This window comes from Haemorhous mexicanus, chromosome 5 (genome assembly GCF_027477595.1).
Source record: "Haemorhous mexicanus isolate bHaeMex1 chromosome 5, bHaeMex1.pri, whole genome shotgun sequence".
NCBI classification, from domain to species: Eukaryota; Metazoa; Chordata; class Aves; order Passeriformes; family Fringillidae; genus Haemorhous; species Haemorhous mexicanus.
This window is the reverse complement of record NC_082345.1, coordinates 41,260,146-41,384,502: the sequence shown is the minus strand read 5'-3', so window position 1 is coordinate 41,384,502 and position 124,357 is coordinate 41,260,146. Positions and strand designations below refer to the sequence as shown.

General features: G+C 40.0%; 5 protein-coding genes across 6 annotated transcripts; 3 read left to right on the top strand and 2 right to left on the bottom strand.

Annotated features, from left to right (window-relative positions):
* Positions 1-10,940: 10,940 nt before the first annotated feature.
* FRS2 (fibroblast growth factor receptor substrate 2) lies at positions 10,941-63,089 on the top strand. Its single transcript, XM_059846934.1, has 7 exons — positions 10,941-11,077; positions 44,280-44,385; positions 46,793-46,884; positions 48,706-48,892; positions 51,961-52,119; positions 52,924-53,087; positions 55,406-63,089. Exons 3-7 carry the CDS (start codon positions 46,819-46,821, stop codon positions 56,354-56,356), a joined length of 1,527 nt encoding a protein of 508 aa, XP_059702917.1. The 5' UTR covers positions 10,941-11,077; positions 44,280-44,385; positions 46,793-46,818; the 3' UTR covers positions 56,357-63,089.
* Positions 63,090-64,770: 1,681 nt separating this feature from the next.
* Positions 64,771-75,371, top strand: CCT2 (chaperonin containing TCP1 subunit 2). The gene is made up of 16 exons (XM_059846933.1): positions 64,771-64,889; positions 65,637-65,711; positions 66,178-66,243; positions 66,342-66,453; positions 67,272-67,348; positions 68,056-68,168; positions 68,708-68,910; positions 69,106-69,206; positions 69,287-69,414; positions 69,831-69,934; positions 71,465-71,584; positions 72,145-72,273; positions 72,359-72,462; positions 73,460-73,559; positions 74,271-74,412; positions 75,050-75,371. The coding sequence occupies exons 1-16, from the start codon at positions 64,887-64,889 to the stop codon at positions 75,078-75,080; spliced, it is 1,608 nt and encodes a 535-aa protein (XP_059702916.1). The 5' UTR covers positions 64,771-64,886; the 3' UTR covers positions 75,081-75,371.
* Positions 75,372-77,832: 2,461 nt separating this feature from the next.
* On the bottom strand, positions 77,833-78,669 carry LRRC10 (leucine rich repeat containing 10). The gene has a single exon (XM_059847883.1). It carries the CDS (start codon positions 78,667-78,669, stop codon positions 77,833-77,835), a length of 837 nt encoding a protein of 278 aa, XP_059703866.1.
* A 4,631-nt stretch (positions 78,670-83,300) lies between these two features.
* On the top strand, positions 83,301-92,774 carry LOC132328108 (cathepsin E-like). The gene is made up of 9 exons (XM_059847882.1): positions 83,301-83,356; positions 83,536-83,713; positions 85,726-85,843; positions 86,335-86,453; positions 86,924-87,123; positions 87,769-87,891; positions 88,855-88,999; positions 91,406-91,504; positions 91,590-92,774. The coding sequence occupies exons 1-9, from the start codon at positions 83,301-83,303 to the stop codon at positions 91,767-91,769; spliced, it is 1,218 nt and encodes a 405-aa protein (XP_059703865.1). The 3' UTR covers positions 91,770-92,774.
* Positions 92,775-94,062: 1,288 nt separating this feature from the next.
* On the bottom strand, positions 94,063-118,771 carry BEST3 (bestrophin 3). Of its 2 annotated transcripts, XM_059846931.1 has the most exons (10): positions 118,539-118,771; positions 114,648-114,817; positions 112,864-112,958; positions 112,096-112,329; positions 106,762-106,916; positions 105,996-106,073; positions 105,427-105,579; positions 102,067-102,147; positions 100,615-100,766; positions 94,063-98,246 (listed from the first exon to the last, which is right to left on the bottom strand). In XM_059846931.1, exons 2-10 carry the CDS (start codon positions 114,797-114,799, stop codon positions 97,343-97,345), a joined length of 2,004 nt encoding a protein of 667 aa, XP_059702914.1. In that variant the 5' UTR covers positions 114,800-114,817; positions 118,539-118,771; the 3' UTR covers positions 94,063-97,342. The 2 variants fall into 2 exon arrangements, with proteins under 2 accessions (XP_059702914.1, XP_059702915.1); XM_059846932.1 differs by lacking the exon at positions 114,648-114,817 and having other exon boundaries at positions 118,539-118,770.
* Between the last annotated feature and the right edge of the window lie 5,586 nt (positions 118,772-124,357).

Here is a 124,357-nt window from a genome sequence, read left to right as displayed (position 1 = left end):
TTGAAAAGTTATTTTTTGAAGGGCTCAGGGTGGTTCATCACTTGGGATGGCCCATTACCTTCACTTGATGGTTTCTGCCCACATGGTAGTAAGGTTCTTTTTTTCCTGAAGATACCCACTCCTAATATGATGGGGAGAAATGAAAAAAACCAAAACCAAACCTTGTCATTTATGCTTTTCTTCTCTTAAAACATCGGGGTATGATCAGTACTTCAGCACCAGCTTCAAAAACCGAGCCTTGCCCTAAGCAGGGGTGAGACCCTTCCAGGGGAGGGCAGGTGATACCTTTCAGAGTGCTCCAGTTTTCACCTGTCTGTAAAAATCACAGTGCTTAGTTATCTACTCATCTGCTCGTGTCCAGATGTGATTTTGGAGTCTGTGGGATAACGGCACCCGAATGAGGGAGGGTGAAGCCTGCTCTACCAGTGCTCAGAACAGCTGACCCTGCACTTCCTTTGACCACTGCTTTCACTAACAAATTATGATTAAGAGGCAGAAGCGTAATCCTGCCAGTGTGAGCTTGGGTTCCCTCAGCAGTAGATTTACTGCTGAGTAGGCAGAATTGTTTTGGAAGAGAGAGTGTGTTTTACTGTTTCTCAACATGATAATTTGACTTCTTCAGAGGAGCTTTTATGCTTTTCCTGAAGTACTATATCCATCCCAGAGAAACTGCATATTGCCGTGAGTCCAATTTATGTCACTATTTATATAAAAGTTAATTGGAAGTGATGAATTTTATTTTTTCTACTCCAGATAGGAAAAACGGGATTAAAACAATCACCTTTGTATCTGATTTTGCTAAATCAGTTCTATCACTTCTAGGAGAAAAAAATTCAGGTTGCAACTTTAGATGTTCCTTTAAACTTCTTCCTGAGCATAGCAAAGGCCAATTTTCTAGGAAAAGCCATGGTATCACTCTCATTGCATTGCAGCTAATTTGTGTGTAAAGAAAGGAGTTTCAGGAAGGCAGATACACAACTCTGGTATGTAATGTAGATTAGAAGTTAACATTGAAGACAATTTTAATGTCCCTTAGCTATGCAAATGACCAAGCAGCAATTATCTGCCTGTGACAATGCTGGTCTTTCCACTACTGCTAAGGATAGCTTTTTGAGAAGGTACCCGCTGCCCCTAAAGGCACCAGGTTGCCTGAGGGTCATTTTAACAATCTTTGAACATGAAAAAAGTTCATTTAAATGTAGTCCTGGAACCTGAAATGCTTCATTTACCCATTCATGAAAAGCTGTCTGTAAGCTGATGCAAAATACATCCAGTAAGAGCTATTCTAGTAAAAGTTGACATCCATTTGCCAGTTTTCTTCCCTCACTGTCTCAGATCCTACATGTTGCCGTGTTATCACCAGACTTTCTGCTACTTCCCTGCATTTACTGATTGGAAACCAGAGCAGGATATATTCTTGTAACAATGCAGAGCCAAGGAGAAAGTTGTGTTTTCTCTCAAATAGACACCATTCATAACTTATAATATATACTGTGAAAAGACTAAAAAACCCCATTGATTGATTTAAATCTGCCTTAATTTTTGACCAAAGGCAAAAACTCCACACACTGGTGCTTAATCATACTTTACATCAAGTACAAGCATGCAGTTTTCCATACAAATTCCATAAGGTGTTTAATCTGCTATTGCAAAAATACTTATTTGCATACAATCACACCCTGCTGTGGTTTTAAATGTTTTCTGAGAATACATTTTTGAGACTATTATCTTACCCTCACTGCCTTTCTACCCACATACAGACTAACAAACATGCAAACCCTTTAATTTTTATTCAGGCCTGGCTGTAATTAAGTTGAAGTACATTTGTTCTTTAAAACTATAGGACTCAGCTTATTCCATAAGTATTGCTGATGAACACATGGTTGTTGAGTTGCTGAGCTGTGGCAGGATCTTCAGCTTACAAATAAAAGTTTCTATTACAGGAGAAAGCAGTGATGGGCAGTTTTGGGTGTTGCTGTAGTCTGAATTGTTTGTTCATGCCATGTGCTCCAGGTGCTGAACAGAAGCAGTCAGCCACAAACAGGCATTATCTCACCTTGCAAAGATCTTAGCCCAAGTACTAAGAAGCACTGACCCTAGTTAGACATATCAGGGTGAAGAACATCTTTTTACTGACTTTCTTGCTGGAGACAGGTTTGATCCAGAGAATATGTACCTACACAAACACATCATGTCACAGGGCAGCACATGCTATGCCAGGTTAACTCTTCCCCATCATTCAGTGCCTGACTAATGAATTATGTCATTTGTTTAAAGAAGACATTCAAAGTAAAAACCTTAAGGATGGACAAACAACAGCACCACTTATTGACTCCTGCTATAGCTGCACCCTGACAATCAATTCCTCTTGTTGACATTTTACAAAGTATTTTAATACTGTGTCAAGCCACTAGACAGAAAGCACCATAGCTGGCTCTTGCTTTATTCATGTCAAATCCAAAGGGTCGTAGCTCCACGGTGTTCTTGAATTGAGTTTTAATATATAGTTGTTAACCTGGAGCAAATACATTCCACTTCTGTCATGAATATGCCATCTGAAATAATGCATAGTTAGGGCACAAGCACGTGCTAAGAAGCCAGAAGCCACAGGTTGCAATGGGCCTCTGGAGGCCACTTAGGACAAGGTGCTGCCCAAAGTGGGGCCAGTCAGCCCAGACTGCTCAGGACCATGTCTAGTCAGACTCTGGGTATCTCCCTGGAAGGAGGTCACACACCTCTCCTGGCAACACCTTACGATATTTGACCACCTTCATTATAGAAAGAAAGACAGAGAGAGACAGAAAGAGAGATAGAGAGACTGAAAGAAAGAAAGAGAGTAAGTTCTTTCTGTAGCTGCCTCCTTGAAGCAATACACCATTTTTCCAGTTCTCTGACCCTCTCTGACAGTGTCTTTGTCCTATATTAGCTGCCAAATGGCCATTCTGCATCAGGCTACACAAGTATCCCTAACTCGCTTCTGGACTTAATGACCAGGACTAAACAGTCAAGGGTAGAAAGAACAGGTCAGGTACAGCACAATCATTTTTGATATATATTCAGGTTTTTGTAAATCATTGGCTAGGAAAAACCAGAAGCAAAGGCCAATGTATTCCATTCAATTTACTGCTGCTAATGCACTGCTTTGCTTTTATTTCCTTTATCTGTTTTGCCTGCATTACTTTACATTTAGAGACCAAATTTCCACTTCTAGTCCAACACCCATGCTGCTCAGCAGAAGCAGATCCTTTTGAAGCTCCTTGCTATCAGCTTCGGGGTGAACTACTGCACAGGATTTTGCACCAGCAGCAAACTGTGCTGCTGCTTTTACTCAAGCCTCTTTCCAAGACCATTTCTGAGTATGCTAACTAGTGCAGGTCCCAGCATGAATCCCTGTGGGAGTACAATCTACTCTCCCACATTGTAAAAAATGACTATTTATTGCTACCTTGTTAACCCTTCTCTTTCAGCTAGTTACTAATTCACGGGATTATCTTCCTAGCCTGTGACAGCTGGTACTCTTTAGCAGCACTGCTGAGAGACAGTGCCAGAGGCTCTTTTGAAATCACTACAACTAATGTATCACCCTGGTTTATCAATTTGTTGATTTTGTCAAAGAACTTCATAATTATGACAAAGCTCCTCTATCTACGAAAACCCAAGTTGATTTTTCCACAGTCTGACGTATTTGTCTGTATGCTAAAACCTCACCCCACCTCTCTGTCACTGGTTAGCTTCTATGACCTGAGACAAGTCTTGCTGACTATTCCAACAAGAAGGCTCAGATGCTGAAAATGAACACTTCTGTTCCTTAAATCTGAAATGACTGTCTCAAAAATTCTCACTCAGTTGTTTTCCAGCTTTGAAGGTGCTTACATCCATAAATTCTTTCTTCGGTAATGTTCCCAAAACATCTCTGACTGCTTTCACATGTACCTCCCAGCAAGCTAATTCCATTCCTAAAAGTCCAGCCCACGTGATCAATTAAAAAATTTCAGTGGATTGATTTCAGAGCTGAAGGAAGCTGTGCTAACTCTGTGATGGCTGTAGCACACACTGAGTATCTGGAAAATACTAATTTATAAGTTTACAGATTGAGGATGAAATGAAACCCACATCTCTCACAGGTCATTTTCAGGCTTTCTAATCACTGAACTACAGGAAAATGACAGGATGGCTTCTCCCAGCCATGAATATGCACATTCTGCATAAAAGGTGTCTAGCAACAAAAGTTCACTGACATGAACTCCAAGTGGAGCAAGCAGCTCCTTCCAACTCTGTTATTTTGAGGATTTTGAGGGACACACTTTTAATTTTGCATCTGTACTTGCCTGCCTGCTCTGCCTCTGCACTGAAACAATGAAACACTTGCTGTGTTGGCAAAATGGAGTGTCAGCATCCTGGTTATGAACTCGCAGTGTGGACTTAACTGAATATTCCTGAATTAGCACTGTCATGGTTGAGGCAAAGGTGCACAGTCCACCCACAAGTTTTCCAATAGCAGTTGTAACACTGGCTCATGGAGCACAGCTGACACAAGCACAGCATTTGCCAGGATTATTTAGCACTACTCCCCAGTGACTGTGACTTCAGTCACATAGACATCATTTCACAGTGAAAAGCATCTTTTTCAGAGTGGATCCCAAGTGATCTTCTTTGTCCAATTGCTTCCCTCACATACCACGTAGGAAACCTGGACAGAGAACCAGATGCAATTGAATTCACCCAGCACCAAGGTTACTCAACATTAATGGCCACAAATCTGAGCTGTGCAGTACCAAGATGCTGCAGACTTAACCCACATTTCCTTGTAAGCAAAATGAAAGTCTATTGCTTCTCTTGCCAAAGAAGCACAGACATAATTCCACTAATGATAATGAAGTATCAACTAACACAATGACAAATGCCCCAAGAATATCTAAGTATTTACTCACTAAATGAATAAGGCAAAGGACACTTGTGCATGCAGAGATTTAAAATAACCAGCTTTTCCTCCAGTGAGAGGCCTCTATTCTGTCCCCCAAAAGGCACAAAATAGAAAAATGCTGTATAATAGGCAACCTAATTCTATCATACTTGGTGCCCACAAGGAAGCCAAAACCACAGCTGCACAAGTTGCCTAATTTGTAAAAGTCTGCCATTGTGATGGTGTTCTTTGGACATTGTTTTTTGTACATAGCACATAGTCAGGTGTATGCAGTTCTGAGGCCCTTAATGTGATTTATATCCCACTTGTTTATTACAGACATAATAACCTGGACACAGACGTGTGTACATTCAACAAACTGATGGTTCTCTGGGGAAACAGTCACCAAGAAGTTACAGGAACTGCATATGACAGCCTTTTTCAGGAAAATGAAACCAGTTCAACTTGGTTACACAGAACATTAACTTGTGAGAAGAACTGAATTAGAATATATACTTGTGAGGTCCAAAAAGCAGCTTCACTTGCAAGGATGTTTTTCAGGCTCTCAATATTCAAATGATAAAGGACTAAACATCTCTAAGAATAAACTACATAATACCTCAGACAGCAAGCTCAGATTAAAAGGAGGTCAGAGGAGATACCTAGTTTTAAAATTACATTTTTGCAACTCATTGTATTATCTTTAAAAGTTTACTGACCAGCTGTCACAACTACCCTGTCCTTCACAGAATATTACTTAGAACACATGGATCCTTTAACCTTGTCAGCGGTTTATTTGTACAAAGACAAGACAATTTATAAAACTGAGGAAAACCAAATTCCAATACAAACAGCCATCTGAAGAATTCCTGAATGACCAGGTCTGCTCCACCTTTCCCTGTGAGAGCAGAAATTTTGTCATATTCCAGCAGTCATTTCAGGAAAAAAATCACTACGTGAATTAAAATGTCCAGCTGCATGACACCTTTATTTACCATTGGATTTATACTTTCTTTTTCACTTTTAAGTGAAATCACAACTAATGACAATACTCAATGAAGCTGTAAACTACTAGTTTAAACTAGCTCAGCCTTGAAATTCCTTCTGAAAAAAAACCCCAAATATTAACTGTAATGGGGAGGTGTGCTTTCATAAGAAGAGTAGGATCTGGCTATAAGTAGCTGGTGTATGGCCCTTACTGTATGCAGGGGGTTTGTTTGGTTGTGAAAACAAAAACTTCTTGATGTGATATACAAAGGGTTATTCTACTTAACATGCCACACATGAGGGGACGCAGAATGACGTGACTCGAGTTACTCTGTTCAGCTAGCATACTACGTCCAACTTTCTCCCTTTGTAAATTTATTTTCCAGCTTCTGAAATGTTTTCATAGTTTGAATGTGTGGTTTGAATTTTTAAAAAGAAGGGTTTGTTAGTGTCAAGTGGATTTTGGAAAGCGTGGGTCAGAATACAATTACTCTAGGTAGCAGAGAAAGTGCACAAGCTTCTGCACTGCATTTCAACCAGAAACATGCTTTCACAGCAGTCATAAACCAGGAAAGAGTGTTTATAGTACAGCCCTCACCTATAGCTGTGTTGAGGTGGTGCCTACAGGCAGGAATTCCAAAGTCCTTCTGTATTAAAAAACAAAGTGACTGCAAACTTCTGTGATTTGTCATGAGGCTGTTGCTATGATTTTATTTTTAAGAGAAACTGTATACTCTCCTATGTTTATTGCAAGAGTAGAAGTTGAAACATTAAGGATCTGAGTCCATGTTCATCTCCAGAAACACATCCAGGCCTTGTGCTGGCGTAGACGTATCTCACACCGGTCAGAAAAGACTTCCCAGAGGGTAAGACAAACCACACATGAAATGCAAAAGGTTCCAAAGTTCTTGAAAAAAAGAGATATCAGTCTCCACTTCATGGCTTTGAGAAGTTCACTGCCATGAATCTCTGAACAGCATGTGAAAGGAAACTGCAGAAACAGAATGCAGAATCTGGCATTCTATTCCCCAACAGTCCTCTCTTTGTCAGGTCCAGATATTAAGAAAGAATAAAAAATAAATAAGAAAGCACTGTTTTAATCAGATAAATCAGAGACTCAATTAGGTTGGAAAATACCTCTAAGATCACTGAGTCCAAGCTGTAACCAATCACCACCTTGTCAACTAGACCATGGCATGAAGTTCAGTCACTTCTTAAACACCTCCAGCATTGGTGACCCAACCACCTTCCCTGGCCAGTCCATTCCTATGGTTAGCAACCCTTTCCATGAAGAAATTCTTCCTGATGTCCAACCTGAACCTCTCCTGGTGGAACCTGAGGCCATTTCCTCTTGTCCTGCTGCCAGTTGCAGGGGAAAAGAGGATGACCCCCATCCTACTACAGCCTCTTTTCAGGTAGTTGTGGAGAACAATAAAGTCTCCCCCCGAGTCTCCTTTTTTCCAGGCTAAACGACCTCAGCTCCCTCAGCTGTCCCTGAGGGAGTTACTCTCTAGACCATTCCCCACCTCCCTTTCCCTTCTCTGGACACACTCCAGCATCTCAATGCCTTTCTGGCAGTGAGAGGCTCAGAACTGGCACAGGATTCAAGGTGAGGGCTTACCAGCGCAGGGCAAAAAATCTGTTGTTAGAATGTATGGGACTGGACTGCACTCCTGCCTACAGAATTGAACACTGCCTAAATCAACACAGGTCAAGGGCAAAAGCACTTGATCTACAGAGTCCAATTTCATTATAAAAGGCACCAGAACATGTCAGGTATCATCTTGTAAGGATTCAGGACCTGGAACAAGAGTGGTCTATGAATCAACATTGAAATACATTAAGACAGTGCAATAAGAACTTCTGCAAATACAATCTATCATATATCTGATGCAGTTCAAATTTATTTCTTCTTAAAAGACTAAGAATCTTTCAAAAATACTTATATGACCTAGTTTTTAAATTCTGTTGCCTCAGAAAAGCCATGCATTTAGCACACCCTGTAGTGGCTGTATAATGCCACATAAAGAAATGCTGAAGCAAACAATTTGAAAAGTTTAGTTACCAAATAATAATTTTACAAGTTTTATCTATGGATGAAATATTTATGGAAAGGCTTTAAAGATGGTAGAAGCACGTAATTTTTAAAAAGAGAGAAAGTGAGCTATAGTGAAACAACACAGAAGGCTTTTGACTTCAAAGCTGACATAAAGAAAGTTTAGCAAGGTCTAACAGAAATGAGGATGCCATCAAAAGTCTGTAAGCAGCTATGTAATCTTTGAAAGACTTGTAATTGATGCAGCATCTGGACAGAGCTGCAATAATCTCATTTTGGAATAATAGAAATGATTCTAGATAGCAGCAGCAACAAACATGTCATGGATCCAAAACATCTATCTAGTGAGAATGAGAAGAAGCAAGAACAGAACACAAATTCCCACCAGGAATGCGACACAGCAAGGACTCAAGAAACAAGAAAATGCCCTGGAGAAAGATCTACAACAGCCACTAAGTGCAGCTCCAGTATCTAAATATTGAATTGGTCTGTCAGTAAATCTGAGTGAGCTGGGTAAGGTAACGCTTAGGTAGACAGTAAGGATGAACAGTTTCACACATGAACAAACACAGCACTTCACCTTTGATGAAGATGTTGAACTTGACTGTCAAAGAGACACTGTGCTATCCTAATTTAATACAAATGCTGACATAATTAAAGTGCAGCCATTTAAATGAACAGGTGAAGACGTGGTGAAGGCTAGAGGGAGGAGAAAATAAATAAATGACCCAGAAGAAGAGACATGTCAAAACTTTTTTCCTTGTTCATCCAGACACTGCTGAAAAGACTAGGGGAAAACATTGCAAGGCACAATATTAGTTGAATGTGCACTCGCAGATGGGGATCAACAACTCCATTAGAACAGACTTTAGGCAAGTCTTGTGACCTGAAAGTGTTTGAAAGATTGCAAGGCAAGATGTATTCTATTACCATCTGAATGGCAGTTGTCTTGTGTCAAGTGGGCAATTCTCCTTGAATTGAGACATCACTCTCTCTCTGAGTGATCACAATCACCCCTCCCTCGGGGAGGGGACATCTGCTGATAACAGGCTATTGAATGTCATTGCATGGCTGATATGAACTGTAACATTCCATTGTGAGATGCTCCGCCCAGAGGGAGGAGCCAAGCATTGCTACCCAGATATAATCTGGAGATTTTGGAATACCAGCATGGCTTCCCACTGGATTTCCCAGAAGAACAGCAGCTGCTTCTTCTTCCATGGATCTGCGGAGGAAGAATACATCCTTTTCTACAGGACCCCCTGCTCCAATAGGACCACAGCTGACACTTCAGGAGGACTGCAGCCACTTTTCTGACTGGACTGCTACCAACAGCCTGACCAACAGGGTGTCAGGTTGGGTTCTGACTCTGGCAGTGTTGTTCTAGTGTATTGCATTGTTTTATTTTATCCTTTTATTTTTTTCCCTTCCCTATTAAAGAACTGTTATTTCCTGCTCCCATATTTTTTGCCTGAGAGCCCCTTAATTTAAAATTCATAGCAATTCAGAGGGATGGGAAGGGTTTGCATTCTCCATTTCAGGGGAGGCTCCTGCCTTCTTTAGCAGGCACCTGTCTTTCCATACCAGGACAGAAGGTCACACGGAATCCTGCAGATGTTTAAGAATGGTCTATTGCTTTGTAGCCCATTGTATATTATGTTTATGGCACGCGAGCAGATACTGTATGTTAGATGACAGTGTTTGCTACATGACTTCACCTATTACATGACTCAGGTATAGGAAAATCCCATTTGCTCTGCTTTATCCATCTAGTCCTCTGGGTCCTGACTCACATGCACAGGAGCCAACAGCTGCGGTGGTACAAATGCTAAACCACAGTTGTACTCTCTCCACCCTTTTCCTTCTAGGTATTATATATACTGTATCACCTTTCTAGCGTGTCCATCTGAAGAACATTTCTGCATGGACTTTTTCAGCTCTCACGCAACCTACAGATTAAATGAATCTTAGGATAGTGGAGTAGTGATCCATTTACTTTCAAAATTTCTGCTACAAAGCAGTAACTGTCTAGGAAAGGGAAGAAAGTGAGCAACTGTGAGAACAACATTTTCTATTCTCTTTATCATGAGCTGACTGAAACAAGAGTCAAAAGAGGAGGTGCACAACTCCTGAGAAAGTTATAGACATAGACAGAACTGTTCTGTGAAGCAACTTGGTGCAAGGCATTGTTTGGTGAAGAGTTCAGAAGTTCGATTACGGCCAAAGGAGGTGGATAGCAAGAAGAGACAAAGCTGAATTTTATGCAGGTTGCTGGCTGCTCTGACTGTGAGCAGTGTGTTTCTGTGTATGTTGGGACAAAACCTACACATTCAAGATTCATTGTAGATCACAGTGCGTTCTGGTCCAAGACCTGTCACAAGTATCGGCCTGTAAAGAGGGAACGGACACGGTGACACAGAGGTAGTGAGAGCAAGAACAAACATCTGGGGTTTTTTTGCATTGGCTAACAGGAGTGTCAAGCGTTTCCACAGACCTGCACAGGTGTGGCACCGCCTCTGGTTCTTGTTTCCCGCATCAATTGTGCCGTATCTTTGTTTTTAATGTGCACAGCGCCAGCCTTTGCGTTCAGTCGCATGTAGTGCAACCTGACTAACACGGCCCAACTCGGACGGCTGTAGGTGAGGAGTCACGGCGGTAGCGCCCAACGTAACAGCGTGACACCGAGGGCTACAGCACCAACACTCAGAGCAAACCGAGCCAATTCTTCCCAGAGCTCTGCGTGCAATTACAGCTTTAATTTTTTTTTTTTTTTTTTTTTTTTTTTCAAACCTGAGGAACCAGTAAGACACGCTTCGCGGCCGCCTCCCTCCCCGCCGGCCCCCGCGCCGCTCCCGGCGCAGCCCCGCGGCCGCCCCGCCGCCCGGGCGGTGCCGCTGCCGGGACCCCCGCCCCGCTCCGCCCGCCCCGCCCGCCCCGCGGCTCCCCCGGCGCTGCCCCGGAAGGCGATCGTGCCGCGCTCCGGAAGCGGAGCCGGGCAGGGTCCGGCCCAGAGCGCGGCCCTGTCGCTGCCGCGGTCGGAGGCGCAGCTGTGCCCCGGCCCGACGCGGGGCCGCCGTCTCGCCCGTCACAGGCGGCCCGGCGCGGCGGCCAGCGCGGGGCTCATGGCCCAGGTGGGTGTTGGTCCTCGCCCCTTCACCCCGCTCCTTCCCGCGGGGTGCCCGGCCGGCTCCGCTGCCGCCCCCTCCCAGTGGAGCCCCCCAGGCCCCGCAGCAGCCCCTAGTCCTGGCTCCTCCCGCGGGAGCCGGGCTGGGACGTGCCCCGCGGTAGGACCCGCTTCTCCTTCCCCGGGGGTCCGGGCGCGGGAGCTCGGTGGCTGCTGGGCCCCCGCGGGCACGGGGGGCTCCGGCCCCGGGCTGTGTCTGGGCGGGGAAGGCCGGGCACGGAGGGGAATCGCTGCCTTGCCGTGGGGCTGGGGCGGGAGCGGGGGTGGACGAGCGGAGTGCGACTTTAGAAACAAAAGACGAGGCGATAAATTTGTCCCTGCTGTGGCTGTGTTGGAGGCAGGTCTGGCGCGGGAGCGGTCCCGGCTGCCTGACCGCCTCCTCGTTGCTCGGCGTGTCTGATGCTTGTGTCTCATCTCGTGTCACCTGTCAAGCCCTCGCACCTTCCTCTAGGTCAGCTGTGTCCGTCACTCGGCTGACAAGATAAGTACGTTTGCTATTCCACGTCTGTGAGCAAGCCCGGGGGGCGTTCGGGGTGCGAGCCCCGAGACTAACGGAGAGCTCTGTCGGGTCGGTGCGTTGGGAGCCGCAGACAGAGCCTGCCAGGGGAAGGGGATCCTCCCGGCTCTTGGAAGGGGTGCTGTGCATATGAATGAAAGCCATACCGAGCTCAGTTCCTCCTCATTTTCAACTGCCCTTCCTCTGACATATCGCTACAAATAAATGTAGCAAGGATAGATCTGAAGACACACTGACATCAAAAGGTGTCTCAGCGCTGATTTGGCTTGTGTGCTCATCTAAACTTGAAAATTTGGAAGAAAAATGCATGTTCTTTGATCTTCCTGGTCACTGCATCTTGCTCAAAGTCATTGCTTAAGATGCGATAATCATAATTAGAAATCACTAGGGATGTTGTTGGATTGTGAGTGGAAAGTAATGCTATTATTGCAATGAAGAAATAGTGTAGAAATCAAGATTGATTTTAGTAAGTATTTTGAAAATAATGCCAACTGTGGTTTGATACTAATATTTTTAACAAGCATTTTATTTGTGACTTTTAAATATTCCTGGATTTTTTTTTTAACTTGGAGGCCTAGTGACAAAGTGATGTTTAGTGTAATGAGCAAAAAGAGTTCTCTGAGTAAATCTTTAATGGTGTCAACATTAGCAGTAATTCCATATCATGAACCTGTCAATCTGTTCTGCTTATTCTACAGTGTATTTGTATTTAGCAAAATGAAAAACTAATTTTTAAAGATTTATTTCTCTGTTAAAAGTGGCTTGATATTAAGATATACAGGTTCAGATCCAACAAGCATTCTGTATTTTTGTTGAAATCAGCAGAACTGCTAGGGAAAGTCATTGTCTGTTTTCCTTGGTTAGCAAGTGCATTTGAACAGCACACCTGTCTATGCCTGCTTGAAAGGAAACCTGTATAAGTCATCGGTTCAGGTCCAACTGCTAGCTCCACATTAAAGGGAACAAAATTAAGAACTTTGTTCCTTGACAGAGAGCCCTGAGTTTATTTACTTCCATGTCGAGAATCCTTTGAAAATGCTTGTTGAAACAGTGTGCCAGCAGTTGTATGAATATATGGTTAAATAGCTTTTCAGGGTTTTGCTCACTTTCCAGCTCAGTGTATTCTCTCAAGTGTTGGTGGTGAATTGTAGTAAAAATAAACTGTTCTTACTTCTCTAAAATTTTTATAGGTAGAGTACTTTGGAACACTTTTTCATCATACAAGAAATTTCTCTTAAGGAGAGGATCAGTTATCTTATAAAATGCTGCTGTAGGCAGGTGGTAGTCTGTGGAAGAATCTAGCTTTGTAAGAGAGTTTCATTCACTGGGAAAATACAATGTATGGCACTTGGGGAGAGTGGTTTTCAGGAGAAAGCATCTGATTCTGCCCTTCACTTCTTGAACTGTAATGTTGCTAGGTCTTATCTTTTGAATTGATATGATTATATTTCTTTTCTTTGTTAACTGGATGAACATAAACGTACAGTTACGTTGCATGGAAACAGTTCTCTGCTAAATTTAACAATTCAGTTACAAACCCCATTGTTTATAAATTAAAAAGATGGTTGCTAACAGTCTGTATTCCTTCTTACAATACTTCGATCAAAAGTTAGCTTGAAAGTAACTACATCCATATTTATTAGGTGTCTGATTATGACCTCATTGAAATTGATTTTGTTCATTTCTGTGATGGCTGGGACTTGTAGTTTAAGCAAAACAACTTTTTGAATAATGGATGAAATTCACTCCTGAGTAGAGAGGTTTGTTAGACAACTTAAATCACCAGAACCATTTAAATTCCTTGTAAGTACTAAACTGTGGTCAAGATAATACTTAACATGACTGCAGTTATTTTATTCCATGTGTGTTCTTCTTATGCAAATATCTGAGGTCGCTTAATCAGTGATGTTTAAAACAATTATCTGGTAAAACTATCATTAAGTTAGAGAAACTAATGCTCCCTCCTTGATGTATTGAATATGAGGGGTAAAAGTGGTTAATGTAGTGAGCTGGCCTCACTTCTTGCTTCTTGTGCCCAAGTAGACTATGGCTACTTAGGCTCCTGCAAAGATTGGAATAAGGTTTAATCTTTGGAAAACATTGATTAAAATAGTCACATTCAGCTGTGAGGCAAGTTGAAATTTAAAATGTGGTGGTGTCTGAGTGTTTCCACAGCTGATAAAAATTGGACCTCCCACTTTCCCAGCATCCTTCCTTCTCTTCCTTCCTTGTGCTGGTAAGGATTGCACTGGTTCACAAACCTGTACTGGCTGAAAATTAGCAATTTTTTTTTTGCTTGGTAGAATTATTTTTCAGTTGACTTGGCACCCTGAACCAACTCACCCAGCAGTTGCACAGCTGTCAGTGACTGTGTGAGCAGAGGAGGGGGATCCCAGAGAGGAAAGGCATGAGTGGCAGACCACAGCCCTCCTCGAGCTGTGAGGTTGGTGCAGGATCTGGGAGGCTGGTGCAGACAGATCTGTTGGTGTTGCAGGACTCCAGCCTTCCAGCTCATGCTGCTGCTTTGCACTGGCACACAGCTGGCACAGACCAGCTCCACCATTGAAAAACATGGTCCTGTTTGCTTCCACCCTGCTCTGCTGCTTCCTCCTTTGTGCAGGAAATACTTGTATGGTTATGTGGTGAGCTGGGCTGAGGACTGAACTAACCTGGGGGAGGGGCAGGCAGGGAAGGGTTCGCTTTGAGCTGGATCAGTTTGCTGCACAAACATTTGTGCTGGCGCAGAGATGGGGATGGAAGCAAGCAGTAAGGGGAGCAGGGTGTGTCTGTTTCTTTTGGTGACAGTGACACGTGATGCCAGTTTAAAGTATATTTGATACTGGCCTAATTCTGTGAAGTTAAGATGGTACAGCATTAAAGGTTTCAAGACATCACTTGGTTATGGTTCATGGGAATTTTTACATCTAAGACCCCTTAAATCAGGGTAGTGTGTGTCTGATTTCATTCTGTGCTTTGAAGGAATCTGGCCTTTTGTATAGTAACTAATTAAAAATAAATATTTGGTACCTACTGTTTCATATAACTGGTGTTCATCAAATTACTGCACAAATTAATTTCTTTGGCATGTATATTGAATTTTTAAATGTAAAAGATTTAAATAAGGAAAGTTAGTGATCAGTGTCTACTAAGAAAATGGCAACGTATTTTGCAGTAACAAATAGAACAAATCTATGAAAATTATGAGGCTGATGTAAGATACACATTATAACTTCACACAGTTTCTGGGGAGACAGTCTGTGACTTCTCTTCCTAAGTAACTATAATGGTTAGTCATTTTCAAAATCTGTCTTATTCAGCCTGTCATAGAGGTTGTAGTTAATGTTTCAGGATATGGATAGGCATTGATTTTTAACTTTTTTTTTTCTCCCCGAATATCTGTGAAAATTGTAGATAGAGTGTCCCCCATCCATTTGTCTCCCCTTCTCTGCTGTAGTTTACCGCATGTACTAATCCTTTCCACCAGGGAAGCCATATGCAGTGTTACATGCTTTAGGCATAATCAGCCATTAAATAGACAGTGTTAGCTCAGCCTACCTTCCCTGGTCAGTTACCTTGATTAATTTTTCCCAAAGTGGATAGGTGTGCTCTTACATGATTCACTCTGTTGCAAGTCTGTATGGGTGGTAGTCTCTCTTTGCTCAGTGGTGATGAGTAACTGAGCAGTAGCTACTGCTGGAAGAGATGACCTATCTGCAGCTCCTAAGTAACGTTTTCTGTAAAAATGTAGTGGCTTTTATTTTTGTCTGCTACTGATTTTTTATCAAAAGGATTTGAGGAACTGTTGGCTGAAAACTGCTGTTCAGAGATGTGTAATTTCATGTAGGGCATGCAGATGGTATTTTGGTTGTGTATGAGTTGTAGAGCACCAGTTGTAATAGACTTTCAGTTTTCTGTTCTTAAACATTATCTTTTGTTGTTGGCCCTTCTGTGCTAGATGTGACAATTCTTTTTAAACTTGAACTGGTGATAAACAGGTGTGTGGTGCTTTCTCATATGTGCTTCTCATATATACGTGCTTACAAATGTCTGACTATGTATGTCATGTCTTCTCCAACTCTAGTGTACTTTTCAAAGCTTCATCTTCACTGAGTCTGGCAGGGTGGCAACAATAATGATGGTGAATTTAGTTCACTCTTTATTGAATTCCCTATTCCTGCAACCATGGGATTCTCCACAATTTCAGTTTTCCCCTCAAGCTTCAAATGACAACAGAAATAATTACCTCTTGGCTTAAATAAAAAGAACTAATAACTTATTTCTGATGTTTATACAATAAAAATTCATGATTATTGCATGCTTGGGACTGACTATATGCATTCTTTTCTAATTAGTGGAAATGGCATTGAGATTACTGACTGTTTCCTTCTCATGTCTTAGAGTACTTTAATTTCATGTTTTATTTTGTTCTTTTCCTAAAATGCTTTTACGTCCATATGTCAGGTAGTGAGATGAGAAGTTCCTTGTCACAGGAGTGATATTCAATCTGTCACTGACTTCTCAGGCAGTCCAGGGTATTCCCTGAACTTTTTGGTTGAGTCTCAGTCAACAAAGTAATACTAGTACCTGTGTTAGGCAGCGTGTTCCTTTCAGATAGTGCAAATGTAAAATCATTGTGTTGCATGGCATTGCAGTCATACCTGACCATGCTGGATGGCCTTTATTTACTTCAGCTTCTAGAATCAGCCAGTTACTACACCTGCTGTTTCTTCTCACAGAATTGGGATTTTTTGGTTTATTTTTATTTTGTTATTGTTTGGTTTTGTGTTGTTTTTTTTTTAAATAGATGTTTAGGTTCTGTTTCAGCTGTAGATAGAAACACCTCTGTATTGGTACATTTTTGGACCAAGATTTAAAAAAATACCCCAGATGTAGGTTTTAAGCTTATCCTTTTCCTTTCCTTTTGATAAATGTGCATCTTATGGAAAAGATGCTCAAGTATGTCTTGCTACTCATCTTTTTCTTGTTTGTGTGTTTGTTACTTTTCTGTTGAGAAAAATCTAGTTCACAAATACCATATTAATTGTCTGTGCTTGTAGCAAATGTAAAGTACTGTGGGCAGCTGGCATATCTGAGATAGTGACAGTTTTCCTGTAAGTATGCCCAAGTCAGGATAGACTAGAGCCCCAAGCTGTCAGTCTGAAGAACTGACTCTTTTCCTTGGCTTTTCTTCCTAGTGATTTTGGTCCTGGCAGGGTTGAGGTGCTGCTGCTGTCACTCACACAGTGGTGATGGTTACTGCAAACCCCAGATCTGAACTGGGTGCTGCTGACTCAATGGTGAAAAGTTGCTTTCATTTCCTGCCTTTTGAAGGGTAAAATAAACTCTCTATCCCATGTACCCAGATTCCTGGGTTTTTAATGCAAGATATCTCATGAGATATGATCTCTCATGAGAACTGCAGTTTAAAATAGTGTGTTGATATTTGTTTATTTATGTTCTCCTGTCACTACTGCCAGAGAAGTTAAATTGCATACTGGTTTGTATCTGCTGGGGTTTCACACCTTGACACAGATGAAGCATTTGTCTTTCACAGAGATTTTCTTCAATGCTTTACACAGGGATATTACCTTCTTGTGTGATAGTATGACACCTGGCACAATATGCAGGTGGGGACATGTCATTCTTACCATTATTTATTTGGCAAATGTGATTGTAGTAATACTGCTTGCTGAGAATCGTAAAATATCATGATCTGGAAGAGACTCAGTTGTGTGGACATTGGAAGGATATTCATCAGCACAATACTAGATGAATTTCTGAGATGAAATGTCTTTATTTCATTACTTGCAAGATGTTTGACAGGGTGGAGAGTTGACTGATTTTGCCATGCTTTAGGATAGTGAGACATTTTTTCCCTAATGGAGATGTTGAAGCATTTGCTTTAAAGAGGGAACTTTCACTCTTTCCTTTTTTTCTCCTGCAGAAATGCAAAATTTAGTTTATATTTAAACTTGAAGTGAGAAATGAATGACCTAGTGCTGTGTTCAGTCTTGGTAGCAATGTATCAATCTTATGCTGAGCTTGCCTGAACTGACAGCAGCAGCTTTTTGCTTAGCAGAATAGCAGAGCAAACCTGAGTTGAATATGCAGCAGTTATCCTTCAGACATGGCTAAATTTTTCAGTCTATTTATGAGTATCAACAAACACTTTGTGCATACTTTTGCCATGCATTGAATGCTTCTATTTTCCTTTAATTTAGCTGAAAACTAGTAATGGAATTCCTGAGGTTTTGAATGGAATAGCTGTTGGCAAGCTTAGGGTTTTGAAACCCAAGGCAAATTAAGATACCAAGCAAACACAGGGAGGGCTACTTCTTCAGGGAAGTATGTTAAGATTCTTCTGACATCTTAGCATTTGTTGTAGGGCTTGTTATTATTATTTTTTTAAATCTCTTTGAATTACTCCTTTAAAGCACAGTTGTTGTTTTTCTTTTAAGAAATTCTTACAGAAACATAGGGGGACCTTTTTTTCTCCTTGATGTCACTCCACAAGTTTAGCCTTTTCATTACAAGTAGAGGCAACCATTACAAGTAGAGGGTGTTAGACTACTTAGTATCTGTCTGTATTTTTCAGTAACTCCACACTGATTGAGGCATGTAGTTAGAACACAAATTTTAGTTTAAATAAAATACATTCTTCCTTTAAATCACCACAGAAATTGTAATTGAAGGTAGTTGCTGTTGTGTATCTGTCAGGTGGTACAATAATGCAATTAAATTTTTTAAAAATTTTCAAAGTGAGTTGGGCTTTTTATAAAACACATAACTAAGCTGTTTTAGGTTTGTGGGAATGATAGGATGTATGATGTAGGGGAAACTTGCCTGGCTGTCACAGCCTTGACCCTCTCCTGCCTTTGTGGTGCTGCTTGCTGCAAGCATCTTCCCACTTCTGTACCCTCTTCCCACTGACCCCAAAGTGTGCAACGTTCATAGAAATCTCTGCATCTTCTATATTTAGGTTGCTGTAAACTTTATGAAGTCTCGTGTCTCTTTATGTGTCTTCATTCAGTCCTGCATTTCATTTCAGTGTTTTTAATCATCATAAATATTTTGAATGTTTCAGAGCTCTTTATCTTCTCTCTCAAACTTAACTCATTTGTCTGCCATCTGCAATGCTGCTGACAGTGTACTAATCCTCCCTCACCCAGGGAGGGCACTTGTTTGGGAATACCCCTTTCTTCTTCTTCTTCTCTTTGAGTCCACAGTCATGTTTTATTAATATACTCCTTCCTCATCCAAATAATATTTTCAAGACCACATTTTCTTTTTCTGTCTTTGCAAATGAAGTTTCTGTATCTGCCATCTGGAGTACTTCAAGTACCTTCTCCCTTTGCTGATATTCCTATCTCTGCAATCTGTTCAAAATACAGCTGCTACAATTTTTCAGTAGTCTGTTACTTTCTTCATCTAGCTAAAGCTCCTTTATTGTCTTTGAATTCAAAGACCCATGTCTCATATTTCTGCAGCATAGTCTTTTTCCTTGCTTTTGGCACTTGAATCCGTCTTTTTTTCTTCTCCCCGCCCCCCACGTCTTTACGTATGTTTCATGTCATATACTTTGATTTACAAAACTTCTGAGATGTTATATATGTTAATACTATTACAAGAGAAAATGACTGCACCTCTGACCTTTCTTCTTGGGTATTAGAGTTTCCTGTTGTCTCTTTGCTTATACAGATAAATAACATTTTAAACTGTGTAAGTGGACAGGAATACATGTTACCTGTAGATCTTTTCTTATAGGTACTTGGGAAATGTATATCACTGTATGTCTTTTAAATCTGATCCCTTTGTCCAGTGATATTATTTGGAGTAAAGTGCACCAGTGGCATGCTTTAAAATCTGTTGTGTGAATAAATACAGTGTCATATTTTGTGGACATTTAGTATCATATGTGATTTCAATTAGTAAATATTGTTTTCTGCACTTTGCAGCTTTCTCTGGTGAGGCAGATGTAATCTGCAGCTTTTATTGGAATAATATAAGAATTGAATTAAACTGGCAATCAAAGTAGTATTAAGTGCTATGTCATATACTTGACTTATTGTAGAACTAATGCTAATATTAACAGAGGTAATACTTTTATTTTTGTTATTAATTAAAGCCAAGTCACTCTTAAGTATTTTTTTCATGTTTCATGAAGCTTTGGTCCCAAGGTTTCTGTGGCTTGTGTTTTGCATTTTGTTTGTGATTTTTTGGGGGGTTTATTTTGGAGAAAGGTAAACTGCTGTGGCTACTTGTAATTTGGGACTTTTTGGCTGGTAATATCATGAAAAAGTAAACTAGTTATAATAGATAAAATAATGAATTTAGTGTATAGCTTGCTGTATGCATCTTAGAAATGTTTTGGGATAGTATGGTTAAATTGTTGTGAATCTCTTCTGTGTCATGGCATCCGCCTTATGTTTTCTTCTCTTAAAATCTGCTGAGTAGACTTTCATACGAAATTGAGAATGTAGTGTATGTGTTGCTCATCAGTTTGTATTGCCATAAATGTAAAAGGACTAGGGCAGTGATAGTTAGTGTTAACTCTCTCAGGTTAATGCTAAAGTAAGCTGGATGTTTCCTGTCAGACTCTACAGTATTTGTGTAGCCAGACTGAACGAGGTCTTAAATTCTTAAATAATTGTCCACTACTTTAGGCTACAAAAAGCATTTAATTGGCAAATATTCAGATCTCAGTATGAATGTGAATACTTGGCCTTCTTATCTCTCTGATAGCTATCTCTTTCTTCATTTGCTGTACGGGTTTTAGGTGATGGTATTCAGTTCCTGAAAGAGCTTCCTCTGTGCTTGCAGTTTTGCTAGGAATGATGCCATTATCTTAATTTTTGTTGTTAAAAGGTATATAGTTAAGACTTTTTAGATCTTAAAAAGAACAAACAAGCTAATATTAAATCCAGTCCAATAAACTGTTCCCTCCGTTTGAACTTTGTGGTATTTATTTAGTATTATGTTAACAATATTGTTGTCCCTATAGAGAAATTCTGAGTAATACATGCCAGTTGGTCCTGCTACTCCATTCCTAAAAATTGCTGAACTAGAAAATAATGTATAGAGGAAATAAAAAAGGGAAGGTGCTACAAAGACCTCAGACAAGCTATTTAATTTTTTTGTATTTTCTTCCTTCCTCCTTTTTTTTTTTTTTTTTTTTTTTTCAGTAGAGAGGTGAACCTTTCTTGTGCAGCACTTATATTCTCCCTCCCTAAGTTCCAGAACTTTTTCTGATAACAGAGCTTTGGAGAGCATTTCCAGCTTGTCATGTGGCTCTTTACTTCTAGAGCAATGTGTGTGTTGTCTCAGAGGTACAACATATACCAGAAACTTAGATAAGCTTCTAGTTTCTGTAGGACTCTTTGAGTTTAAGTGTACATTATGACTCTTATTTTTAGATACTTATGGCCACTTAGGGTCTTGAAATATTTCTACTAGTAAAGTGCAACAAAGTGCTCTTCAAAATCTAAAGTTCAAGTTATTTGTCTTGGATTTTCTCTGCCTACAGTGTTATGTTTATTGTCTGACCTTCACAAATGTGTTTTCTTTTATAATGATTTTGGTCCCTAAGTGTCAGTTCATTTACTTAATAAATATTTATTTCTTTCTGCTTTAGAGTTCGTTATTCTCTTAAGTCCCTATTCACTAGTCCCAAAGAGCACAACTTCATGTATGTCTGCTACATTTAAATTTACTTCTCTTGAGGAGTTTGTGTTTCTTATTTCAGCTGTAGTATAGAATTCTGTTTGTTAAATGGATGTAACTTACTAATTGTAAATTGTATGGTTTTAAAAAAGTTTCATATCAAAGTGAAAGCAGTTTAACATTGTCAGTAGTATCAAATTAAAACTACCTCTCTGAAGGTTTGTGCCATTACCCCATCAGTTTAGCTTTACTGGTTACAAGCTCTCCATAGGAAGGATTCATTTTTGAAGGTGTAGGATGGTGTCTGAAGAGAAGAAACATGTTCAGCTGAGGCCTTGAGGACAGGCTAAAGTACTTAATTATAAGTGGTGTACTCTGGGGGGAGCTCTAAATAAATGATTAAATGTTAACTACCAGGAGATACTTTATGCTGATAAATTGAGATGGAATCAGTTGTTATGTGGCATGTCAGACAGCTCTTGCACTGATGACTGGATGCAGTGGTTCTATTTCCTTGGTGCTGACTTCTGAAGTGAGCAGTGCATTAAGGAGGGTGCACTGGATTCTTATCAGCAGTGTCCTATCGTACTGTATTAGTGAGCTTTTAAAGTAGTTACACTTTAGGTTTATTCTGTATGAAATGTTATTTATTGAGTGTGCTGTACCAGGGAAATGTACCTTCCATAATCATGACTTCAAACAAGGAAGTATCACAGAATACTTCTGATGATGGAGTAATAAAGTCTAGCAGTGGTGAACACTAGAAATGGTTTTTTTAATTAGTTCTTCTAACAGTAGTTATTGTGGTCTGACAGCGATTTTTGAGAGATCTTGGTTGACATTCATTGCAAAGGCTTTCTATGAATTAATTCCAATATCAGACTATTTCAGTGGAGTCACATCAGTGATTACCTTCCAGTGTGAATGAACTCTTTCGAAGTGGGTAGTTGTAGGAATATAGGGACAGGTAAAAAGAACATAAAACTAGAAAGAACAAGGGAATGATGTCTTTGAAATACAAGTCTAGAGTTGTGAATAAAATGCAACTAAAATTGTTACCAAAAATGTTTGGTGTTAAATTTTGTATGTTAAAAGCTATTTGCTGAGCTGCTGATAGGCTAATCCTAATAACAGAGTTCATTTAAAATTTTTTTGGGCTTCAAAACTGTATTTGTGAATATATTACTCTCATGTTAGTGGTGAAAGTAAAACCATTGTTAAATGGAAATTTGGCAAAAATCACAGAAATCTAGAAGCTGGATTTCCTTTGGTCATTCCTAAATATTGTATAATTTGGGATCAAGGACTTTCCTTTTTTTTTTTTTTTTTTTTTGGAATATTTTAATAGAAACACTTTATTTCCAGGCCATGAAAGTTTTATACTGGTGCTGATGCGCAGTGAGTAGATCATTCCCCCTTTCTCTAACTATATTTTTAATTTGTTTGAATAGCACAGTTCTGTCCAGCAGCTGTACACTTGGGTGAAGTAGCAACAGTTAAACTGTGTATCAGTAGGTTTGGGTTTTTAAGTCAGAAATGGCAGTGCCATATCTGGGGACACTTTTTTCTATAGGTTGTTTTGCAATCCTCTTGCACACACATGATTAAACTATTTGTAAATGAGTTTACAGTTTACAGTATTTTTTGTTTGTTTGCTTTAAGAGGCCATGTTGTAAGCTGCAGCAGTTTAGCAGCTGATTTGTGAGTGGCTCAGTGTTTGTCTCCTGAATAAGGTGGGGATTTTGGTGGGGGGCTGGCGCCTAGTGAGTACGGTGAATTTGTCTGCTGGCTTTTTGGTGATGGTGGTTGCTACTTCCCAGAACTTAATTTTATTTCTAAGAAAACTGTAAATGCTTCTCTGTGAAGTGTGTGCATTCACAGGCACACATTAGACCTGTGCCTAATGTAATGAATTGTTCTAGTGGGTTTTGTGGTGCATTGCAGCTTTTCATATGGATTTTAAGCATTATTTTTAAATCCATTTTAGTACTTTTTTTAACTAACAAAGCTACTAGATGTGCTTCAACTGAGGTTATATTTCACAATTGATGGCATAGGTGTATAGTAGTAACTTGGCAGAGATTTTAAACACTTAAAAATGTAATGAAACTTCTGATAAGTGTCCACTTTAGAAGATTCCCTAGGGAAACTCTCAAATGAGTCATGTACAGTACCACACAAGTAGCAGAATGAGTTCTTAGAATCCTGTGATTGCTTCTGGTTCCCTGGGCTATCTGATGACCATCAAGGTTTGCTAGAGGTTGAAGAACTCAGCTCTTGCTTCAATACATAGTAAGTTACAAAAATGGCAATAACATACCCATCCAAATTTGTCCTATCCAGTTTGGTCGTAGTTCAGTGAACGTAATAGACAAAATGTATTGCCTCAGCAGTCAAGAATTAATGCAGTTTAGGTTGAATAACAGAAAAATTACACCACTGGGGTTAATTGATTCATGCTGCTGCTGTGTGGGGTTGTTAGAAAGGGCAAAGTTAACATGCTCGTAGTCCTGTTTGAAGGTGTAGTAGGGCTGCCTGCAAAAGTCACTGCTGCAGTAGGAGAATTTATATCAGCCTGCAGCACTAGGCAGGTTTCAGAATTTGACAGCAGCTCTCCTTGCATCATACTACAGGCTTTTACTTGTTGGCACAGCAGAAGCAAGGTATGAATATAATCTTGTTGTGGTTTTCTAACTGCTTCTTTTCCCTTCTGCACTACATTTTGCATCCCTCTCATTTGAGACGTTACAGGTGTATATAGGATGAGTGAAATAACGTAAATTAAAACTCCCTTGTTAAACAGCATTGACTTCCAACTAAACTGAACAGTTTTCTTCTGCTGTAGTTTGGGGGGTAATGTACAGAAATTGAGCTGTATATTTGGATAGTCAGCATAAATGGGTTGGAATTTATGAAGGAGTGTAGGGATATTATTTTACTAATACTGAAAATGTTCAGAGTCAAGTAATTTACTTGGAGTTGTACAGAGGTATCAAAGCACATATGTTTACAAACACAGTAATAATTAACTTCTTTTAATGATCAGCTATTAGGAGGAATACATCCAATTCAGATGTAGAACTGGACTTGTGAAAACTTGCAGTGTTTTGCACAGGTGAGCAACCTGAAGGTTGGTGGGCTAAAACAGAAATTGTAGGAGCTGGGCAAGATAAAGTAAGGCAGTGAATCAGCACAGGAATTGTATGGGAGCTGATCAAGAAAGGGGACTTGAAATCAGTTAGGAAGAAGCTTGTTTTTCAGGAATTTTGTGTGCTGGCTTTAATTTATCCTAATCTTGCCTGTTACATATAGAATTTGAATCATGGTGGTTTACTGTCTTAACATTAGCTAATTATCCTGTTTCTTAGTTCTAAAGTACTTTCAAAATCCCTGCAATATTTTTAGACAGGGATAAGTGGCTTCTGTGCTTTTGGGTGTCTTCCAGTATATACAAAGGGGTTGCAGTAAGGGGATGGTGTATCTGGGATTAAAGTACACTGTAAGTAGCATAATGATTATTTCACACTGCTTCTGTAACTGCATCTAAACTCCCATCAGTTTCTTTCTATTTCTATTCTAGAAAATAATATAACTTCTGCAGATTTTATTGTTGGGTTGCAGTTTCTCTAACATACTCTTGTTGACTGATTTAATTATTTATTGATGGTAATATGTTGCTCTGACAGAAATTTGTGTTTTGTTTGCTTGTACAGTGTTAGATGCACCATTTTCATTTGCTTTTGAATTTTTATATTAACTGAAAAGTACAGGGGGAAAGAATAGGAATCGTGGTTTATCTTGGATATCCAAACTTGCTTTGGGACTTTACTGCCAAAGGCAATTACTCTTAGTGATTATTATGTTTATGAAGTTGTTGTATTTTCTCAAACCACAGTTCTTGTAAAAGGATAATTAAGTTAAAGTTTGGTCTATTCTTTGCAGATTCTGTGCCAGTGCCAAAATATTTTCAGACAATATGTAGTCATAATTTCAAAGATATCCTTTTAACTTGAAAGTTAAAAGCCAAGTAGAATAAGTTTTTAAACTGGTATTGAGTAAACTAGGACAGTAGTAAGTGTAAGGTGAAAACAAACAATTTAGCTTGCACTGTCATTAGAAATCAAATGTGAAATGTGAAGGCTTAAAGTTTCTTCTTGCTCTGAATTAATTTTTCTCCTATTTATCTTTTGCAGGTGGGAGGACAAAAATCTTTCAGTTTGTAGCTATGCTTGCTGAATACTTTAGTGATCAGGTTTAGAAAATGTCAAACTTCCAAAGGTTTCATGCTGAGTAGTTATGTAAAGTATAATTTAAAACTTGATATCCCTATTTGACTTCTTGAGAAATGATGGGAATGACTTCCATCAGTCAGCTGAAACAGCTTAACTGTCAGGAGCTTAATCTTAACTTGTACACTTAAATGAGGTTTTGTGCTCTTATGTTAAACAAAATGCAAAATTAAGTGCACTTCTGTAAGAAAACAAAATCTGTACTGGCTAAATTGTTACTAAAACTTTTTTTAAATATTTAGGAATTTTTGAAGCTGTATTTGTGCAGAATTTTTGACACTTCCAATGTAAATCGAAGTTAGAATTAGCACGTTAGAAGTTGTAGAATACCAAGAAGCTACATGTATAATTCTAGATTTAATAAGCCTTATCAGTAGAATTTATGATGTTGTAACTGAAATACTGTACTTTGTATGTATAAAACTCTTCCCAACTTTTAAACAGGTTCACACTTTGCACATAACTTTGCCTTTATATGAACTTAGCTTTGCATAACCTATGTTAAAAGAAAGCAGTTTCAGAGGCTACAGATTGGTTCATTTCCCTTCGATTTTCTGTAAGGTTCTGTAGAAGTGATACACAGGTTAATTTATTTTAGCAAATTCTGATCCTATCATCTTATATTATAATGAAGCTTTATTTTCATGAGGACTTTAAGATGGTTGAAGTGTGACCTGCTGTGAAAAAAGAAGGATCTGATTTCTCCTTAGGCATCATGGTCCAGCCTTCCTTTTGTTGGCACTGGTCACAGTGTGGTCATTTGATCTGCAAGACCAGGGCAGTAGTTGGGATTGAAGCTTGTCTGGCTGATTAGAATATGGCCAGAGCAGGAAAGATCATGTCTTTCAGCTGCTGTCACCTTTAGATTATCTGAGGGGAACACAGAATAGCATTCTGAGAAAGAAAAGCAGTTAATTTAATACATCCCACCTCACAATGACTTTTTAATTTACCAAAGGAAAGCTTCACACTACTTGATAAAATACAGCTATTTTCTCTACATGTGAGGCAATGATACACCCTTGATAGAAACTGACTTTGTATTACCTCAGAAACACAGGCTTGGTTTTGAAAGAGATGTGTTTTGTTATTGCCTCTTATAATGTCAGTTCTAGTAGACATAACTGCAGTAGAGAAAATTACAAATTTTAGAAATTATTATTTTTGGCATTTTTGGGCTTCGGTGTCAACATATAAAGAAGAACAAGTGGAGTTGGACATGGGTATGTAAATATTAGTATTGAGTCATTTGGACTTCCCTGTGATTTCTCAACAGTAGGAAGAAATTAGGGGGTTTTTTTTCAGGCAAGCAAGCAGAACTTGGCAGTGTAAAAATTTATGGAGCAGCCCAACCTAATCTTTAGTGAGCGTTACACAACTGTTTGATTACCAATATTCACTATTTAGGCCTTTTTTTTTTTTTCTTTTAAAGTTGTACAGTAATCTTAAGTTACTCCCTTTATGTATCTAAAATCAAACACTGTGGTTAAGGTGCTTCTTATAATGAAAATTATATTCAGTAGAATACAACTGAATTTTTTCTGTTTATGGATTTTTTTTTAACATCCTTCTTCCTACCTCCCATTAATTCCTGTATCGCATGTACTTAAATATGGCTCCTGGGACACATGTAATGTCATGTGTGGGATTTTCTTTTTTTAATTATGAAAGAGAATATTCAAAAGAAACTCAAAACTTCTAGAAATTTAGCTTTAATCTTGAGTATAAGGTCAAAAGAGCTTTCACTGTTTCAACTGTCTGGCTGTGATGTTCAAATCTTTGGCATAAAAGATGGCCCTTATTAACACGAGCTTATAGGAGTAGAAAAGGCACACTTTTGTTTTAACCTTTGTATTTCCTTTTCATATTAAGTATTTGTTGCTACCTGCAAAATAATTGGACTTTTGGGTACATTCTGCCTAGATTAGTATTGTAACTGGATGTGCAGAATATATTAAAATGCAAAATTATTTGGGATTTCTGCTGACTTTTAAATTCAGAATGATTGAAATATTACTACAAGAAACTTAAATTTTTATGTTAACTTGTAGCTTTACTGACTGTGAGTGGTGTTATTAGACACAGCTGTTCACTTATTTTCTCTGTTCTTCTCAGAAACATCCTATCTATCCTGGTTGCATGAAAACACCAGAAACCCCAGGTGTCTGGGGTTGCAGTGAATCAGTAGGAACCTTGTGGTGTTAATTAGATGTTATTAACAACATCTGGCTTTGCTATTTGTACTCATGTCTTTTTCTGGATAGACTAAATAAGCAAGACCACTTCAGTATTTTGAAGTTGGAAGCATCAGTTTCTGGTAATTGAAGATGTGGATTTAAGGAATGACTTGGAAAATACTTTAGGGAATAAGTTTAAGGGATGACTTGGAAAATACATTTAAACCCTTTTAATTAAAGGATGCCATTTAATGGCATCCTTTAATGGTTCATATTGTGTATATATGTAATTTTTTATGGGGAAATGCAGAGTGTGATATACATGTCTGGGCTGTTGTTAATTTGTCTGGTTGTTTTTAAGTGGTGGTTTGAGGGGACCATCTCTTAACTCAGTGGAAAATTATAATCTTTCTCTTAGTTCTCACAGATCTGGTACAGCTTTCTGGGGATCCATGTTGATATTTACAGGTGGGAGGATTTATCTAGCTAGCACAGGCAGCAGTAGCAGTGGTGAGATGGAGGCACAGGCAGGCAGTTTCTGCCTTGAAGTTTATAGAAAGCTCAAAGAGGCTGTTCCTTTTTATGAAGTGAAGACCAACAAGCTATTTCAGTTAGGAGAGCAAATACTGGCTTTATGTATGCTGAGACCACATGTAAAATCTGCCATGCTTAAAATCAGTGACACTGGGTAACTGGGGGTTCTGGTGTGTAGTAAAGCTTTGGAAAAGAGAAACTACATGCTCAGGGACTCTGCATCCATATCACCATGCTGATGAGTACAAATGATCATGTCCTTCTGCTAGTTTATTGTGTAGTTTGGGTAGAGATTGAACTTCTTGCTTTAGAGGCTGTTAACTGGAGTCATTCTTTGTATTTTGGGAGTAGGTAATTAATGGATATTTCAATACAAGTAATGATCAAATTTTTTTTAACCAGTCAGGTACGCTTGCCAGTGTATTTCCAAAACATGCCTATATCCAAAAGTGCAAGTTTGTTGGATCACTTGGGCAGATTGATGAGAAAATTTTTGTGCGTTTGGTAGAAATCAGTCCTCCTAAAGGACTTTAATTTATTCATTAAAGTTTTCACTGGTTATTTATAGTCTAATCCATACTGATTAGGGCTCAACTTTGTTTGCCAGGCAGTAAGTTCTTTGAAATGTTTGATGGTATGTGTTCTCTTCACTCACCTTTTCTCTTTGCCACAAAGACTTTCTTTTTTACAGCTTTCAGAGTATAAGGGAAAGATGAGACTTCATGACAGGGTGCCTCTTGTTACCTTAGTATGTATGAGCAAAACTCTAAAAGCAGTTACAGAACATGTTTTAAATACTTTATTAATATGTAACATTAAAAATATTTAATATTTAGGACATGTTTGAGTTTCCTAAATATGGACCTTTGGACTTGCTAGTTGTATTATCTCCAAGAACACAGTTTCTGTAAGAAAAGTAAACTAATTGGTACAGCATGTCTTGAAAGTTTCTTTATTTCAAGGCCTTCCACCATTATGTTTTCTTCCCTTGCCTCTTGAACTATTGCAGAGAAATTTTTTAAAGATAAAAATAAAAAAGCGTATTTGTCATCACTATGCTGGCTGTAAATAAGGTGTAGCTGTAGTTTTTTAGGAAGCTTTGTTTAAGCTAAGTTTATTGACAAACTGTACACTTTCCCTTTTAAAGCCTTTAGCCATTCAAAAGTGTGTTTAGTGTCTTCATGGTTTGGGGTTAGAAGGGTTATAAGCAGTACAATATCAGGTACTACCTCTGTAAGTGTAGAGTTGCACATGAAACCCCCTCATAACTTGTACACAAATGAAGGATGAAGTACAAGGCACTTAAACTGTATTATAAGCATAACAGTGTTTTAACAGAATTGAAATGAATCTGCTCATGGCTAGTTCTTAGATGCAGAATATTTTCATTGCATGGGAACAGATAAAAGCAAGATAGCTGTGCCATAAAATGGGGATACCAGTTTAGACTGGTAGAGATGTTCCTGCCAAGGAACTGGTGCTGGATTTGAGAGTGTTTGTGTCTGTGGCACTGTGTGTAATGATCAGCTGCAGTCACATCTCCTCTGATGGCTGCAGTATGAATATTAGGGCAGGTATTACCAACTGCTTTTTAGAGTATAGTCTAAATGGGTAAGACAGGCATGCAAAACAAGAACACTACATTATATAAGTGATTATTGTAGATTGACAGCAATGGTGGTAGCAAATTCCCAAATGTGAGCTAGGATGAGTTGATGAGGAAGAGGAAGATAGCTGAGATGAAGTTTCCTCAGAGGAGAGGGTGCAAGGAGTTGAGATGAGGACTGTAACAGAAAGAACACCTCTCAACAACATAGGAAAGACCATCAGTGAGCTGTACAGAGATTCTTTTTGGTGTCCTGGAAACAAAAGGTCCTGGCCTTAGTTGCCTCTGGTCCTGCCACCTGGCTTCATCTGATGCTGTCTCCACTGGACAGAATAACTGGCAGTGTGGTGATTATTACTGATCACCCTTCTGATTTACTGAACCGCCCAAAGTTGGTACAAAAGGGTCAGTTGTTATTTTCAGGGTGTTTGCCAGCAGAGGTGTATGTGGAGATGAAATGCTATAGAAAAGACAGGAAAAAGTAACTGAGGTAGACAGAAAAGGAACAAACACTCTGTTCAGTAATCATGTTTTATGAATCAGTTGTCATATCAAAATCTTACCTGAACTGTTTGCTGTTGCAAAACCTTCTCTTAGAGAGTCCAGTGACATTTTCTCCTTTAATGAATATGTGAAAGTCATTATAAAATATACCAAAGTAAGTAATTATAAAAGATTAACAGTACCAGTTACATTAATGAAACCTTAAAGTTTACATTTCAGACTTTGTAGCTTTGCTATGTAGCAAACATAGTAATTTTTCTATTCAAACATCCACATACTTTCATAGTATTGTGTTTATTGGTTTTATTTCCATGGTTCCATTTTTTTAAGATCCTCAGTAATCGCTTCTGTAATCTATGTCAGTCTAGTATGTCACATGGTGTTATGGCACAATTTAGTTCTTGCCAGGAATATATTTCAGCACACGGTTCAAATGTAGCTTTTATTCTGAAACTGCTTTTGAAAATTGATAAGTATTGGAGAAAGGGATTTTTTCTTGTTTGGTTGGATTTTTTAATGCCAGTGTTTATTCTTTATTATAAGTTGCTTAAGATTAGCATGCATGAACCTGTCTTGACTCCTTTGTGTTCTGATAAGACACTGCATCGCACCCATTTATTGCAACCTGTTAACTTTCTACCTAATTATGTATTCCAGAAAGTTTATTAACCTTCATCTTGGAGCTCTTCATGACATCAAAGCTCCAGCAGTTTTCTTGTCATTTTACTGGAGACATTAATTATCATGTATTTATTCTGTGTTTAATTATTTGGTAGTTTTTATAATTAATGGGTTTAAAAGGTTTTTTCATTTTCAAATATTCTATCAAGTTATCTCATCTTGAAGGGTAAACTTTTTTTTTACGTAGCCAATAATTTTTGTGTGTAAATATTTATTAACTGTAACTTCTAATCCTAGAACTTGTTTAAGATAAAACAGCTCAGGAATCTGGTAATATCCCATGTCTCTTATACACATGAGAGCACCTCAAAAATGACTACATTTCTTCACACAATAAAGCTGTATTTTGTTATGGTAACTAGTAAAAGCCATTCTCTTCTGCAGACAGTGGTAGTTCAGTTTAGCTGGTTTAGGCTTTTTGTGTATCATTCCTTGGACTTCCCTGAGTAGTTGAAATGGGCTATAGGGGGTGAGAAGATGCTGTAACTACTTTACAGGATTTTGAATATTAACAGTGGTAAGAAGCAATTTCCCTTATTTAAAAAAAGCTGGTAAAATATATAGTGCACTGCAGAAATGCTAATAAGCTGGAGTAGAGAAATATAACAAAGAAAATCAGTACTTTATATATATATATTACTGCTTTGAGTTTTCACCTAGAGAGTAAATCTAGAAGGGGCTTAGTAAGTCAATTATCTGTTGGATTTGGTTTTTAACTTGCATTCTTCTGTACTTGAAGTCTAGTTTAAGATGTTGAGTCATGTATAAATACTACATTTAAAATACAAATCTAGTTCTTAGAATTGAGTGAATTAGAATAGATTTTGTTTTCTTTCCACTCCTTTCTAAGTAAGTGCCAGCAAGCTTTATGGGTTTGTTATTTAAATGGGATTTGTGCCAAGTCATATTACATTTCATGTTTTTAAACAAGTGGTGCTGGTTTGCTAGAGACTGCAGAGTTTTTACCCACAAAGGGCTGTACTTTCAGCATCTGCAAATGACTGGGTTTTGTGTCCTTTTTGGGCAGACTTCTAATACTCTGAAACAGCAAATTGGCTGATTGAACTATCTAACTAAACTTACCTGTCTTCTTCTGGAAAATTGTTGTATTGGAGCAGTATCCATTTTGCTTGTTGTAACTGCTTTAGAATTAAGCTCCCTGTCCCGTGGATTGGTCAGAACCATAACTTTTAATCATTCTGTTTAACAGAACCTATCTAAATCTGAATTCTTCTTTATTCTGTCCTTTCTTTCGGATTTTCTGTGACTTTTCTTTTACAGTAAGATGTGACTGATTACTTAACTGGAACATGGAATAAGTAACTGCAAAGATGTATCTGTAGGCAGGGTTTCAAAGAACATTTCTCTTTGTGGTGCTGTCGGTGTAAACAGTGCCAGCCCCTGACTTGTGTTTGACTGTTCATGAGGTGAACCTGATCAGGAAGCTGGTCCAGGTTAAAAAAAAAATAGCTGAGCAAGGAAAACTGTGAGCAGTTATGAGTGACCTGCTGATGTTTGGAAGTGATGGGTAACTGAAAAAATATTTCTAGAAAGGAAAATCTGAGACAGCTGGAATTCAGGTGGTCATGGGATTTTATTATTATTTTGTATTTTATATCTCAGTAGAAATAAATGGTATTTTACATACATATAGGTAGAGATGTATTAGCTGGAGGAGGAACATAAGTCAGTTTATCCCATTGCAATTCTCCATTGCCTCTTGCAAAGAGCTGCTTGAACTGCAGGAGAGAAAAAGAGGGATGGGAAGATGAACTGAACCTTGAGATTTCGAGCTTCATTTTGAGGGTTGCTGGTTTAGGAGATGGTGGCTAACGTATGAATAGGGACTCTTCATAAAGGAGAGAGCTCGTCTGCTGTAGCCAATACTGCCTCAGAATTGACAGCTCTCATGGAGGTCTGCAGGGGTTTTAGAGCTTCATAATTCCATTTGTTTTGGTTTCTTGCTTGCAAAGCCTTTTTGAGGTTTAATAAAAAAAAAAAATTAACAGCAGAGCTACTGTTTTGACTTTATAAGCTAATGATCTCTGCCAAGTGGTACTACTTCACTATCCATTAAATAGCACAGCTGGCATACAGTATCACAGAATGTGATCAGTTTGAGGAGTGATTTGTGAAAAAGAGAATCATATAAATATGAAGAATTAATGTAGAGTGCTCTACACGTGCTGCCCCCCCCCAAGCTTCAAATGTATGTTTTCCACCACTGTGGAAGTTCATCAGAAAAACACACAAACTGTGTAGCTGTGGAGGGTAAATTTTGGAGAGTTCAGTCTCAAGTAAAGACAAGACCCTGCTGTGTAATTGATAGCCTTTTCAAAGAGTGCTGTGGGTGCTGCTTTGATGTAGTCATGGTTAGTAAAGGTAGGGAAGTTTTGGCATCTTCAGCAGTTTCTGGAATTAATTCTTTATGAGAGAAAATGGGCATTCAATATAGCCATCAGATGCTAACAAAATGGATGGGCAAGGGCAAGCTTGTTCATGCTAGCTATAAATCAAATCTGTTTATTTTCCATATGCAAAAGGGCTTGGAGTTTTAGTGTGGTATTTAAACTACATCAGCCTCTTTCTTCTTATCTAGAAGTTACAGAAATTTGAAGCACAAAAAATTGAGTCACAAAATAATACAGAAACATATAGCCAGCATGAACTCATAGAGCATGTAGAGATCACTACTGAATGCAGTTGTAGAGAAACAAAACATCTGTATGCAGGCTTTGAGGGCTACAGTGTTTCAGGTGATATTTGACACTCTGCAGTGCTTGGAATTCCCCATGGCCCAGGAGAAGAGAAGGTGTGTGAAGTTAGTCTGAAGCTGAAACTTAAGGCTACTGTGCCTGTGCTGGGAAAGTTCAGGGCACTTCTTTAGGGCTTTCACTTAGGAGGCTGGGTTTTTTTTTTTTGTTTGTTTTTGTTTTTTTTTTTTTTTTTAACCTAGTTGTGTCACTCTTGCCTATTCAGTCTTCATGGGTACTTATGAATCCAAATCTTGGATATGATTGCTTTGTGAGAGCATGTAGTGCACACCTTCTGGCATCATAGTTGTTGATTAGAAAACATGCACGTGTTATGAAAATAAAAATCCAAAAAGGTTGTTTTTTATCCTTAAATATCTGCCAGTTATGACTATAGGAGATAATTTCAGTTCAAGAAATAGAATGTGATTTTTCTGTGTAGTCAAATGTCCCAATGCTTCTAAATGTCATGTGACACAAGAAGTTGACTAAAAAGTCCTTTCTTCAAAATGGGCACCTTCACTGTACAAACAGTCTTTCAGTCTAAATATATGGGACAGTAAAGTGCCTGAAGATTAAGCTACAGTAATGTCTTGGGAGGAGTTAAATTTTTCATAAAGAAGAAGAAAGTCAGATTGGTTTTTTTCCCCCACCATCTCAAATCCTGTCATCCCAGGCCATACTCTTCCAGGAAATAAAGATAGAGTTGGTAATAGAAATTCAAGAAGGTGACCCATGGAAAAAAATTAATTATATTAATAGTAGCAAATAATGATGTCCACAGCTGGTGTTACTGAGGAATTCTAAATAGTGGCTGTGTTTGCAAGCCATATGTTCGTTCTTATATTACAATTCATTATGTGGAAAAGTAAAAGAGAGCAAGTGGTTACTCAAGCTAACTTTGTAATGAAACCAATGGTTCTATGACAGTTATTTTACCATAGCAATCAGAGATTTAGTTTTATCTTTATCAGAAGAATGGCATAACAAAATTCAGTGCAAGATCCTATGGCAGGGCAAGGTGATATTTGTTTCTCTGCACTTCAAGTTACCTGAGATGCATTCTCTGACAGATTTAGTTTGCTTGCACTCTTGTTTCCACTTGCTCGCCATGCAGCCGGACTTGTGCCAAGGTGGTTTAGCCAGCATCCCTTATGAGTGACACAGGACAAGAAAAAGCTGTAAAATCTTAATGGCATCTCTGGCATCTTTTTTGACTGGTAATGTCAAAATGATTTTTGCATGGTCTTTTATGTGTTTTAATCATCATGAGATGTTGTGATATGCTTTTCTCAATCTTCAGCTTCCATGAGTCACAGGAGGGGCATCTGTTAATTTTCTGTTTTATTTACTTCATATGTCTTAAAAATGTGTCAGTAGTCTGTTTTGGGAATGTGGTAACAGGAAAAGGAACAATATACACAGTAAGATGCAAACTCATGTTAGGCTGCAGGCTCTTCCACTGCTGGCTGTTCTGATCAGGCCTTGCTGCTGGGAGCACTCCTGTGGGAATTCCTTAGAGCTCCCCTGGTGCTCTTCCTTATCTGGGCAAGCTAAGCTTTAATCTTTGTCCTGCTCCTTGTTCTGGTGTGTGGATATTGACATGCACGTGCTGGCATCCACATTTCTGTTGATACATCTTCTCCTAATAGTACTTTTATAGCTTTTCAAAATACTACAAGGACAGTTATGCAAAGCAGACAATATGGATTTATAAAAAGGTACATTTATTCTTTGTTAGAACAAAATGGTGCCTGATCTTAACATTGAACAGCAGTTGTCAAATGCGATGTAAATCATCCACAACAGAATCAATCTTTGTAGGGCTTTGTATTGAGAGAAGTAGACTAATACAGATGTTTCTGTAGTGTTTCAGCAGTGATCAAGAAGGACACATTTTATAAGACCCTAAATGGAGCTTTTTAAACACATGGAAGTATAATATAAGAAAGTGGACCTTTTAGCTGTGTTAATTATGGAGGACTATGAATAAAGGTTGTTTTGCCTAATGAAACTTTGCTCTCCATTGTACAGGTAAATCAAACTAGTATTTAGTAGCTTCTGTCTCAAATAGAAAAATAATTTTTAGGGCATGGATCAACTAGACAAGTGGGGAAGGTGTTAAATCCCTAACAAAGAAGTACTCAAAGATGTAGTTGTTTAATGACATAAAATTGACTGTAAGAGATTCAACAATGAAAAGGAGAAAATAATTTCTTGGATGCAAAAATGTGATTATAATTGGATTTTACTTAAATCTGCCATGCACGTCCTAATAATCAGAATTTTAATGAGTTGGTGTAGCCCAAAGCACAGACAGACTTTTACGCAATCAAGTTAGCATGATTTAGCAAATCAGCCACATTAACTAAATGCTTTTATGCTCTTCTTCACTGTGAATACAAAGAAAATAAATTTAACTTAAACCTGCTTTTTGGCAGATGCAGTTCAGTGGTGACAAAAGATACCCTAAGACTGTGGATTTTTTTTGCTTCAGTGACCAATCTCCATGGTTTTGATTTAGAGGTGTAACTCGCTGTTGTTAATCTTTCCCTTTTATGTAATGATTTGGGGCCACAGGCTAGGTAAGTTTAAATTAAGAGTGTCTCCTTAAAGTGGGAAGAAAAAAACGTACAAGAAGCACATGAGGAGATATGTAAACAGAATGAAGAAAATTGAGAGCCTTTCAAAAGTGATAGGAAGAGTTTGGTGTGGAAAATGGAAAAATGATAATTAAAGAAGGCAAGCAATTTTTTTAAATAGCTTTAATGAGATCTTGGGAGGATTCGATTGTCAGTTTTCCAAGAAATATAAACCATATATAAAAGCTTGATGTTCAGGTAAGGCCAGATTCCCTGCATCCAAGTGCTAAGAACTTGCTGATAGTGCAAGCAATGGATAGATGAAGAAGGGCACATATTGAGAATACATGCTAAAATGATACACAAACTGTGTTTGTTTATTTATTTATTTTAATAAAACACAGTGGCATGGTCTCAGTTTTGATAACTTCTTACTGAATCTGCTTAATATTTCAGTAAGAAAGACCTTGTAGGCTTTCTAGAGTAGTTTCTATTAATGTATTAGAAAATTGTGTGTAAAACATGTCAAAAACATGAAAGCAGAACTTAACCCTTCCTGAAATATTTGAACAAACAATATTTCAAGGATTAAAATATTGCAAAATATAAACTCAATGCCATTTACTTAATGACAAGATTTGGCACTTTACTGGCTTTTGAAAACTTGGCAAGAGCAGCAGGCCTCAAGTTGTATGAGGCATTTGTGGTTAAATATTGGAGAACTGACTCACTATTTAAACAATTTTAAGTCAGGCTTCCTTTTCAAGAATTAAGCTAGATTCTCTCTTCTTCCTTGGCCCCATTATTCAATGTTTGTAGCCTTCCACTATATTTTCCCATCTCCTTGCCTTACTCCTTGATCCTGTATCCAAAAAGCATTTCCATAGCACAGCTCTTAAAACTTCAGTCCCGTTTCTGCTAGTTTATTGTTGTGTAAAAATGATGCTTTCAGTATATGCTATTTCTTAAAGGGTGTTTTAAAAGAGATTCAGATTTTCCAAAAATAAAATAATTTATAATGCTTGCTTGTTTAACCTAATGCCATGGTTTGGAGTTTGATGTTCTGCTATTTCTTTTGAAAGGATGCAGTTAATCTGGCAGACATTCACAGGAAACAATATGGTGGTGTGGATCTGGAGAAATTGTTTTACTAAGAAATTGAAAAATATTTGCATGTGTGTAAGTTGTTTTAAAAATGATACCAAGTAAAACATAAGTCTTGTTTCTCTAGAAGTTTAGTGTAAGAGGATCATTTTTGGAGAGCGATTAAAGAGTAGAACAAGGAACGATGTCCCACATCCTCAGAAGGACTAATGGGGATGGGGAAGCAAACAGCATTTGTGCTCCTGTTCAAGATTCATGTTCATTAAAGACCTAGAGTTTTCAAAATGTGCTGAGATTATTCTTGTTCATTAAAAACCTCGAGTTTTCACAATGCACTGAGGTGAAAATTTAAAACTGCTTTTAAGGCTGTATGTGTATGTGTGTCTGTGTGCACTTGTTGAATAGAACAGTTGTACCAACCTAGTACCTGAATGAAACGTGTGATTACCCTTTATATTGCATTGGGACAGGCCAAAGTGTGGGGGTACCACATCTCAGGATAAGGCAGTGCAGTTCTTACAATATGGTGCTAGAGCAAAGTGGAGAGGTGTAGGATTGCTGTTGCATAAATTGGTCTTAAACGCCATGAAGTGTTTAGGGTTGGCACAACATTGCTGCCTGCTGCAGTTCTCTCTCTGCTCATTTTAGCTCAGCTACTTGACCTGGTCTTTAATCTTCACTTCTGTGGTAATTGTGGTGAAAATAAAAGCTTTTCTGTCAGAATGAGCATATGTTTTTTCAAGGAATTACTGTTGAACAGTGTTCCTGCAAATGTTTAACTATCTCACCTAAGTTTGAGCATTTTGCTGAAATGATCACTTTTAAGGAGAACTGTAGAGAATTAATTTAATAGTAGCATACCGTGTTAAATTTTTGCATAATGACTCTTCAAGATCAGTTGCTATTTCGGAATTTAAACAAACAACAAGGCTCCAATGCTTCATTTTATTCCATTTTAGTTTTATTAAATGATATTGACTATTTTTATGTGGCACTAATAAATATGAAACTAAAAGTTGTTCATTTTGAATCCAAATATATGGAAACACATGCAGCAAAACAGGTCAAGTTGTGAGGTGATCTGAGTGTTAAAAAGCAGGAGTAAGGAAAAAGAAGTCTCCTTGGAGTTTGAGGAGCAAGCAGTTGGCAGCAGCAGAAGGTGCTGGCAAAGGAATGCTGCTGAGAGGGCGAGTTCTGGTGTGATCCTGCATCAGCCTCCTCAGGGCGTGTTCAGAGAGGCTCTGAGGGCACTGCACTGAAATGGCAAGCTGGTCTGCTCAAGCTGGTGTGTGGTTGCAATAATTTTGTTTTCATTGGAGCCAGAAAGCTTTTACAGTTTAGCTTGGGTTGTGTCAGTTTTATTGTTTTGTTTTTGTTTTTTTCCTTTGGAAAGGGCTAAAGAGAGAAAACTTGTGTACATTTATTGTGCACAAGAGGGTGTACATTTATTGCTGTGTTTTAATCATAAGTACGACAACATGCTCATTTAATAAAAATACTGAGTGAAAGCTCCACCTGTTAGCATAAGCAAAGTTATAAACTAGATTCTGCAGCTTCACCTCAATCCTTAGTACTTTGTTTTCCCTAATTGCAGCCAGGGGCACCAAACTATTTCTCAGCATGTTTAGCTTCTTCTTGGATCTCCTTCATTGTAGTTTTTAACTCTGCTATGGTTTGTTAGTACTGCTTTTTTCATCCTTCTAAGGTACTGAGGCACCTTCAATATTAATTTTCTTAGTAATTGTTGCCAGGTGGTTGAAGGGCAAGGACTGTGTCTGACCCTAGTTCAGTTTGCTTTAATATTAAAGCACCTTCTTCCCAAAACACATTTGCTTCTTGGGTGTGAATTGTTGTTACGTTGTTGTTTGTCACACTGTGCAAGGCAGGGGCCTTCCAGAACACCTGAAAGAAGATGAGTGGATTTGAATGATGGTGGCAGGCGTGGGCAGGCAAGGAGGACATTTTGTGCTTCTTTTGCTGGATTTCCCATGGGGTTTCTCCCTGTTCTTCTGAACACTCATTGCCATTTAGCCCCTGTGTTTCCATGGGACAACATTCCAGCTTTCACACCTCTTTTGTCAGTTGTGACTCCAGACATTCAAGTCAGTCATTGCCGATGTACAGATTTTACCTTTTTTCTTTTTGGTAATTTTAAAGCAAGGAAGTTCTTTTTTCGACCGTTGGGCAAATAAAGCTCTTGGATTTTAAGTCCACACTCAATAATTACTAACTTTATTTTGGTGTTTCATCTCTTACGTGCACGTGAGATCTGGTACGTGGGAGTCCGTGTACCAGAAACATTTTGTTTTCCAATTGAAAAACTTGGCTTCATGGCAGTGAAGATACGCTAGCCAAAATAAACAGAAGGTCAAAGTATAGGTTATTTTAAGTCTGAGTAGGATACCAGGATTCTTAAATCATGTAGAATTTCCCAGCATGGATTACATCACAACTCTGAAGACCTAGGATATATCACATTTGGTACAGAGGTTATTCATTTAATCTGTTACATTAGCCAGTTGTGAAATGGGCAGTTTTCAGCTACCAACAAACTTCAAAAGACTGTCTGCAGTACCATTCAGCATCCTTCACCTATATTCTGAAATGAATAGCATGTCAATAAAACAGTCATTGTCTTGCTGAATAACATTTTTCTTATATGTGAAATTGGTTTCCCTTATTTGTCTGCTGTCTTACACTTTCATGCAAAATTTCTTTCATGTGGAAAGCTGAAAGGTGCTTTGCTGTAGTGACTACTCTGGTGCTTTGCTGTAGTGACTAGTCTGGTTAAAATTTCTAATTTACTTAGAAATTTTCTTTGTATAACCTGAAATGTTCAGACTTACACTCAGTTTCAATTTAATCTCTGAGGCAACACTTTCCAGGTGAAATTATCACCTGCTGTAGAAAAACCATTGACCTCAACAAGTGCTCAGAAACTGAGATGAGAAAATGAGTTAGAATGTATCTGTAGAGATTTGGATGTGATTTCTTCAAGTACTTCCTATTTGCATCTGAGATTGCAGGATGGGCAGGGGTACTCGTGCTCACCATACTGCTAAATAGGGGATACTTCTCTGAATCCCTCTAAAAATGTAAACATCCAAATTTTCAAGGGCTAGGAATTTTGAACTTTGGGAGGAAGTTATCCAAGTTAGTTTTGTCTCTTTCAGTGTGTTCAATTGTCTAGCACATTGTTTGTGATATTTACTCCTAGAGTCTAGTTTAGATGCAGTTTATACAACCAACGTTTGGACTCTGTTTCTTACACACTAAATGGAAAGACATAGCAGAGGACCTAGCACTGTGGCAAGCTAGTGCTTTGGAAGGTCACTTTTTCATTTGAAAAGACTGTGCAAAAGATGGGTTAACAGACAAGGCACCCTTGCTTCTCCCCGCCTCTTCTGAAGTGTGCTATGGTTTGGGGTTTTTTCTCTGCCTGATTTTTAGGAGGTTTGTGAGAGGAATTTATGTGTAAGAAAATATCTCCTGAAGTTAATGTTCGATTCCGCATCCAGAGCGTGCAGAACTAAGTTAAAACCAGCTTTTAGATCAGCTTTGCAACCATGAGCTGCCTTGACTGGGGTGACTTTGAGCAAATGAGGAGTAGGATAGCAGCATGGCCGTGTGGTCTTTCTTGTGTGAGGGGAATGCATGCCTTGTTCGCATCATTCCCAGCCTGGAGAGACTGCAGAATTGCAAATGTTAGAATATCTGCAAGCTTTTGACTGTGTTGTTCTTTTTAAAGTATCTACTCTTGTTTACACTGATGCCTTGTCTTCCTTGACTTCTGAGAGATTAGCATAATTTGTTGGCCCTGCTTAATCTGTGAGGGAAAGAGCCATGTTTTACTTCACAAGGCCAAGTATTAAATCTTAGTGAAGTTACAGCAGTTCCTTCCTTTCCCTCCCATTAACAAGGTTTAGATGAGTGTCGGTCCTGGTTTCTCTTGCCTGGAATGTTTACCTTGCAATGCAGTAATGAATGTGTTGGGGACAAGCAGAAGACACCCTCCATCCCTTTCCCCCTCCTTGCAGGACTGCACCCAACCATCACTCATGCTTTGTGAGTGGGAAATTACAGCTACTAAATTTGACATTGTAGACATAACTTAGGGTTGTGACTGTGGAAATGTCTACTTCTTCTTGTATGTTTAAGTTTGAGTAAATATTTTGCAATCTGGGAAAATTCTAAAAAGTCCCGAACTGAATAAACAGCCAACTTGTGATTGGAAGCAACTGTTTGGAGAATTTTGTTATTGCTTTATATTTAAAAGAAGTTAGATGCTGCAAGTTTGTGTGCTTTCTTTAATCCTTAATAAAACTCTGATTAAGATTGTTTAAGAATCATTCTTATGTAACTGAAATAGGCTACTCTGCTTTAGGTAGCCAAATCATATAAAAAAGTTTAAAACTGTGCTAGAAAAATACCAAGGTAAAGACCAGTGCAAACATAACCTGCATTAGGATAGCTTGCCTATGAACATTTTTATTTTAATTATTTTTCTAATGACTACCTCCTAAGATTTCACCAGAGTGGGTGGGTCAGGTTTTCTGCTCCCTCTTACCATTTGCCTCTTCTGAAAATTTTAGTAGGGGATTTGGTAAACTTCAATCCCAGTAGTTAGTAAAGTGGCTAATTTTTCTGAAAACTGGGTGGATGTGACTAAGGCTGTGATTCTGTCCCCAGCTGGCTCTGGCACTTGCTAGAGTCTATGCTAGCTGGTTTGGTATGCTAAGTCAGCAAAAATCTAACCTGACCAAAATCACAGGTTAATAATACCAGCTAGATTGGGTAGGGTCGTCCCATAACCAAAGCTTGACCTTGCAGAGGAATAGGTACACAACTGTATGCAAAAGTGCATCTCTGTCAGCCAGTTCAATAAGTTCACCTTTTGGTACCTTCGTGAAATCTAGGGTTTAGTTTCAAGTTAAATATAAGTTGTTAATGATTTCCTTTTTTTAATGTCTTATTGCAGAGCACTCACAAATTTATGCTGAGTTGATATCATCCATATAGGTTAATCAGAATGGCTTTATTGGGTCACACTTGGAGTATCAGGTTTTCCAGTATCCTGTTTTTATAGTAAAATAGTAAAAATAGTAAATTCTGAGAGCCAATAGTAAATATATAGGGAAGGGAATAGTAAGAAGGAACATTTTATGATCATTCCTTAAGACCCTTTTAAGCATCTGCACCTTGGAGAGTTTTTGAGCGAGATATGACATTGTCAAGTTTAAAAGTTCTTCGTGGAGCTTGCATTTGTTCAATTTACTTTGTGAATCTTTAACATTTTGGAACTCATTCCCACAAGACATTGCAGATCACAAAGCTTAGCTACAGACCATGTGCAAAAAAGAACTTTTATGTGTTTAAACCCCCCCCCCCCCCCCCAAATAATGTCAACTGCTGTTCCCTAATGGTTACATTTGGAAAATAGATGTGCTTTATTTATCTTCTTTTTGTCACCTATGATTCTGTACTCATGCTCTGTGTGCTCCTTTTTTCAGGCTGAGTTGTCTAAGTAGCATATTTCTGCTTTTACTCTGTCTTTTTTGACAGAGGAGGCCTAGTGGCATACATTACTACATCTGTGGGTATGCTATGGATTCATACAATAGAGTTGTATTTTTGGTTTGGCACTTCTAAGTCTTTCCAAACAGTTATGTTTCATTTACTTTATGATAGCTGTCCAGCTAGACTTTCCATTGGACTGCATGACTATGTGACTGATCTTTGCTAACAAATAGAGCTCCTTTGCTGGGGGTGTTATATTTGCATTTCCCAGTGTTGAATTTCTGGTAATCACTTACACAATCCCTTCACAAGTAAGAGGGTTCTGCAACTGATATAATCATGCCTAGGACCTGGGATGAAATTAGGACTACATTACATGTGATATTATGCAAAAATGCAGAGTGCTTTGGTTTCCCGAGATGATTTTAATCCAGGGGCAAGACAGGGAACAGCTGATGAATACAAAGAATTGCAGTAAAAAATGTATTAGCTAAGCTGCAGTGGTCTCAAAGAAGTTTGCATGGACATAATAATAAAGTATTATTCTGAGAAATTAGCTCTTCTGTTGAGTTTAATAAGCAGCATCAAAGGAAACATCAAGTGCTTGTTCGGCAATTTTACAAACTGAGAACAGAGACTGCCAGCTGTTAGCGTGATGGAAGCAGCAGTTAGCTTGAAGTGTTAAATGTGAGTGGATAGCGAGTGTGAGAATAATCCAGGGGGTGGGGAAGTAAAAGCAAGCAATTTATGGTTAATGTCATGGAGCAAGGATCATGAGGGAAGCAGAGAAAGGGTGATGTGTTAGCCATACAAGTCAGCATTTGTGTATGTTCAGTAGGATAAGCGAGAGGGAGTTAAATAGAGTGAGTTGTACATGTTCTTCTGTCTGTCTGCTGTGGTTTGGTTTGGGTTGGGTTGGTATGCACTGAGGATTACGGGAGCTTCACATCTGTCATTTCCACACTGAACTGGGTACTCAGTGAGTGGAGAATGAATGGAGTCCCCCGTGTGACAGGCTGCATTGCAGAAAGGAGTGCCAGATTATTTTCTTCCATAGCATTGAATTGCCAGGGCAACTCAGAGATCAGTCTTATCTAAAACATGAAGACCTCGCTTGACATAATACTCACAAAATAATTATAAACAAAAGCATGTCTTTTTCTTAGTTTACTAACTGGCATCTTAAAAACAAGGAAAAAAAAGTTAATTTTATTTACCCTTCTAGTTCTAGGTCCAATGATTAGTTCTGTGACAAGACAGCATGACACTTTGAGTATGACAGAAGCCCTGATGCTGCAGCAGAGGCTGGGAATATTAATGGCCAAATCTAGGTGAGTGGTTTTTAATTCTGCCAGTTCCCTAGCTGTTTCATTCCTTCCTCATAGCCTTGGTTCACATCTCTCCTTTGAAGCAGCATTTCAGTTCTTGGTTTTCTGAAATATTAATAGTAGAGCATACTTGAGACAAAATAACAAGCTTGTATGATTATTGATTACATACCCTTTCTTTGTTGTTCCTGAGGTACAGAGGCTGTGTTTCAAACATCTTGATATACACAATATACTACAGCTTCCTTCTTGCAACTCTGGCGATTTTTTTTTTCTCCAAAGTGCTTTGCATTTTAAGTTCTGGGGTTTTTTAAAAGTTTTTTTAAAGAAGCAGGCTTGGTCACTTATTTCATGCTGAATGCTTAGAAAGTCTGATACTAATAGCATGCAGCTATGTAGTTCTGTTTTCACTACAAAAAACATTTGAGTAGGTCTAAGTCTGAGCTTTATTAAGTGCATGCATATTTATTAAAGCTGCTTGAGGCATACGCAAGTACATTGTATGGACCAGAGTATTCCCTGTTAATCTGCACTGAGACTATTGTCACCTGTTGCTCTTCATAGATGGGGATTCTCAGGGTAAACAGCACCGTGCAGCAGACTGACAAAAACATCTGAACACTACTGCAGTGAGGCACTGAGGGGTGCTGGGGTAGGAAACCAGGATCAGGTGTTACTACCTGTATCTCCCTTTCTAAACAGAAGAGGAACAACTACTTCTACTACAACTACAGCTGCTACTACTACTATTAAAATTTCAAAACTTCACAATGCAAAAAGAAAAAAAAATAGCTTGTGTGTAGCATAGCTTCTCTCTGCAGTAGTAGAAGCAAACAAGCAATGTCCAGTTTAGTTTTGAGTTGGGGAAAAAATCTTTGTTATTTTAATGCATGTTTTCATGTTATGGACAGAAATGACATTAAAGTATCCATGATTTTGATTAGGTGTCTGGTATTTTGCCTCTTTATCACTAGATTAATTGGACCAGTGTTGCTACCTCTGCAGGGGATTCTTGGTGGCTGATTTATTGAGTCTCTAGAGTAGGAGTACCTCTTTTGAGTGAATTTTCTGATGAAAAAAAGTGGAAAAGTTAACTGCTCTTCATTGTATTCTTTGCATCTTATCCCTTAGCAGACTAATGAGCTACATGAACACTACTGCTGCGTGCTAATACAAATGCCTGTGTAGAAACCAAGTAATGGTTTTCTTAAGATGATGACATTGGATTTTTTCCCCTCTAGTCAGGAAAACTTATCAGTCCATACTGTCTTCATTCTTCTTGATTTCTAGTGTTGTCTCTCTCTTGTTGACTTAAAAGCTCTCTCCCAGAATTTTGCCCCATTTTTCATTTGTGTAGTGAAAATTTTAGTTCTTATCCAATATAAAAATTATGTGAATGGGGTAAGTTTTCTTTTGTCAGACTTTCTTCTATTTAAGAAATGTGAGACTTAACTCCTTTTTCATGGTGGTAGAGGATGAAACAGCAAGTTGTGAGACTTCGTTCTGTGAACATTTTATTAAACTGTTTTGTGAAAGTTTTGCCATGCACACAGAAGTCTTTAAAGGAAAATACCAAAAATATCAAGGTGGTTTTTTTTTGTTTCATTACTCTAGCCATACTGTTCAGTGTTACTTGAGTATTTTACTGTTTTAAAACGAATGTGTAACAATTTAATCCAAATGGAACTTAACAGAAATAAGGAAACCCCAAGTTTTAAAATATTTGTGTTGAATGTGGGTTTTTTTCCTTCCCTTGTCTTTGATTACATAGTTTGATATACACTTCCATATGGGAAATATTCTAAATTGGAAGCACAGAGCCTCACTGCGTGGTTGCCAGCAGAGGGCTGCCTGCAGGCCTGGAACCCCTCCTGGAACCCCTGGAGCTGCCAGAGCCAGGGCAGCCTTTCAGGGTTGCCATATGGGCTCTTTGTGTTGCCTGTGCCTAGTAACCTGCTACAGCCCAGGGCTTCTAAGGGGGTCTCTAGTGCTGTGCTCTTGAGCCAGGGAGTGCTCATTTAGATGGAACTGGAATCCAGATAGCTCTCTTGTGTAAAATCCTGGTTTAGGAAATGAAAATCTCACACAATAAGTGGTTGGGATTTTTTCCTCCCAAGCTGCTACCATGGGAATTAAGGTGACAAATTAAACGAGTCTGTTTGGTAGTAACCTCAAGTTGAGTTATTGGTAGGACTTTAACAGCTCAGTGCTGCCACTCCTTACTGTCAAATACAAATTTAACTATCATATTTGTAGTATCTACGTTGACTTTTTTATTAAATGCGACCGGAAGATTCATCACGAAGAATTGTATGTCAGAGTAATTTGCATTGGGTTGTTTGTTGATGTTACTTCATTTTTACTTCAATTAAATGATCATTTTGTTGGTTGTTTTTTTTTTTCCCTTTAGAGATCAGATGGTCTTCTGAAGAAGTCATGGGTAGCTGTTGTAGCTGTCCAGATAAAGAAACTGTCCCAGATAACCACCGAAACAAGTTTAAGGTATGCAGCTGGTGTGATGTGCTGTGAACTATTTTGTTGTTTTCTTACAGACCACATCTGTGATTAAAAAAAAAAAGTAATGAAAATAGAGTACAAATTTCTGAACAGTTGAAACACTGCAGTTTCAGGTGCCTGTGGCTAAAGGTTTCTCTTGCGCCTTTGAGAAGCCCTCTCTTCTCAGTGGTGACAGGAATTCCCTAGACAGGGTAGGCTTTTTAGGACAGTTTTGATCTTCAGGAAAGAGAAGAAGCCTGTGATTTTCATCCTTCTCCATTTCAGTTGGTAGAGCCCAAGTAAGTGGTGTTGCCTGTGGAAGGTTATAGAAGGTTACGTTAGGAAAGGAGTCCTTAGCATAAGGGAGTAAATAGCTTTTGGGGAAGTGTGGTTATGAACCTGAATGTGGGGTCATCAGTAGAACATTTTAGGACTGCTGATTTGACTTGAAGGTCACTACTGATTATACATTTTGAAAACTTCTGTCCTTTATGTGGAGAAATTTTATTTTTAAGTGCCCTTTTGTCTCAAAAATCTCTGGAATTTATTAGCCTGCGAACACTCGTTCATGTGCTTGACCTGCAAAGCATGAAGCAGCTGAAGTCAGTGACTGTAAGTCAACATACCTTTGCATAGGTCACACAAGTCAGATTTGCTTCTGTGCTCCAGACTGTCTCTGAGTTGACAAAGGAATGTAATGCTTCCATAGTGAAAATTGATTCATGTGTCGCCTAAGGGCAGCCATGAAATGGGCTTTAAAGCCATGGGAGTTTCTGGAAATGTTTAATATTATCAGTTAGGAAAGCTGAAGGATAAAATATTTTTCTGTTTTGTTGTTCTTTATGCATCACTTTGTGTAACTAGTTCCTATTTTTCTCCTTGTAGGATTTCTCTATTGTTTGTTTAGCGGGGGGGTAGGGGAGGGAGAGATGAAGGAATGTAATCTGCAAAATGAGGAAAATAGGCATAAGCCTCACAGGCAGATGAAATGATTCCTAATTCTTTTCAATTGACTAGATTTCAAGTTGAAAATGTATTTTTTTAAGGAGTAACATTAATTCTGTAGGGATTTTTTTTGGTAGCTTTTTTATTGATTAAGAAAGAATCCTCCAAAAAGCAGCATTTTGAGGTAAAATAGAGGAGAAATATATATTGTCCAAATTCTATAAAGGATACAGATGACCTCAAAACTGGCTTAAAAGCAGAAAGAGCAAGAGCTTAGCTTTAGATACATTTTTTCACACAAGATAACTATAAGGTATTTGAATTATTTGTTGACTTTAAAAAGGCAGCAAAATGTCTAAAACTGTTGGGTGATTCAGCACAGTGCAAGGCTATACATGTATGTGAAGGAAGCTTTATCTTGGAGCCACTTACCCTTTCTCATTCCTTTTCCCAACTGTAAGCAGGGTTATATGACAAAGCAAATATTTTTTTTTTAGAAATGGGGCTCTGAAAGATTCCATTATCTGAGGTATGCCTTATCCATGTGGGAATACTAGAATATGTACATAAAGCCAGTTTAAAAAAATATTTAACTTACAAATCTTTTCTAGTTTAAATTTCTCATCAGATTTTTACAGTAATGTTAGGCAGCCTCATTTGTATTGTTATTAAATAAGTATTATTTTAATTTTTAAAATTCTGGGTTAGAATTTAAACAGAAACTAGTTTAAGTTCTTTTTTTGGTTTTTTTCATTCACTTCAAGGATTTTAACTAACATAATAGCACAGATGGAGTCTACCAGCCAGGCATTAAGATTATTAAAAGTGGTGTTGTTTCTCAAAAGAGTAATTCCCTAATTCCTTTTAATTTCTTTTTTATAGGTTATTAATGTGGATGATGATGGTAATGAACTGGGTTCTGGCATAATGGAACTTACAGATACAGAACTAGTTTTGTACACCCGTAAAAGGGACTCTGTAAAATGGCACTACCTCTGTCTCCGTCGCTATGGCTATGACTCAAATCTTTTCTCTTTTGAAAGTGGTCGAAGGTGTCAGACTGGACAAGGTATGTGGAAGTGTTGTACCTAAAGCTTTTTGCAAATTTATTTGATGTTGGAAGATATTTGCCAGTCCTTTGGCAAGAGTTATAAAGGCTATAGTTCTGTGTGTGAATGCGGTTTATGGAAAAAAATTACCTTATCAGGAATGGTCTTTGGGTAGAATGAGGATTTGAGTTGCATGTGGTTTTTGGTATTTGTAGGTCTGGAGGACTTCAGGGTTCTATGTGAGTATTCAAGGTCTATGTGAGTATTCAAGGTTCTATGTCAGTATTCTTTTGGTCAGCTTAGGAAGTGGTTTTGACAGGGAAATTCTCCTGCCTCAGAGGTTGACTTGACTTCCTGGGGAGGCAGTAGAATCTGAAAGTGTGGAGGAATGCCCTCAGAATTCAACAGCTTCTCTATTTTTAAGGTTTTAAGAGCCTGGAGCACTGATATGAACAGGATGTCCCCAGCTTATTATTGTCTTCAGTCATGCACTTGTGTTTCACCCTCTTCCTAAAGCAAATACCACTTTCATTAATATCAATGACATAATTCTCAAATTTTGATGGTTTCCTATGAGGTGTGTATACTTCAGCTATGCTCAGTTATTTTTTGAGTGGCTTTCATCAGAAAAAGATGGTTACCTTTCCAGTACCCAGACCATGCCTGCCTTGGCCAAGGTTGGCTGCCTCTGAGACTATTCAGGTGTTTCTCTCTTCCCTGCAGCAGTCCCTGAGGGAACAGCTGTTTCTGTTGAGCTCTCAGCCTTGGTTTGCATCTTTCTACTGTGAAATAGCTGTGTGTGGTTGGAATTCTTATGCATTCATATGCTGTGAAGTTAAGTTCCAATGTTCTTCTGGATTTTTGGCATTTACCAGTGTTCTTTTCAATAATTTTAGACATTGAGAAATCACAGGTTTTGTTTTTTAATTTCACTGTTAAAAAGTCAGAAAGATGGAAGAATTGGATCATGTATAAACGTAGTCAATATTCATTGTCTAAGCAGAGATAAAGGAAGACAAGTTTGGTTTTTTTTTTTTAATGGGAGTTTAAAAGGCACTCTCAGTTCATCCCCTAATGAGAAATGGAGATGTTTTCAAACATTGAAATATACTCCATACTAAACTAATTTTTCATAATTCTTAAAGTAATAAACTTTGTTTTGAAGATAATCACTTTAATGGATTTTGCAGTTGAATTTACTGTTTCTTCTGAACATTGAAAACAGATACTAATAATACTTAATTGAAATACTAATTTGGGGGTTGTTCTCTACAGTCTGTTAGCAAGTCTGCAAAATCTTACTCCAAGTTTAATTGACTTCTCCGCTTTCCTTTTAATTTTCCCTTTTTTTTATAAACAAGATTAAGCAGGCTGTGTAAGCAGCAACCCTTTCCTCCCTCTTTTGTTTCTTGCCTTCCTTATGTAATACTAAAATACTGTGAATATTGGGAAAAAAGAAATCTGGCAGAAAATGTTCTCTGCTGCCCTTTTGCAATGGAACATTGTTCCTGAGACCTAGAGTGGGTTTTGTGGGCACAGTTGCAAAACTGCATCTTCACTTCATGGGATGACCAAGAAGTTTTTCATTTGAGAATTCCCTGAATACTGCCCAGCAACTTCTTACGTTAGTCAGTATTCTTGTTTCTGTTTTTCCTTTAATATCAAGTTATTTCTATTGTTAAGTTGTGAGAAGCAATGATGGTGAAACATTGAGTTTGTGCTAGGTATTAAAAACCCTGCAGACATGTCTTGGGAGCACATTTAATAGATAATTCAGCCTTTTAAACCTGGAGAGGTTGGTATGTCACCATGTTGTGTGACAGATCACATTGTATTTAATTTGAATGTATTTAAAGGCAGCTGAATTTCTCAGATACATACTGGGAGCTTTTTAAAGTTTGTGAACCTAGATTTTTTTAAAATTCTGAGTTTTGTCCATTAAGATTCAAATATCCAGTGTGAATGTTCAGAAATATGCAAAATATTAAACATGGACTATTGTGCATGGCTGGATTAGGGGTCAGGGACATATAGTAGTAGAAGTTCTATAGCTGCAGTGTTGCAAACATGACACTTATTCAGTGCAGCAGCTGCATATTAATAGCTAAGCTTTGTTCCTTGTAGCCCATTTGGTGTATTCCCAGCTGGGGTTGTGTGAACTTCTGCCTTGTGAAACATTTCTGGTGGTTCTGATCTGTCCCAGCTCTGCATTCCTAAATAAAGATACCATGGTAGTAATTGCCACCATATTCACATAACTGCACTTACAGAAGTGGCTATATAGGTAGGTACTTTTCAGTAAAGAGTGTTTTAAGATTGTAATACTCACTTTAAAACATGAGCACCTGCACCCACGTTTAACAAGCGTGTCAACTTTAACTTCATGCTTTCAATGGAAGAATAATCCAAAGCTGCGACTTTGCTGGTGAGGGTAAGTTGGGACACTCTCTGCTGTTCAAAGGCAAAGTGGCACAATACACACACAAAATACATGGTATTGCTGCTGACTTTGTGTTCTGTGTCTATCCTTTAGCCTAAAGCAATTAGTTTGTTACTGTCTGTTTCACACAGTTTGTCTTACTAGCTTTTCATTTTAGTCTTCTTAAAGAAACTGAATATCCAATGTTTAAATCCTTTTCTGTTGTGCAGGTATCTTTTTTTTTATGGTAGTTTAATAGAAATCTGATTTAGGAAATACAACTTTGTAGCACCACTGTAGTTTCATTTAGTGCTTTTTGAAATACATATTTATTTAACAGGTATCCTTTTTATTGGCTTAAAAAAAAATCAACTGTTTTTTCCCCTCATTTAGCCTTCAAAACTTAGTTTTGCTCCTAACTGAATCTGTTTTCTGTTCTTATTTAACTTTTGGTGCATGGGAACCTTATTCTTCTATTAGATAACCACTTTAAAGGTTGTCACAGTAATTTTGTGAGTTTTGGTGCAAAAAAAATTTCATAACGCTTTTGCTTCTTTAACAGGTTTCATTATGTGGATTCCAGTTTTATTTCTATAAGTTATATCTATTGTAGGGCACGTTTCTGAGTTACAGGATTTTAATTTTTTTTTTTTTTGCATGTATTTATAGGAATCTTTGCCTTTAAGTGTGCCCGGGCAGAAGAGCTATTTAACATGTTACAAGAGATAATGCAGAATAATAGCATAAATGTGGTAGAAGAACCAGTAGTAGAAAGGAATAATCATCAAACTGAGTTGGAAGTACCAAGAACCCCTCGAACACCTACCAGTAAGTATGGTTCTACTGTCAGATGACATTCCTGAATGTAATGTGGTACTTAGCTGAAAATAGCATTTGATTTGAATTTAATCTTTAAGTAATTAAAAAGAAGGCTAATTTAAAGCTAAGAGGTAGTAATGCATTCTCTCAAGGTACTTGCTGAGGATTATTTTTAAGAAGTAAGTTTTGGGAACTTAGTTGTTGCATACGAACACTTATGAATACACCTATTGAATTGCTTTATGATATGTCAACATGCTTTACCTGTAGCATTTCAGAGAAATGTTAATGTTGGGCAATATTTCAAACTTTTTATTAGGGGGAAAAAATACTGTTTAAATCACATGTGCAGTTGGTTTGGAATCTTTCTTTTGCTCTGAGTAGGTGAATGGATGAGTGAAGTATTTCCCTAAAATTTTCTGGTATTTCTGAAATCTCAGGCAGATGGCTTGATATTTGAAACTTGGAATTCCAATTTATTGATGATTTCAGAGAAATGGAAGCTTAGATAAAGGAGTCTCTGTCAGGTGGAGATGCTAATGGGGGAAAGAGAAGTTGGAGGGACTTCACTGGGTGTGTAATACATCTAGTTTTCAGTGGCTGCCTCATAAATGTGTTGTGGTAAATACTGGGATGGTGTTCTGTTTTCCATTTCCTTCCTCCAAGCAAAACTGAGCTTTGTGAATACTTAATATTGTTTTACATATTTTACTTTCTCTTTTGAAAATTAAACTTAAGATAAAAAGTATCTTATTCATATACAGTAAAATGTTCTATTTTAATATGGTTTTGGCTGTTTTCTCCTTGAATCAGCTCCTGGATTCAATGCACAAAGTTTACCCAATGGCTATCCCAGATACCCATCTTTTGGAGATGCTTCATCACACCCTTCCAGCAGACACCCTTCTGTCGGCAGCGCACGCCTCCCCTCTGTCGGTGAAGAATCAACACATCCTTTACTTGTAGCAGAGGAGCAAGTGGGTGTTTTTTTCCCTTTGTACAACTGAGGTTCTACATTACTTCAGACTTTTCTAGTGATTGTTCTGTAGGCTTTCACTTGCGTTTCAGTGTCAGGTGTAAAGTATTCCTACAGTATTTTAACTACCTTAGAAAAGTGTTTGTCTTGCCTCTTTAAAATGATACTTTGTAGAATGGCTTGCTGAGGAACCCATATTTTATATAAAAATAAAGATAGAGAAGGTATGTGTTTGCATTATACTCTTTTCAAAAATTTCAGCAGCTATTTTTAAACATGAGTAATTGTACATTATAATGAGAGATCCTGGTCAAAAAGCTTCTTTATATGTAAGTCTTCTATTTGCCAAATAGAAGTCATGGAATAATTTAGGGTTAGAAGGGACCTCCACTCCTCTAGATCAAAGTTAGAAACAGCTTTTAAGTTAGAAACAGCTGCACAGAGCATTGTCCTGGTCATGTTTTGAATACTGCAGGCAAGGGTATTCCACAGAATCTGAGCTATGTGTTCTAGTGTTTCACCACTGTTGCTGTGAAATCATTTCTCTCTGTGTTACCAGATTTTTGCCTGGTACATTTGGTGTTGGTTGTCCCTTGGCCTTTTGCTGAACATGCCCAAAAAGGGTCTGGCTCTGTCTTTGCTTTATCTGTTAGGTAGTTGAAAACAGCTATTAGGTGGTTCCCTGCATTCTCTTAAAAGGGAACTAAGATGGTGTCCTCAGCTTCTCCTTGTCATGTGCTCCAGCTCCTCTCTAGTCATGGCCCTCCACTGGACTAGCCTCAGTATGGTGCTGTCCCTCGTGTACTCTGGAGCTCAGGTTCAGTCTTGTGAGAGCTGAATTGATGGTAATAGTGACTTTTCTTAACTTACTGGCTGTGCTATTGCTAGCACAAACCAGGGCATGTTTGGTTTTCATTGCTCCAAGAGCAGACTGCTGACTCACATTCAACTTACCATTCACCTGGACCCCTGAAGTTTTGCTGCAAGGCTGTTTTCAATCAGTTGATATCTAGCCTGTACTGTTGGTGTTGTTTCATACCAAGCACTGGATTTTCTATTTGCTGTTGCTGAACTTCATAAGGTTTCTCTGAGGTCGGTTCTCTAGGCTGCAGAGGTCCCTCACAGTGGAAACCCTGCCAGTCTGGATAGACTGAAAACTGTCAGGGTATCTTCTCTCTCATTCAGGTTGCTGATGAAAATGACAGTCAAATTTATAAATGTCATGTGGTTTAGGAAGACTTTCATGTGTGACAGGAAACAGTTTTGGAAACCAGAGAAGGTAGGCAGAGCAGAGGGCTGTGAACTGTCTTCTGGGAGAGGATTTGTTAGGAGCCCTCACAGAAGAGCTCAGGTGTTATCGTTGGAGTTACTGAATAGTAAGTGAGTTTAAAAAATCAGTGGAGGAGCCAAGTGATCTGGTAAATGACAATTCAGCTGGCAGAGCTTGACAGAGAGATTGGCAAGCTACATGACTGCTGCTGTAAAATACTATTTTTGCTGTTTGGGTATCCAGACATAGAATTAAAATTTAGAGAAGGAATCCAGTCTTTCCCATTCAGCCGTGTATTGATCCACTGTGGAAATTGGAGGGATATAACCTAGGAGGGTATCTCCACCTTTCTTAGTGACATACAGTGCCAACTCCTCCTTCTTTTTAATTCTGAGTGCCACACTTCATATGAATATACTGTATATTTTTCTATAAGTTCCTGTTCTTAGGAGGCTGTTGGCCCTTGAAGAAAGATAGTTCTTCCTAGAGACCCAACCTCTCTTTTTGTTCCTGGACTAGTACACAAGGCAAGAGATCAAGGGTTTTCTTAGGTCTCTCTGCGGTTTTCTTTTTGGTGGGGATTTTTTTTTTTTCCTTGTATGGACAGTAGATTTCCTTGCAGTGTGGAAGTAACGAACATAAACTTAGCCAAAGTAATTGTTGGTCACTGGTAAGGGACAACAAAGTAGAGCTCTCAGTGATCTGCCCAGGTAAAGTTATGAGCTAGGCTAGAGCAGCCCAAGGTGGCCTTGATTAGAGCCAAATGAGATAAATGTTGAGAGATAAAACATCAAATAAAAATAATTATCAGTGTAAGATATAAATTCTGTTTTTTCAGAGGAATGTTAGCGGAATATTAACATAACTGAAAACAAAATTTGAGGGGAAAAACCTAAATGCAAGAGAGGTGGCTTTTGCTCTTAAACATCTGCCATCAAAAGTTTTTCTTTTCAGGTATTTTGATTAGAAAAGTGGGGAGTTAAGAAGCTAATAAATTTGGAGGGGGAGGGAAGGCACAATAGTGTTTAAATTTTTTCTTTCTCTTTTAGGTGCACACTTACGTAAACACTACTGGAGTCCAAGAGGAAAGAAAAAATCGATCAAGTGTGCATGTGCCACTGGAATCAAAGCTTTCAAACACTGAAACAACTAAAGCAAAAGAAGATCAGATGTGTACTGATGACAGAGATGCTCAGGTTCTCCTGGAGCCTGAAGGAGTGAAGTTTGTTTTAGGACCAACACCTGTTCAAAGGCAGTTAATGGAAAGAGAGAAACTGGAACAACTTGGGAGAGATCAAGTTAGTGGCAGCAGCACAAACAACACTGAATGGGACACTGGGTACGACAGTGATGAACGTAGAGAGACACCATCTGGTAATAAATTGGTGTATGAAAATATAAATAGGTTATCAATCCCTAGTGCCTCAGGGGTCAGGAGAGGTCGCTTGACATCAACCAGTACCTCAGACACCCAGAACATTAACAACTCTGCTCAGAGGAGAACTGCGCTGCTGAACTACGAGAACTTGCCATCCTTGCCTCCTGTTTGGGAAGCCCGGAAGCTGAGCAGAGATGAAGACGACAGTTTAGGACCAAAGACCCCGTCTCTGAATGGCTACCACAATAACCTAGATCTAATGCATAACTATGTCAATACAGAGAATGTAACAGTACCAGCAAGTGCTCATAAAGTAGAATTTACACGACGTCGGGACTGTACCCCAACAGTCTTTAACTTTGACATTAGGCGTCCAAGTTTAGAACACAGGCAGCTCAACTATATACAGGTTGACTTGGAAGGTGGTAGTGACTCTGACAACCCTCAGACTCCAAAAACCCCCACCACTCCACTTCCGCAAACTCCAACCAGGCGCACAGAGCTGTATGCTGTGATAGACATTGAAAGAACTGCTGCTATGTCAAGCTTGCAAAAAGCACTGCCCCGAGATGACGGTACTTCTAGGAAAACTAGACATAACAGTACTGACCTGCCTATGTGAGCCTGGGGAGCATTGAATCATTTGCACCTTTTGTGAAGTTTATAAAATTGAAGATGCGAGTACTTTGCATTTCTTAACACTAACGCCTTTTATAGACTAATGGAACTTTTTCTGCATACTTCATGTACTTGTCTTACTAAAGGGAATTAATGTAGAGCAAGTATTCATTTTAGCTTAACACTATTTCATTCTACAGTAGAAGTAATTACTGCATAGCAGCATCACCACCTTTCACAGTGCCTCTTTAATTGATTAGAGTCTGAGTGACATGCCAGTTTTGAATTTATAAATATTCTGGTCTGGTGCCTATATTCATTAATGGCATTTATAACACTTTTTAAAGCCTCTTGATATGTGCATTATTAGCAGGTAAACCTAATCTTTCAATATACATATCTGACGTTCATTCCTCATTGAAGTGGTTCCTCCAGAATGAATTGTGTGTTATATGTTAATTCACACATTTGATATACACAGGATATATTGGTTCATCTCAAGGAATATAAACACCACATCTTTTTTGTCTGTGGGCAAGAAGGCCTCTAATTCCCGACAGTTTTCTTAACTTGTGTGATATTTGAGAGTTTCCATTGATGGTTGTTGATCAGAGCTATAAACACATCAAAAAGCAACCTTAAGTTCCTTCCGTTGGAATAGAATTCCCAGTGACATATCAAATTCCCTCTGAAATCTGACAAAAATTTTATCTCATTAGAGTTTTGGGGTTTTTTGTGAAGGAATTCACAGGTGGCCTGTGAGAATTAAGGCTCTCTTGTCATTTCTTAGTTCAGTGTGCCTTCTTTTCTTTGCATTTGTGTGTTTCCTTTTTATTTGTTCCGTAATGTCTTGTTTTAAAAGTCATAATTTTGTACATAGCTTTAATTGTCCAGGATCATCTATGTATTTGTCTTACTCTCTGCATTTGACAAAGCAAGACTCTTGAAGGTCAAATGGTTGTCTTTGTCCAGTGTTCTACTTTTTTATGCCTGACAGAAATATCCCAGCTCTCCAGCCACATGCATTATTGCACAACTGGAAAGGTTTATTATGCAGTTATTGTCTTCCTCTAAAGCATCAAACACAGGTTACATGGGAGGCAGGGTACTGGACTTGATAGTTCTTTATAGGAAGTTGTACATTCTAGCAGTGTGCATCCATAGGTGATAGTGTACTTTAATTTAAAAAGATAGTAGTAAATTATCTGGAGGTAGTATTATCTATGAGCATACTTGTTTTCCTTTTGCAGTTGGTGAATTTGGTTACAATGATGGCTGCTCAGTGTTACAGGTAGAATGTTATTTGTTGAATATGCCAGAGGCACCTAGATTTTTTTTTTCTGTTTTGTTTATCAATACTCTGAATAATCTTAGAATTCTGGCAGTATTGCAGGTGCACCTTGGTACTAGCAGCAGAAGAGATTGCTCTTGAGCCTGTGATTGCAAAGGAACCGACACTTGTGTGAGCTGGTATGATGTAAAATAACCCTTGAACTGTGAGGAAAAACATGCAAGAAAAGCCATTTGGAGATCTGAAAAAGCATTAGGTCTCCATGCAATATTTGAATTGAAGTTTCATAAAAACCAAACTACAATTATTTTCTGTCTTTTAAATTGGTGTGTATTTCTGTTCCTACAACTTTTTTCTTTGGTCTTCTCTCATTTAGTAGTGATGCAGTAGTAGCAGCACCTGAAATATGTCTCATGCCATACCAATAGGTGGCATCAGGCCATCTTTTTCACTCTGGCTTTCATTATTCTTTACAGACTGTATGGTACTGAAATGCCAGATGGACAAAGAACATAATTTACTGAAGTAAAAGACAGGAGTCATTAAGACCATTGTGAGGAACTTAAAAGAGATTTTTTTTTTAAATAAAAAACTTAATTAATTACTTCATGGTCAGCTTCTGCATACTCTTGTGATACACTTGCTGACTTGTGAGGAGACCTTGGTACTCAAGAAGGTAAAGACTGACTACCTAGAGCTAGGCATTTTAAAGGTTGTAGCCAGATGGGGCATTGGTCTCTTCTCCCAGTCAGCCAGCAGCAGGACAAGAGGACATGGGCTTAAGCTAAGATGTTAGCAAGAAATTCTTCACAGAAAGGCTGATTAGGCATTGGAATGTGCTGCCCAGGGAGGTGGTGGAGTCATTGTCCCTAGAGGTGTTCAAGGAAAGACTGGACATGGCAGTTGGTGCCATGGTCTTGTTGACAAGGTGGTGTTTGGTCGTAGGTTGGCTTCAGTGATCTCAGAGGTCCTTTCCAAGCCTACTGATTCTGTGGTTCTGTAACTGCTCCCTCACATCTTTGCCATTGCCTCACCTTATGGACCTCCTGGTCTTTACTGAAGAGAAATTACCATGTATTGCAACTTAGTTACTGGGTTAATAATATTGGTGTGATTCTTGTTCTTAGCATATAGCTCACTTAAACTTGTGAGCTGCATGTGTTTTGAGGCAAACCTGTTTGATCTAGCTAGCTGCTTAGCAATATATGGTCCTCACCTGTATAGTTTGGACTAATTAACTGAACCATTAAAACACACCTGTGAGGCAGGGAAGTAATAATATTCTTAACTACTAAATAGGGAAGCAGGGGCTTTGGGTAGATCATAAGTGACCTGCTGAAATTTCAACAACCAGCCATATCCCTCCTTAATTCCAGTGCACTGTCCTATGCATTTATTCTGAATCGTCTCAGATAAAAAGAATGGTCTGAGCAAATTTTTTTCATTGTTGCAAGTTTCACAATATTTTCTTAGCTCTGGTCCCCAGAATTGAGAACATAATGAAATTTCACCTGTCTGTAGCCTTAATTGTATTAAGAAGTCTGATGACATATTTTCCAGGACTACTTTTTAACCTGTTATGTTTCACAGGTGGGATAACACTTTCTTGTTTTGTGTACGCTGCAAACATGCTGGGTAGTCCCTGTCACCCACACTACTCATCTTTAGCATTCCTTATTTTCTGCCCCTTGAAGTAGATGCAGTTGCAATGCACTTTACCCTTTGAGACTTGGTAAATATTTTTTCAATTCAGTCTCTTTTAAAGGCTGTGATGTTAGATTTAGTGTCTGTAATCTAGGATTCAGTTTTCAGCTGAAATCTCTCCATGGTATTTAGATCATATTTATTTTGGGCCCACAGGTGTATAGACTGAGAAACTAGAAATATGTAACCATTTTCTTTAGTAAATGTGGCGTGTTAAGTTTACATAAACTAGATCCTGTAAAAATGGTAGCATCTCCATCCAATTCTGCTTTTCATACATAATGTGCAGTTGGTTGCTGCCCTTCAAACACATTTGACAAGGAGAAACCTTTAACTGTAGGCATTCCTTTAGTGCAAAGATTTGGGAAAGACATACATTACTGTATATTTTAAACAAGGAAACTGAGTTGTTAAAGAACACAGAAAAGTGACCAAAAGTACATAATATTGTGCTAGAAATACAGGGAATGAGAATTTATTCCATTGTTATATCAGGAAAATTATCTTTTCCTCAAAATCGTGTCAGAAGGAGGACCAATTGTTTTAATTATTGTGGTGTTTTTTGCTAACTTCCTAAAACAATATTGAAAAAGAGCATTCTGAAAACCATGACACTTGTTAGAACATCTTATGTTTCCCCCAATAAATATGTTCTGCATTTAACAGGGATTGAATCTGATGATGTGCATTGAAGCACTATTCCTATTAAAGTCTTCAGAGCTTTTCTAGAAAATGTAAGTGTTGAAGTAGAAATTTTATATAATAAATTGATAAAATGTCCTTCTCCCCACCGCCCCCCACTCGAATTTTGGATATTTGTGTGTGTTTGCACCTCTGACTAGGGCTTGGGTGTAAAAAGGATCATGGAAATGCATGGAAATCATGTAAAGTGTACAAAGTCCAAACCAATGTCAAAACAGGGCTGCTTTTTATACGTGACAGATCAGCAGTGGATTTTGCTGGTTTTATAACACTGTGCATTGGCTCAAAATCTGTTCTTGTTTTTGTTTTATATTTACCTGCTTCTCAATGAGAGACATTCAAGAGAGAGCAGATTGTTTTTACTCACTGTCGGTGAAGAGTGGAAATTCTGATTCATGTCAGTAGTTTGAGCGTACAATGATGTATCTGATTTGGACGTCTATTTTTAAGCAGTATTTCTCGCTTCATGTAAGGTGAGATCAATGGTGAAATTCCATTTCTGCACTGTACTAATTTATTTAATGGCTGCAAATAAGATGAAACTAATGGAGTAGGAACTAGTAGTGGTCTTAAATCTGAAATTCTCCTGTGTCCCTAAAGGAGTCTGGTCCTTCATTGTGATAGATAGAGTTAGGTGTTGTTGGAATTTAATGATATGATCTTTCCCATCTCTTCCTTGAGGTAGCAATTCAGGCATTTATATTTGACAGTATTTACTTAATATAAACCTAAGTTCATTTATTATATCTTTATTTTTAATTCATATACACTCCAAGAAAAAAGAAATCCAGAAGAAATTCCACCACAAAAAACTGCGTTAAGATGGAGTCAGGTTTGCTGATGTCCTTCTTACAGAAGATTATGAAAAAGGAAGTCATGTTGAGGTTCTTTCACAATCTTTAGGAATTACTTCCTCTTTTGGACAAGATGAGTGAATCAGAAGGAAAAAAAAGAGCAACTTAGCATCTGCAACTCTGACCATGTATACATTATTTCTTGTGCTGTGCTGTAAGGTATGTGAGTAAGTCTGTCAGATGTCTTAGGAGGATATTTTCCTAACACGATGTTTACTCCAGATTAACGCAGTATTTTGTTTGGAAGTATGTAGGTGTACAGGTAGAAATAGAATATGAGAAATAAGGTTGATGAAACAAGTGTGGACATTTCTATATTTTTATACATTATGAAGGGCATTTTTTAAATTTTTCTTGCAGTTTTAGTAATTATTTAGTGTGGTAATATACATATATTGTGACAATGTTTTCCGCTATATCCATTACTTTGGTGTAATTCTATTTTATGTAGCAAATATTTGTATATAGAAAGGAGATTATGTAAAAAACTATCATTAAAAAATAGGCTCAAGCCCTTCAGAACAGGGACCGTCTTCCTCTGTGTCTACAAAGTACTAAATGCCTTGGGGTCCCAGCCAGAGCTCCTGTCTGAGACCTGTAGTGACCGAATTGCCAAGTGAGGAGTGTGGGGGAAGCAGCTCCCTGCTTTCCGTGAGAAGCCTTAGTATGAAAGGTGCTGTGAAGCTCGCCCTGCCAGTCCCTGCTGCTGGGGCTGTGCAGTGTATGGCTGTCCCCAGCACCACCTGCCAAGCGACCCCGAGAGCCCAGAGTATCCTTTGCTCCGGTCCTTCCGCTTGGCAGTTGGAAAGGAAGTCTGACAAGGAGCTTTGATGTCAGCAGGAAATCTTCCTTGTTAGTGGGGTGACCCTTCCAGAGCTTGTTTGGTCTGCATGCAGTGTCCTTTGAAGAGGAAGAAACGATTCCTGTTGACTTCAAGGGCCACTGGATGTGCTCGTGCAAGATCAAGTACTGCTGGTGTAACAGCTCTGTTACACCTGAGGACCTGCTTGGTCAAGTTCTTCAGGAATGGTCTAAGAGGATGTAAAAATATAAATATATTTAATTACATGTACTGAAAACCAAATCCTATTTGTTGTGGTCAGAGTTCAGATAATTATGGGAATTTTGATTTCTTAGTCATAGTTGCATAAATATTGCTTTAACTGTTGTGTATGAAAGAGGAAGTGATTCTAAAATGTGTGAAAGATCAGGATTACACCTGTTTCTTAATGGTAATGTTATTTAGGAATGGATGTCAGCAAATTGAACTCCATAATAATGCAGGTTTTTTTGCATTGGAATATGTGTGTATATCATACACCCACATTTTATATATAATATATTATATATTTGGTACTAACTTTGTATTTTGAAATTTTGCCAAATCGCAAACACGGATGTTCTCACTTGTAAGACTTCGGTACTTAATAACTGAATGTATAAGAAATGCTCTGGTATGAGAGGAAAGAGTGTTGTATGGTGTCCCGCAGTCCAGATGGCTCGACCAGCAGGCACACTGCCTTTCTCACGTCTCGCCTCGTTGCAGCATCACCTTTGGTCTCCTGGAAAGCAGTCTGTGTCCCGGCCAAACCGCAGGCCAGCCGCACCGCACTAGCGTCAAAGCTGACTGGTAGGAGTGATACAGTAGTCACCAGTGTGCCACAAATGCATTTATTAAATGCAGAAATAGACATTTCTACAAAGGCCAAAATCTTTTGTTGTGTGTTCCTTTCTTGTCATTACATTGTATCATATTGTAAGATTATTGTATGTCCTAATTTGCATTATAAAATGTTTTTTCCTACTTAAAGGCATAAATATAGCAACTTTGTATAAAGGTAGCTTTCTAGATTTTTATTTCTTTTATATAAAAAAATCTAAACAGTGGGAGTACCGTTGCCAAATTGTTTATAAAATTTCAAGTAATTTTCCCTGTTCAGTGAATTTGTTTTTACAAACATTCCGTATTTCTTATACTATGCAGAAAGAGTGTATTTTTATGCCATTCCACATTAATCTTAAAAAAAAAAAATCACTTCTTTTAAGCTGTTGTTATAGAGAAAGCTTACCAAATGTGCATTTTTAAAAAAATGTGTTATGTACATTTTTCCCCTTACCAGTGCCAACTTCATTTGGAAAAAAAAAAAATTGTAGCATGGCAATAAACTATTGATTTTACATTAAAAGTTGTCTGTGGGTTACTTCAGTGGTTTGCAGTGTTAGTATCACTGTATCATGTTTTGTTTGTATAATCTTTTTTGCTTTTCTTTAAATCATTGCTTCATGTATCTCTCTCTGCCCTCCTCCCTATTCCACTCATTACTCACTAGTAAAAAAACCCCCAAAACTGATCATGGTGATCTGAAGTCTGTAAATTCATCTCCAAGATTTTTGTTTCATTTCTGCTGGTTTTCTGTCACACCTTTGTCATGCGTGTAGATTGAGATTTTTTTAAAATGAGGCATTTTTTTCTTCACATACGGTGCAACTTGAAAAATTGCCCTTGGCGCAAGAGAGGCGAGGGCACGGCACAGCTGGGAGAGGTGGGAGCCCAGAACCAGCTCTGCTGCTGGGTTCTTCCTATTCTGGTGTCACTACCTTTACACATTGTAAAGCATAGCTCAGCAATGGTCAAAAGCCCCTTGAACCCAATTTACTAATTTGCTGTAGTTTTTCTTTGAACATTGGATCTTTCAAAGGCCATAACTTGGATAAGTCTGAAGCACTTTAAAATATTTTTTTCTCCCAACTCACCGCAGTAGCAGCAAATGTGAATTAAAATGAATTATTACTTCAATGCACATCTTTATGAAAGCTGTGATTCTGAGAGAAGCTATTTACATTGTTTTAGTTGTATTATTTGCCCTAGCCAAAACTTAAATAGTTTTTGCCGTAACTATGGCAAAAACTAGAGATATTTATTGAATTAATAAAATTAAAAAATTAAATTAGTAGTTTAGATTCAGAACAGGGTTGCAGAGGGAAGTGTATCTAACTCTGTGAATAAAACAGGATGAAAGGCCTAACATACTCAAAAACTAATACTAACCAGGTATTGACAAAATAAGCGATACAGGTGAGAGTTGGCAGAGTTTTAGTCATGTCTTTTTTTGCTGTCTCCATTGGGATGTATTTCTGTCTCTGGCCAGTTTAAATCTAGAACAAACGACTTTCCATATGTCCCAAGAGTTTAGTACCTAGCAGCAAGAAGAGGGATACCAGCTGGAATTAATTCTTGAAGATGAGTTATACAAAATAATACAGGTTGGGTTTAGATTTTTTTCCTTATATGACCAGGTAACCGGCTTTGTGGAGGAAAAGCAGCGACAAAGAAAAGTTTAAGTGTTGTCTCACACTGGCAAAGCTGCCAGGGGAATAGTCACCAATTTTTCTGTATTGAATTGGAGAGCATATTGAGTGGGATTGCGCTGGGCATGGCTTGTAACTGGAGCCGTGGTCTAAGAGCAGCCATCGGGGACGGGCTGGCAAGCGCGCTGGAGGCCACAAGCAGTAACTAAAAATGCTTTTGCCCTATCTGAAAATCCTCCAGGAATATCACGCAGAATCATAAAATAGCTTTGGGTTGGAAGGGACCTTAACAATCACCCAGCTCCAAACCCCCTGCCATGGGCGGGGACACCTTCCACTCGGCCAGGATGCTCAGAGTCCCATCCAACCTGGCCTTGGACACTGCCAGGGATGAGGCACGCACGCTTTCTCTGGGCAACCTGTTCCAGTGCCTCTCCGCCCAGCGTTAGGAATTTCTTCCCAAGAGGGCTCCCAGCCTCAGAGCCCACCCCAGCCCGAGGGCGGTGGCGCAGCCGCTGAGGGCGCGGGGCCGGACTGCGGCTCCCAGCAGGCCGCGCGCCGCCGGAAGCGGCGGCCGCTGTGACGCCATTCCGGGGGAGCTCGTGCGGCTGCGGCGCGGCGCAGGTTCTCTGCTGAAGGAGGGGCGGGCGGCGGCTCCCGGCGGCACCGGCACCATGGTGAGCGGCAGGGCGCTGGCGGTGGCTTGGCCCAGGGCAGGCCGGGCTGGGGTGCGAAGAGGCCGGCGGGGCTGCGGCGGGCGAGAGCGCGAGGCCTGGAGGCCGCGCCCTGCGTTTCCCCGCGCTTTGCCGGGGGCTGCGGGCCGCGGGGCGGCCCCGAAGGTTCTCGAGCCGGGGCGGGGCGACTCTGAGAGCCCTAGTGCCTGTGTTCGGGTATTTGATCCTTGTTCATTTAGGGCCTTGGGTGCTCTGCAAATGTTGGCCCTTAAAGGCGGATATTGGTTACCGCTATGATTAATTTGCATTGATTTGAGGAAAAAAAAAAAAAAGGAAAAAGGGGGAGTTCAGCTCAGGTATCAACATGCTAAAGGCTCAGTATGGCCAATAAATAGACTTATTTTCGTTCTGCTGGTTGTGCGTGCCCTCGGGCTGTAGGGAAGGGAAGGCTGGTTGAGCAGAGCAGCAGCGCACGCACAGCCATGAAAGGATGTGCTGGTCGGGGCCTTGTGTGCGCTGCAGTCTGCCAGCAGCTCACTGGGCTTGCAATCCTTCGCAGGGCTGCGAGATTGCAGGACAGATTTTTAAGAAGCTTGACTATTTCTTATTTATACCTGTAATCACAACAGGTATGGAAATGGGGTATGGAGGTAATTTTTATTTAAAAAAACACATTGTTCAAGTTGCTACAGTTAGAGCACACAGTTTTATTGAAGCTAGTACAATATTCTTACATTAACTCTGTTTTAGGCATCCATTTCCCTTGCTCCTGTGAACATTTTCAAGGCAGGTGCAGATGAAGAGAAGGCAGAAACAGCTCGGTTGGTAAGTTTAATTCTCTGAGAAACTGGTAGTACTTGAGGTAATTAAACTTTGTCTTTTACTATTAAAAATACTTTTACTATATCATGGTATGGAACTTCTGTCTTTAACTGGCTTTTTTTTTTTTTTTGCATGTCTGTGAACAGAAAGGAGTTTTGTTTACACTAAAAGTTAGAGAAACTCTTCATTGTCAAAACCAAAGTACCTTTACTGGAGCTCAGAAGATTGGTGTTTGTTGGGTGGCATTTCTTCTGGCTTTGAGAGAGACTTATGATTTCTGGGAGATTTAAGTATATTTGATCTGGTTATCAAAATTTAGCAGTTAAGAAACTTGCCTTAAGTTCAGTTAAGCCTCCATTGAAAGAGGTAGAAGGGTTGGTCAAAATATCAAAAGCTATGTGATAGTGTATAATTCTTGTATTAGAGTAGAAATCAATTGTTCCCTGAGGTATATTTATTTTCATTTCAGTCATCCTTTGTTGGTGCCATTGCCATTGGTGATCTCGTCAAGAGCACCCTGGGGCCTAAAGGCATGGTAAGACAGCTGCAGGCTCTCAGTAGTCATGGCCATTAATTTGGCTTTAATAGTCACAGTGCCTTTTCAAGCAGTATACTAAATCTTGCATCTTATAGGACAAGATTCTTTTAAGTACCGGGAGAGACAGCTCCGTCACAGTTACCAACGATGGTGCGACCATCCTGAAAGCTATTGGAGTTGACAATCCAGCTGCCAAGGTCTTGGTTGGTGAGTTCTTAAAGGCTTGGTATTTCTTAATTTGTATCTCTGTTGTGGTGTTTTTATTTGTTCTTAGAAAAGTGTTCTTGAAATACTGTGAAAAATGGAAGGGAGAGGGAGCAGAAATCCTGAAGTAAGAAGGGCAGGGTATTGCAAGAGTTAAGGCATTCTGCAAAAGTAAAATTGTGGTGTGTGCTGCTCTTCAAAACTGGTTTTTTTATCTTCTTTTCTCTTAACCCTGTTTTGTCCCAAGAGTCAGAAGGGACAAAACACAGCTGTATACCCCTCGTTTTGCAGTGGGAAAATTCAGAACAGAAATCTTTGCAGCAGCAGAAGTTCTCTCTGCTTCTCCCAGATTTAAATCTCTGTCACTCAGTGACCACTGTACTTCTGCCCAGAGCTTACTGTTGTGAGTGACTGTACCAGTGGTCCACTGCTGGTGACAAGCAGGAGCCTGATCTATTGGGTGTCAGGTTTCCTAATGAGTTTGTGTTTGCTGCATCCCAGTTTATCAGCAGTTCATGCAGCAGACCTGGTTATTACAGTCTCTGATCCTGTATCTGTACCTTAGAGCTTCTCTCCAGCTGTTCCTTTGATAACCATTGTTAGGATGGGGAACAGAAGGGAGCATCCTGACCATCACCAGGCTGAAAGTGGTGTCTGGGTTACAAATGAAGAGCAGGAATTTGAGGAATGCTGAATTTTATTTGCATCTCTTGTTTTTCTGGGTTTTTTTTTAGAGTTTCCTCTTTACACAAAGATCTGTTTTTCTTATCCAAATTAATGCATGAGAAAAATATCATTAATAATACCTTTTCCTTCTTCAGATATGTCAAAGGTTCAAGATGATGAAGTTGGTGATGGAACTACATCTGTCACGGTGTTGGCAGCTGAATTACTGAGGGTGATGTATTCTGTTTTTTCAGATGTTTGTCAATGTACTTCTGTGGTGCCTCCAGTAGGAGGTGTGTTATCCTGTATTTGTGAAAGGGCTCTCATAGCATAGAAAGGAATAGCTTGCTCTGTTGCTGGGGAAATTGATAAGGGGCAAAAAACCAGCCCTTAGGTATTGCATCATCATTTTTTGGGTATTATTTTAGACTATTACTCCTTATAGTATTTTTTATAAACTCTCAAGTATTTTAAGTTGACTCTTACGGCTCACTTCCTGCCTATTGCACTGAGCAATGTGCAGTGCTGCTTAGTTGTGAGGCTCAGTTCTCTGAAATCCATTGCCATAAGAAAAAAATCTTGCTAAATTCTGTTCTTTGCTCAAGGCCTGAGTTCATTCTTTCCTTTAAACTCTGTATGGATTTTATGCTTGTGGAAGAATTTACACTGCCAAACTTTAAACCTGAAATTACTATGAAAGAGATTTGAGAAATGAGTAATTCTTCCTTGCAGAGCTGTGTCAGAAAGTCTAATCATCTCAGGTTCAGTAACTGGGATCAAGAGCATCTTAAGGAATGATCTCTCAAGTTCAAGAGAAAAATAAAGATTTTTCAACTTTTTTTCAACTACACTTAAGTTGCATCCATAAATGAAAATGTTTTTTCTAGTTAGTGTCAATATACTTTTTGGGGGAAATAATTATTGATTTCATTTAAATAGGAGGCAGAATTACTGATTGCAAGGAAGATTCATCCTCAGACCATCATTGCAGGCTGGAGAGCAGCCACAAAGGCTTCAAGAGAGGCACTTTTGAAAGCAGCTGTGGATCATGGGTTAGTAATGCCCGTTTGCTGACACTCTTTATAAAAAACTACTCAAGATCAAAACGTCAATGCAAATTACTGTCCATTGGTAAATTCTTCACTCTTATTAAAGCAGTGTGAAGGCTGAGTTCCTGTATTTTAACAGTTGAGAAAAAAAATACTGGGTATTTTTTCAAATGAGTTAAAGAAGCTTCAAAATGACTTATGTGCAGAAATGAAATACAAGCTGTAATTTGCTCCCTGGAACAAAGATTTGATATGTTATTTCAGATTTTGTACTCACATTTTAAATATAGCTATTTCCCGTGCCCAGCACTTTGAGAGAACGAACTTTCTAAAGCTGATTGCAAATTTCTCCTAACAAAACTTGTATTTCAAGTAGAAGGTTGTGTTCTGGAACAGTGGAGGGATTCTGTGCAGCATTCCTCAGAAGAAAATATGGTACATGTAGATACAGGCTAGAAGAAGTGGGCAAAGAGTCATGGTGGTAGCTAGTGGTAGTTAAGGCTTTCAGACTTTGCACTTTAACTGAGCTGTCTTTATTTTAGCAATGATGAAGTGAAGTTCCGTGAAGACTTGATGAACATTGCGGGAACAACTCTTTCATCAAAATTACTTACTCACCATAAGGATCACTTTGTCAAGCTAGCTGTAGAAGCTGTTCTTAGGTTGAAAGGTTCTGGTAATTTGGAGGCTATCCATGTCATTAAGAAACTTGGTGGAAGTTTGGCTGATTCCTACTTAGATGAAGGTAAGTCTTTGAGTGTTGACTGTGTATGCACTTGAGAAATAAAGCTGGTAAAGGTTACACATCTATGTAAATTTGTTATAGGAAACACTGTTATGTTATTATTAAACTGAATACTGAAGATGGGGGATTTTGTTATAACTAGTAGTTGCTCTCCTTTTTTAATTCGAAGTTTTACAAGACCTTTCTGTTATACAGGCTTTTTGCTTGACAAGAAGATTGGTGTAAATCAGCCAAAAAGAATTGAAAATGCAAAGATTCTTATTGCAAATACTGGTATGGATACAGACAAGATAAAGGTATGTGACAGAACTGCTGTTGAGACACTGTGTTTTTGTAAATGGAATTTTGAGACTGAGCTCTTTTCTCTTTGATTTAGATTTTTGGTTCTCGTGTTAGAGTGGACTCTACAGCAAAAGTGGCAGAAATAGAACAGGCAGAAAAAGAAAAAATGAAGGAGAAAGTGGATCGGATTCTAAAACATGGAATAAATTGCTTTATTAACAGGTACATATTTCTTGGGACAAAGGGAGAGTTATGTTACTTTCCATGTTGTTCTAGTTCACTCTGCTAGAGCAGGCAGGTAAGTGCCTATCAGGCGCTTAGGATCAAAGGACTTAGACCTTAAAGCATATGGCTGCCTGTGCTTAGTGTGATAATGTTTCTTCAGAGAATGATTTTTTTTGAAATATCCTTAGTTTGATTTTTTTTTTTTTCCCCTTAGCTTTGCATGTTCCTGTCACTGCATTTGCTTCTGTGTTGTGTAGCATTCCGTGTGTGGCAGATGCCTCATCCATTGACTGCTTTAGTAGCTTTCAGAAATCTGTCACGTGTCCATGCTATGAGAATCTGGTGTCTTTTGTTACTGTGTTATTTTCAGAGATTTGTTCTCTGTGTGATGGTGACATGTGTTTTAATTTTAGACAGCTGATCTACAACTACCCTGAACATCTCTTTGGAGCTGCTGGTGTCATGGCTATTGAACATGCAGACTTTGCAGGTGTAGAACGTCTGGCTCTTGTCACAGGTGTGTGGAGTATTTTGTTGTATGGAATTTGGGGGGGGGGGGGGGGGCACATTATTTGTTTGATCATTAGTAAACATTAAACTTACTTAAACATACTTCAGCATCTGTGAATAAAGCATCATAATGCAAAACATGAGATATAATGTAGCAAGTTAGTGCCAGTTAGTAATTTTCTTTCATATTTTAAAAAGATTTTCAGTTCCTGTTGATAAGATTTTGATATGTTTGTTTTCTAAGGAAAAGATGGAACTTAGCAACAGAAAGAAAAACTCCACAAGTTAATTGTTAACTGTTAATTGTTAATTGATTCTGTAATAACAATTGGTTCTAAATGGCTGTTGTTTGACTGTAATGATAGAGAAGACTAAGGAGTCATCCTTTGTTAAAAATGTGGGGCTAAGTTTTTGACTTGAGGTGGATCTCAAATGATCTGAACAACCTGCATATTTTGAGTAGTGATCAGCATAAATGTGATTCTAGTAACTACTGAAAATGAAACCTCTGGAATGCTACAGAAAATTCTCGTTGCTGAAGTCATAGATAGTTAACTGGGACATCATAGCTGATTTTGAAAGTGATCAGGAGGATGAATCTGCTTTACAGGAGAAAAGACACTTGCTTATCTTAGCAAAACTGAAGTAGCAATTCCGTATAACTGTCAGTAGGCACATTGACACTGGCAAATGCATGATTGAGAGGGACATTGCTTTCAATTTGTTCCAGAATGTAAGCAGACTTTCTATACAAAGCAAATGGGCCTTATCAGACCACACTGGCTTGAATAGTATACTGAAAAAAGGACAAGTTTTTAGTATACACAAGCTCTCTGCTACAAGTTTTGGTTTTTCTTGTGGTGCTGCAACTACACAGTGCTGCAAGCTACTGTGGAATAATTGAGCATGCATTGGGAATGCATGCGTGTAAAGAGTTTTCTAATAGGAAGAGGAAAGAGCTGGAACAAGAAGTAGAACGATGTTGTGTTCAAAGACATTTTGGTCTTTGTAGCACTTGTTTTGTTTATGTTACAGCAGTTTACAGATCATGCACAGTATTGCCACAGCATGGAATGAGACTTGCCATGCAGGAGAATGTTGGCCACTGGTTCTCAGCCATCATCAGGCAGGCAAAATGAATACTGTCACAAGCTCAAGTTGTAAAGCATAAGAGACTTAATTTAATATTTTATAAATACTTAATCAGTAAATCCTGTGAAAACTTGAAACATACTGATATTTTAATGCTACCAGGATGAATGTTTATTCTGTTATCAGACACAACGCATAAGCATTTTAGTCCTTGTGATGTGAAACAAAACATGGGCATTTTAAGAATTTATCAGCATTGGTTGAAGGTTTCTGGTACCACATGCTGACATGAGACAGTCTTGGGTTATCAGTATTGTTAATTTAAATTTATTTTGGGGCAATACGAAGACCATTTTTTCCAAACACCCCTGCCCCTTGGTTAGACCTTGCCTGAAAGGATGCTTTCGTTGTGAGCTCTGATTTCTTTATGATCTTACACTTGCAGGTGGTGAAATTGCTTCAACCTTTGATCACCCTGAGCTAGTAAAACTAGGAAGCTGCAAGCTTATTGAAGAAGTCATGATTGGAGAAGATAAACTCATTCATTTCTCTGGAGTAGCAATGGGTAAGTGTGTTATCACTAATGGTGTGTTGTAACATTTGTGTTAATCCTCTGCTAATGCTGTTCAGTTTCCAGTGATGCATAGGAATTCTCTAATGATTTATGTAACTGTTTCTGTTAAAACCTTGCTTTTCAGTAAAAATCCTGCACAGTTTCATGATTGAAACTGTGGATGTTTTGTTTTACGTAAATAAACATATAATTATTTTTAAGGATGGGAACCAAGGTTTCTGCTTTGGGAAATTCAGTTGGCAAGAAAAGTAGCAATAGGTCATGCTTAAAGAGCTTGTTCTAGTAAATGCCAAAGCTCTAATTTTTCAAGGAGTTTTGAGGCAATATTAATTTTCTGTTAAATTAAATAAGGTGTTGTGGACCCAAAGCAATAGAACTGTGCGCATAATTTCATTCTGTCTTTGAAATTTCATCATGCTTTCTTTAGTTCCCAAAATTAAGTAACACAGAACTTGACCGCAGCAATAGCAAAACTATTGTAAGTGCTTTGTGATAGCCCATTTTTGTGTCCTGGTTTCTCTTTTTAATCCTTTTACATGTGTGCTTTCTAGGTGAAGCTTGCACCATAGTTTTGCGTGGAGCCACACAGCAGATTCTAGATGAAGCAGAGAGGTCTCTGCATGATGCTCTGTGTGTCCTGGCCCAGACTGTGAAGGACACAAGAACTGTGTATGGTGGAGGTGAATATCAGATTCTTTGTACATGTCACACAATTGGTACTACTGAAGGTTAGATATCTAACATCTGTGTGTCTTGAATGAATAGGTTGTTCAGAGATGCTGATGGCTAATGCTGTTGCAGAACTTGCTGTCAGAACACCTGGCAAAGAGTCTGTTGCAATGGAGTCCTTTGCTAAGGCTTTACGAATGGTAGGTTTATTTAATTATATTGCTGGACTATGAGACAAAGTTTCATGAAGTTTACTAACTTGTGATATCAGATATTTGCTTCACTTTAAAAGTTTTGGTTGTCCAAAGTAAAAAAGTGAAGTTTAGCAACACATCTTGGATAAACAAAGGGGGAAATTGATTTTTTGTCTTAGGAAAAAAGTACTGGTGTTTTAATAATTCTGCATGTTACAGAATTCTAAATGTTCATTTGCTAACCCTCCTCTAATTGGTTCTTGCTCACCTTACCTGCTAGTTAAAAGTGCTGCAGAAATAGTACATAAAAATCTCATCTTATGTAGCTGACAACTGATTTAGAAAAGAGCAACCCTTCTGTTCCATTGATGCTCTAGTGCTGTTTGGGTGTATTCACTCTCTAGTACTAGCTACAAGTTTCTGGTCTTGCATTGGAGATTAGGAAGGAAATGAGAGTGTCACAAGAAACATTAATGGAATTGTGATAACAGACTGTCAATTTGAGAAAAATTTGCCTTTCTGCAATTTGAATTAGGGAAAACCTTTCTCCCAAGAAAATTAAATTCAAAAGCATAGTAACACTTGGCATTACCTCTTCAGTCAGCACATGCAAGTTTGCACTGCTGTCATAGAAACAGTGAACAGAATGGTTAGGTAGTTAATGCTTACCAGCAGACTTGTGCTTTTTAAATGAAAACATTTCTCTAGTTGTAGTCTGAAATGACGAAATGACAAGATTCTTTTTTTTCTTCTGTCCATATAAAATGAGTGTACAAATTGCTAACCTGCTTCTGTCCTCATAGGTACTTTCTTACAACAGAGTCTTGAAATTCTTAGAAAGGTAGTTTGGGTCTTTTACTTATCACAGTAACAGATCATCTGGCATGTTTCTGAAGCATCTTCTTGAAATTCAGTTGTAAACTGATGACATCAAAATATGTTTCATGTTTGCTAACAATCAGTCCCTCTGTTAATTAAAAACAACCTGTGTTTATCCCCTTAGATCCCAACAATAATAGCTGATAATGCTGGCTATGACAGTGCTGATTTGGTTGCTCAGCTCAGAGCTGCTCATAGTGAAGGGAAGACTACTTATGGACTGGGTAAGAGGATCAGTTTTACTTCTGTGTTTGAATTGCTGTTTGGCCAGGTCCATTAGGTTCATTAAAGTTGTTCATGTATGTCTGTCACATATATTCAGCAGGGAGAGCAGAGTATGTTGATTTGTTTGCTTTGCATAGAGCTTGGTGTACAGCACTACATTGCTTTTGTTCTACCAGGCTTTTGACAGTAGAATGAAAATCTTTGTTTGTTAAATGGATGGTTTTCACCTCTAGAAACCACTTCCCTTACACTGAGTCTTGTTATAGGAGGCTTAAAAGCAAAAACATTTTAAAACCAGCAACCAGCTAAAAACCCAGAAGAACCAAAGATCCTTCCCTTTGCCCCTTCCCCCCACCCCCCAAAAAAACCAAAAAACCCCAACTGAACAACAGCCACAGAGTTGTGGAGAAGAACCCTAAAGTTAATGTACCTAAGGACATGGTGCTGAGAGTCCTGTTGGGATCTTGTCTCCTCATCACAGTGTATAAAGTTTTTATCATCAAGTGTTTGTATGTAATTGCAACATTAGGCTTAAATCAGGACTCTTGAGGTAGAAGACTTTATTTAATACTTCCCTAACTATCAGTGTCATTAATTTGAGCAGGTAAGTTACTATGCTCTCAGCTTCTTGTAATTTCCTTAAAAAAAAAAAAAAGCTGAGTTAAAAAAAAACCAAAAAAACCCACCTCTTAATGTATTTCTTCTTTCAGATATGAAAGAGGGTGTCATTGGGGACATGTCTCTTTTGGGAGTAACAGAAAGTTTCCAAGTCAAGAGGCAAGTTTTGCTGAGTGCAGCTGAAGCAGCAGAAATGATTCTTCGTGTAGATGACATCATTAAAGCAGCTCCAAGGTATGATCAGAGTATCTGCATGGTCAGTCAGTCACAGTGGTGTAGAGTAAACTTCCTTTTGTGGAAGAGTAAGGGTGCAGAAGAGTCTTGGTCTAAAAATGCTTTACTTGAAAGGGAGCCTGACATGTGATATGCTGGTGTTCATATTAGATAATTTTACTGCATTAGCAGTATCCTCAGGCCTTTAGAGCCATCAACAAACTTAAATTGCTGTGCCTGAGTAATGCCTAGTTAATCCTAGGTCACCACTAAACATCTGCACAAGTGGCTGACCAAAGTGTAAGGGATCATGCTTTCTTTTTTCTTTTGGCAAGAATTATAGTGAAAAGTCCAGCTGCTTCTGAGATAGAATCTGCAGCTAAAACACAAACACGTTTCTTAGGAGGTTTGGGAAGAATTGCCACTGATAGGCAGGTTATCCCTTGTGGGCCTTTTCACTGCATTTTGAATCAAAATATTATTTTAGCATGGTCATGAGTAGTGTGTTAGCTTTGAGGTGGTACTGTTTTTTGTGCTGTGAGATAGAGCTGTCACTGAACACAAAATACTAACTAAAGATTAAAAATAAGGGTGGGTGAGGAGGGGCTGGTGGGCATCAGCATGGTGGGAATTTTCTGATTTTTCTTTTTCTCCCCAGAAAACGTGTACCAGACCATCGCCCCTGTTAAATTTTCTTCAGTACCTTGAGGATGTGTGGACCAGATCTCACCTAGTAATTTTTTTTAATGGTCTAGTTTTTGTGAGGTTATGGAACAGAAGCTTCAGACAAACGGATCTCCATCAATGGCACTGTCTTCAGTTGGTTTTTACTTACTGGAGCTTTTATGTGTTGTGTGGAAGAATTCACTTACAGGGGTGTATAAACCAGGGGTTTTATACAACCCTATTCATTCTGTTCCTTCCAGGTTCCACTTAAAATACACAGAAATAAAAAAAATAAATAATTCAGATTCCCCAAAGTTGTATTTCTTTCTGTAGAACCAGGAAGGGCAGATCCATGAGGACAGCTGTGGTGCACATCCTCAGGCCTTGGCTGCTTCAGGGAGTGACTAAGCCCTTGTGGCTTGCCTGGTTCGTGTTGACCTTCTGTGTTAGTGTGAGTGGTGCATTCCAGTCCTGGCTGCACAGGTTTTGAGTTGGGGTCCTCTGAAGTTAGATGGTATCTTTTTCTAGTGATACTGGAGTATTACCCTTCTTTTTTTTTTTTTTTAATGATGGAAGAGAGAGTGGACGAGGAACCTTAGTCAATGCCCAGAACTACAACTAAGTGATCTTACAACTTTTTACACCACAGATTTTACATTGTGCTCAGGGGAGTTGAGAGGAATGTGCAGTTTGGGAGAGAGAAACATTCTGGACCAAACAGTCTGAGTGTTGATCTATAAAGTATTGGGCTGACTTTATGAACACTTATAATTGTGGACACTTAGCAGAAAATATGCCAGGCTCCGTAACATTCACTTCCTGCCCTCTCTGCTCCACCCCTTTTATGTCTGTTGAATCCTGTCTTTATAGTCACTTTCCTAGTCTATTCACTGCTGCAAAGGCAACATGTTTCTTGACTGGATGGGTTTCTTTGTGCCTAGGTTGGATGGTAGCCTGTGATGCCTGCAGGAGTCTGCATGCAGATGTGTGAGGACTGTGAGCACAGACAAGCAGGGACCCTCTGTGTGTGGGGGCCCAGAATGGTGCCTGCAGGCCTTGTGATCTTTCTGGCCTTTGCAAGTGTACAAACACCAGAGCAAGTCTGCCAAAGCAGAAAGATTACGCTGAAGTAAGCAAGCTGATATATGCAAAGGCTTTTCTCCCTTAGATTTTTTAAAATGAAGGGAATCTGATTACAGAATCCTCCCCTTAACTCTTGGCAGAGACTGTTCAGCTCTCCAGAAGTGACAATGCTGTATGGTGAGGGCTGAGTGAAACACAGACCATTGATAAGCCAGTGAAAGCATGCTCTTCCCCATTCCCTCAAGTACAGTACCAGCTCAGTTCTGTGGGATATAAAATACTGACCTTGGATATTAAAATAGCGCCCCTAACTCATGTCCTGCTTTCCTTTTTGTAGGAAGAAATTGTTGGAACAAGACTAGATAAAGGATTTGCTGTTAATTCCGAAGAAGAGTTTTTTAACTTTGCAAGATGCTAGTATACTTTTATTTAATTTGATTAGGAGCACAGTACATGGGTGCCAGCCAGATGCAAATTTGGACTTCATTTTACAAGTCAAGTGCTAGCAGAGTATATTTTTCCAGATAACTTTTCAAGTGTGTAGATGACATTAAACAGTCATGAACTGGCATGAAATCAAACCTTTTCTGGGAAGTCAACTGCTGCTTCTGCCTGCTGCACTGGTGAGACAGACTCAAAGGGTGTGCCACCAAGGGCTTTCCATCCTTGTTAGAAAACCTGTCACCTAATTCAACCATGCTACGGAGTCTAAAGTTTAAAATGTCTCTTTGAGGCAGATTTCTGTTACTCAGTTAAAGCAAAGCTTAGGAAAAAAATGCATTTTAAGGGGATCTGAACTGGTCCAAGTTGCAATCTTAAGAAATACCCAGCTGAAATCATCTGAGTACAGTTGGCCTCATCAGATTATGTGCAAGCTTATAGTGACAGCTCACAGCCCTGGATTTTATTCATGCAAGTTTACCTTTGCAGCTCTTGTGGCTTTTCCTTTTCAGTCAGGCTTTGATTTTCTTCTTTGCTCCTGCATGAAAACTTGTCCTGTACGGCTGCCCTTAGAGGCAGTGTTGTCAGTAACAAAACCCAGCAGCAAAGCCTACAGCTTTCCTCACCATCATTTGAATGCTGCTCGGCAGTGACAAAACAGTTGTCACAAATTTTGCAGGAAGCAAGAGGAGAGCCCCCTGTACATATGTGCTGTTTCCTTGATAGTGCAGCCAGGACTCTGCTACCACTTCCCACTCAGCAGACAGGGAAACCTTCAAGTTATTGCTGTGTTTCAGATAAAGTAATTTGAGATCAATGCTGCTTTAGAGCTGTGGGTCTCAGCAATGATCACATTGAGCAGTGGCTTCCAGCTGAGCTGGGACACCTCAACAAGGTGGAAGGGAGAAGAGTGAGCCCATGGGTGAGGAGCAGCAAGTCCATATGTGCTCCATGCGATCCATTCATGGCAAACATCTAAACTGTCTTATCTCTTGTGAACTGTTCGTGGTCCCAGCATGGGAGGAGCGGGAGAGGGAAGAAATCTGTTCTAGGGAGAGTGCTGGGTGCTGCACAAAGCAGACAGGTGTCTGTGCAAGAATTTTGCTGTCATATTATCTCCAAGCTGGTGCATGTACTCCTAAGATTGCCAGGCGGTGTGGTGCTCTTTGGACACCAGCAAGCGAGGGAGAGGTAGAGGTTGGGCAGCGGTGGGAACGTGCTGCCACCTTGGCCAAAAGGGGCAGCTGAGCATCAGCAGGGCTCGGCTTCTGGCTCGGTCTTGGCAGCAGGAGGTAGCAATGGTTTCTCGTCGAGCGTGATATCTATCACCGCCCCGGATCGCTTGCGGGGCTCGGGGGTCTCCTCTGACCATCTGCCCACCCTGCGCACCCCTTTGGCCACTTTGGGTGCATTCCTGCAGGGGTTGTGGTCGTAGATCACCAGCTTCAGGCCAGGCAGGTGAGCGAGGCTGGGGAAGAAGCGGATGGAATTGCGATCGACGTCGATCACCTCCAGGAAGGGCATGTCCAGGAGCACGGGCGGGAACTCGGCCAGCAGGTTTCCTGACAGCCAGATGGTGCGCAGCTCCTGCAGGCACTGCAGCTGCGGAGGGAGGCTGCGCAGGGCGTTGGAGCCGGCGTGCAGCGTCTTGAGCAGGCTGAGCTCGCACACCACTTCGGGCAGGTACTGCAGGCAGTTGGACTCGATCCACAGGGTCTTCAGGTTCTGCAGGAGTCGGAGCTCCAGGGGCAGGCTGCAGAGCTTGTTGTTGCCCAGGTAGAGGATGCACAGCTGCTTCAGTGTGCACACGACTAGGGGCAGTGCTTTGAAGTTGTTGAAGTCCAGTGCCAAGATCTGCAGGTTTTGCAGCTGCTCCAGCTCGGGGGGCAGATGGTTCAGGTTGTTGTCACTCAGGTACAGCTTAACCAGTTCCCTAAAAGAGCAAATGTGCACAGGCAGCCGCCTCATCTGCCTGCCACTCAGATCAACCATTTTATCCACTGGCATCTCTTCTAAGTCTTCTAGGAGGTACTTCTGGCACTTGTTAGAGGGCACAAAAGCAAGAACGGCTTTCAAACTGTTGCCCATCTCGGGATTTTGTTTTGGAATGGCTGGGAACTGCGAGGGACAGGAGGCTGCCTTGGTCTCCTGCTGCACACTGGCTTGTTGGTAACTCGTTCTTCCCAATATAAGGCTCTGTTTACATGGCACCAGCCATTAATCTCAAGGGCTCTGAAATGCTTCTGATAACTGAATGAGTGTTTGGTGACGGGGATTATAGACAGGACGACTCAGGGCCCAGGTCTCCCTCTCTCACCCACACTCCCACATGCTTGCCCTCCTCCTGAAAGCATTCCTTCTTTCCTCCTCTTGCACGCTGTAAATGTTCTCTGATTTTGCCCCAAACAAAATTATGCCAATGCCCCAGCCCCTTCCTTGCTGCCTGCGGCTGTGCTGTCTGTGTAACCAGTGCAGGCAGCAAGGATGGGCTTGGGAAAGTAAACACCACAGCAGACTGAAGTTTTAAGCTCAGATATTTAACTTTCATAAAACTTTCAGCAGAAGTGTCAGATATAATCAAATTGTTGTTTAAAATACCTGTCAAGACTTGACTGACTTTCAAGATGAGTGGCATTTTCAGGGATGTATTTAGAAAGGTGCCAAATACTTGGATTTCAGAGTGTAACTTGCCACCCAGTACTTATCTTAAAGCTTTAACACAAATACTTGGCAAACTGCTATCTTGAGCGTTTCTACTGTTTATGTTCCTAATTTAATGGTATTTATTATAGCCTCTGGCACTCTTGATTGTGGAGAGCCTTTTTCATTACATTTTACTTCTTGTCTGTAGGGCTTTTTTCATGACATTGTTTTACTCCTTGTCTGAATCCCAATGTAATATGCTATCACAAATTGCCAAGGTTGTTCTCCCTCTGCTTTCCAACTGTGCTACTGCAGTTCCGGTGTCTGTACCAAAAACTGTCAAGAAAGTCCCATGGATTCCATCAAGATTCTCACTTGTTACAAGTGAAATAAGTCTGATTTTGAAAAGTTATGGCTATTTAGATGTGACAGTGTAAACTGTTCTAGTTTCATCATGATCCATTTTGCTGTTCAGTTCTAATTTCTAGAAGCATTCCCCTGTATAAGAACCTCTGCATAGTTTTACATGTTGAGCTGCTGCTATTTCAAGCTTTCCTGTGGACTCATATTTGTCCCTACCCATGTCAGGGAGGTTGGAACTACATGATCTTTAAGATTCCTTCCAACCCAACCCATCCTGTGGTTGTTCTGCCTGTGTGTTGGCCATAACTCTGTCATGAACTTTGGATGTGAAAGCTGGCAGAGTGTTTTAAGGTAAAATAGCCTTTTCACCACCTGGCTCTTTGCTTTGATTACAGCTCATTGCTGTAATTTTCCACACTTGCTGTAATTTAGGGAGAATATTTTCTTTGCACAATCTGCAATTGGTTTTAGGGTATTAGGTATTAGGTGCTATACTACCAAAATCCAAATGTGACTGCTGAGAGCCACACACTCTTGAAAAACGAAAGGCAGAGCAAACAGAAAATTGAGGAGAAGACACCACTTAAGGTGTCTGGATTTCTGGTCAAATCTAGTTACACAGAGCTCTCTACTAACACCTGCTTTCAAATGTAAAGCAGCTCTTAGCTATCAGTTGGGTATAGGCTATGGATGTCTGTGAGCCTTTTCCCCACAGGATGAGTGGCCGTGCCATGCAGCAGTGATGCTATGAATTGCATGGAGGAGAACAATAGAGAGGGCACCTGGGGAACAGTATTGCAGCAGGACAGAGAGCAGCAAGGGCTGAGACCTGAGTGCCGTAAAATAAGTTTTGGATGGAGAAGCTGGACAGAGTATCAAGTCTGGAGAAAAAAGACAATGTCACAGTCATCTGTGGTGGTGCTGTGGAATAGAGGGTCTGAAAGTTTCCTCTCTGATGGTGGGACGTGCTATGCATGGCATCCCAGAAGCAAGAAGCCAGTTTGCACTGCATGAGCATCTCCTTTTAGACAATTTTTACTGCTTTGATACTCTGTGGCCTGTCAGAGGACCACTGTGGGGAATGTGTCAGCAGGTTGTTGTATTTGTTTTCATTTCTAAACATCAGTGGCACCTTTTGAAGGCAAGGGTCCCTCACCTTAAGGCACTGTAGACTACAGGTGAGGAAAACCAAATGCGTTTGGCATAACTAATAATGAATATACATCCACAGCAAAGCCTTGTCTTTTAGACAATTTTTTTCAGATAACCTACTAATCATAACAACACAAGAGCATAGCTAAGAATATATTAGTGATGTAGTTTAGGCATATTTTTTCTCAATAATCCATATGTAGACAAATAACTTAGCAAAGTGTTCTTTACCTCTGCAGATACAGATATGGATTTTTTTTTTTTCTGCTTGAATTATTACTCCTTAATGAAACTTTTAAGCTGCAGACAACTATTTTTTAGGGATCCTCTGCACTGTAGTTTAATCATTATTCCAGCTTATCAAAAAAGGTCACAATGACCTTTTGTTGCTGCATTTTGTACCTCTGTTAGCTAAATTATTGTCTGCTTGGAACATAGACTGAGATCAGAGAATTTGGGAAAGAATAACCTCTGTGTGTGGATTAATAAAGGACTACACTTGCAGTAAAATGAACAATCGTGTTCTTTCTGAGAATCAGCCACTCAGTGGAGGCACTAAGGCAAAGGCAGTCCTCACAGTAGAGCCAGGGGGTGTTTTGAAAGAGTCATGTCTTCAAAGTTACCATGGTGCCCTCCAACAGGAACATTATCGACTTCCCAGAAGCATTTGTAGCATTTGAGGAAAAGTTCAAATGATAAAGGCACTCGGCACAGACCTTGTCATGCTCTTGTCGAAGCAGAACTGCCCTACCCAAGGGCATGACATCTGCTCTGCTGTGCATCAAGTGACAGGTGGGGGGCTCCTTGGGAAATGCCTTTTCTCTCTAGATTTCACAAATGGCTGCATCTTTGCTCACCATTCCCATTTCCAGCACCCAGCCTCTTGCAGGGCTGGGTTGACTGTGGGACAGAAAATGTGATCGTTTGCTGATAACTTGTGTAAAACCTCTGGGTTCAGGAGAAATGGGGAATATTACTCAGAGATAGGTAATTGAAAAAAATTAGAATAAAATAGGAATCAATAGAAAAGATGCATTTTTGAGATTCTATTTTTTTTTGGAACAAGATATTATAATAGAGATGCTGGTGCTTTTTCAGATCCAAAGCTCTGCCTGCAGCTGTGTGAGGACACCAGGCTCAGCCTTTGCTGTGTTTTTTAAGCCCTTACAATTTTGGAGGTACGTTGGAAAAAGCAAACTGTATTTCAAAACCTGGGGGAACTAATAAATAGAGCTCTAAACTTATTGATTTTAAGGGTCTCATACCTCTCCTCAATCAGTCTGACATAGCAAGAGAAGTGACTTAAAGGAGCAATTTTTGTTTGCTTTGTATTTATTTCAAGTCTGTGATGGGCATTTAGACACCTTCTTGGCTCACAAATGCTGTGTGATTGGGTTTTTCTGCTGTTTTTTCTTGACATTGCTGCTGGAGCAGAAGATGACAACTCCTGCCTCCTGTGTCCTTTGACATTCACTCCTTGCTGTGCTGTTGCACATCTGCTCTCTTCTGGGAGAATTCCTTCATTCCAGTTCACCTTTGCATAGTGAGCAGTTTATTTTAAATACATGGTGTGTTGCAAAGAAAAAAAAAAGTTGTTGCTCTTTTCCCAGCATCCTACCATAGCCTTTAGAACAAAAATGGCTGATTATTCAAAGTTAGCTTTAATATATGCTAGGCTGCAGTATGTGGTTGCTTACTGCTCTTGTGCAGAGGAAAGATTCAAAAAGTCTTGTAAGTAAACTGCAGACTGTGCTCTGCTTCCTCCTGGGCAGCTGATGGCCTGGGGGCTGTACTCTGACAAATCAGCCTCTTTTTGATACCATTATTTCTCTGCAGGCTTGACTTGAACCCACATGCAGGGGTGGGAGCCACTAACCCCAGGAAACTTGCTGGAAAATAAATCCAAGAGAGCTCTTCCAAATGTCTTGCTGAAATGTGTGCAAAATTATTGCTGGTTTTTACTGTATGTTGCAGTATTGTACTGTTGTGTTTTTTACTCTGAAGATCCATTTTATGGCATGGCAGTCACATTTATGTTTAGACTGGAGCTCTCTCATAGATAGGGAATTAAACTTCAGCTGTTAGGGGATGACTTGTCACAAGCCCACCAAATGTCTGCTCAGCTCTGCTGAAGTGTCTCCATGCAAAAGGGAAATGGGTATATATTATGTTCTCTTTCTCTGCATTGAGAACTTCTGAGCAACATCTCACTAATACACGCTTGAAAAGCTGCAAGTGCTTGTACAGCTTCCTCTTTCTCATTCTAGCAGGAGCCAGGCTCACCCCATGTATTATATTTATGTAAAAGACATTAAGGATTGTTAGTTAAATGTCTGTTTGGTTTTGACTGTGCCCTGGTTATCTGTGCTTGAGAAGCTCCACTGGACACCACTATTTGCACAAACCAGCGGTTAGTCTGAGAGTCAATGAATCAGTTCTCTGCCAAAGCACTGACCTCCTGCGATCGATTGACCTGGCGAGCGGCCCTGGGCCGACAACAGGCCATAAAAAAGGGACTTGTGAGCAAAGGAGTGTCATTAGACTCTGAACCTCTTGGAGCCATGAGGGCAATACTGTTGGCTGTGGTTTACATCCCGCTCATCATGGCTGTGGAACGGTAAGAAAACACGTCTGCCTTCACTGGCACACATCTCAGCTGGCTTCATGGGGTGGTGACCTCTGCTTGTTGCTACTTGAGGTCTCAAAAAAGAAACCTTTTTTTAAAAAGACAGAATGTATGGCAGTTCTAGAAAGGACAATCAGGTTTTTTTGTGTGTGTTTATTTTATTTGCATAGAATCCCCTTGATTCGATTCAAATCTATCAAGAAACAGCTGAAGGAAAAGGGAGAATTAGAGGAATTTTGGAGGAATCACCACCCTGATGTTTTTGCCCGGAGGTATCTGCATTGTTTCCCTGCAGATATTGCTTTATCAGTAGGAACTGCTTCAGAAAGGCTGTATGATTACATGAATGTAAGTACAGTTTTGGTAATGCAATCATTAGGACTCATCATTCTACTGAAGGCAGAGTTTTTTTCCCAGCACATTTCAAATCTAGTCTGTCAATGAAATTATAGGGCTTGAGGTGTCTTGTTGCTTTATGCTATAAATATTAGATCATAAAAAAACAGGTTGCAATCTGCAAAATAAAGCATGTCTAGATCTAGGATAACATGGGACCTGAACGAAAGCTGATGTAGAGTAGCAGGTAGTCTTGTGACAAGTTTTACTTTTGTATAGATCTGTAGTGGACTTGGTTGAGTCCCCAAAGAAAGTTGGGAGGTTTTACCTGTATCAGTCTTGGCAAACTACAGGGTTTTTCACAGCTGAATCTGATTGCTTCATTTAGTCATGTTCTGTTTACCAGACACTTGGATGCTTCGGTGTTATAAAAAGATCCTCCAAATCTCCAAATTTATTTGATCAGGTGGAGTCACAAATCAGTGATGATAAAGACTTAAGTAGAGTTTTTTATTTTTCTGCTTTTATCTCTGGAGTTTCATATGTATTAAATACTGGAGACTGATCTGGGAGGATTTACCACCTAAACTGAAAAAGAAAAAATATTAAATTCTCTGGATCTCAGACAGGCAAGTCAGCAGGTCTACCATTTTGTAAGCTGTCTTTCCTTGTTTTAGAATTTTGTCCATTTGGATGGTCTCTGCTTTCTGTTTTATTTGGTTTTCATGCTATGCCTATCTGAAAGGAAACTAAGCTGCAGAGATGTTGTGAAGTCTTCACCTGAACAGGGAATGGAATCGAAGGGAAGGCCCAATTCATTCAGCAAGAACTTACTGACACTTGAGGGCCATAAAGAAATAAGTATGTGAAAAGACAAAGGACACTGAAACACTTCAACATGCTCTAAAGCTTATTTCAAAGAGGGATAAATGAAAATCTCAAAACAACAATGCAAAACCCACTTCCCCATCATATTCAGGTAGCACCAGGGAAGGTTTTATTGCAGTGTGTATGTGGGTTTTCTGGTTGTATGTGTTTTGTTTTTTGTTTTCCTTTTGTTTTGTTTTAATGAACATCGTTTAGGTTTGTTTAATGCAGGAAGAAATAGAATCCCACTGGTATAGTTGGATATTCTCCTCAATGGCATGCTTGCTTGCCTTTTCAAGATTGTCTCATTCTGACTGTTTATTCTAGGGTCAGAAACGTCAGCTTAGTAATTAATAAGAATGCACTTGAAGGTACATATTCAAATACTTATATTGCTGAAAAAGTTTGGCACTAGCTATTGCTTTTCTATCTGTGGTTGAATTCCAGAAATACCTCTCCCTAAAAATAGGTCTCCTAATGCTGAAGTGCTCTTCCAGGGCCAGATAGGAGCACTTAGACACTTGTATTCGGGATGTGGATAAACACTTCACTCCAGCATTCACGTGTTCACAGATTATCTCAGCCTCAATTGGTATCCAGGGATGGTCAGTGGTTTCTTCATCTGCTGGATGAACTTTGTCCAGTACATCAGGAACAGTTTGTGCAACACAACAGTTTTTGACTTGCTATAATAGCTGCTAATTACAAAGGAAAAGGGGCAGCCACAGAAGACAGTGTTTGTGGCACTGGTCAGAGCCCGCTGAAGCTGGCAGAGGCAGGCCATCCTGACTTTGCAACACTGTTTTCCTATTGACATCAGTAAGGAACAGCCTGAAAGCCCAGTCCGTGGGGTCATGTGAAAGTTGCATCTTGAGGATGACCTTGCCACCTCTGAAGCCAGTGCAAGAGGGTTTGATGACTCCATGGGGAACCCAGCTGAATGTTTGCTTGAAAGGCTTTAAAAATGCCACACTATTGTTCATTCAGCTGCAGTAAAACCTGCTGCTTGAAGCCACTCGTGGAACCAGGCGCGCTTCGTGTGCTGTGCCTTCCCGTTTAAGTGGAATCGCACAGAAGGCCCCGAGAGAGGCTGTGGGCTCTTCCTCGGGAGAGCTGCCTGGAGGCTGCCGGGGCTGAGCGCCTTGTTCCTCCCTCAGGCCCAGTACTACGGGGTGGTGAGTGTGGGGACACCGCCACAGAGCTTCACCGTCGTCTTTGACACCGGCTCCTCCAACTTCTGGGTCCCGTCCGCCTACTGCATCAGCGAGGCCTGCAGTAAGAAATGGTGCTCTCCTTCCTGCTTCTCTTGGCTTGGGTGCAGAGACCTTGCCCAGTTCTCCTTTCCCCAGAAGCTTGCCTGCAGCAGGGATCTGCAAGGGGAGGATCTGGAGCATCCCTCAGGGCTGCTCTCCTCTCCCCAGATTGCTCCCCTGCCCCTCATGGCACTCTGCAGCCAGGACAGCACCGGCTGCGCCTGCCCGGAGTTCCTCTGCACCATGAGGGAAAAGGCAGGAAAATAGACCTGGGAGACCTACCAACAGAGGTGGAAAGGCCCATTTCTGTTCTAATTTTTCCCTAAAATGCAAAATTACCTCTCAGGTACAGAAAAACTGGGGTGTCTGCAGGGAAGCTGAGGTGCCTGCAGTGCTTCTTCAACACTTTTCTCTTGAGAAAAAATCTGGTTCTCCTCATCTCGTTCTGCACTGGGGAGTGGGTGGGTTGCCAGGACCTCCCCTGAGTGTAGAGGTGTCATTTCTTTTGTGTAGGGGTGCACCAGAAATTTAAGTCCTTCAAGTCAGATTCATATGAGCACGGAGGGGAAGCCTTCTCCCTGCAGTACGGCTCAGGACAGCTTCTGGGCATTGCTGGCAAGGACACACTGCAGGTGAGTGTCCACTGAAAATGGCTGTCAGCCTCCACATGGGCTGTTTGCGGGGCAGTTCAGATACTGGCCTTGCCCTGGAAAACCTTGCCTGGTTTCGGCGAGGGCAGGGTGAGGTCCCACCAGGCTGAGAGATGTGGGTTCTGCTCCAGCTTTGGGCTACCAACACAAATGCATCACATTTTATTTTTCATTTCTACTCATCTTCTTGGATCCTCTTCTGGGCTTATGAAGAAGCAGCCACATAATTAAGGCATTCTAAGAAATCAGTGCTGCCTACCTGCCAAATAGCACATGGCATATGCTATGTTGATTCAAGTCACACAAAGATAGCCAGGCTTTATAACCGAATGAATCCATTGATATGGATCAGAAATGTGACTAATTTCTTGTTATTAGTGGCGTCATTACTTTCAGTTGTGGTTGTTCTTTGCTTGGTTGTTTGTTGTCTTTTTTTTTTTTTTACCAAACAGATAAGTAACATCTCCATCAAGGGACAGGACTTTGGCGAGTCTGTGTTTGAGCCAGGAACAACTTTTGTCCTTGCCCACTTTGATGGTGTACTGGGCTTAGGCTACCCCTCCTTAGCAGTGGGCAACGCTCTGCCTGTGTTTGACAGCATCATGAACCAGCAGCTGGTAGAGGAGCCAATCTTCTCTTTCTATCTGAACAGGTCTGTCTTTAAAATGACACTGCTAAAAAAGAAGTAAATCTAACTCTTGATAGAAACAACTGTGTATCTGTATAAAGCTTCAAACCTAGAAAGATATTCCTCCCATTTTTTTTGATTATGTGTGTTGTTTCTTTGTTTTTGATTTGACATTGAAGATTATGGCATGAAAAAATGTTACGGGGAGGATTTTTTGGACAGAGATTTATTCTTGTTGGAGCTGGTCATAAATAAAAGTTCCCAGCTCAGACTTGCCATGTCAGCTGCCAGAGGTTTCCCCCTGGCCCATGTAGATGAGCAGAAGTGCTGTGCTACACCCAAATCGCCACATTTCAGAAAAATACTGTTCCCTAATCTGGACCCAGCTGCAACTCCACCTATTTCTTTAGTGTTTCTTCTGAGCTGAGAGTAGCAACAGGCTCATCTTGCTCCCCATGCCTACCTTGGTGTCAACATTAAGTCTTCTCAGAGTTTGTTTGGAGGGTCAGAGTTGGAACACATACAGTGATAATTTAGTAGAAATCCCTTTCAGCCATCCATATCTGAATTTAGAAAGGGCTATGATTTGACTCTTACTTTTTAAGTGTAATCTCATTGGTGCACACTGGCACACTCCCATGTCTGTGTTAACCTGTTTTCTGCTTTCAGAGGAGACGACACCGAGAACGGCGGTGAGTTGATTCTGGGGGGAATAGACCATTCTCTCTACAAAGGTTCAATCCACTGGGTCCCAGTCACTGAGAAAAGCTACTGGCAAATACACATGAACAAGTATGTATGCATGCATGCATGTATGTATGCATGTATGTATGCATGTATGTATGTATGTATAAAAAACCTGGTGAAATCCACCCCTCTAGCTAAACCCCCAGAGACAGAAACACCTGGTGACACAGAAGCAGGAGGGCTCAACTGCAGTGTTTTAGCCCTGTGCCCCTCAAAGAGGGGTTCACCAGGATGAGATCAGGGTTTGTTAGTTCTCTAAATCTGCTGTGACATGGGCAGCTGGTGTCTAGGAGAGCATGTTAGTATGTTTTAATATGATACACCAGTGGTCAAGATGAGTCTTGGTGGACTGTTCAGTTAAGAGGTTAGGGCAGCCAGGGGTAGAATCCAGCTCTGGGTCCTGCTTTCATCTGTCCCACTAACTTTGGTCAAAGTAGCCAACTTTCCTTTGTCCCACCTCTAGCACACTGCCTAAATTGATGAGAATACGTATCTGGGGGTGAGGACAAATTCATCAGCAGGAACACATGATTAGAGTTGTAGGAGTCTCGAGAGAGAAAAGTGGGTCCACAGACATTCTTGTCTTTAGCAAAGCTTGGCAGCTATTTTAATCATAGAAACACAGAATCATCAGGGTTGGAAAAGATCTTTAAGATCATTGAGTGTAACTGTCAATCCAGCACCACTACCAAGTACATCACTAAACCATGTCCTCCAGAGCCACATTCACACATCTTTTGGACACTTCCAAGGATGGTGACCCTACCACTTCCCTGGGCAGCTCGTTCCAATGCTTTACAATGCTTTCTGTGAAGAAATTTTTCCTAATATCAAACCTAAATCTACTGTGGTGCAACTTGAGGCCATTTCCTCTTGTCCTGTCACTTGTTGTTTGGGATTAACTTCAGTCAGTACTCTGGTACTTGAGCTAGCAACAATACAGTGTTTCAGTCACAGTGTATATGCCATTTGCTTAAAGCTGCTTTTTTTTCCTTTTTTCATTTGCAGTATAAAGATCCAGGGCCGGGTGGCATTTTGCTCCCACGGCTGTGAAGCCATCGTTGACTCAGGCACTTCTCTTATCACTGGCCCCTCTTCACAAATCAGGCGACTGCAGGCATATATTGGGGCAAGTCCATCAAATGCTGGAGAGGTAAAAACTGTGCAGCCAGAAAACAGCTAGAGAGGAAGAGAAACTGGTATATGATGCAGAGAGTTGGAAAATAAGAAATAATGGCTTACACCAAGCCTTGTTTCCAGGACAGCACTGAGCTCTGAGCTAAGCTGCTTTTGACTTATATGCCTTGTCCCAGTCCTTTTCCCAAATGTCCACTTCATCTTCTATACTGGTGTGTAAGGAAATAATGGGAACATCTGTTTGATCTGTTTGAGGAATTGATCTGTACTCTGCATGAGAGATAATTTTCTTTCAGAAGCTTGTAGTCTTTTTGAGGTCCCCAGCTCTAGCTGTTGGCTCTCCCAAGCCAGGAGGGATTTGGTGCTGATGGCCAACCATGTCAGGAATGATTTTAATGACAGCCCCACAGTAGCTTCACTGACAGGGGCTCTCACAGTCAGCTTGCTGTGGAGCAGTTGGTGTCATGCCAGAGCTCCTGGGAGGCTTGCACATCAGTGTCACTCACAATGCTGGCTCCTTGCAGGGTACAGGACAAGGCTTGCTGGCTCTTACCCTTCCTCCTGATCCTTACCCCACTGATCCTTTCCTGGTTTTCCTTTCTTCTCTGCTGCTGCCTCCTGCATCTCCCTTGCTGACACTCCTCACTGCTCCTTCCTGTCCAGCCTCCAGGGAAAGAGCAGTTTATTTTACTGTGCCTATGGCTGGCCCTTGCTTGACTCCCACAGGTCACCAGCACATTGCCACAGCTCCAGTGCTCAAGCAAAGCTGAGCTTTTTTTAACTTTGTTAACAAGCTATGTGTGGCTTTTGTAAACTTCACATTTTGCAGAATATTCTGAATTGGAAGGGACCCCCAAGCATTATCAAGTCCCTCTCTCAGGAATGGCCTGTACAGGCATCAAACCCATGGCCTTGGTGTTATTAGCACCATGTTCTAACTGAGTGAGCTAATCTCAATTTGTCTTGATCCTGACCCAAAGCTACTCTTGGAAGAAAATTAAGAGTATTGCAAGTGCCCAGTGCACGGGACAAAGAACAAAGACAAAAGTGGGCTCTTAATTCACTTTCATTTGCAGTGACCTCTGTGTAGCTCCTGAGGTTCCTGGTTCTTTCTCTATCAAACCTTTAATCCTGATTTTGTTCAACTTTTTAGATACATGCCAAAGAGTATGCTCTGATAACAAGTTGATTTCATATTGGCTCATGCTAATGAACATAGATAAAATATGTATTTCCAATGTACTTATACTAGCCTAATACAAACAAGGAATGGGTCATTGCTGTGTAGGTTCATATATACACCAGTGCTGACCTAAGAACATTCATCTGGCATCTCAGATTTCACAAAAAAGCATCCTGAAAATAAGAGTTTCTGTGACTGATTTTTAGCAATCATAGACAAACTGCACATATTGACTCAAATTTATCCCAGTAAAAATGTGTGTATCCATCCTGGGTTTTACCAGAACTTTTGTCTCTTTTCAGCAAGGATCGATTTGTTCTGGATGTACTATTCTGTAATAGCTCTGTAAAAGAATTATGTCTCACTTCCTGTATCCTACAAATCATTTAACTGGCTTTTTGTACCCTTGTCCCATGATTTGTTTTGTTCTAATGGTATGGCAGTTGGTAAGTGTACACAAGATGTAGGGTTATGTTTTCATAAAATAGATTGAAAAACAGCAAAAAGCAGATTTTTCTTTCTAGGAAGCCTCTAAAAAAATTACTTAAAACACAGTTTACAGCAAAGGTTCCTCTGGGACTTGGAGCATTCTGCAGTTCCATTTCCCACACCAGTTGTTTCATAAAATAACTAGAAAGGCCAGGAAATTATCTTCTCTGCTACTGTAACTGAATATGTTATTTATGTACATTAATGGTCGTGCCAGAGTTTAGTCCTTCTACTCTTTAAATCCCACTCCAGGGCAAAGTATAAGCATAAAGAGCTGCGTTCCTCACTAGGTTTTTTTCCCCTAAAGTGATGGTATTATGGGAGGACCTGGGGTGAACTGCACCCATAGGGTGCTCCCTCTGTGGCTGGAGCAGCTCCCTCCGCCCTGTCAAGGCCAGAGCATTGGAGAACTTTTGCTCAGCACACCTTGCTGATGTAGGCTGGCTGGGGCTCACAAGCTTAGTTTTGCCTTTGAGTTGCACAGGGAGGATATCAGAGCCCCTTCACCTCCTTTCTTTTGGCACTTGCAAGGATTTTCATCAGCCCAGGGTCCCTAGGGTGCAGTGGTTTGGGCTGCTGGGCTGGTTTGACCGAGCACAGGAAAGCTGGAGGGCACTGTTGGGCTATAAGTCAGCCTGATGGTGTTTCTCTAGTAAATTCACTATTACCTACTCCCAAAGCCTTGAATTCAAAGAGCAGTACCTGAAGAAAGACAAAGTAATCCGATCTCAGTCAATGCATGGTGTCCAGTTTCTTGTAGACTGCAGAAGATTGTCGAGCTTGCCTCACATCAGCTTCACGATCGGACACCACGAATACAGGCTGGCAGCAGAGCAGTACATCATAAAGGTGAGTATCAGCAGCTTCCCTTCTCCTCACTCCCTGAGCTGGGCATGGAGCAGGCTGCTGCAGGCACATGTGCTTTCCCTTCCAGGAGTCTATTGATGACCAAACCTTCTGCATGAGTGGCTTTCAGTCTCTCGACATCCCCACTCGCACGGGCTCGCTCTGGATTTTAGGAGATGTCTTCATGTCTGCATTTTACTGTATTTTCGACCGTGGGAATGACAGAGTGGGATTTGCAAAAGCTGTTCACAGAAAGGATTATTACTGAGCTGTAGCAGCATTTATTCTGTCTTAACTCATGTTAATGTAATGATCTTCAACGCATGTGTGAAGAAGAGCTTTTACTGCAACTCTGGACCTAAATGCACATTGTATTATTCCTCTCTAAGTTTTAAGGACTTTGCAGTGATCCTTGTCCCAAATGCTGTAGTTTGGTTAAATAGCTATATGTTTACATTGGTGAAACAATTTTTCCTGAGTAACTCATGGACACTACAGCTCTCAGGATAACGCAGCAGAGCCGGTTAGCACTCAGATTTGCAAAAGATCAGGAAGAATAAAAATGCTGAACTGTGCCAGGCTGAAAAGATAGCAGCTGTGTGTGGGGAAAACTAATCCTAATCCTGCCTGGTCTGGCTATCTTTTTTTCTTCTTGTGTGCTAGTTTCCACCTAATTTCCTACAGCTTTCCTTTCCATCATTATTTTCCATGGTTTGGGTTTTGTTCAACTTTGTTTCCTGAGTGCCATGGAAATTCTCTTTAAATTAGCTTGCTCCAACCAGCTTATATAAAAGGGAATTTGACTGATGCCTGTGTGGCCACTAATTTCAACTACTGTTCCTTGCATTATTTCCTGCTCCTGACACCACCTCTCAAACCTGCTTTTCCCCTGGGATTCATTATACTTTGGCAATTCTCCTTTTTTGGGTCTCAGCATTTGACATCTGTGCCTTAGGTCAGATGCTGCGTTTAGTGCCTGGCTCCTCTCCCCCTCAGCAGTGTGAGCAGCTGGAGCAGCATCCATTCACACTAGAAACCCAGAGTGCAGCCCATGCAAAGGGATACCAGTGTTCCTCCACCTCTGATGAGTTATGGGACCCACACAGTAGCACTACACATCTACTGCCCCTTGCTCAGCCCCTTCTTGTCAGCAGTGGCAGGACTTTCAGATGAGACAGCCACAGGCAGCTGTGCTGATTTAGCAAAAGATTCACCTAAATTCTACCCACTGGATTATTTGTTTGGATTGCTAAAGCTGATACTGCCCCCATACACATGAATAAAACTTAACCAAACAAAACCTGATTTATCTTAGTGCTGTTTCATTACAGTGTTCCAGTGCTGGGAGGAAGGGGAGTTGTGGGTGGAACAGCAATTGAAAATTCAGTTTGCTCTCTGTTCTGGAGGATAAAAAATGTATTGGTGTGTTGGGGCTGCTTGTATCTTCCTAAAGCCTGCAAATAAATGTCTGCAGTCCCAGACATGGGCACTGGGCACCTCCCCAGCAGGGCAGAGCCATGGGCAGGTGGAGACTGGCCCCATAGTGGCATCACTGGACAGAGGTTGGTGGCCCCCAGGCACTTGCTGCTGCTATCTGTCTGGATGTGCCTGGCACAGACCAAAGGCAATATCCATTGCTGACCTTGGTGGTATCACAATCACAGCCCCTTACATTTTAAGTTTTCAGTTGTAAGACTCCATAAGTATTACTAAAACAGGATGGTTTTCCTGCACTTATCTCTAAATACTGATCTTGCCTTCCAATATGAAATAATCTTTCTCCCTGGTACCTGTTTCTGTGACTCTCTGTTTGCAGCCACATTGTGTTAAACATTTGGCATCCAGGCTATCAACCTCTAGCAAAAGAGATACTACTGCCAGCTGTCTCTTTCTGCAGATGAGGCTGAGCTGTGTGAAGTTATTGGCTGTATTTCAGGACAATCTTGCCTTGATTCCCCTTTGTCCATGTCACTCTTTAAGAGTGGATTGACCATGAGCTAACTTATTTGTCTAGAAAATGTCATTTGTTTGGTCATGAGCCAAGAAAAACAAACATCTATAAAGCCCCATCCCTCATTTAACAGCAGCAGGGTGGTTTTGTTTTCTCTACTATGCAGCATATTTAACACTCTGGTACATTTTCATTATATATACAATATGTATGTGTTCCTCAAATATGAGTTTGCAGAGTTAGAGATCTGTTATTTACAACAGAAGATTTTCAGGGTGTTGGGACATGTCCCCACAGCCAGTTAGTCCCAGCACTGACATCTTGGCTCTGTGAACACATTCTAGAAACAGGTGGAAAGTCAGGCAGCATGCACAAGGACTAGCCCTCTCTTTGTTCTGATCTATCTGATCTTGCTCAAGATTAACACCATCTGATGGGAGCAAACTGCTGCTCTGACCTATTTGTCTATCCTGGTCCTCCTGTTCTATCCTTGTCCAACTTGGCCAGCTTCTGTGCCTTGGTGTTCCTGGTAGACATCAAGTTGATTTGCATGATAGGTCCAACCCTTGCTAGAACTGCTTCTTGAGAGTTCAGTAAAATCAGGACGATGGTGTGTCTCAAATTGCCTTTATTCATGCAATAATTCAACATTGCTTGTACCTGTGGACATGGATTGTAGTTTGTTGGGTTTGCTAAAATACTCAATTTACCATGTTAAGGCAAATAATTTACTGAGAGAAGTGTGTATGAGAGCACATAATCCCAAAAGACAATTTAATACAAATCAGAGTACACTGATGTGTGCAAAGTGAGACAACCAGCTAAATGGTGAGAGGAAATTTTTCTGGTAACTCATCCCAGCACTAGCTTCTTCAGAAGCAATGAATAGAATATGTAGCTAATTTGGAGCTGGCCACTGTGTGAAATGCTGGTTGTATACTACAGATTGCATTGTGTGACTTCAGAGCTGTAATTCCTAATTTAGCATGCATCTATGTGTGTAATAGACACCTCTGTGGGGCTTAACTGAAGCTCTTACCTACCTAATAGCTGCTGTGTGGCCACCCTCAGCCTCCATCAAATAATGAACACTGTTGCTGGGCCAGGGAGTGGTGGCAGAGTGAGTGGGAGAGGTAGCAAAATCATTGCTGATTAGATGTGTGATGTTCTGGTGGAAAGCAGCAGTGTGCCTCCTAGGCAGCAGCCAGGCTGAGAAGAAGATGAGCAGAGCTCGATGATGAGAAGCTGGGAAGGCTTTTTTCGCTTAGCAATGCTGGGATGAAATAAGCTGATGTCTGGGTTGGGGACAAAGAGCATTTTGGTCCAGTACCTTAAGCCCTGCTTGAAGCCGTGTGAAGGATTACAGGAAACAGGTATGGTGGGACAGGACTCTCAGCGCAGATTTGTGGTGGGCACTTGAGAGTCATCTCTGGTTTCTGGCTTAAGTTCCCTTACGGCCCGAAGCACAGCTCCTCAAGCTTATGTACCCTGAGGAGAGAGCTAGATTGTGGGCCAGGCTTCCTTCACAGCTGCTGAAAACACTTCTTATACATGTGTGCCTGGGAGGAGTATGGCCAAACTCCCCAGAAACTTGTACTGCTCTCCTGACAAAAGTGCTATAGAGGAGAGCAGCAGTTACTTTTACTTTGTTTTTAGCTGTGTGACTGGAGCTGTCTGGCTGTCCTTAAAATGTATTGTTTGTACTTAAAATTAGCCATTTATTTAAGTTGAGCACATTGGTAAATTAGGTTCCTTGAGAGTTGCAGAGGCAATTAGATTGAGAAACATTGAATTGAAAAGTGTGGCTTCAGCTACAAGAAAGAGTGAATCGGGAGGAAAAAGAGAATGCTTCCACAAGTTGCATAAGGGCCATTCAGAAAATTGGACTGCTAGGCTAAGGTGCTGTTTATTTCTGTATAATTTCACTCCACAGAGTTTCTCATTTTGTTGGTCAAACCTAAACATAGCAACCTGAATTGCCTGAAGACTTGTTGTGGAGTGGCAAGTGTGAGGTTGTACCAGAACGCCTGACTCCAAACTGTGATGAAATTTCAATGAGCTGCTGTCAGACACCAGTGTCACCTCATCTCATGGTGTGAAGAAGTCCTTCCATAGGTGCCTGGCAAATCTGTGCTTGGCTTTCCTGCATAACTGGAATTCACATAATATGAGTTTAATCAGTGCCTCCTTGGGCCAAGTGCCCAATGCTTCCTGAACTGATGGGACAAACTGATGGGACATGTGTTGTTGTCTAGTGTCTGTGGAGGGTTTGAGAGTGTGGCTCTGCTCAGACCGTGCCTAACATACAGCAGCAGGAGCCAATTTCCAGGCTGAAAAAAAGCTGGAAGAAGTACAAGTGGGGAGGGCAGTTGATTTTTGTTCAAAGCCCACCCAGATGAGATAGGGTCCTGCTGTATGCGATACCAGCTAGAAGGGTTCCTCACCTAAGTTGTTTGCCATAGGAGCAGTAGCAGGCAGGTCTGTTCATTCCCTTCCCAGGTTCAGGGAGTCCTAAAGGGAGCCACTGGTGTTATCAGTTACTATGGCAGAGAGGCTGGTTTGTTTTTGAAGTGTAGCCTTCAGTGCAAGAGAGCTGGGTGGACTTGCTGTCCATGCAGTCCAAACTGTTTTTGCTGGTTGTTGCAGGCTCACACCTTTTGGTCCCCCCCTCTCTGTTCTTACAGTCCCTGAGCTACCTTGTGTCTCCCTTTTCTGTCCTCTTCTCACTGATGGGAGAATGCTGGCAACATGCTCCAGACTGCACTTTTGGAAACATGGCTGAGAGCTAAACCCAAGGGTGTGTGGCTGCCTTCCTGGCCTACTTTGCAGGGGTGATAGATGAAAGGCCAGTTCAGCAGGTTTAGGGGGGTGGCTTGGTCATCCCTGGAGTAGCAGGAGCCACCTAATGCTGACTCAGGTTTGGGTTAATTAAGAATGTGTGTGGTACATCTGGTTAGCATGGGAATGGGGGAGAGGTTTAGGAAGTGGAGACCAGTTTTGGCAGGAGTCATGGGTCACTTTGTTGTCTGCCTGGGATGATTACAGCCTGTGCACTTCCAGCTGAAGATCTCCACAAGAGTGGAGGCCTAGGCTTAGTTCACCTGCAGATCCATCACCTCTTGAGAGAGTGCTGCAGCCTTGTCATCCCGAGGGAAGCCGCCTGGGAGCCTCATTTTACAATAAACTGTCACTGGGTATGCCACATATGTGCTCCAAGGCTCAGGCATACCATGCCCAGCTCATTAGCTATTTTGCACCTTCCATTGTCTAAAATGAAATTAAACATTTAATCCTTTTATTTTTTCTATTCTTTAGTGGCATAGCTTCATCGGGAGTGGGACAGAATACTGTCCTACAGAAATGTGGGGCCTGATTTTTCAGGCGTTCCTCCAGGCAGTGAGAGATGATGGGCTGAATCTCTCCAGGCTGAGAAAGGAACTGAGCCCACATCTTGCCTTTGAGCCACCCGAGTAGAAACTAAAACTGTTGGTGGATCTTACAGGGATGTCATGGACCTTAAGCTGATGGAGCAGACAAAGGCAGCAGAGTTCAGTGTATATCCAAAGGAGACAGAACCATACCCATTCTTCTGATAACCTTAGTGTTTCCTCTAGTTATGTCTACACAGCTCACTGCTATATACACATCCTGAGGCTCCCAGTACTCTCTGTAAATGTATTTCCCACAGGGTCACAGATTTCAAGCCAGTGACCAAGTGGCTTAAAATATGTCACCACAATATCTCCTATTTAGATGCCCAAATCCTCTGCTGGATCTTTTTCATTACTTGTCTGAGTACTGAGTCTGCCCTTCTGCACTTCCAGCAAATTTGTGTGAGAACCACATTCAAGAGAAGACAAGAAGTTCAGTCAAACCCAGAGGAAGATTGGTCAAAGTTTTCTTTCACTTTCCTCATTAGAAAATTCTACTATGGCTGTTTCTTTACTGTCCAGGTTTTCCCAGTCCTGCATCTCAAATGTTTGTAGAGCACAAGCAGAAGTACCATATTTTCCATCACTGAATGTCCTTTGCTGTGAAGTAGTCTCAGAATCTGTTGAAGGTGGTGCATCATCAGCATTTGATGCGGTACTAGGACTATGGAAGCTTGGTAAACTCCATCGCTGAAGGTTTCTCTCATGATCTGTTATGAGACCAGCTATATTACTAACCTGGGGCTCATGTTTGGGCTCTCCTATCACACTAGGAAGTGACTGATGCACCTCTGAACTTGAGAGGTATGGAGTCATTTCTGGGGGGAAAAAGGGTTGGTTCAGAAGAGCCACATTTGCCTCAGCTATGATCCTTTGGAGCTTCTCTTCTGGCATGCTTGCAGAGCGCTCTGTTGGCAGGTCTGGTTTGTCCAGCACATCAGGTTCAATCTCCTGGGCTTCAGAAATGACGACCTCAGGAACTGGCCTGGCTGTCTCAGATGAGGTGTCACTGTCACCAAACTGTGCCTCGTTCCTTGAGGTTTCTGTTATGGGTCCTAGCTCTCGGCTGCCATGAAGTCTGTTACTTCTGGTAACTCCTTCATGTTTCTTCTTGAAGCTTAAGGTAGAGTGCCTCCCTCTTGTGTGCATTTCCTGCAGCCGTCTGATGTGTCCTTTTTCATCTGCTGGGAAAAACACCGAATTCTCACTCGTCTGCCGACTGTAGCGCTGGTGGGTGGGGTATGAAGGACCCTCATGGACGCTGAGAAACCTCTTGACTCTTCTCAAAACCGAATACTGTCTCTGGTGTTTCTCCTCTTCCCAAGGCCACTCTTCCCCATAGAGAAATTCAGTATCAGCCAGCCTGCCAAGTAAAGCCAGGTAGTACATGTCACTTAAATATAGGAAGCATCAATACACATTTATCCCTCTGTCTCAGACATAGGACCCAAGACATAGGAACCAAGGCCCTAGTGTGTCCCAAAAGAGAAGGAAGAAAAGGATGAGGGTGCCAGGAAAGGGTGTCTGTGCCTTTGAATCAGCCAGATCACACAAAGAACTCTCCACATCCAGATGTCTCTCTTCCTATGGACCAGGCTGGGATGGCATCCAGCCAGGTATCTGGCACCATTTCATATTTGAGCTGCAGCCTTCTGAGGCATCTCCACATGGTTAGGCTTGTGCTCAGGGTGAGGGAAAGGGGAGAAAGGAACCCTACTCAGTGCTGTAGTTACTTTTCAGGAGAATCTTTCAGGCAAAAATAGCAAGAGTGTAAAAGCTACTGCAGGAAACAGAGGACAACAGTTTCAAAAATGTTGAAATTGCTCAGATGGCCAAATCTCACTTACTTCTGGAACATGACAGTGTGTTGAAGGTCTCACCTGTACCTGGTACTCTTCTCCTGCACACCCTTGGTGTTTCATGAGAACAGCTATTGCTGCACATGCCAGTGAAGTCAGTACACACCACTGACAGTGCAGTCTGGGCAAGCCAAACTGGCCCAGTTACCTTGCCTAAGGACAAGAATGGCAAAGGGGCTTGGGCCAAATCTGAGGCATGGAGCACAGGCAGGCAACTCTAACCTGGAGGGACAGTGGAACTTCTTCCAGCATTTGTGAAGATCATAGAATAGTTTATGTTGGAAAGGACCCTTAAAGGCAGCTAATCCAACCTCCCTGTGATGAGCAGGGACACCTTCAACTAGATCAGGTTGCTCATGGCCCCATCCAGCCTGGACTTGAATGTTTACAGGAATGGGACACCTACCACCTCTTTAGGCAACTTGCTCCAGATGTTAGCTTGAGGTAACTGGAGAAGACTTTGGGTTTGGGCTCAAGTTTTATATATCTGCTTTGGACTTGGAAGAATTTTTAGAGCTTGTTTTTGAAGTTTGCCTAAGAGTTATCCATAATTTTTAGAGATATGAACAGAGAAACAGTTCACATGAGAAGATAAAAAATAAAAAGTCAACACATCAGAGCTGTTTGCATTCCACAGGAGCTATCAGGGAGCTATTTCTCATTTTATCCTTCCTTAAGTTTTTGTGTGAAGTACTTTTTTATTAAAAAATTGTTTGCAGACTTAATGATGTTTCTTCTTTGCCACCTTTTCCCCTAGATATTAGCTTAAAATAAATTTTATTCAATGAGTTTTAATTCTTTAGTTTTTTTACTTCATTCTTTACTTTTCTTTTTGCCATTTTATAGGTTTTTCCAGAAGGAAATAACTTCTGAAAAGGCTGGGTGTGATGCAACCATTGCCCTTTGTAGTAGAATGCATGCAAAAATGAAAAAATAAGAAGAACAAGAATGAGAAAACCACAATTTTGAGGCCAAATTTAACAAAAAATTAAAGACATTCTATTTTGATAAAGGTGGGAAATGATGGGAAAATTGTAAATATCTTGAGATAACTTTTAAAGTTAAAAAAATGTCTTCTGTAAAGTTTTTAAAAAGGTTTTCAGATGAGGATATCTACTTGCCTGGTATTTTCTCAGGCATGATGGTATTTATGCTTATTGATCTGTATTACAGCATGTCACAAGCATTTAAACTAACAGCTTCTAAGCTAATTGGCCTGTCACTGATTCCTCATATAGATCCTGGCAACAGGGGGCAATCCCATACCCTCTATTCTTTGTAACCATTGTTCTTTGTTGATCTCTGCAAATAAATCATCTTCATACCTTCACAAAATCTGGCCATTTCAACTTCCATGCCAGGATTATTAGTCAACGAAAAGTCATACAACATTTAAGATGATTTGTTGTTGATCTTCACAAAAATCTGGACTGATTTCAACTGTTGTCTGCTAACTAAATGATTAAAGGAATAGCTGTTTTGCAAATTGGGGATGCATGAAGAAGCTGTAGCAAAGCAAGTATCATTAAGATAAGTCAGTCACTGTCTTCAGGTATCATCCTGTGCTCAGAGACTATCAACAAATATGTTCCGAGACTACCAACAAACCCTCCCTGCAAACACTCTCTATTTATTGATTATACAATTTAAGATAATGCATGCACAACTTGGATGAACACATGGACCACTGGAGACATCCTCCCACCAACATCAGCCTGTCCACTCCCTCCTAATTCCATTTCCTCCATTTCCATCTTCTCTGCTGGAAGTATCATCAGAGCCCACATCCCTGCACTGAGTGTCTGCCAGTCAGTGCAGGCTGTCGGCGTGGGGATCTTTCTGATGGCATTAAGGACCCCTAGTGCCACTCACCCCATTTCAATAGTCGATCCAAGAAAGGAAGGAATACAGTAATCAGCAGCTGCTTTTGTGTAGGGTGGGCGGGCAGAGGTATCATTCCAGTAAATATCTTTCTCCATCCTTGGCAAGTTCATGTGCATCTCATCCACAGCCAGAAGTGAAACCTTAAATTTTTTTTTGCATAAATCATGTCACTTTCAACATAGTGAAGTAAATGAAATAGTCTACTTTATACTCCCTGGGTCAACATTTCTTTCAGAAACCCTTTAGCATAAGCTGTGTACGATGGCCTGCGCATTAGGAAGAGACTCGGTATTACAAAATAAATCCCCTATATCTGCCTATACTCCTGAAAGAATAAATTTTATCTTAACTTGAATCTTCTGTACTGCAAAGGTATTTGTGCCAGATTGAAGTCCTTCCCACACGTTTAATGAGTTAGATGTGATCCTTCATGTGCTATGGAAAATCTGTGTAAAATATCACACATGTGCTCCTTGAAGTGTCCAGAGGTCAAGAATCTTTCTGATAGGCTTCATTGCCATTTTAAGACATTCCAAATCAAGTATGGGAACACCATTCTGATAAATTTTACACAACAGGCTCTAAGGCACAGTAGCATGAGTATCCTGATATGGTGCTAAGCCAGGGAGCATTTTTGTCCATGTGAAGTCCTTTTCCCATTCTTGCACATACCTGCATGGCTTACTCTGGTTGCTTTGCCTAATTTGGTGGTTTATTTGGCCCTTGCTCCCCCTAACTCCTGGGATCTGCTTTCCTGGAGTGGAGTCTGACAGCAGTTCAGCCAGCCCTGTGCTTGGCTCTATGCAAGGGAAGCAGCAGGTGCTGTGGGACCTCCTCATGTCTCTGAGCTCCTTGACAGCACAACAGCCAGGGCTCCTTGGGAATCATGGGAAACTGGAATAAAACTGTACCCTTGTCATCTCACAGCCCCTGTGATTGGGGACGCTGACCACAGATACTGCTGTGGGTAACAGCATCCCAACATGAGTCATGCTGCTGGCCCTGCTTATTAGTTCAGGGCCCTGCTTAGTGTTTTTACTATTTTTGCTGCCTTTCTTTTTAAAGGAAGGTTCATATGCAATATTTTAATCTCGAGACATTCAGATTAGCAAAATGTGTTCTTATCTATGTGGGAATGAATTTTGTATTTTTCAGGATTGACCTACATTACATGTTTTTCCAGGCATAGAGTGGTTTCATAATTTAAGGTCAGCTGTTTGCATGTTTAGTCAGGCATTGTAAATGCCAAATACCAAACTCAAGATGAATTAGCTTGTGAAAACACACTCTGTGGATCACAGCCACAGGTGATCCTTCAGGGAAAAAATATATTTTGCTAGCACTTGTTGCCCTGATTTATTCCTCAATTTAAGACATAGTATTAGATGTAATGATAACCTATGGTAGAGAAAAGCTAGAAGTAGAAATAAGAAAAGCAACCTGTAAATTTCTATCGATGCACCAGTTAGTTTCAAAATCATCATCATCTTCTCCAAACGGATTAATGAGTTGTTCAGCGACCTGGAAAGAAAACGAGACAGTGCAGAGAGGTTGGCATGCCATGTCATGACTATTGCTGCAGAGAAAGTAGGATTGGATTTTTCTCTCTCTCCCTGCCTGTCACTTGCAATCATAGCTTGAGCTCCTGTGTGATTGTTCTGCCAGCCTAGCGAAGGAACAGCTTGCTTTCACTATAGATTCATATCTCTGTGCCTCGCTGGTGCTGCCAATCACAATTGTCAGTGCTGGCCTGCCGGGAACTGAGATGTGTCTGGGCCAAGGTAATTGTCACATCCAATAGTCATTACCTTTCCTTACTGTTGTCTTTGGCTCATTTAAATGAATGGTTTAGCAGCTAGAGGCTCTGTTATTGCACTGCTGTCTGCAATAGTCCACCAGCCCATGGGGTCATGCCTTGCAGCTGGAGTCTGCTGGAGGGAGTGGAGCTCATCTCTTCACCTCAGCCCTCAGCCTCTACTTCTTTATCAGCATTAATCCCAATGGCAACTTTCCAAGGCTTTTGAGGAAAAGCAGCATACAAAAAAACTTGACTCAAGTCAACTCTGCATCATGCTAGCCAAATCCCAGAGACAGAACCTGTCTTTAATTCAGCCTGTTGCCTTGGGTTTGTGTACCTGAAGTGGTTAAACTGAAAGCTCATCCTGTGGAGGAAACAATCAAACAGTGAGCTCAGACACATTTGTGGTGAGGTACCTTAGTCTGGGAACTGTTCTGGAAAGGTACCCTCTCTGGCTCCCCATATCCAGTGAAAAAACCCACAGAGACTGCCCCCTACCCTTGTGATCACCCTCGTGATCACTAAAGTGTGGAGAGTAAGCACATAGCTGCTGATGGAGGAAAAAAAAAGATTAAATAGGAAAAAAAATTAGAAAATTCAGACTGCTTCTCTATTTCCTATTTTCTTGGTACACTGACATTAAATGTCCTCTCCCCTCCATTCCCTTCTCCTTCTGTTTATCTTTTTAAGCCCTGGTTTTGAAGCTGATCATATTTTTGATAACTCCTCCAAGCCTTCCTTGTGATCACCAGGTCCATGCACAGGAGCAGCAGTCAGGTCCTCGGTTTAATGTGGATATGTGTAAAGCAACTGCATGATTAAACAGTCCTGTTCATTAACCTGACTATGGACAGCTATGATCTAAATAGCTTATAGCTGTAAGGCAGTTGCTCCTGCATATTTCTCCTATGTGCCTCTAGGCTGTACCTGTGGATAAGCACTTGCTGACTCTCTGAGGCCACCACCTCCCAGGCCAGCACTGGCACACAGCAAAAGAACTGCTGAGTAGATTAACACTACAAAAACATCTGTTAGGTGGGAGCAATGCGAGGAGACAGGGGTCACCTCTGCTCACACTCATTCACATGGTACTAAATTCTGATGTACAGCTATGAAAGTGCTGCAAAAGGGAGGAACCAGAACACAGTCTGTGTTGTGGCTCTCCAGGGAAGACATTGATCAGCTTCGTGTAAGCCAGTGGACCATCACCCAAAAGTCCACCATAAAGCCTATCACATGAGCTTAAAAAAGTGAGGACTGGGACACAGCAAATAGTGGTGGTGGCTTTCTTTTGGCTAACCTGGTCCTGGCATGTGACACATGACTTTATTCTCCAGAAAGGAATGTAGTGAAGGACAAATAAACTCTGTATTTGGACAGCTCATCTGTCCCTGTAAAGAAAATGGGGATTTAGAAGTGTCTCATGTAATGGAAAACTTTGGCCCTTTATTGTAGGTATAACAGACCAGGCTTGAGGCCAAGGAATGAGCTCAGTTTACCAATTATTTCTGAGGAATTGCCAAGTTACTGGAAGTCAATATCTCAGGGCCCTTTATTCTGCCTGGCAGCCAAAGTCCAACACTCTCAGCAGGAAACTGGCTGTAACCTTCAAGACAAAAATATCCTGACTCGGGGCACTGAAGGTTTGGACAAACCCCCAGTCTGAGGAAACTCTGCTGATATTAAACTAACTTTCAAAACCAACTTCTCTCTTTCATCTCTTTATGCAGAATATTTATCAGTTACAATGGCATTTCATACCTGCTACAGCCAGGAGTTGGCTGGAAGCTCAGAGCCTAACTATAGGAGGAGATGCTATAAACATCCTTGGGTGCTGAAGAAGGAAAACCCATTTCCCCTCAGGGGCACCAGCAGCGTAGTCAAGAGGAACAGCTTAGAGTTTTTAGCCTTCTAGTATAATGGGAAGACACTGCCTACAGAAAAAGCCTCACTTTTCTCCAGAAGTTGTTACCTTCACTGTACCAGCTTCCCTTTCTCTCTCTCCTGCTCCCATCCAAGCTGGTCCCTATGCAGCAAAATCCTTTTCCCCCTCATTTCCTAGGACACAACACTAGAGGAGCTTGTCCTGCATGCACTTTACCTTACAATCTGCCAGCTTGGTGTGCTGCCTTCTCTACTCTGCCCTTCAGAGCTGGCTGTGGGAAGGCATGTCTACAGCCAGCTATGTTCAATTTATATTCTAACAGAAAAGTTATATTCTAACAGAAAAGTTAGTTCTATGTTTCCATCCATGATTAATAAACACAAAAGGAAATCTAATGTACATGGACCCTAATGAAACTTTTTAAACTTTTTTTCCAGCAAGTCTGTTTCAGAGGAGAGAACCACCTTGAATATGCGGCTTAATTACTCAACTATCAGATTGATTGTGAGATGTTAGCTAGCAGTCACTAAGAGGCTGATGGGCAGCACCCAATTCCTCTACAGCTGTTCTCCTTAATGAACATTTTTATGCAGTGGGGTTCTAGCCAATATTATCTGTCACTCTTTCATAGCCCTCTGGAACTGGGGACCTTTAATTGCCTATATCTGATGAGGTTAACAGCAGATACTTCCAGCTTTGATCATAAGAAGAAAGTGTCATTCAGTCCCTTTCAGCTGATGCCAGATCTGCAGCCATAGTTCCCCACTGCAGAATGGAGGGGGACAAAGGGTTTTTTAAAATCTCTTTTCTGTCACTTTATAGTTCAAGTCCTGAGACCTTGTGGGAGTAAGGCTCCCTTAGGGAGTTGTGGCAGCATTGGTGCTACTAAAATGGGCTCTTTCAGACTCACCACCATCTCTTACCATACGGTCTGTCAGGTGCAATTAAAAATGCATTGCATGATATCTCTATATGACCACAGAACACTTCAGGCTTAATTCACCTCTGGTGTAACTTCAGTATTCATTGGAGATTTTACACGTGTGTCACAGATCTGGCACCTTGACCTGCCCCACAGGGAGGCTTCCCCCATCACCTGTCCAGAAAGCCAGCTTACCTTGAGCCATCCTGCATAGAAGAAGAACTGCAGCAGTGTGAAGATTGGAATGTAAATATCTAAGTCATGTCCCTGGTACCCTTGGTCAGTATCCAAAAATTGACGCCCTATCAGGCAGGCAAAGAAAAAGGTATAGACTGCGAGAGTAACAACCTGCAAGGAACAGAACTTCATTGAAATAATGAACCAATACAGTCTTATGCATAAGGCAACCCATACCCAAAGGCCTTTGTCTACCTTTTGCCATATAATTTATAAATTTGCAGGAGGCATTGCAAATACAGAGGCCACAGGAATAATTACAGCCAGGAAGAACACTCAGGAAACAGAAAAACATTTCAGTGCTTCCCTTCCCTCTTCCAAATTATGCAAGATCTTCAAAACATCCCTGCATTAAATATGCCTTAAATAGTTAGCCAGGCATCCATGATCCTGTGCAAGTGAAGCAGTGCTTAACATCTCAAAGACTCAGGTTGGGACTATGAATATTTTATACCATGAATGTTTGGAACCAACCCCCTTTTATGGAAATTGTGTTTTGAACTTTCTACAGGATAATAGCTCGGTACCTGGGTATAGACCAGTGGAATTCCAACCCAGTCATAACCAAACAAAAGGCTACACCAAGATCGGTACTTATTCATCTCCTAAAAGGGAAAAAGAAAACAACCAGAAGAAACCACAACAAAATAAAATTGCATGGGATACAATTCTGAACTGTAAATATTTTGTTGCAGTTCATTTTTGCACATATAAAAGGACAGGGAGAAAAGAAAGTATAGAACATATAAACTGATACTATAACTGTACCCAGCAACCCATTTGAATATTGACTTTGTTTATGGAGTTGGAGTGCTTAGTATACTTTGTATTTCTTCACAATTCATCTTCTGCTTCTATTTTATTCACAGTGTAGTGATACATGAAAGAGAATATATTACATAATATAAAGGATATTTTACCACTTAATGAAATATTCAGGGAGATTATCTTCTCTGAAGCTGATAATGAAATCTTCAAAATGCCAAATTATTCTAATTTCTCATATTTTTACAATGGGACAAGTATGAATTTAGAGTGATGCTACAATAATTTTTTACTCATCAATTTTTTGCTTCTTGCAATACCTTCCTAGTCATGTTAAAAAGAATGCCAGTGAATGCTGCTGTGTGTTTAAGTGTGCATTGATACACAAAGAAAAGTGGGATAAATCCCGTGTAAGGTCATTTAGATGACACAGGAGATCTGTGCATACTAAATAAAACCAATTATGTAAGTGAAAAGCACCATAGCAATTTCAGATTAGTTTTTTGTAGATTTCCTTTTACTACTTACATTCATCAGTGTCTGCAGATCCACACTGTCTCGAATTCTTCCCTCCTTTCGTGCCTTTGATGCCAGATTTCCAAACCAGACAAATGGGACCCAGTATTTCAGGTGGGGAGACTTAAGATCATCAAAAAGTTTTCTTTCATATTTTGTCATAAAACCTATTTACCAAAAAACCAAAACAGCCTTCATTTATTCTCTGCTTTGAGTACTGCTAATTCTATACATTTGGAATATGTTTTTATCTGTTTATGTACTATTTGCAAAGACTCTGTTAAACGCAACTTATAATTCTAACTAGTAACCTCCTCTTAAAAAAAAAAATCCAGGACAGATCTTGATGAAATAACTTCTTTTTGCATTAATTACCTATGCTAAATTCCTCTTTACCAATATAGGCAATAATTTGCTATTACTGTCTTCTTATATCTAACTGCTGACAGATGGTAGATACATAGAATACTAAGAATTGTACAAATTACTCTCTAGTTTCATATTCTGCTCTCAGAAAAACAAGGAACTGGACATATCAGTAAAGAAACATTTTTCACCAATGATGGCTTTCAGAAGCCTTTTGACATATTGTAAGGGCAGTTACATGACCTTCTGATTCTGATAATTTTTTGTTTCATCTGCAAAGCAGTGAGCAAGCAACAGAGGATACAAGCGCATGCATGAAACAAAGCCCAACAGAGTGTGTGCCTTCTGCCAGTGAAATACTTCCCTGACAGATTGTTTGATGTTTTCTTTGGAGTTATGAAGGCATGCAAAGAGATGAAGAGGGAATCATGCACAGAAATCCCGCTGCTGAGGGGACACAGGGCCAGGTGACATGCTGTGGGGCTACAAGCTGAAGATGCTCTCTGCCTGGCAATTTGCCTTACTGGGGAGCTGGGAAGGTATTAGGTTTCCTGAAGAGTTCTCCTGCCTTGTGAAGCCCTGCTTCCCCCTGCTGCAAGCAAGTCCAAGGTCACATAACCAGGGAGCCAGGGCTGTGTGTGACGAATCCTGCACCAGAGCCAATGTCTGCCTGGGACTGGCAAGGGAGCAGCTGGCTTTTGGAGCAACACCTCTACCCCTCCAGGGAAGATAGCTCTGCTCTGCTGTCCTCCTTCCACCCAGGCTTTGACAAAAACAACCTCAGAAAATTCACATTTTCTTTTGTCCAAATCCTGTATTTTCTGGTATTGGAGCAATTGTCATGTTTGGCAGATCTTAGTTTTTGCTCAGGTATGTGACATCTATCATGTGGGTATAAAGCTTCTTTTGTTGTATTGGCATTAGCTCTGAAATAAGACAAAGTTAGTAACACGACAGCCCCAAAACAGGGGGTGCAGCCAACCAATTACAAATTTGAATGCTGAAAATTCAGTAAGGGAATTGACAGTAGACTACAATGAGTAACTAAGAATATGTTCATTACGGCTAACATTGCTAAAGACACATGACACAGCAAACAAATAAATGTATAGAAACTCAGTTGTGTTGCACAGAAATGTGAATTAAGTTAAAGGAGATTTGCTAAACACAGTGATCTGAAATATTCTGTTGTTGAGGAAAATGTCACTATTGTGCAGTTGGAACAAGCCTACACAGAAGGTATGAAATACTGGAACTACTGAGAAGGAAGGCAAGGACAGGACAGAAAACACTGTGGAAGAGGAAATATTCAGCAGCAAGAGACGGTGCTCATGCAATATCATAGAATTTCAGAACAGAATAAGATAAAGCTTTTTAAAGTTCCCTGGGCATTTTGTAGCCACTTCTCATAATCAACTTCACAGAAATAATCAGGCAACCAGACAAATTAACCTGCTAGTCATGGCTCCTGACTCCTAAAAGTCAGTGTTTCAGGCTGCCTTTAGTTTTTGTCCAGCCAGCCCTGCTTATTACAGAACAGGAAAAGATGCTTCTGTCAGGCTGAAACAGAGAGAGAAAAACAAAAAATTGAGTCTGGAGTAAACACTGGATGCAAGTCACTTGGAGGCTCTGGAAAGACTCAGCCTGAAGGGGTCACAAAAACAGCAAGGATCAGTTCAGCTTTCCACTAAAATTGGGCACCTTCTGTTCAGAAAGCTCAACAAAGTCTGATTTTTTAAATGATAAAGTTCAAATTGGCATTGAAGTGTTTGTGTTAATATTGATTAAATATTCTCTTTGATAAATATTAATAATGCCTAGTATTCTTATTGCAGAACATACTATTTCTGGATTGCTCTTACTGCTGGCAATACAGACAACATGCAGTTCAGAATAGCTCACTGCTATTGCATTGGTAAGGAAACACTTAATATTCCATTAAATATAAGGGAGGATACCAAATTTCAGTTATAAAAATTATGTGGTTTCTACATATGATCATGTTATTTTTATTTAGGAGTATTCAAAGAATTAAACAATAAACTCTATTAATGAGAATACTGGTTTTGATAAGCACTAGAAGACTGAAGTAGCTCCAGAAAATGGGAAATATTTGTCAAACATTGTGCCAGGATCATGAAAAGGATGATCTAAGGAATGACAGGGCACTGAATCCTTGTGAAAGTATCAGAAGAGTGACATGGAGAGCAATCAATAAACAATCAAAGGATACTAATGTGAACACTGTCAGCCAAAGAGATATTACAGGAAAATTATTGATGAGAAAACAAGCCTGGCTGGGACAAAATCACTCATGCTCTCCCATGAGTGATTCAAAGAGCATTCAGTTCTCCTGTCAAAACTCAATGGTTTGAGACAAGACTGGTTCAGGTTATTCACATTAAATACTTCTAATACTAGTGGTTAGAGAAGAAGGAACATGATCAAGTAGATAAAAGTTTCATTTTCTGCTTCTGTGTTAATGTAGGAAAGGGTTAATTTAGGTGCTTCCTTCCAGTAGAGGATTTGGGACTGCACTCTTCAGCCAACCATGGGTATTCATGTTGCTGAGCTCACACCTCATATTTCTCTTCAGCATTTCCCATCAGCTCTTTTGGGATTGCTCTCTGCTCAGCTGCTCACTCATTACTCTGTTTCTTAAGAGTTGTATTCTTGAGCATCCAACTTCATGATTGCTGTGCTCAGGACAGCTGCTAGGCATTTGACACTTAGAGCCTGTGTGCACCAGCAGTCAGCATCATAAAGGAATGAATCCACATGGACCTACTGTCTACAGTTCCACAAAGAGTGTTAAAACATGAAAAAGAGTCAGAAGGAAGGTCCAGCACTCAAGACTGTATCCTATAGGAAGAGCCTAGAGTTGGTGAAGCTCCTGAGTTTCATTCAAGCCTTTATGCAGTCTGCTAACAGGTAACTATTGAGGAGAAAAAATATGTTTTCTTCCAATTAAAAAAAAAAAAAAAGAACTCAAACCTATTACAAAATCCAGTGAATAGAAGATAGCACTGTGCAAGTTCAGACTGAGAATAAGATGCCACTCTTCAACAGCAAGTTTACTGTTGTGAACATCTGGTCACCTAGGATGCCGTGTAGTCTCCAGTATATCCACCTGAGTTTTAAATCTGGGCTGATTGCATTCCTAGAAGGTGTTACAGCTCAGTCAGAAATTGCAGCATGACAAAGGATGCTGCTAGCAAGCTTTTGTGCCTTGTGTTATGGATGAGTCAGACTAGATCATTGTGGCACTGTTCTCAAATTTAAAATCTAAGAATTTAAGCAGTTCATTTGCTGAAAAGAGAAGTGTGTAGCAATAGTTATGTTATGGCAGTTCACAGTTTGACAGCAAAATGCAAAATCATTGTAAGTTGTTTCAATGATGACTGTGCTGAAAGCATCAGATTTGTGCTGCTCACATTCATATGAAATGCCTTCCTCCCATGCAGTCTGATAAGCAATGCCACAGGGAGCTAGGGAGGGGATGATTGCAGAGTATTGTCTAAGTCACTGGATGTTACCAGGAGCAAAATATACCCTGAAAAGCTCAGTGCTGCATCAATAAAAACTCTGCAGCACAATATGCATTAAAACCTACCAAAAAAAGTACTGAAATCCAGAGCTGGCTACACTGTCTGTACTTATATACACAGTTTATAGTAGAAGATTTTTCACTGTTAAAAATACCAACAATCAAAACTTGCTTTCCAGTCTACAATTTTGGTACAACGCTGTGACATTCTGTCTCTTTGGAACAGATTGTCTTTAGCAATAGGGAGGCAGAGCTGGATTAGCTGCCTGGAAATGTTGTAATTTTCCAGTGCATAATAGAAGCAGATTGCTGGGGACAGTGACAGAAGCTTCCCTGACCTCTCACAGGCTCAGGTAAACAGTTTGTTGCACAGCACAAGGAAGAGAACTTTAAAATTCAATGAATCCTACATAAATGGTTTGGGTTTGGGTTTTTTTTTTTCCAGTAAGATTGGCATATTCTGCCTATCATTTTTTCTTTAATATCTAAAGCTTCTCACAAATTTGAAATGTGTATATGTGTATTACACTGCATATTTTAAATTTGCTTACTAATCTCTGCCAAAGGAATAATTTTAAGAAATTCAAGACATTCAGTAGAAAACATGACTTCTATTTGGAACAGATCCCCATATCTTAGCACTGCTGTTCTACCACTGACACTGACCATGGCAGTCAGCAGGCACAGTGCCACACCTTGCCTTTAAATACTGAGCAGTCAGCCCTTGATAGACAATCAAAGTGTTACACGATTGAACTCTCTTCACCATCATTACACTCACTGTGCTATTGAAAGAAACAGAAAACAAAGGCATATTTAATATTCAGTTTAGTTATCCTTTAAGTTTAAAGTAAGTTTTTCAATACAAATAAAAAAACCCTTGGGGCCAAGGAGTTTTTTAAGTAAACCACAACATTTAAAATGTGCAATTTATTAAAAATGCAGTCTACTTAAATAAAAATTGAGATAAAGCTGTATTTGTGAAGCGCCTGCAGAGATCAGTCTCTGATACACCAGACTAATTTATATCCCAGACATTGGGGCAATGCCATACAACAAGTCACCATTCCTACTGCATCATATTATATTGCAGCTTTGGGGTTTTTGTGCTTTAGAGAATGTTGTACCTGCTCGCTACGCCTGAGTGTTTGAGGCAGGCCTATTGCCTCCATGGGGTCTGAAAGCAGATTCACATAAGACTGTCAAACCTGTTTGATTTCTATAGTGTTGCTGAAGACTTTAAGAACATTAAAGATGCACTCTAAAGGTTATAGCATCTGAGTCACTAACAAAAAGCTGATTGCTTTGAGGTGGGTTAGTACGAGGCACACATGGGGCCACGGGAAAGAAAAAAATGAGGCTGGCTCCTTCCCTCCCTGAGCCCCCACCTCTGAGAGAAAGGAAAGCAATTTTGGGGAGGCAAAGTGCAGTACCTGCTCCAACCACATGGTCCATGGTGGGGAACCTTTTGTACACAGCTGTGCTGACAGAGCGGAAGATCAGCAGAGATGTTAAGTTCACATAACGCATGAGAGTCCTCCTCAACAAGCGCCCATACTCATCTCTGCCCTGCACACAGCTGGAGATGAGCAACATCAGACGATCTGGCCAAGGCAAGTTCACAAACTGGTTCCACCAGCGATTCACCACCAAAGTTACATAGAAACCTGAGGGTTAGAAGGAAAAAAAAAGTCCAGTGCCTATTAGGATTTCAGTTACTTTAATTTTAGTTTGCAGAGTGTTGTTCATATCACTAAGCTGCTACATTTCCCAGAATAAATGCAATAAGCCATGTCAAAACCCAGGATGCAATAAATACTAATTATTTAATGGACATTGCAATGTAACAGTACATTCCAGCTGAGTATCTCATACCCATGAATTTCCAAATTTCCTCTTGTGTAGTAAAACTCAGGGTGAATTTCTTTAATTGGGAGATCAGGTACAAGATATCAGTGTAAGTGGGCATGATCTAAATATATGGAAACCTTTCCTGTTAGTATATTAAAACCATGAGCAGAAACATTGATGTGACAAAAGCAACTTGAACTTGAGAAGGCCTGTTGGAAGCAGATGACTATTGAGAACCTCTAACCTCCCACATTCCCCTCAGCTCTGAAATGCTTCCATGCACCAACATTCACAAAATGCCTGAACAGAGACATAGTTGGAGAATAATTTCACATTTAACCGGTACTTACCAAGCACAAAAGTTACTGGGATTTGTTCAGCATATTTGTCACAGTAAATTGATAATTTTTCAAAGAACCGTTTTTGGCTACCTGTAAGAAAAAATCTGCAGCAAAAATAAAATGTATCTGTCCTTCCATAATATTTTGGCACTAGCTGCTAAGTGCAAACATGTATAAATAATCAGATATGTACTCTGGAGAGTAACCTTGGCTCATGCCTTCAAGCAAATTCTTAAAGGTAAAGGTCTGAACACTTCTGACAAGTATTAAAGAAGCTGGAGGAAACAACAATATTATTCCCTGGTTTTTGTAGTTTTCTCAGGACTAATTTGAATGGCACTACTAATTGGATCAATATGTCTGGACAATCAGTTTGCTGTCCCATACAGATGAAAGATGACAGCAAGCTCTAAGTCTGCAAGTAGAGCTTAGTCTCTTTTTCCAGAGTGGTACTTAAGGGAAATGCTCAGGTCTGCTTGAATTGCAAAAGGTTACCAATAGAGTTCCTCTGATTTGAAAATGTTACATTGTTGCAACAGATTTTTATTCTTACTCCTATGAAATTTTTCTATTCCACAAGATTAAAATACAATTGTATTTTGCAATCAGAAAAATATTCACCAAATGATAGCAAATGGGCCATGGTGGTAGCTTTTACCCACAGGAAAAGGCATCTGATGAAATACAACAAGCTTCTGTATATTTTTTTTTATTTGTATAGGTATTGCAGTTATTCTTTGATTTCTTATAAATGGAACATATAACAAATATTTGGTGGGTTTTGCTTACAATTGTGCAATAAACTGGAGCACATATAGAAAGCTTTCTGTGGTGTATTTACCATGGTCTTCAATTGCCTGACATTTCAATAAAACTAGATTAATTTCAACAACTGTGAGACTTTGGTGTTCCTTTACGTATTAATGCTATAATTTTCTTTCTTTGTTTACAGGTATAGATTACTGAACAAAAAATAGTGATTAATCAGAGAAAAACTGAAGCTTATTTTATCCTTGCTTCCAATAAAAAGCAGAGATCTAATTAGAGATCATGGTAAGAACTGAACTATAATTTTGATACTTCTATGTAATGTACTTCATCAATTAAAAGTTTCACTGTACTAATTGATGCACTGCATCTGTCATATGGTGTTTAATTCACACCTAGGTGGAAAAAGCAATTCTTCTTGTAATCTGTTCCTGCCAGGTGCTGGGTGACACACAGATAATAACCTTGTCTGGCTTCCATGCAGTTTACTTGGTTCTTTGCAAGCTTAAAAATCAAGTTTGCATGCCTTCCTAGCTTGAAGCAAAACTTTGCTTTTCTTGGCTTTACAACTTCACTCCAAAATGATTACCTCTCAGTGTTGCTAAATTCCCACCGGGCAACCAAAGACAGAGTTCTCCCTAGCTCCCTGTGGCAGGGAGAGCAAAAGGTCTATACCTTTGATCTAAAGCAGGGAGGCATTCTCACAACTGACAGCTCAATGTCAGAATGACAAAAGCTGTATAATCCAAGCTTGCTCTGGGTTTTTATTTAGTCTAACTTCAGTAGGATGGTTGCTCAATGCTAGGCTAATAGTACAATCAGCTGAATATGATAAACAGTATTGACACTCTACATATTTCCTCTGGGACCTTAAAGTAAACGTGGAAAGGTAAGCACATTGGAATATGTCCAAAGAAAAGACAATAAGTAAAGAGTAACCTCCCCCCATTATTCATCAGCCTAACTCTAGGAAGTCTGAAACTTCAGCATAACATTCAATGAGATGTGAATTGGAAAGAGTGTACCTGTATAATACACTTATCGCTGTGTAAAGAGTAGCAAAAACAATAAATTCTCTGTACAGCAATTTGTAGATGCTGCCTTTCCACCTTAGGAGTAATCTGTGAAATCCAAAGAAAGTGGCATTTGCTACTTTGCTGGAATAAGTGACTGTCATCGTCGTGGTAGGCTGGGCCTAGAAACAGCAGAAGAGAAGCAGGACACCAACAACATTTTAGACAGCGTATCCTAACCTGAATGTACCCTTGTATAGATAGATACATGGATATACATGTAAATTTAAACATATAAAATATGTGTACACAAATACATGGTGTTTGTATTCATATATCCATAGAGGGGGAAAAATAAAAATCTTGCAGTTACAAGCTCTGTTGAGACTGGTGCAAGGCTGTATTTGGGCTTTATGTCAATGACCACCCAAACCCAGCAGTTGGCACTGAATGTGGCCACTTTTCTGGGCCACCTTTCTGGGGGACAGTGGCACGGACATATTAGACCTCTGCAGTCTCTGTTTACACTCAGTTTGCTCCACTCTAGTGTGAGCAACAAATAGGAAACAAATTTGCTTGACATTTTTTTCAACATTTTCAGCTTCTTGGTAACAGAAGTAAAGCTAAATTCCACAAATGCATGTACATCCCCAGTCAGTATTTTTAGTTGGATGTGGTAATTATAATACTTGAAAAGACAAATGATATTTGGAGACTGCCTCTTTCATTAACTGTTACAACAGCAGCTGAAATCAGCTGGAGAATGCTGTTATTTCTCTCCTTGGCAGCTAGACTTACTCCTCAATACTTCAGCATTGCATGGCCATGCAAAACAAGCCCTAGGGCTGCCCAGGTAGGTAGTGTGAGACACAGTGTAATTAAAGTACAACTGAAAATATACAGGTAAATACTTTGTGCTGGGTTTGGTACTTGCTTACCCAGTGCAGGGAGATGCTGTGGGAACTTTCATATGCTTACAGAACAAATCCCAGCTCCAAATGTGAATGAAAACAGTTTTATACAGCATGCAAGAAACAGAATATTGAAGACAAGCACAAAATCTTAAGTTACCGTGTATTACAAATATTATTCTTGTCTATATTTTTGTGATGCCACTGTAGCAAATTTATTGGGGGGTGAGGGAGAAAAATCTGAACTCCTAATTAACAGATGACAAATAGTTTGTGCATCTTGGCTGTGTCTCTGATGCAGAGCATAATGTAAGCCATTAAAATTCACCTGTAAATGTGCCAGTTTTTATTTTAGTCACCAAGGGAATCAGCAGGGAAAAGACACTATAAGCCTTGTATTTCTGACAGGCTGTCTCTTTTCCTCTGCAGAATGATTGCTCGATATTCGCCAGCATGGGTCTGAAGATTTTTTTTGTGTTGCTTTTTTAATTCTTTAGAAAAAAAAAAAACCACCAAAAAAGCATGGGTTTTGGTCTTCAGAATCCAAGTGATACTTTTTTTTTCCTGAGCCTTGGCACAGACCTTTAAATTTTTTGTTGTCATTGTCGTACTCCAAGAAGTTCAGTGCAAGAGCCAACTTGTCTGACCGGCATGCATGGAAATGAAGTCTTGTCTACTAGAAATCTTGTGGTCAGGATGCAATACTTAAGAAAATGGAGGCAAAGATGTCCATTCTCCAGCAAAAGTGGGGCTTTATGAACAATGAAAGAAATCTGTGGCTGGGCTACAGGGAAGGAATGGGGTAAAAAAATATGCTTAAAAATGTGTGTTTCCTGGAACTATTGTAGGAGCCTTTAGATCTTGCCCATTGATGTGTGGAGAATGTGTTTAAGCCATGCAAGTGTGTCTCTATCTCCCCATTAATATCCACTTTGTAATGAAAATCGCCAGTGGGAAATCTCCAGCAGGGACTTGAATCTAGAAAAGATGTCTGATAATGGGAGAGCTTGTAGCTTGGCAAGAACCCAGACCCTCAGCACAGCACAAGGCCACAATGAGAGGATGAAGTTAGACAAATGCAGGATGAAACAAAACATAAACTGCTAACTGTGGGGGCAGCCAAATATCAGAACAGGGGACTGGATAGTCACCCTCTTGTTCAGGATCTTTAAGCTGAGGGCAAATTGTAGGACAGAAGATGACCTTTGGGAAGAATTCACATAACTGAGTCAGGCAGGGGCTGAGGGGTTCTGCAGGTCTCTCCTGGTATCTGGGCATCTGTTGTGGGCCACAGAGGAAAAAAGATTGCTTGCAACACCCTTGGAGCTTCTGCAGCTCTACAGAAAGGCAGCCATTAGTGCCAAAAACATGACTCGGTTTCTGCATTGGAGGTTCAGGAAGGATTCCTTCTCCCAGCTATCAGAAAGGGGAAAGAGCCAAAAACTGGTCAGTAGCTAAGCTGGAAAAAGTGGGTCCACCTTCTCTACAGACCTGAAGCAAATCCTGTCTTGCAAGGCCTAGTAGATTGGCTTTGGCCACAAATGCAGAGCTGTAGTGATAGCAGGAATCAGGATTAAGAATATTTCCACATGCATTAGACTGGGAGAAGATTTTTATCCACCAAATGCAATTTGTCTGCTTGTAGCAAGTATATTTCATTTAATCACATTCCAGCCATCTCTTAGCACCTTACTCAATGCCCTTGACTCTGAATAGAAATTCTTGGAAGACACTGGATGGCCCTGCTTATTCTTTCTGCCTCTGAAATGGGGCAAAGGAAAGTGGGACTGTTACAGAAATTTTAAGCTTTGTTGCCTTGGTTTCCGTGTCTTTCCTTGCCTATTGTATGCTCTGTTTTATCCTCCTGCTAAGCAAATGCTTTCCTTAACATTTATCATTGGGTTCATATAGGGACTTCATATAGGGAATTATATAATATAATTCTAAGTCTTAAAACATACATTAGGTCAGATTAGGTGATTATAGAACAGTTTTGACTATACAAAGCTATGAAAGACAGCTATGCGTTTGTCTGGTTAGATTTCTCAACACAGCAAACACAAATTTAAATCTGCATTTGTGGGGTTTTTTTCTCTGACAACAACAACAACCATTTAGGTATGGCCTCCCCTTGCAACAGGAAGTATTGGTGTAAGGCCTTGCTCTGACTCTGGCTCTTGCACAGTGGTCCCAAGCCCTTGATTCATGGGCAGCATGCTGGCAGAGAGTCCTTCCTACATTACTTATGGCCACAGGAAATTAAAAAGCTAAAACTGAGATGGACAGGAAGAGCAAAGCATAACGATGCCCCCCAGCACATTCCTTCCTAAGCACTCTTTTGGCCAGGGCTGAAGAAGGACAGAGTACATTAGATCAGATACCACAGGCACCAGTGTAATGAAAAACATTCCTAATTATCATGCTGCCCCTAAATTCATCAGCAGATATAGGGCTAGGCTTTTTGCTGGTATGGATTTGTGAGTTTTGAGGACATAACACAAGTTATGCCCGTTTGATGCCTGTAGAGACCTTGACTCATATCTATGATGCTGCTTTTTTTTTTTTCTTTTACTCAGTGTTTATTTCCTTTCTGAAACTTTCTCAAGCACAGACTGAAATGTGAGTTGTATATTATTCTGCTTTTGCAAAGACCATCAGAAGACCTTAGGCATAAACAGCTAAAAATATAAGTGTGTCCTCTCTGTTAATATTGAACCCAATTGTAAATGGGATTTTTGCCTGGCTGAGAATTTCAGGATGCATTAGGATTCAGAGAGAAACCACTGTACAAAATAGCAGCCATCAGTGTTTCCTAAATGACCATGAAAGGCTCTTTACAGAATATATAAATAAATAGTACCTCTATGCAGACTTACCTCTTGTCATTTTTCACCTTATTTTTTAGTTTAGGGCATAGAAGAGAAAGTGAGTGAGAGATATTTGAGTTAAGCCAACTATAAAAACATATTAAGCTTATGCTATATCCACTGACCTGCTATTTTGATTCAGCAATCCAAGCCCGAAGGCAAATCCTGGACCCCTCCTCTTTCTCAGACGTCCTTAACCAAGTCCCCTTCAGATCTGCAAAAATCACCTTGCTCTTCCCTTAACCTGAAGCAAGGGGTTGCTGCTGCTGAGCCCTAAGAGGAGTGGACTGACAAGAACAGGGGTTAAAATGTCTTTCCACTTCTGGAAGTCTGTTTTTGCCAAGTACTCTGTCCTGTCAGTTACACAGGGAACAAACGCAAGCAGCAGCAGCAGCAGCAGCTGCTGATCTTGCTCTTTTCTAGTCTATAATTATAACGCCACTTGCCATCGGAAGGACCTCTTTCATTTGAATGAGGAATCTTGCAAAGGTTTGGCTGGCGCATACAGTTTTTTTGCATTTTATTTCCTCCAAAATGGGATGGACAAGAAGGGAGTATTTTGTTCTGAGACTTGTCTTGAAAAGTGATGTGTCCCTAACATTGTCCTGTGCAGACACATCAATGGATAGCACTGATTAACTACATCTAAACAGGAAGACCAGAGACAGCCCCACCAAACCTGAAAATGTTCCCCAGCTGCACCTTGGTCCGACCCTGGAGCCCAGCATTTGCTGAATTTCTGCTTTGCTGATTTGACTAGGGAAATCAGGTCTCTGGGGCATGCCGTAGAAATCACTCATCCCTCAAAACAGGCAGAGTTGCTGCTACGAAAAGCCTCAGTGGACCTATTCACAACTGTATATTTCAGCATGTGAAAATCCTTCTGCAACTGGAGGTTTTACATAGGACTTCTTTCCCTGTTCCCCTTTGTAAAATGAGATGAACTCTGTCTTTTATGACCTATGGCATTAAGAGTGAGCTGTAGAAGGTGATAGACTGTGAAAGCCCAGGAGATATCATATAATGTTGTCATAAACTTCAGCAGAGAATGAAATAATGTGACTGTGAAGTAAATTTAAAAAAATGCAGGGGAAGAGAATAAGCAAGATTTATAGATTTAATTCATTTTATGATGAAAGGTTTTCCCCCCTGCCTTAGTCGCATTAAGCTATTTGAGACCTTTTATTTAATTAAAACTCTCCCAGAAAGAATGGAAGTTTCTGCCATTGTTTACCTTTCTTCTTGTTAATGGCTGAAGACAGACACTTTGATGTCAAAGCAGGCGAGACATTAGACTGTGGCATGTGTGTGTCAGGCAGTGGCCTGTGGCGAAAGATGACAAATCATTTTAGCATTCAGTGACTTGGCATGGAGAAACATACTGCCTGATCCTATTACAGAGACTGCCCTGTGCAAGGAAAATTTTTAACAACGGGGATATTTTAAGGTCACTGGGAAAATAATTACTTAGACCGAAAACATTTTTCTTTGCTGAGCATAATAGTCTGCTGGTGTTACTGAGTGGTAAATAATAGTACCTCTATGTGTCAGTAGGTATCAGGTGGTTTTCCTGGCAGCTCTTCAGTATTCCTGCAGATTGAGTGGCTGAGATTGCTCTACTGGCTCTGAGCTGTTTTGCAGAGGACATGAGATTTAGTGCTCCTGTGTTTTCAGAGGCAGAAATAAATACAGGTTTCCATCTGTGTAGCTCCATTGGGACTGGTTCTGTAGGAAATACTCCTTTTTTTATCTCTAAGGTGTCCCTATTTCCTTGTCGGATATTTCCAAAGATAGGCAATGTTTTTACCTCTCTTCCTCTGTTTCCCTCTAGGGAAATGTAGTTTCATCTACAAAAATAGTTTTCAGAAGTTCCTTTCTATATTCAGCTCTACTAATGATCAATGATAATGGTGTGTTTTGCATTCATTTTCTCTTGATGTACTTTGAACACATACAAGAGACAAAAACACTTTAGCACTGTGTAACTAGACAGGTTTCTGCTAGTATCATCCATGGATGTTTAACAAGACAGCTGAGTGTAACAGATAGAAATCCATCAAATAAAAGTTATTTAATATATTTATGCTTTCAACTTCTCTCTCCTCTTGATTTTTGAGCACATTTATAGTGGAAGATTTCTGGAAGAAACATTAATAAGTATCATGTGCTAGTGAAGCTTCAAGCAAGCACTTTAGTATCTGTAACGACATCATATAATGCCAATATCCAAAGAAATGCCATAAAAAATAGGCTAAAATATGGTCTGAACAACATGAAAGAATTTTCTTATTGAAAGGAAGTGAATAATTTAAGTGTTGGGAAGAGAGCAGCATTAAAGAACCCGCTGTCAGATTTTCTCAAATGAGAATATATTGAGTTTTGCTATACTTTTCTACTTTCTGTCACTTGCTGCTGGAATTCCTGCCTTAAATAAATCAGTAAATTACCATAAAATGTCCTCTGCCCATAGAATGACTGTGTAGAGACTTGCTATGCTATCTTACAGTCTCTTTCATGAGAGAAATTGCAATAATTAAAAGTTAATCTAGTGGGAGAGATACCGCTGTACTTAGCATCACTCAATGTGGGTTATGGAAATATACTTTAAAGAGGCTCTTTTATCTCCTGAAGTCACATGGTAGAATACTTGAGAGGATTACAAATGAATTTGTCTGCAGGATAAAGCCTGCTGTCCTGACAGATTAATTCTCTGAGTACTGTAAAACTGCAATCAAAAATACTATGCTTTGCAACTTCCTTGTAATGAAATCAACATCATTTGATATGCAGCAGTGCTGAGTTTGCTATTATAAATATTATTACTGTGACTCTTATCAGCCTCAACAGTCCTTTTATTGGCAAAAGGCACAGACACACAATGTCACCATAGGACTTATCAGACAGAAGAGGAGATCAACAATTTTTCCAGGAATAAGGTGTCCAGAAGCTGGATTCAAAAGCCAGTGCCTGGATTGACTGGGAGAGGATTCTCATGACTTAAGACTTATGTCTCCAAAGTGCTCCATATCATGTTCATCTGAAACAATCTGGGTAGGTTATTTAATACAGGCTAGCACAGTTTAAGTGAAAGCTAAATGGTTAAAAGGCAATCACAGAAGGAGAGGTGCTTGATCTTGCTCTATGAATTGGGATTTCTGAAGTGTCAGTGTACTATGCAATATAACCAGGGTTTCAAAACTTCTTACACATCATCAAATGTTAGATATTAGACAATTTCTTTACTTACCTAGAAATGCATGTGATTGCACAGCCATTTTTATAATCATTCCTTTTTTTTACATGCTGATGTTGCAAAACTGTAATTTCTTTTTAATGAAGAAGTTATGTTAACAAAATTTTGTATTGTTCTGGACATTGAAGAGTACTGATAGTTGATAGTCTGTGCTTCATAATATATACTTAGTACTTATATCTCTTGTATTTCTCAGGGAGTTAAATTAGAGAAAGACAAATATTTTCTCCCATTTAAATGTTTATTTTGCACCACAAATATTCACCTAATAAATTCATATTAGAGTAAATAATGCATCATTGTTTGCACAATAGGCATTTTGTGCTCTTAGTCAAGATTTTTGAGGTATCACTAGAAGCCACATAAACTCTTGCCCTTTATGGCTTAATAGCCTAGGTTTTCAGTGAGGGATGTTACATCTCAGAATAGCAAATGATGTCCCATGTGCCCTGCATGGAAATATAATAATAACAACAACAAAAATAAAAAAAATAGTATGTAAAAATGGACAACACACATAACACTACAACTGAGCCATTGTGTTTCTCCCATTTTACAAGGACAGCTTTGCTTTTTTGGAGAAGTACTTCATAGGATTGTATTTTGGTTTGTGTTTATGAAAATCCACCTACAAGAATGATGATCCAGATTAGTGCACTATTTAAGATAACACCCCGCAGTGATACAAAACTGTGGAGCAATTCACTCTATATAACACTGCTAGAGGTGTGATTAAACCATGTGGCAACTGATTGGAGAAAGAACACCCTTCATTTCCTCTATTCAAATTAAAGGGGACCTCACCCAAAATTTAGAGTCATGGTACCAGCAAATGCAAATGGGACTGGTAAGGATGGAGGATTTTCTTGAGTTGTCTCTTGGGCAGAGAGATTTGTCGGAGTATCTGCTTGTATGAGAGACAAAGGGAAAGATAAGACAGAAGAGATTCCAAAAACAAGAAAGCAACTAAGAACAGAAAAGCATTTCCAGGGAAATGTGTCTAGAAAAGGTGAGTTCTTTTGTGTTACTTATTGTCTGGAAAGAATTTGGAATTGTTGTTGTTGCTGTATTTGTGAGAGTAGGATTATTGGTGTTTGTGATAAAAAAGGATTACACTGAGATGGCTAACCATCATTAATTTCTTGTTGTAAAGGTAACAACTCACATGAGTTTTAGCTTATTTAACTAGTTTTATTTCAAAGAATCCTAATAATATATTTTGGTGTTCAAAGCAGCAGTAGTATGCACATGAAAAGGATAAAACTGAGGTCTTTACTCCATCAGCTAGGTGGTCCTGCCAGTCCTGCATTAAAGTGAACTGGCTTTCCTCTCTCGCATAGTTCAATGCCACACATGTCCCTCAGAACTTCATTTGTTCACTTTTTAGATATTGCTTAAGAGGGAAAAAACCAGAAAGAGAGTAAAAAGATCAAGTAGCATGCAGGAAAAAGAATAGCATGTTTAGTCAACCAACAGAGATAAACAACTAACCTTTATCTATGGACAGCAAGTCTGCTCTTTTCCACCTGAATTTCAACAAATCCTCTCATTCTCTGCTCTCTGCAACTTTTCACATAGAAAAACTGCCTGAACAGCACCTAAACCCTCGTTGTTCCCCCAGACATGAGGTTTAATCAGTTTGCCAAGAGCAGATGAAATAAACCCTCTGCTTGCTGTGCTGCTGCTGAGCCAGTGCCTGGCCCAAAGCATGCACAGGCATTGAATGGTGCTAGCTGGGGGAATTTATCCTTCACTCTCCTCTGGGTAAATCCATGCTTTGACTATTTTAATGAGGTGACAGAAAATGTTTCCTACCACGGTGAGTGTGAGATAACATTTCCAATCAAGGTAACAGAGATGTATATGATACTGGAGACTAGACTCCTGGGAGGCCTAGCACTTTTAAGGTCACTTTGGGAAGTGTAACAGTAATCCCTTTCTTTTGTGCAACTGAAACTGCTCTGGTTTCAATACTACTTAAGCATTTTTTACCATCTACCAAGTAAAGAACTCAGATTACTTTTCAGAAATGCCTCTCTGCTGCACTGAACTTGCAGAGCATTGGCATCATGAGTGTGCTGAGCTCGAGAAGAGAGAAGAAGACAAGGAGAAGAAAAGGCCGCTCTAAACTGGGACACACTCCTATGCCCATTGGAGTGATGCCTGTTCCAACTAGGTAACTCTAAACAGAAGGTGAATAAAACGGTACTTCTGTCACACAGGGAAATGGTTGGTACCTGTAGAAACTTCTCCTTAAGATCAGCCTCACCTCAGAGAACACAACTCGGCAATAACTGGCAGGCTTGACTGAAGTCTGATTTTGAATCTCTGGGTTGCTGAGCAAAAATAAAGAAAAAACAGCTCATTAAAGCCACATGTTCCATTTTCACAGCAACTTCATATGAAAGAATGAAGACCCTTGAAAAATTATTTAAACTTTATCATGTGAGTATGTGTTATGGGGAAGGAGGAAGAAGTTTCATAAATTTCATTTAGAGATGGAAAAAATAAGGCGCAGGGAAGGTACCAAGGTCCAAAGCAGGCTTGTGAATAAAACACAGGGTTCCTGAATTCTTCCCTGGGGCCTTTAACTGCTTTTATTTTCAGTATTTGCGGAGCTGTTTTTAAAGTCTCATCAAGTAAAAGAATTCCTGAGTTTTAACAACAGGTTTTTTGGGGCTACAAAGTTTG

What these genes read in the sequence shown, in the direction of transcription:
- FRS2 (XM_059846934.1), top strand. Translation starts at nt 46,819, where the DNA reads ATGGGTAGCTGTTGTAGCTGTCCAGATAAAGAAACTGTCCCAGATAAC. An exon ending in AAGGTGTCAGACTGGACAAG is followed by an intron (nt 48,893 to 51,960) that starts GTATGTGGAAGT and finishes ATGTATTTATAG; the next exon opens with GAATCTTTGCCTTTAAGTGT. An exon ending in TACTTGTAGCAGAGGAGCAA is followed by an intron (nt 53,088 to 55,405) that starts GTGGGTGTTTTT and finishes TTTCTCTTTTAG; the next exon opens with GTGCACACTTACGTAAACAC.
- CCT2 (XM_059846933.1), top strand. An exon ending in CCCTGGGGCCTAAAGGCATG is followed by an intron (nt 66,244 to 66,341) that starts GTAAGACAGCTG and finishes TGCATCTTATAG; the next exon opens with GACAAGATTCTTTTAAGTAC. An exon ending in GAAGACTACTTATGGACTGG is followed by an intron (nt 73,560 to 74,270) that starts GTAAGAGGATCA and finishes TTCTTCTTTCAG; the next exon opens with ATATGAAAGAGGGTGTCATT.
- LRRC10 (XM_059847883.1), bottom strand. Translation starts at nt 78,669, where the DNA reads ATGGGCAACAGTTTGAAAGCCGTTCTTGCTTTTGTGCCCTCTAACAAG.
- LOC132328108 (XM_059847882.1), top strand. Translation starts at nt 83,301, where the DNA reads ATGAGGGCAATACTGTTGGCTGTGGTTTACATCCCGCTCATCATGGCT. An exon ending in CTCATCATGGCTGTGGAACG is followed by an intron (nt 83,357 to 83,535) that starts GTAAGAAAACAC and finishes TTATTTGCATAG; the next exon opens with AATCCCCTTGATTCGATTCA. An exon ending in TTCTCTTTCTATCTGAACAG is followed by an intron (nt 87,124 to 87,768) that starts GTCTGTCTTTAA and finishes TTCTGCTTTCAG; the next exon opens with AGGAGACGACACCGAGAACG.
- BEST3 (XM_059846931.1), bottom strand. Translation starts at nt 114,799, where the DNA reads ATGACAGTCACTTATTCCAGCAAAGTAGCAAATGCCACTTTCTTTGGA. An exon ending in GCGATAAGTGTATTATACAG is followed by an intron (nt 112,959 to 114,647) that starts GTACACTCTTTC and finishes TTTTTGCTGCAG; the next exon opens with ATTTTTTCTTACAGGTAGCC. An exon ending in GCATCGATAGAAATTTACAG is followed by an intron (nt 100,767 to 102,066) that starts GTTGCTTTTCTT and finishes AAAAAATTTAAG; the next exon opens with GTTTCACTTCTGGCTGTGGA.